General features: G+C 38.5%; 3 protein-coding genes across 4 annotated transcripts; 1 reads left to right on the top strand and 2 right to left on the bottom strand.

The window, feature by feature from the left end:
* Positions 1-45,146: 45,146 nt before the first annotated feature.
* On the bottom strand, positions 45,147-50,529 carry adcyap1b (adenylate cyclase activating polypeptide 1b). 2 transcript variants are annotated; one of them, XM_059344558.1, is made up of 5 exons: positions 50,482-50,526; positions 50,232-50,336; positions 49,183-49,317; positions 48,754-48,858; positions 45,147-48,139 (listed from the first exon to the last, which is right to left on the bottom strand). In XM_059344558.1, exons 1-5 carry the CDS (start codon positions 50,502-50,504, stop codon positions 47,959-47,961), a joined length of 549 nt encoding a protein of 182 aa, XP_059200541.1. In that variant the 5' UTR covers positions 50,505-50,526; the 3' UTR covers positions 45,147-47,958. The 2 variants fall into 2 exon arrangements, with proteins under 2 accessions (XP_059200541.1, XP_059200542.1); XM_059344559.1 differs by lacking the exon at positions 48,754-48,858 and having other exon boundaries at positions 50,482-50,529.
* A 6,495-nt stretch (positions 50,530-57,024) lies between these two features.
* Positions 57,025-99,286, top strand: yes1 (YES proto-oncogene 1, Src family tyrosine kinase). The gene is made up of 12 exons (XM_059344555.1): positions 57,025-57,399; positions 73,176-73,466; positions 76,712-76,811; positions 78,691-78,789; positions 80,865-80,968; positions 81,622-81,771; positions 84,036-84,191; positions 88,203-88,382; positions 89,172-89,248; positions 90,726-90,879; positions 92,271-92,402; positions 97,960-99,286. Exons 2-12 carry the CDS (start codon positions 73,184-73,186, stop codon positions 98,166-98,168), a joined length of 1,644 nt encoding a protein of 547 aa, XP_059200538.1. The 5' UTR covers positions 57,025-57,399; positions 73,176-73,183; the 3' UTR covers positions 98,169-99,286.
* A 1,723-nt stretch (positions 99,287-101,009) lies between these two features.
* clul1 (clusterin-like 1 (retinal)) lies at positions 101,010-111,620 on the bottom strand. Its single transcript, XM_059344556.1, has 8 exons — positions 111,518-111,620; positions 109,446-109,594; positions 109,189-109,359; positions 106,362-106,800; positions 104,296-104,421; positions 103,335-103,549; positions 102,542-102,720; positions 101,010-101,391 (listed from the first exon to the last, which is right to left on the bottom strand). Exons 1-8 carry the CDS (start codon positions 111,618-111,620, stop codon positions 101,376-101,378), a joined length of 1,398 nt encoding a protein of 465 aa, XP_059200539.1. The 3' UTR covers positions 101,010-101,375.
* Between the last annotated feature and the right edge of the window lie 591 nt (positions 111,621-112,211).

Below are 112,211 nucleotides of genomic sequence, written 5' to 3'. Positions count from 1 at the left end.
GCGGAATAAATATGAATTTCCCATGGCGTAATGAAGGCAGAGCTTGTTACAGCACCTTTCCGAAACGCAGTATGAAAAGGTTTAATGACTTTAACCACACCACTTCCTGGGTCAAAGAGCCTGGTGCTCCTCATACAGATGTTAAAAAGTGCTTTCCACATCGGGATCAGATGGCGAGGGCCATGACAAAGCAGTTGGGGGTGAGACCGGGATGTCGTTTCTCATTGCACAAAAGAAATTGTCCGAAATGTACGACTACAGTTTTGCCACACACCATTTAATCAGATTTTGTATCCTAGAAAACCAAGCAAGTCCATAAAGCTGCAGGCTCAGTCCTCTTCACCACAGTTTGTTCACTACTGAGGTCAAAGTTCAAACTGTTGACAGTTCATCAAACAGCCTCGTTATTCATTTCAAATAGACCTCTTGGCACTTGGCATCGGCACAGCAGGGGTCACAAAGGTCAGGATGCTGGAAAAAGACTAAAACTTTTGCAACAATGAGACAAATGATGCAACAATCCAATCTGTTCAGCTACTGTTAACCCTCTGAACCCCCAAACCTGCAGGCGGGTTAGAAAAGCATGTTTTGAAAACATTTAGAAAGAAACCACAGACAATAATAGCGTTGGATTTTAAACTTTCCAAATGTCTGATGCACACGTCCGAACGTCAGAAAAAGTAATCAAATATAGATTTTTCATTATTTATATTATATATTCTACATGTCTGGTGAAGAATGTCAGTATCCATCCCCAGTGAAAACTACACCCTTTTTAAAAAAAATAAAGCTTGAAAGGAGATCGGCTCAGACACAGAGGACTAGCATCAAATCTTGCTAATGACGAATGGAGGAGCCAGAGGTAGCTCAGGTTTGGGTTGTGAGGAAAAAGAAGAAAAAGATGTCGCTGTGCATAAGTAAAGTGTACCAGAAAGTCAGTGTCAAATAGTGATCACACTCAGATTAACTCATAACATGAATTCTCTTGTTTACCTTTGGGCTCCAGACACGGATGTCTCATAGTGTTATAAACTGCTGTGAAGTGTTGTGGTTAGGGGTGTGCCATATCGTATCGTTTCTGGTTAAAAAAAATGCATATCATGATATTGGCAACATTCCTACTTCTTGATGTAGTGGTTAAAGTTGTTTTAATCACAAAAAGCTACTTACTCCCTGTCGCTAAACACATGCAGATTTCAAAATAAGAGCACGGTGTGTTAACAGAATCCACCACAGAATTTACAAGAAGACTGTCAAAATAAGATGCCTTAAATAAAACATACAAGAACCTTTATTCTTCTTTACAAAATGTCATTAAAATATGCCCCCGGAACCCCTAAATGGTTATTTTTATTATTTGCTCAGAGTCAAGAGTAATTTTTTAAAATATTTGGCAACTGTTGAGATTTGCACTTCACACTACATTTTAGATTTTTATTTATTTATACAGACTAAAAAAAACTAGTTTTCTATATATTTTTAAGTATTTCGTAATATCGTCAAGAATATCGTTATCGCAAAAATAGCCTGAAATATCGTGATATTCTTTTAGGGCCATATCGCCCACCCCTAGTTGTGGTGTCTGATCGGTCTTTGTATTACATTTCCTCTTTCAGCTGATGCCAATGGCAACATCTCCAAACCGCTGCAGCCCCATTTTAACACAGTGCTGTTCTCCATCTGAACATAGCCTAAATATTAACACGCTGGTGTTGGTTGGGGATTACTCGCAGCCCGTGTGTAGCAGTTTATTGGCCAACTTTATTTTCTCGAAGCCTCAGAGTGATACTCTTGTACAACAACATTATACTCTACGTCATACCTGTTATATGGTTATTATACCTCTGGTACACTGGAGTGACCTGCTTCATAACCAAGATTGTATACACTGAGATGAATGAATAGATCCGCCATGTGTTGGAATTATATCGGAGAGCCGTGTGAGACTAGAAGGGCCCCAAAGTAATCTGGAGGTTGATTTTACTCTACTTATTTCCCCATTGAGGCGTTTCAGCTGAGAGGGAACTGCAAGGCTTCAAGACCAACCCCCTCTACGTCTAACTTATGCAAATAAATAAACAACAATCTTTGTAAAGAGGAAGTAAACAAGAGCTACACAAATGAACAAGATTACTATATAAAAACTGCAATAAATAGAAATGGATAAAAGAACTTATTCCAAAAGCTTTATTTTGATTATCCTTACCCTATCTAGTAGAAATAACTCACACTCAGGTTGCATATCTATATCCAGTAACACAGCTGTGAAGCTGCAATCTCAATGGAAATGTAAGATACGATACTTTTTTCTTAACTTTGCTCGCTTTTTTCTCCTATTGCTGCCATGACAATGGGGTGCCAGGTGTGATGTGCAGCTATTTATAAGCAGCCATATGTGAAAAAGTAATTTGCAGGATTTGCAGTATAGGTCATCTTTGTGTGACCAGAGTTTGGAGTTGCAATGACCCCTTTTAACTTCACATTCAAGAACCAGAAGTCCCACAGATTCAATAATGATACATTAGCAGACCCGGCTACGACTCCAGCGGCTCGTGAGAGATGTATGGTGGCTCCAGAGGGACGTTTTCACTGCAGGCTCCATTTGTACTCAATTCATCACGTTCTTCAAGATTCCAATTAAAGCCTGCTGAAGGTATTTCAGTCAAGGTAGCTCAGTGAAATGTGGATCTGTGACACTTGGGCTGACCTTTGAGTAAATGTCTCTCACAGCACATTCCTCTCATGCATTACAAATGTCTAGTGTTATTCAAAAAGGGTGACTGGTTTTTATGTGCTCTGCGCTCTTTCTGATCATTAGCATGACATCAAACACTTTGTGGGGATGTTTAAGAGAAGCAGAGGCGAGAGGTTGCTTCTTACAAAAAGACAGACCAGAATAAGAACACAGTTCATTATTGGCCCAAACAAAGCACACCTGGGTATTAGAAAGGTCATTTCTGTTTATGATATAAACTTTCTGACAGTTTTATTTTGCCAATTGTCTCTACTATTCAGACAGCCTTGAGAAAACACACTGAAGTCTTTTTCTGATATGAACTCCAGACACTGTCCGGTTTGGACATTGACTGCAGTTGCCCTTTCACACATGTAGGACACAGGAGATTGGCCATGTCCGACGGGCTCTCACTTACTGAAAATGCTCTGTTAGGCGAAGGCTGGCACCTTGGTTGTATTCTTCCTGCGTCGTGCCAGCCACATGACAGACAAGATATCAACACGGCCTCTCGTTGCTGTGAATCCTACGAACAGTGACCTACTCTTTTGGCGAATGGGCTCAATCGGACATTACACAGACTTTGTACTTGTGAGATAGCAGTTTAAAGTCCATTTAATGTCCAACTAATTCAGGTATTTGCATTAAGAGGTAAAGTTCCTTTAAGGTAATGTCTAGATAAGTTCAGGGTTTCAGTATCTTCACTTTTATTAAATTAACGTTAATGTGGATTAGTACTTTTACTGAAGTAAGGGATTTGAATACTTCTTCCACCATTGGTTATACATGTATTATATATAATATTTGTAAATGCAAGTATAATGTGTTCAATTAGCTGCATTGTAAAAATGTTCTTCCTTGTAACCGTGCCAGATTGCTGCAATTTAAGATTGTGCACCGTTTACAAATCTCCCCTAACAAAAGACATAAAATGAACTCTCAACTCTCACCTGCGTGTTTAAAATGTAAAATCTCAGTGGGCACCTACACTCACTGTGTCTGGTCTTGTCCTAAAATTCAGGCATACTGGATGGATGTTCTGCAAGATCTTGAAAATATATTTGGTGTTGTGTTGTACATGAACCCTCTTTCTTTAATCCTGGGTTACCCCAGTCAAGATAATATTGTGGGTGCTAACTCTGCCAGATTGTATAATATCCTCACATATGCAGCAAGGAAGAACATCTTTTTGTCTTGGATAAGTGACAAACCCCCCACTAAATCAAACTGGCATAAGATAATTATGGAATGTTTTCCCCTTGAATACCTGACCTGTCTGCTTCACTCTTCAGAGGGACAGCTCATAGACATTTGGACTCCATATCTTCACTTTTCTGACTCTACAGTGGCTTCAGTGCTCTCAAGTGTTGCCCTTGGCTAGCCTTTAGCTCTCTGCCTGTATTACATTGTCGGGTGTATGTGAGATGTAAATGTGTATCGATTGTCTAGACCAATGTTGTACTGAGTGTTGTTGTTGTCTTGTTGTTGTTGTTATGTTATTGTATAAAACGCTCAATAAACACATTTGACAAAAAAAAAATAAAAAAAAAAGTTCTTCCAAGTAATAATCTAAAATTATGAGTAACAGGATATGATTATGAACCCATTTGACTAATTAAAACTGATAATTGCATGCAGCATGAACACATTGTTTTAATCATTACAGATGATTTTTTTTAACAATCCAGCTCTGACACTTGAAATACAGTGCTCAACCACTGATTCCTATTAGAGAGTATAAATGAATACATACAAGTCTTTACCATTGTGTGTTTGACAGAGCTGTAGGTCAGGTGTTCAGGGCTAAGACTCCTTTCTGTCTCTGACGCTGATACAAGACTGACTAATAGACCGTCTCAGTGATGCCATTGAAAAGAAGTCGCAGTTAAGTGAGTTCAGTTTGCTCCTGGCGTTTTAAAGAGTATCTCTCACCTATTTCACCCTCTTGCCTCTGAGAAAGTGCGATTAGTAGCAAGTTGTGTCATCACATCCTGAAGCACTGAGCCTGGCAGGGGCATCCGTCAGGGGAAATGTCACTCCTGTTTGTCAAGAGTAGCGGCATTATACCTGAGGAATGATGAAACACTTTAATTAGAGCTTGGATTGATTTTTTTTTTTACTTAGAGTCTTGAGAAAAGCTTTAGGTCTGATGGGCATTAGCTGTGATAGACGTCGGTTGTGAAGTGTATAGTGTGTATTTATAAGAAAAGGAGAATATGATCAAACGTCTTACTCTTTCATAATTAATTATTTAAAGATTAATGCATTCCAAAAAAATGTTTTGCTTATGAGAAGATTAAAAGTTGATGATACGTTAAATTATTCCTACATGGATTTAACATGATGCATGAAAAGCTGAGAGTGAATTACATCTCCATCTATTCATTCACTTTTGTCAAAAGCGATGCAACGTATAATCCAACCCACAGCGGATTAACCAGAAGCCTTGGTTCCAAGGTTACAGGTGCATAAAGTAACACATAAGTGCATCATATTTGTTTTTCTTTTTTTTTAAAGAGAGAGGGAGAAGGAGAGAGATAAATTACCGAGGTCTTAAAGCTGGTAAAAGTTCATACTCTCCCATGTTGATCATGGTTATTTTTTATTTCAGTGTGCAGACGAGTTTCTCCTGTTGGTTGAAACATTAGATGCCAAAGGAATACTGATGCACAACATTATTGCTACAGTACTTTGCTTTAAATGGGATAAACAATCTGAAAATGCAGTTGATGTTACCACAGGTTACCTTAAGTATTGCCAAACATAAAAATCAATACCATGAATAATTCTTTGGTATTATATCCACTAGGGGTGTGCCATATCGTATCGTTCACGATAATATCGGTATATTTTTTTTACGGTTAAAAAAAATGCATATCATGATATTGGCAACGTTCCTACTTCTTGATGTAGTGGTTGAAGTTGTTTTAATCACAAAAAGCTACTTACTCCCTGTCGCTAAACACATGCAGCTTTCAAAATAAGAGCACAGTGTGTTAAGAGAATCCACCACAGAATTTACAAGAAGACTGTCAAAATAAGATGCCTTAAATAAAACATACAATAAACTTTATTCTCCTTTACAAAATTTCATTAAAATATGCCCCCGGAACCCCTAAATGGTTATTTTTATTATTTGCTCATACTCAAGAGTCAAGAATACATTTTTTTGTATTTGGCAACTGTTGAGATTTGCACTTCAAACTACATTTTAGATTTTTAATTATTTATACAGACTACAAAAAAAAATCATATTTTCTATCTTTTTAAGTATTTCCTAATATCGTGAAGAATATCGTTATCGCAAAAATAGTCTGCAATATCATGATATTCTTTTAGGGCCATATCGCCCACCCCTAATATCCACTTTTTCCAGCTAATTTATACATGCCTCTGCCTAATAACTGAATAATAATAATAACTTCTACTTGCTAAATGCTCTGTTATGGTTTCCCTTCACCCTTTTGGCTGTTATAACTACCTTTTTGTCCTCATTATAAGGAGAACCAATCTGAAAAGTCTTTCTTCCTGAATAGGGGTGTCAGTGGTGCACCGTGCCTGCCTCTGGCGCTGCTACACACATCCTGCAGATCACGCTGGGTGTGTGCATTGGCACCGAGGTGGAGAACACCGTGCCAACACACAAGACACAAGTGCAGCTGCAACACACACTTTCTCTTCATGTCTCTTTGTCCCTTTTTCTCCGTGTCTCTGAATGGAAGAAGCTACTGGGACTTTGGCAGAGCTTATATTTAGCTGCTGCAGTCTTTCTTTTTTCTGTTAAGTGACGTCTCTCACGGTCTCCCCCAGCTGTTTTTATCAAGTCACTCTGTCAGGCAGGCAGGCAACCCCGCACTGCTGCATTATTCATACTCTGCTATTGAGACAGGGGAATCGGAAGTCCCGACCACCACTTTGATGACATGCAAAGAAGGGGGGGAAGACTCTCTGCGCCGCTTTACATCTGCTGTCACCTGTGCTTCCCCAGCTGCTGTGATCTTCAAGTTGAACACAGGAATCATAAATGAGACTGTGCGAGTGTGTGGCGGGGGCGGCTCTGTGTGGACGGTGAGATTCGAGTGGGTAAACGGGTGCTTACATGTGTGGGGATGGGGTGTTTTCTGTGCATAAAATCATGCACGTATGTATGTGCGTGCTAAAGAAGATCAAATTTAGCTTAATGATATTTTCACCCACTTTTCCCTCTGGTATTGCATTTATGCAATGTGTTCATTAAAGCCATTCATCATCTTCATAGCTGTGGGTTTCCCTTGTACAGCCGACAAAAAAACACAGCTCCCTTCTGTACTATAAATATCTTTCATGGTGAAACACCCTCCTAAGGCTTTGTCAGAGACAAATCTAACCACCAGCTTGGATAAAATATGTCTATGTGCATTATTGGGTAATTACATAATCTGAACATTCTGACAAGGCAACGGATGTGATGGAAAAATGAAAAAGGTGTGTCCCTCATACATCAGATTTCTCAAGTGTGTGCGCCGCTTAGGTTTGATAGAGATTGTTGCTGTAAGGAATGTGGCTGATCCTCCATCATAGAGATCTGTTAGTCAGTCTAACATCATAATAGAAATACAGCAAAGAGGGATTTCACACTTTCACACAAGCTCTCTCTCTCTCTCACACACACACACACACACACACACACACACACAGAAAGGTAATGCTCCAGGATTGAAAGCATGCATGAAACCCTGATGTAAAAGTACGCAAGTAACGGTGTGACGCCGGTGTTTGTCGATTTGCGCGTGTTTGCATAAATGTGCAAGCCTTATTGACAGCGCGAGTTCCTGTGTTGACTCAGTGTGATTGAGTTGGAGATGTGAGTGCACTCCGCTGGCAGCGTTCTCCATTTGTCACCATCTTGAGCCATGAGATGGGACGGCAGGCTGCCCGCCGGACCCCGAGAGCTCCTGTCTGCCTCTCCCGTAATCCCATTCTTAGCATGTACAGGCACGTCTGCGGCCCACAAGAACACCCATCTCATGGAAACTAATCCATTGATCCCTCTCCGTGTGTCAGTCACAAAAGCGGTTAGAGCTATGAGCTACAGAGATATGCTATGTCAAGTGTGGCCCTCAAAGCTCAGGAATCGATCGTGTGAAAGTAATTTGGGATGCAATTGGTCAAATGATGGCTCTGTGTATGTGTGGCGCACCGAGGAAGAGGATGTTGGGATGAAATAGATGCTTTTGTAATTATGAGTGAATCATTTTCATCACATTATAAATGACATGTATGATTAAGGCATATTTTAATTAACAACGTTCGTCTGAGCAAGAAAGCCGCCATCATTTATCATTCTGTTTTCCTAAAGTCCAAGGACAGTTTTTTTTTTGTCTACGTATATATCACGTCTAGGAATAAAACCCAAATATAAAGTGATATAAAATGATTTATGAAAGAGGCTCATCGGAGAGTAGGGCAATGAAAATGCCATCCGCCTGAAAATCTAATAAGCATCCTCTCTGAATCGGCGAATGAGGCTGTGGCATGTACAGGAAGCCTTTCACAGGGTGATCATGTATTAAACAGACTTCCCCTCGTCAAATATTCATGGGCAGAGATTTACTCATTAATCTTTCATTATCTTCTATCTCTCTATTTTGCATACATCAGGAGCACGGAGCTGTTATTGGTTGCAATCACCTTCATTTCACATTTTCCTGGGTGAGGATACTTTGCAGTTTTCTGGCTGATCGAATTGGCTGCATGCGACAGATAATGAGTCATCTCAATATTTGAGTTTCTTATGTTGCCGTCACTTTTTCTGTCAGTGTTAGAAATCAACATTCAAGTTTTCTGGGATTTAAGAGTCAGGCAGTAAGTCAGTAAGTTTTCTGGGGTTTTAGCTCAAAGTGGGAGAGGAGTTTGAGTGACCACACATCAGCAGGCTCACTGCGGCTTAACAGGATCTCTACATCAGCACAGATTCTGTCTGAGGACACAGTGCATGAACAAACAGGCAGTGGAGGGAGAAGTACTCAAGTCCTACAAACAATGCTGCTTTAATATTTCCAGCAATTTCAGTTTGTCTACTTCTGAATATTATTTCTTAGTTTCTTTTGTTCAGACAAGGGTAGGTAGGAGATGTTTTAACCTGACATGTTTCGACTGACAACTTCAGTCTTCTTCAGAGGTGTCAGCTGATCACTGTGACGTGTCTTTTTGTGGAGTTCCTCATGGGGCGTGGTCAACCTGACAACTGGCAGGTCTATCAGGTTGTCAGGAGTAAAGTGAGTAGAGTGCAGATGATGTGGCAGTATGTAATAAATACAGATATAGTGCACATGATAATGATATATATATATATATATATATATATATATATATATATATATAACCTCTCTGCAGAAAAGGTAAAATTAGGTAGCTTAGGCCAGTTGTTCCCAACATGAAGGACAGGCCTCCTCCAAAGAATCATAAGGTAGATCTAGTGGGTTGCCAGATAATTAATGGGGTAGTGTTTGGAATAACATGTTACAGAATAATGCATTTGAGTACTTAGATTACTTTTTGTTGCAACAAGCAGCGTAATGCATTTGTTTTGCAATTTAGGTGATCAGTTATTAAGTTACATTTTCCTATAATACGTAACTCTGTTACCATATTTCCTTATTGCTACAAAAAAAGAAATGTCTAACGCATTTAACTTTAAATTTTGTTTCTTGTCTTTAATGTAGGTTATTAATAGTTGGTATCATCCCACTGTTGTGTCAGCGCTCACATGTATCTGTAGGACAGCCTTTACGTCATGAAGGTAACTAAGCATCAGCCTTGTTACTATGTAAAAACATGATGTACTGTAAGCTGTTTAAGCTTGAGTTTTATTGTTATCATAGAAACAGCTGAGCCTAATAAGCCCCCCCCCCCCCCCCCCGGCCTTTATTTACTTTACTGCAGTTGAATGGCACGTCATATGAATGAGTTCTCTCCGACCAAATGTGTACTTGCAATTGAACATAATCGATCTGCAAAGGTGATATTGCATCTGTCCTCCTGTTATTAGTCTGCAGTTTGAGTAACTGATTACTGTAGACAAGGCTCTGCATGGTAGTCAATACATTCAGAGGTAGGAAGATAGTTTTAATAGTTTTTCATGACAGCAATTATTGGCCATGTGTCATGCTGTCAAGAGAGGAAGATAAATGAATGAAATTATCTATATTTGGGGAAATACTATCAGGAAAGATGCAGAAACGGCTATAATCAGTCACGTGAGTTAAATTTTTGTAATGTCAGAACCTATTCGCTAGAGGCTTTTTTATATCCTTTTTAGCGCATTAACTCTTTTTTTCAAAGGCAAAATGCTTTGCATATACACATTTATTAGTAGTTGTTTTTAATTTATATCTGACTTTAAAAAATGTAAATACTGACTCCAGCTATCAAATAAATGCAGTGGAATAAAATGGAAAATCTACCTCTGCAATGTTGTGGAGTAAAAGAAATACTACTCAGCATTGCAGTGGTTAATTTTCTATTTTATTTTAATTACACAAGTACCTTAAGATTGTACTGAAGTCCTTGAGTATATGTACTTTATGTGTTCTTTTCCAGTTCTGCAAAGAGGCACAATATAGAACTAAAACCTTTACTGTCAGTATGACCATTAAAAGGCATATAAATCATGGGATTTATGTTGAAAAAGCAAACATAAATGCTGTTTGCTTTCAACTTGGCCTTGTATGATCCACATTCATACCACCATCCGCTTCTTTGAAATTCTGTGACGTGAATGATGTGGTTTAAATTAGACTTTTAGGGGAGAAAAAGTACAAACTGTTGCTCCGAGATGAAAGAAGTTGGTAGTCCGCAGAGGTCAGCGGTTCACTGACTGCGTACTTGGCTTCCCAGAACCGCCTCCAGTATGATTAAGGATGTGCTGTGATGTGATCCCAGTGATTACCATAGATGACTATAGGAGTGCAAAGCTGGGAGATGCAGTGTAGGACTTCAGGGGGACACTGGTGGGCAGGAGCTTTATCGACCTGCTCCCCTGGATTCCTGTTAATAATATACAGGGACTTAACACACCTACACATGTAGACAATGTGCAAACGGAAATACATGGACAAAAGCGCACGCCAAGATGGCAGAGGACATAAGAACAAACAAGGCTATAAATATATTATACATGCACAAGACGTATGAACTCACCAACACCACAAATCCCTGTTTCCTGCATTTGAGGAAAAAACTGTTTGAAACTTGGCACAATCTAAATGTTGCTGCTGATAATGACTTTTCTCGCTGCTTCCATCCCCTGCATCATCATCACCATGGTTCTCAGCGCAGCAGACCTTGTTATCATGATTGGAACTGTCTGAACTGATCATAATCGGTGAATTTAAATTTATTCTAAAGGACAAAAAAATCACTTCCCTTGGTCAGCGTGACTGCTCCTTATAAGTTGGCTACTGAATCTCCTTCAGTGTTGTTGTGATGCTGTATTTGTATTTAATTGTTTATGATAACTTTGTTTAAATGTTGTAACTTGTCTCTTTTTATGCTGTTTCTTGGCCAGGTCTCTCTTGGAAAATATATAGATTTTTTCATCTCAATGAGACTTTTACCTGGTTAAATAAAGGATATATATTCTGAAGCTTCAATGTGTAATGTGTCGCTAACTGTTCTATATAGAGACAAACAAGGCTATAAATATATTATACATGCACAAGACATATGAACTCACCAACACCACAAATCCCTGTTTCCTGCATTTGAGGAAAAAACTGTTTGAAACTTGGCACAATCTAAATGTTGCTGCTGATAATGACTTTTCTCGCTGCTTCCATCCCCTGCATCATCATCACCATGGTTCTCAGCGCAGCAGACCTTGTTATCATGTCCACTTGCTTTCTTCATGGTCTGACTTACTGATAACAATGCAATTAATAATAAAAAGCTCTGGGTAGAGCTACTTTCTGGCAAAACAGACATTCTTCAGCTGGAAAAGTTCTTACCGTAACCCCAACATTAACAAACAGCTTTTAGAGCATGTGTTTTTTCTTCTCTGGGGAACAATATGCCTTTTTTTGTGCTCTGACAAACTGTGAGCTCTGACAGCATTCAAAACACTGTAATCTGTTCCAGTTATTTGTTATTTATTTCATGAAAGGGAAAAAAAAAAATATTTCGAGCCATCCTGCTATTCTTTGAGTCCCCTGATATGACTAATGTAATAGTGAATCAGTGTTGTGCAGAGCCCAGTCAGGCTCATGCTGTTCCCACTGGTCATTCGCCTTTCAGGAGGTATGCATGTCTGCCATCTGTTGTTATTTGGACACCCATTGGCATCATACAATGATACATTGATTCATAACTATTGACAGGCTTTCAGATCTTTTTTTTCAACCTCACCCCATGTAAAAAATAAATTAAAACAAAACAAAAGCCAGAGAGAGAGAGAGAGAGAGATGTTTATTATTTATTATTATTATTATTTGAACCCCTAGTGTACTGACAATCTGTAAAGTAAATGTTAGAAAATGACTGAACTTGCCTATTAAGACTGTAGCTCATCATACACTGTAAAAAAATAATCTGTTAAATTTACGGTAAATTACCGGCAGCTGTGGTTGCCAGAACTTCACTGTAAAAAATACAGTGAGGGGGTTTTCTACTGTAAATTTAAATATCACCAAAAACTAATTTAGACTGAATATTCTCGTTATTTTTAAGGTAATTGTGTCATTCATTCACACATCATGGCAAATCTCCATTAACTTTACATGAAAATGTTATATTTTTACAGCAAAACTGTGCGTTACCTACAGTTCATGACAGTAAAAATAAAAATTGTGCTATTCCTTGATTTACGGTAATTAAAAGTGTCCTACGGTGATACGCAATTTTTAATTTTACGCCCCATTCCTGATGCAATTTGACAGTGTTTTACTGTAATTTCTACAAATATTTTTTACAGTGTAGATCTATCAATATGCAGCTTGGTTGATATTTACTAAAAACAAACTAAGTAGCTGCAGTATAGAAATGCCATAGACATCTATAGATATATAGTTCATTGTGTTCGTACAGATTATTCAGGGTGGAAATGTTATTGTTGTTAGGGTTCTGGCAGTTCTTAAAACATTTTTAAAAGGGCATGAACTCACTAAACTAAAAATAAGGCCTTATTCATCTTGCGTTCAGTTATGATACAGTGTTATAATACCGTTCAGGATTTTATAAAAGCTAATGTGGTGGATCTCTCTTTGCAGTTGTATTGTGAAATCTCTGTGTAAAAGAGATAGTTGGGTTTATAAACCTGAATATCTGCAATTGATCCTTGGCTAAGCCCTGCCCCTTTTTCATCAGCCGCTGCTAGCTATGTCACTTAACTACACTCCCTGAAGAAATACTTCAGAGAAAATACTTCAGAAAAATCCAGAGAGAAGCAGACAGAAGGGTCTAATGTGAGTTTGAAAGATATATTCAGGATTTCAAACTGACTCTGCAATGAAAACAGATGTGTCTGACGACTGTAGGCTAAGGATCCCTACAGAGATAGATCATTTTATTAAAAAGTTTCTAACCAGAAACAGCAGCTATGTCACGTCGCCAAATACACCAGACTTTTAGTCAACAGAAACAAAATAAATAATAATAATCAAAGTGTTTTTATTGATTTTCATATTGAAACATCAAACATCCCATTCAATACAAAATAGTAGGATTCAAAATATACATCACAAATACAGGTGAAAACTCACGTTCAAAATAAAAAATAAAAGGCTGCCAGACCTTAGAGTATCTCTTAGTGTTGCCCTGCAAAGTAAATCTAAGATGTTCTAATTTAAGGTGTGCCATCACCTCCTCTACCCATCGTTTGTGAGTTGGCGGTGCTGCCTTTATCCAGTTAATCAGATCAATCTCCTGGCCAACAATGAAGAGAATGCAATTGCTTTTCTTTGAGCAATCGTTAATTGTGTTTCCTCCGGTGCCACACCAAAAATGGCTGCCAGAGGACCAGGCTCTATATTTTTGTTATAGATGGATGAGAAGGTTTTGAGAAGGTTTTGAAAATGTTGGTCCAAAACTCTTTTAGCCTGGGACAAGAACATGTGACATATGTTAGCTGGTACCTGTTTACATCTAGGGCAAGTCGGGTCTGCTCCCTGGTAAATTCCTGCCAGTTTCTCCCTTGTGAAATGAAGTCTGTGTAGCACCTTAAACTGAATCAATCCGTGTCTAACACATATAGAAGAAGAGTGTATTAGTTCTACTGCCCATCTCCAATCAACCTCCGATATGTCCAACTCTAACTCTTCCTCCCATTTAACAGAAACAAAATAAAACTCACAAATCTGTCTTTGTTATTTATATGTATATCTCCCTCGAACCTCTGCAGTTAATTAAACCAGCCTGAAAATAAAGACTATCTAACTGATTGCATTAGAGTCTATCGGGCAGAGCTGCAGAGTTTTTATCAGCTTAAAAAAATCTGCCATCCGTCAGGATCGAATTAAGACCAGGATGAGAAGGTAAAAATACGAAAACAAAAGAAGTCTAGAGTGTGACAAGTGTGGGTTTATAAAATGCATGACTGGCTGTAGGGAGAGGCTTAATGTCATGTCAAACATTAGATGAAGTAATAAAACATGGGCCTTTGACCCACCTGAGTTCAATTCCCAGTGGCCCTCGACACCAAAATTGCCCCGTGTGCTGTCTGTCTTCATCACAACTGACACGCCCCCTATTGCGCTGCTCCTCCCACTTCAGCAGAGTTCACAGTGAAACGGCAAAAAAAAACCTTTGTGTGATAAAAATGCCAATTCACTGCCACAGAGCCCCATGCACTACACGCTGTCATGAAAGTAGAGTCCAACTTGTCTCTGTGTTCGATCGTGTGTATCTTCAACGACCTGTTAGAAGTGTTATTCAATGGCTGAAGTTAACTTCAGAGAGAAAATGACAGAGGACACGATAAAGATCCCAGAAGTTTACTTGCCAGAGCTGGATGCATTGCGGCAATCACGACTCGGCTGACGAGAACTAATGGCAAGTCCCAGGATTCATAGAGAGAACAATGAATCAGATTCAAACAGCACAATAAAGCGCTGTCAGTCGCACGGTGCCAGCTGAAACAGATGGGCAGATGAAACAGCTGTGTGTCTAAATTAATAGGGTGTGCAGCATCAAGCTGACAGCCCATCTCAGTGGACATTGTTTTAGTTTCTGATTAAAACTGTAATCAGATTACCAACACCTTTGGAAAAGGTAAATGTCTTTTTAAATTAGCGAAACACAGTTAGAATGAGACGTCATCACAGACAGTTTTTTCGTCTTTTTCCAGGCTTTTTCCTGCTGACTGTGTAAGAGAATGCCCAGTGAGCAGTTTCACTGCTGCATGTGCTGTCTGTAAATTTCAAATTAGGCAGGATTTGTGTCTCTATGTTTGTGAGTAACACTTAGAAACATCAATGTTGTTTGGAAAAACTTCCATATGTATAAATCCAACAGACACGGAGCATTATAAGCCTCCATTAGGAGTGATGTTTCTGGCCACCAGACGAGCACAAATCTAACATTTGTTAAGTTCTTCATCATTTCCTGAGGGAAATATCTGGCTTTTTCAATACTAAATGCTCCACTATATTCACCAGCCTGGTAGTTTATTTTGTCTGTCTGCTGTTTGGTGCTGAGCAGGTAGTGTAGAAAGGGTTTATCAAAGCTTTATCACTGAAGACAGCTGCCTGCTGTGTCTGGAGACGGAGCTTGTGCAGGAGTGCTCAAAGTTTTGAAGACAGAGTAACATTTTAGGGAGCCAACAGAAAAAATGGTGTCGCAAGTTGTCACGATTGTCCGAAATCCTAGATGACCAGTAGCACTTGATAAGTTGTCATTACTAATGTATATCTATGCTTATTAGGGCAGCTATTCTCAACCTTGGGGTCGGGACCCCAATTGGGGTCGCAAGATGATTTCTGGGGGTCGCCAAATCATTTTGGAAGTCAGCTCTGTCTACACTGTGTTAAAGTGTTCATGTGTTAATGTGTTTTGGTTTTTGGTCATTTAATGTCTTTTTTTGGTCATTTCGGGGGGTTTTTGGTCATTTTGTGTCTTTTTTTTGTCATTTTGTGTCTTTTTTTTGTCATTTTGTGTCTTTTTGACTGTCATTAACTTGCATTGTAGTGAAATCCGTGTCAGTTTCACGGAAATTTGAGCGATTCCGTGGCTATTCCACGGATTTTGAGTTAAGCGAAATCCGTGGCTATTTCACGGATTTCTGTGAGACCATGTTGCATGTTTGATCAGGATCCTCTGGGTGCTTTCCATTTGGCTACTGTGGCTCATTTTCTCCCTGCTAGTTAACCTAATATTTCTGAACACTCAATTAGTTTATTTCTGTCCTTAGTGGCAGCAGTCTCTCTTGTTTTTGTATTCAACTTATGCTGAGTCTTAACAGTTTTACAGACTGAAGGCAAAGAGGAGGAGGAGGCTTATTAGGCTTATGATGTTTTTTCTCTGAAGTTTTTTACTATCCCCCAAATCTTTCTGAATAAACAAAAAGACAAATTTAACAACTTTGCTAAAATGAACAACAGAAAGAGAGAGAAAGGCAGCCTTCTCCAGCAAACATAACAGTTTTTTTAAAGGAAGAACATCAATTTATATTTGTGCTCTGCAGACAATTAGTGTAAAAGAAACTCCTGAGGCATTGTTAAGTTCAGAGAGAGAGGAACAGCAAGGTTATATAGAGCATACTACATCCTGACTGGAGACTTTTACAACAGTAGTACAAACTTCGCACATGATAATGAGCACTTGCTCTTAATGAGCAGCTTCTCACATGGAAGCAACTGTAAACATAGTCCGATATGATTTTTCATGTTTAATTGGTATTTCACTAAATTGGTCTTTAGTCAAATACTACTCTGGTAAAATGGACCATAACTTATTCATAGGCTAATAAAATATTTCCTTAAGGGAACTGCAGCCACCCAGACCCATACAGTATGTATGACCCTCCCATGCTGATATTCCCTTATGCAGACTGTATTTACATACTATACTTAGTCCTCTGTCAGTCAGTATTACCTCAGACGACTTTCTAGCAGCAGCCATGAGACGCCTGCGGCACTGTGACCTTCCTGCCTCTGCATCTTGCTTGTTTTTTTTATTTATTAGATTGCTCTTTATTATGGGGCTGCAGACAGTGTGAGACACCCCTCACGAAAAGTGCATCATATTTGAACATCCCTTTTTTGAAGTTTTACTCCGTGGCTTCTAAAAGTTTGATTTAGAAGCAGTATCCTGGGCTTGAAAAGAGAGACTTTGCCCTCTATTTACAAAGTGGCTCTCTCCTGTTTTATCTGTAGGACATGTTTTATTCCAAAGTTTCAGTGCGGTTTGAAACTCTGCCTCATGGATTACTGGTCCATGAAAAGGGTGGATGGGGACTGGATGTGTCACCAGGTTGATGACGTGCTGCTACTGGGAAACGTCTCCGAAGACACAAACATCTGACATGTGGTTTTGATACTGTCTAATGGTTTCTGATGAGAATGAAATCATCCTGAGACAAAACATTTCACATCTATTCTTAAGAGAGGAAATAAAAACAAATCTAATCTCTCAAGCTTCAGCTTCCGAAACAAGGATATTAGAACGGCAAATATTACTTCATTTTTATTTCATCAGAGAAAAGTAGAAATAAATATGATTTACAGGCTTTGATTTATAATTTATAAGGTATCATCTTTTTATCATTTGAAAAAATAACACTAGGGCTGGGAAAAAGGGCTACATTCTTAGATCTTTGCTCCCATAACATAAAGTGTCATCCAGATGACTTAAATATTGCTATAATACTATTTGGCTGCTGTTTTTTTACACTGCTATAAAACCAATATAGAAAAATATTTTTGAATGACATTTAGAGTGACTATGCATATTTTTATAACACCTTCAGACATCAGTGAAATGCTTCTACTACCCCACTTCAAGGCTCAACATTAACCATGTCCAATGCCACGAAAAGTTACTCTGTGTCGACCAAACTAGTTCTCATCAGGTCTTCCTTGAGAATGAGACTGCATGTCCCATTGGGATTACCTGTCTAAAATGTAACGCAACTTAACTTCTGTACATCATGCTTTATCGCCCAAATGGAACCTCACTTTCAGCATTTGCAGCCCTTTATTTTACCTTTTTACCACCTGAACATGTCTTTTTTGCCCTCACTTTCAGGAAGTAGTTTTGTTTCATTAACTTAATAAAATTGCAACCATTTCACAACATTAATGACATGTTTTAAAAAGCGACCATTTCATTTCAGTATGAGAATGGGAGGATCTCCTGCCACCGGTAAGGGCCCTAATTTTGTAAACACTCCTGTGGGACGTACTTGAAGGTAGGAACTAACAACATGAATGATTTAGAGGAAGTGTTGGAAAACAAGGGATACACTGAATTAGGGGTGTGCCATATCGTAAAAATGCATATCATGATATTGGAAACGTTCCTACTTCTTGATGTAGTGGCATAAGGTTAACATTAGCTAACAATTAAAGTTGTTTTAAAATAGTTTTAAAAAAGTTGTCAAAATAAGATACCTTAAATAAAACATACAAGAACCTTTATTCTCCTTTACAAAATGTCATTAAAATATGCCCCCGGAACCCCTAAATGGTTATTTTTATTATTTGCTCATACTCAAGAGTCAAGAGTAAATTTTTTGTATTTGGCAACTGTTGAGATTTGCACTTCACACTACATTTTAGATTTTTATTCGGGGGGGGGGGGCATATCGCCCAGCCCTACACTGAATGTTATGTGGCAGTGATGCACCCTAAAATACATCTGCAACCCCACACATCACTTTTTGGTAGATGTATTCATGCTAGACAAGTAATGTTACTGTTCTCATTCTCTTCCCTATTTTAAAACCACCATCCACATCTCTTGATAATATAATGCACAGTTTAGTGACTATGCCTAGTGTAGAGGGGTGAAGCTTTAGCTGAACCCAAGTATTTTTTTCTCTGGACAAAGGCAAAAGAACAACATCAACTATCTCATCTGTAACAGGACTGCATGTCAGTGTGGAATGGACTATGTTGGTCAGACTGAACATGCATGCCCAATTTGCAATGACAGTATGAATTTGGATGCCATGATAGTCAAATCACATAAATCTCTGGCGTATCTACCAGATCACGTTGGGGATTGGGAAAGATTGACCCTTCCCCTAGAGTAAGCGATAGAGACTTTTTTGAGAGAGGTTTTCTGGCTAATGAGGAGCTTAACCTTTTTTGTTTTCTTGAGGATATAATGCAAATAAATAAATCTCCGGTTATATATCTGGCATAAATGTCGCTTAACGCATTGTTTTCTTAACTTGAGGCAAACTCCTGCGTGCACCCGTCTCTGAGGACGTTCACTCTGTCTCTCACTCACTTTCATTGAAGCCATCTCTCGTTTCACTGCGAGCTTCAGCCGCTCCAATTTCCACTTTTTTATGCCTTCTCTGCATGTGGTTATTGCACAGATCGTGTCTGCGTGTGTGTATATGAAAACGCCATAAGCGTGTGTGTGCAGACATGAATTTGCATATGCATCTACTCTTGTGTTCACGTATACCTCTCCCTCCTCGCAAAATGATTCATCTGTCTGCTGTTGTTAGAGGAAATAAAACGAGAACAGAGGGTTGAGGAATACCATGTTATGGGTTATTTTTAGATGAAAGAGAAAATAACACATCAACTGTGGCTTTTTGAACAATCAGCTTCAGCACCAACAATCAGTGGATATATTTTTCCTCTAGGTTTGTCTGTCTTGTGTTTGGATCTATTTATGAACTCACCAGGGAAATGTTATATCAGCTCTGATCTGTCCCACTAACTGAGGGAACCGGCTGCAGCACTGCAGCATCACAGAAGGCTTAACTGTTCCTGCACCAGTGCTGGCAAAATCAACAAATTTGCTCTTTGATAGAAACTCTGGTGCAAAACAGTCAACATCTGGAGACCGCTGCGCTTGCCAATATCATGGCATTCAGACTCTCGCTCTCTCGTGTTTTTGCTTTATATCACTTCAGCCCTTACGGCAGGAACTCTGAACCAGAACAGGACTGCTGATACGTGACCAGACCCTCAAATATAACAGTTTAAACAGATAAATCAGGGCTCTGGAAGCCATTGTACACACATGGACAAGGTTTCCTGTGAGTACAGGGGAAAATCGCACAATGCTAGTATTAAAGCTTGTACATATTTTTTTTAAATCAATAATTTGTGAGTTGCGGAATATTGACACAAAGCCATTTACACATTTACAAGGCTGGAGATATTCTTTATACTCTGCTATTGAATAAAAAGATTGTTTTGAGGTTCTATCTTGTTGACAATTTTATTATAAAGCAAGAGTTTTCACTTTTGCTGAACTGCAGCCACAAGTGGTACTTACAAGATAATAGCATAATAAATCTCTCTTAATTCTCCAAGGTTCTCTTGAGTCAATGGCTTTAAAGACATCAATAAAAAAAACCTGACTGAGACCAAATGGAAGAACAGCATGGATGTATAAAATCATCCTTATATGATGCGACAAGAAAATGCCCTATAGTCCAAAAAGCATTTTTCACATAAACCATCATTTTGAAAGAGACATCTTTTGACAGGCAGTGCCATGTGCAAAGGAGATCAATTATTTACCTTCACCAGGAGGTAATGCTTCAATCTTGTTTGTCTGTCGGCAGGACTACTACTACTACTGCTACTACTACTACTACTACTACTACTACTACTACTTTTCACGTAGTGGAGGCCTGTATCATGGGCCAGGGAAGATCCCATTACAAATAATGAGGTGAATATGCATATTATGTTAACATTGCAAGATAGGGCTGCACTCTCCAAGTGCCCTTCTTGTTATTCTTTGCAGTAGGATTTTTTTTAAATCAATCAAATCAAAATTACTTCATTTATCCCTGAGCGGAAATTCAGTTAGTCTGGTAACTCTGGAAAATCAGAGAGCTACCAAACTATGCTCCTTCTCCATGAAGCGCATTCCCGAACCTTAGACCTTAAACTATGAAGTCTTCATGTTTGTTAAACTTTCCCAGAGCCTACCAAAGATATATGTGATATTTACGCCATAAGGTACTGGCCATACCAAACCAAATAAGTAGATGTACTGTAGCTGCAAGACCCAGTGTAACCTGACAGGAAACCAGCGGGTGGGGGTAAAGCTTGGTTGTCAGGAAGACATTATCAGTAGGCACATTTCCATTAAGAACTTTTCCCTCTAGCAAGCCGTTATGGGTGTGGCTTGAGAGAGGACCTGCCCAAGATCCGCCCAACTTCACCGGTTAGCAGCTCAGGTAGCGGTTCAAAAAGTACCTATCCGAGGCAGGTATTTTTCTGAGCCACTACTAACTAGTCAACGCTGATTGGAAAACATTGAGGCGGCAACTAAACGCATGCATGATTCATTTGCAGACTGGACGCTGAGAGGTTAACATCTCCTGCTCTGACTGCAGCTGGGAGAGACGCTGCGGTAGGACTGAGCCGCTTGTGAGTGGTTTGGGACGGCACCCGCTGCTCGTTAAGAAGAGTAGGAAAGAGTCTACAAAAGTCTCCAATAACACCAGAAAAAGTGTCTAGATTTGTTGCTAGATGAGTCTCTAGAGGGGTCTGAACAGTCGCTAAATATAGAGACAAAGTCGCTAAGTTGGCAACACTGCTTGCTGCGTCAGTCTGTTGTCACATTCGAACGTTGGTTAGCCGCTACAAAAGTACCTGTATGGGAACAGAGACCGAGGGGAACTGACTAGTGGGCGGAGCCAAAACACTCAGCCGCTTCCCAAAAAGTACTCAGTGGAAACATGCCTCGTGACAACTGTGGTATGAGAACAGTGCAGAGCGGTGGCGAGTGGGGCAAACACAGGAACTCACATGCACTAGCATGCATGCACGGCCAACCCTGCTAACACAAATATGTTATGGTTTTATTGTCAACAAACAACAGACAAGCTCAGATTAAAACACACATGGAGGGAGTGTGACTTCATTCTGTGGTCAGAACCCATTACTGCACTATACTTTACATAGTAATAGTAAACTGCTATATGTTGTGTACAGCTCCTTTAAGCCTAGAAGTATCACATTTTGCATTGGGCTGATGAATTTCCCTTTTTTTTCTCAGCAAAGGCAAAGGCTTAATAAAATAATACAACACACCATAGAGCATTAAACTACTACACCCCCATTTTTGATGAAGACCGTTCAGCACTGTAGGGACCAACAGAGTGTGGGAAGTTGCAAATTTCACCTTTTTAGGAAGACTGAATTTGGTTTTACATTACAGACCGCAGACCACATCCGTAAGCACAAGACACTGCATGCAGTCGACAACGACAATGGTGCCAGTCGCCTACGAACCACCATCACCTTAGGTGTGAATTTGCAGACACACAGATATCTCTGCCTGTATTGTCATTCCTTTCATACCAGTGTGGCTGTTAGTCAGACATTGTCAATCATTTGTATTCACAGCTTTATACACACACAACCACAGCCTGTCCAGAGCTCAGTGCCAAGTCTATATCCAACTCTAAGGGCAATCAAATATTTACCAACCAAAATAAGATGGAGAAATCAGACATCTTGCCATCTGAATAACAAAAGACTTCACCCTGCTTTTAATAAACCTCAGATTCCCAAATCAATCTGAATTAAAGTATTTGATTACCAGTTTCCTAGCAACCCAAGACCATGGCCATCTGTTGCTTCTGCAGACAGACGAGTCGGCCTGTGCTGCAGCCAGCAGGGAGGAATTCCACCACGCTTTCCATCTCTCCGGCTCATGAGGAGGACTTTTTACAAAAGGAGAAAAAGAAAGGGACCCATAAGGATAAGATTTGCGATATCTACCAAGCACCTCACAAAGACTGTTTTGCAGAGTGCATTCTGCTCAATAATTTAGCATTGGACTGAAGGAAAAAATGTAATATTCATACAGACAAATGTCCCACTCTATTCCATTCAGGCCCTTGGAGGACGGAGAGGATGCCACATACTTCCTCTGAACTATGAGACACAAGAGTACACTAGGACAGGGTATCAGTTAGAGTTCAGCTGGTGACAGCACCTGCCAGGGGGACCAGGTAAACTCACACCAAGCACATGACCACCAAAGACATAGATTAAAATGGGCTATAGTTAGAACACAGTTACTTTATAGTCTTAGTATGATTATATAAAAAAACACTGTAAAAACAAACCTGTTGTTTTTACGGTAAAAAACGGCAGCTGTGGTTGCCAGAACTTTACGGTAATAAATACGGTGCAACTTTTTGTAATATTACGGTAAAATTGTATTAGCACTGTTGATTTCCCATTTAAGATTGCCATTTTAGTCCATATTTTAGCGTAAAAATAAAAAGTTTTTCCATCAAAAGAAACGCTGCTCTGCCATATAATTGACAAGAAACACTTTATAAATGCCAGATTTTACCATTAAATATTACAGTTACATTTAACAGTGAAAAAAGTATTTTTTACAAAAAATAAATGCAAAAATGACGGCTTGTATATATATTACAGTATATTTTTTGTACGACAAACATGGTGCCAGTGTATTTTACAGTGGAGAACTGTATTTTTATTTATTTTTTTAAATGTAAAAAATACTGTTTTGGCTGATATATACATTTACAGTGTTTCATTGTTACTGAAACTGAGTTAACCCATTTATCATTTTACGGTCTTTTACTGTCATGTTTTAGCAGTTTTTCACCGTAAAATCTACAGACATTTTTTACAGTGTAGGATTTTTCTTAATTTTAATAAACTTTTAATAGTTAGGTTCTCCATGGAAAATGTACAAACCAAAGATGCATTTGGACCATTTTTTTCTGACTCTGGATAATGGACAACTATGATGGGACAGTTTTTGGTGGGCAAATGCATGAATCAAGGAATGATTGCACCTGGAGAGAATAAAACATCAAGAAACAAAAGAGGATAACCATACAATTGCATGTAATGTTGAGGTTATTGTGGCAATTTTCTCTGTTGTTTAGATTGCACTATTGTTTTTATTATCCATAAGATGTTACCCTTCAGGTCAATTGTACTGCAAAGATACTAACGATGGTGCTCTTGGGAAATATAGCATGCTTATATGATGCATTTTAAATGCTCTGAATGTTGTTAAACGCTAATATAATCAATGATTTTATTTGTATAGCACTTTTCAAGGACAGAGCATAAAGTGCTTCCCACTGCAGGGTGATAGAAACAGCATAAAAGAGGCAATACCCTGTATACAGCAAGACCAAGAGGGGGAAAAAATCTGCCACATAAAGTCAAAGCGTGAATAAAAAGGAACATAAAATCTGGTGGTTGCATGACAGATCTGTATTGACGTAATCAGGGTTATTTTCTTGGTAAAAGGCTTTTTAGAGCCACAGAAGACATTATACAACGGGTAAACTAAACCTTATTTATAAAATCAGTCAGCTTCCCCATCAAGACATGATTTATAAAGCATGTTAGCACACAGAATACTTAACATTGAGACTTTTCCAAAGCTGAGGTGCCAGAACAGCAAAAACCAACTTGGACTCTGAACAGCTGGCCAAGAAAAAGCCCTCATCCAGCAGATCTAAGAACCTTTTAGGGGAGTCGGGAGGAAGATAATCACTGATGTACTCTGGCAGCTGGCCATGCAAAGCCTTGTATGTTGGGATTGGGAAATATGACGGTATATACTTTGCAATAATGTAGAGATTTGGTTATACCGTTTCTACCGCAGTTGCTATTCTCATGTGATCTCATAATTCTCGCAATCCACTGGATCTGGACATAATCACACTCTTGAATGGACATTGATAAGCGCTTTCCATCCCATAAGTATAGGCAAGTAGGGGCCTACTATACTTTGTATTATGTCTAGTAGGTTGTTATCAGCCCATTTAAAGGTCAGTTTGCAGTTTCATTACATTTCACTTTCAGTTATGTTAGGTTTAGGTACCGGAAAAGGAAGCAGTTTTTAAGGTTATGGGGGCCCATACTTATGGGATGATAACAGCTGCTAAACACCCATTTAATAGTCTGATAACAACAATGAGTAGGATTTTAAAATGGATTCTTAAAGAAATTGGTGACAAGACAGGAAAAGCTTATAGTGTGGTGATGATGATGATGATGATGATGATGAATTATTAATGCTGATTGATAAAACTGATCACTGATCACTGTTTCCTTATTTCTTATTGATAATCATTTAATTTGACTATACACTGAAAAAAGAACCAACTTAATTGAATTGTTTCATTTGGTAACACCTAAATGAATGAAGTTCTTTCAAATTAATTTAAAATCAATTGTTTTAATCTAACTTATTAAATTAATTTGAAAGAACTTAATTCATTTAGGTGTTACCAAATGAAACAATTAAATTAAGTTGGTTCAACTACTTTCTTTTTTCAGTGTACTCTTTAAATCTCACTTTTACCCATACATTTTAATGCCCATTATGTTGCTGTTTCATTATTATTTCTAAGTGCTGTAAATTCTTGCTCACTGGGACTTTTTGGCAAAGCTATTTTATCTTTTAACTAAATGGTCCTACAGCATTTAATCTCTCTCCTAAAGGTACAATCTGTGGTCCACAAAGGTATCACTAATGTAAATGTTTGAGGCTACTATTACTACCTAATTGAATGACCTTTTATGCTTTGATAAAGAAAGATTGGTTGGAAACAATATGTGTAATAATATTTATTGACATACCAAGAGATAGAGCCCAAATATAGACCCATGAAGATGGAGATACAGGATCTCCTCAGTGTCTAGACACTGGTGGTTTTGTAGAGTAGTTTGAAAAGGGAAACCATCTGATCCATGGGAACGCTCTGAACATCGTGTTGGCGATTGGAAAGTGTTGGGTTGCAAAATAATAATTCTGAAAGAGGAGAAGACAGGATCTCAATGATATCCAAGCGCCCAACAACCACTTGGCTCTGGGAGGCATCTACACTGGAACACTGTGATACACAGCAATAAATCAGGCTTTTTTTAGAACATAAACACATATCAGGATTATCTAACAAGCACATCACATAACAAACAAAATCTGGTTTGAGTCCAGTTTATTTTGGCCTCCTTTCTAAAATGTCCTTCAAGGGACTGGTATACTCCATCTAAAGTGCCTCTTGGATCACAACTCACCTTTACAGTGTCGGATTAGGGAGGACTGTGTCCAAAAATCGAACCTGATTGGCAAGCTTTGTGGGGGTGAGAAAGGAGGCAGAGTTTGAACTTCTCTCTCCGGCTCTCTTTTTTTGCTTTGCAATACTATTTTGTTCCCTTTTTACCATAAGCACCTGACTTTCTGACTGTCTGTGCCATTATCCCTGTATTCACTTGATATCACAGCTACCCCTTTATATGATGGCTAGCTTTTCAGTAGAGTGGGAAAAAATCATCTCATTGCAGCAAAAAATATTCAACTACCTGTTATTGCAAATATCTGATCAGCTAATCACATGGCATCAACTCAATGCATTTAGACATGTAGACATGGTGAAGACGAGCTGCTGAAGCTCAAAGTGAGCATCAGAATGGAGAAGAAAGGTGATTAAGTGCATGGTTGTTGGTGCCAGACAGGCAGAAACTGCTGATCTAACAACCATCTCTACACTGCAAAAAAAGAAAAGTTGGGTGAACTCAAAATTTCAAGGCAACAAACTTCGATAAAATTTTAAGTTGGACAATTAAATTAAATATTTTAAGTTTTGTTTTTGAGTTTGCTCAACTCTGAATTCAGATTTTTGTCAACTCAACTGTAAGTTGTACTAACTTATAATTTTACATTGTAATAACTTTTAATCCTTACTTCTGCTAACTTCTGCAATGTGCTGAATTGGCACGATTGTAACGCTGCTATGAAATGTCAGCTAATGTTGCGACCACAATTTTGAGTTAGCATTGATACGCTAATGGCTACTCTTGTAGCTGTAACAAGCAGTGCCGCTAGCATCAGTTAGCCGCTAGCTTTCGCTAATGCCTGAATTTCACCGATTTCCCGCATTTCACAACAAAGAAATAAGAGTTATCAGAACTATTGTCCCTTGTTGTGAACCCCAACTTAAAGATATAAGTAACAACAACTCACCAACTTGTTTTTGAGCAGACAACTGGCTGCCTTTGTTGTGCTAATTATTGCCCTAAATGTCAGTCATTTATATTTCCAAGTTTTACCAACTTAAATCACTGTTTTAGGCCATAAAACACAAGTTGGCTTTTTTTGCAGTGTAGGGTTTACAGAGAATGGTCCAAAAAAGAGAAAATCTTCACAGAGCGGCAGTTCTCTGGACCAGAATACCTTGTTGATGCCAGAGGTCAGAGGAGAATGACCAGACTGGTTGGAGATGATAGAAGGGCAACAGTAACTCCAATAACCACTCATTACAACCAAGGTCTGTCCAACCTTGAGGCAGATGGGCTACAGTAGGAGAAGACCACACTGCCACTTTATTAGGTACACCTTGCTAGCTAATAAAGTGGTTGTTGAGTCTATATAGCAAAAAACAAAAAAAACATATAGTTTGGCCTGAAATACAAATAATAATTTTATTTGTCACTTTCTTCACTTACCTTTCTAAACTGAACTGTTTTGTTTTTTTAAATTTTATATTTGATGTCGGCTTCTACAACACAGTTTGCCCTCATTTTGACAAAACATCACGCAGCTGTTTGCTGCTTCTTTGCATTAAACTTCATTGCTGCCTGCTGGAGCCGCCAGCATGCAAAGTTACTCTGTGCAGCTTTCATCTGTTTCTTTTACTCTCTTCTGAGACAGTTTATGTTGTGAATCTTACAGGAATCATGAAAATAGCTTTTGTCCAACTGAGAGTTGGTAGCAGTCGATTTGGCAGTGGGACACCTTAGCTGTTTAAAAGCTCTCGCTCATCCTCTCTACGTGTCGATTCTCCTCATTCTCCTCTTCTTGACTCACAGAAAAAGTGACTTGACTCCAGGCTGTGTTTGCTATACACTGCAGCATCACTGAGACATTCAATAATGCTTCTCTATAATTAGAAGCTGTAGTAGCGCACTCATTTCCCCTCTTTATTACTTTCTGCTTGTTGTTGGCTGGTGTTTCTGCTTTGATGATATGAGCTATATTTTCCCACCATATGGCAACCTGACATATAGGTAAACTCTATACAGCCATGATTTTATTACTGCACATTCATTTCCCTCATGAGAAGGTAGTTTTTACAATTAGTGGCTTATATCCTGTTGATAACTTTGGTATGGAGTTCTGGTTGACTGCCATGGTCAACATACAACAAACACTTGATAAATTCAAAAGGAAGTAGTTAAACATCCACGGAGAAAATCTTTGTTTGGATTAGCTGTTGTGTTTTCGCTCATAAGATCCTCCCTTTTCCCTCCCTCAGCCACCACTTGCATCATTACACCATTCAGCCCTGGCGCCAGTGTGAAAGGGGGGTAAAGCAGCCCCTTTGGAATCCTTCAATGGCCATTATTAGTATTCTGCGGGGAAATAAAAGGACCCATCTGTGGAGGTAGTGATGAGGGGGTGACAGGAGGACAGGGGGAGGAGGGGGGGTGCGTCCCTTAAGAGACCGAGGGATTAACCACTGACACATGGAGCCTGCTAATAAGGCGGTTTGGAGAACCCAATCTATAGGATCAGTACATGGACGTGTAACACACACCAAACATGCACACACACTTGCACAAACAGTCATATATTTTTATATAAGCGATTAACACACACTCAAGCAGAGTCTCAAAGTCTATCACACACACACACACAGACACACAAGCAAACAGTTTCAGCTTCAGCATCTTTATTAAATTTGTAGTAGGGCCACATCTGGTCACACGCACCCAGAGAACAAAGAGGAGAGGTAGACGGGGGGAGAAAAGCCCAGTGTCAGATATGGAGATTTCATCCCCTGGTGCAGAGTATTAATGTGCGTGTGCACGCGCCAAGCATCTGTCACATATAATTGGAGGGTGTCAGGTGCGGACACGGGGCCAGATTCAGTCCACCCACAACATGAATTGTCTGCTCTGGTGACTGGTAGAATCTGTGTGTCAACATCTATATTTATTATGGGGCTGACCCAGAGGTTTGGGAGCGATGACTGCCTGATGGGGGATGAATGACTCTCAAGATTGTCGTGAATCACGCCGTGTCAGCCAACGGACCGTGAGCGTCTAATTTGCGGCGGCCTTAGCATTTGCTGTTGTCAATTTAATCAGAAGTCATTGATTGCCAGTGCTTTTCTCCAGAGAGGGATTTTGGTTAAGTTAAAACAACCCCCTTAGTGTTTGTGGATGGAGTTAATAGAGCATCTTTGTTAAGTTGTTTGTCTGGCTGTTCAAATCATCTCGTCACCAAGTGCAGGACACACACACACACACACACACACACACACACACACACACGTACACACACAAGGGATCCAAGTACATGAACATGAGACCCTTTCTCCCATGAGACTTACCTGTCACCGGTACTGCACACACAAGCCCCCAGGAGGAGAAACCAGTGCACCACCAAGAAGCTTATGACACTTCCTTGCAGTAGTTTTGTTTGTGAAAGCAGTCCAAATTGTCTTGGTGTGCAGTTGCGGTTTATCTGACTGCTCATGAATGTCTGCTGACATGAGGAAAAGTATTGCTCATTACCTTCAGGTTTCATTCACGCTATGTAGGTAATGTGTCACACGGGTTGCTGAGACTCCTTGGAGTGGGAATTTACCCAAGGGGCGAGGCAATTAATAGGCATGCAGAGCAGCCTGCACAACAAAACGACAGGCTGGATTTTATTTCGCTCAGTCTCTCCGTCTCACCTAAATTTAACTTAAATGACAAAATGGTTTAGAGTGCTTGGATAGAAATAGATCACTGGGACTGGAGGAGAGACAAGGTAATGTAATGTCATTCACCGCAAATCAGGTCTCGTTGGCTTCCTGAGATACGGTGGATCCAGAAATAGAATTTTGCTGACAGAGGAAGTTGTTGCAACCAAAGATCGATACACTGACTCGCCCCCCTGCTTTACGCCCAAGGCATTTTTCTGAGCGCTGCATTTTGTTTTCCCTGTTCCTGTCTGGCCGTGCCCTGACTAAAGAGACAGTAGTTTTGACTCGCACAAAGTTTACTCTTAAAAGACTGTCATGCCAGCAAAGCTTGCTTACTTGGATTTGGAATTATGCAGAATGGGGCGACAGTCAGTCAGGACTTTGCCTTAAAAACATTCATTTTTGACATTTCAGAGGCAATCTCCTAATTGTTTGATCAAGGAAAGAGGAGCCAAGGAGGGATATTAAGGCAAAGACTAGGGGCCTTTCTCAAACAAGACCCTCCCCACTTCCCACCCATGAAGTAAACTCCGTTTTCAGTCACACCCAGAGTTGAATGAAGCTCCATTTGTTAAGGTGTTGGGTAGAAATACAGCGTAAAGCTTCGAAACAAACTTCCCTCTCTGTCAGAAACAGACGAAGAGAAAAGGATAGGAAATATACAATCAAAATAGTCCTTGATTTGTAAAAAAATATGCTCAATGTAACTTTTTTAAATAAAATAATGAGGCAGGAATGTGCAAAGATATATTCTAAGGGATGTGCAAATGTTCACAGTTGCCTATTAGGAGTAAAGAAAATAATGCACTAGAAACTAAAGAATAAGTAAACAAATACAGCCTACTCCAGCTTCTTTGCCCGCATTTCTCTTTCTCTCATTTTTACCTCTGATGTTTGTGAGCTTCTGGTTTTTCCAGCTATAAGCAAAACTTTACAATCAAAGCCTACTGTTTTCTAGACTAAACAGGAGTATATTAGATCTTAAATACAATGAAACATTAATTTATTAACATCTGTATGAGTGGTAAATGTTTATCTTAGTTTCAGCAGTTTACGTTGCACGGAACTTTAGCATGAATCGTGTTTAATGCTAAACACATCACAGGTGTTGCACGTGGTCAGTGGACAATGGAACGTAATATTGCGGACCCTCCACGCCAACACACACACACACAGTGGAAGTGGATAGGGAGAGGGAGTAGGGGCTACTTTGAGAAAGGCCCTGGATCAATTTCAGCCTTGTGTATCACTTTTTAATGCCCCCCAACTAGAAACCGTTTCCATTGTCATCTGTGAGACTTGTAGCACATTTATGTGTTTGTTTTTCTCTTCTCGATCTGTGTGGAGATCTCAGAGCAACCTGGTCTCACCGGAATCCGTGAAATAGCCACGGATTTGCTTAACTCAAAATCCGTGGAATAGCCACGGAATCACTCAAATTTCCGTGAAACTGACACGGATTTCGCTACAATGCAAGTTAATGACAGTCATATCCCGTGGCTATTCCAACATACAAAGTGATTATGTACATTCACTGAGTGAATATTTAGAAAATAAAACACATATTTCTCACTAGAAATGTGATCAAAATCCATTTTTATGCAGAAACTAAGTCAAAATATTGATTTTTTCACTAAAAATGAGAGAACTGTCCGCCATGTTTTTTGTTCTGACCGCCGGGACCTTGAAAGTCACATGACTTGGAAAAAACCAATAGGAAAAAATATCCATGGAATAGCCACAGGATATGACTGTCATTAACTTGCATTGTAGTGACACCCGTGTCAGTTTCACGGAAATTTGAGTGATTCCGTGGCTATTCCACAGATTTTGAGTTAAATGAATCCGTGGCTATTTCACGGACTCTTGTGAGACCAGGTTCCTCAGAGCCACTGTACAAAAAAGCTATTTCCCACCCATTATACACAAAATGTCTAGTGACAGGACACTTTGAAGGTTAATTCTTTGTGTTATGAAGTTTTAAACCACAACAGTTTCATATTTGCAGAGAATAGAGAAGTTATTTTATCTCAATGTAAAGGCTATACTCTGGGAACAGGGAGAGAAACATTAATGAGCATGTGCAGTGGGCCACCCAATACGGGAGCCTACCAAGAACTCTTTGGCTTATGTGCTTGGCAAGTAATTTTCATTCAGATGAATGAGCGCCATGTTGCAGTCTGGTATCCAATTCCTATAATATTCCACGCTCTGGACAAACTCCAGGAGTGGTCAGTTCATTTCAGCACTGGATGAAGGTTGATTTTAAAAACTTATGTGTTCAGAGTGTTTTTTCTGTGCAGTGGCTGTTTTAAACTATAAATAAAGGTCCTAAATGAACAGATAGATAGAAGCATCTGTCTGTCATAGTGCTGAGTTTTACACTCTCAGAGTTAAACACTGAACATTTTGCCGCTCGGCAACATGCGGCAGTCAATCTTTCCCCATATGGCTCTGAACATGCTCACAAGCTGCTGTCAGCCAGTGACTAGATACCTCCTACACCAAACAGAGGAAGTGATATGGGCCTACGCTACACGTCCAGCAAAACAGCAGCAGATGGTGAATATTCTGGATCCACGAGCCATTGTGATGGACACCTCTGAGACTCGACTGAGTGACAGCTGTTTCTCAGCATGCGTCTAGTTACTGTGCAATCAGCCACGGATTGGGGGGATTTACCTGGAGGGTGGATTGGCAGGAGGGTTGGCAACAACAGCTTAATCACAGATGTGATGTCATCAACATGCACCCTTAGGTGTATTATTGACTAATAATGACGGGGCAAGAATCAGTTTTCAGATGACCAAACATGCGTAACAAAGGCAGAGACTAAGCTGGATAAATATCCAAAGTACAGTCACTAGAAATAGACTCATTAAGCTGCTGCTGTGTTTCTGCAGCTAAATGAAACACTGACTTCATAATTGTTTCTCAAAATAGAAATGTGCTGTACAGCGCTTTTCAAAGCAGTCTAATTACAGAATGTAGTCATAGCTTCAAAAAAGTAATGCGCCTGATTTGATTTGCTACTACAGCTGGACCTGTGTCAGGATATTTTACCAGATCATGTTTAACAGATGTTAGCTGTCAAGCCCTTAAAGGTGAGACTTATTTATTATGAAAGATGGCTGCATGCATCTCACCTGCATGAATTCCAATCAGCAGAAGGAGATAGAGCATCTGAACAAGTCTGATATAGACTCACGACCGCAAAACAAACAAGCTAAACTGGGTCATTTTTCAGTCTTGATCGTTACGTTAGTCCGATTTCCTCTTCTTGTTTTTGCTTCTCAGAGACAGCATACAAAGGAGAATGAGTAGGACTTGTTCTGTGTGGTTTGTTAGCACAACATTAAAAGTTGGCCCCTCCTCCGCGGTTCAACAACTCAAGAAGTGCTCGCCAACCACAGATTGATTCCAGTTTTGGAATGAGCTTTGATTGCTTGGCATTTTGCCTCACTATATTTTCTTGGGCACTGTGTCCCCAATATTAATTGCTTCCTCTTGGATGCATGCTTACAATCTGGCACCTGGTCACTGAATGTATTTAGAGTTCAGCCCTCACACCTTGCACACTGTGGCTAGGGGCTGTACAGCCAGTGTCTGAAGGCAGATGCCCAGAAATGACCGAACAATACAACACACAACACACACAAAAAGTTTTTGGGCCACCCTTTGGAAAAAAGAAGAAGTTTTGAACTAAGACCGTAGACTGTATAAATAATGGATGTAGTCGCCATGACGTCACCCATTGGTTTGTGGACTGCCGTTGGAAGCATCGAGTTCAGCGTTACACTTGTCGCCATCTTGTGTTGCCATCTTTTTTTTTCTGAAACTTTTTCGGAAACTGGGAGCAGGCAAAAAAACGAAAACAAAATGTTCGTTACGAACCTAAGAAAAATGAACAGCGACTCCTTGGAGTGTCTGTTAGTCCAACCAAATGCTGAGCAAGACATTTTTACTGAACAGTTTTTAACTAACAGTTATGAGACCAAACGGGTAAAGGTCCTTTTTTTTAACTTTATTCGTTGCCGTGGATACGCATTGTTCTGCTTCTCTTCTGATGACGGCTCGCCTTGTTAGTGACCTGTCAATCGAAGGTAGCCCCGCCCCAAATCATACGATTCTTTATCTTCTATTTTCTTCTAAATGGAGCCATTATTTACACTATTAACATCAAATTGTCTTGAAGATTTTTTACTAGCAATTGAGGCCATAGTGTTCTGAGGTAATATATCAAGTGAGAAGTTTTCTCATTTTGCATTGAAATGAATGGACACAAATGCTTCTGCAGCCGCAGTCAGCTCCCCCTGCTGGAATTTTCGGTAGAATGCAGCTTAAGGCACTTCCTGGCAAGTACCCCTCACTGCTCAGACCCGGAGGTTGCCGCCTGACTGACATTAAGCTTCTGTAGTTTGTTAAACGGCTTCACTGAGCACAGCATTGGTACCGATTCTTAACAGTGTCTAATAAAAACAGGAAATGGGAATGTGTTGACATACAACTCATCTTAAACCCTTGTGTGACTACTGGTTAGAAATATGAGGTCAATCTGCACAGGGCCCACAGGAGCTGGTGATTATGGGTAGATTGACACCGTCCTAACCCAAGTTTCCTCCACGTTTCAACCTTAAAATGTAGCTGGTGAAAAAGGTTTTGAACCACTGATTCCTCTTCAGCATTTGTGTCTCCGCTGAGTGTAACATCAGTAAATGAAATTAGCTTAAAGTGATTATCGACAGTGTGTTTGTTGTATTTGGAGACATCTTTGGTGCTAAGCAGTCACTGCTGTGTTGTTGTCACTGCTGTGTTGTTTTCACTGCGTTTCTCAGTAATCACAGTGTCAGTATGTGATGTCACTGGAATGACAGCAGCTGCCAAACCCACAAACAAACAAACAGGCATTAGATTTTCTACTGAGACTGCAAATAACACAACAGTAGATATTACCACAATGGACATTTCTGAAGAAAGAATATTTGCAAGTGTGTTTTATTATTTGATGTGAAAAAGATGTAGGTACAGCACTTACTTACCTATTAGAGTTAATTGCAGGCAATAAGGCCAATTCATGAGCTACCGTCAGGCATATATATATATGTGTGTGTGTGTATTTAAAACATCTAACAAGATGTAATACATTGCTGTTTTTGATCCAACACAGCAAGTGTTTTAGTGTGATTAATGGCTATCAGTCTACAAGAAAAACAGCCAGATGTGCATCTAATAATTTATCCTTCCAAACTAATCAACTTTGGTTTAATTTGAAAATAATGCAATGCAAATTAAGCTCTACTCTTTTTTCAAAAACCAACGAAACACCAAAACACATCTGTCAGTCTTTCAATTAGAACACAATCCTGATTCCAAAACAGTTGGGATGTTGTCTAAAACATGAACAAAACAAAATGTAATAATTTGCCAATCTTTTGTGACATATATTCACTTCAAAAATGATACAGAGACAATATATTTCATGTATTACTGACAAACTCTTGTTTTTTGCAAATATAAAATTCTGATGCATTCTGATTTTATTTACGTTTTACAAAGCGTCACTGTTACGTCCACTGACCAAACCCAGCCAGCAGACAATAACGTGACAATGAGAAAATCAAACAAAGTCAAAAGTGATGTGATAAATTATGATTTATTGTACGAACAACAAAAGAAAGACACACTAAGGTGGAGGAGGATGGGACAAGTGATTGTGCCAAAAGAAAGTTGAAACAAATACAACAAAAGAAGGCTTATCTTAACTACCTGTGAAGAAAACAAACAAACAAAAGGCCTAACTAACTTCTCTACAAAAAAGGCTTTTCAGAACAATACAGGGGTGGCACAACCAATAAACTAATGGAGTAACAGAAAATAACCTACGTGAATGCAAAATGTACAGGGTACCTCCAACTTACCTAGTCCAAACCTCACCACCGCAAAATAGCACTAACAAGTCGAATTTAACTGTCAGAACACACAAAACACCAGTCTCAAAGGCTGCGTTCAGACTGCAGGCGAATCTGATTCAAATCAGATTCCTACTCAAATCCGATTTTGACTGTCCACACTATTTTTAGCAAGTGTCCAAATCGGATATGGCTCTGTTCAGACTGGGCCACATTATCGACTGATCTGACAGGTTACTATAGTAACGTCGTCAGACGTCATATAATTGCGACAGCGACAAGAACAACAACAACAAACATGAAGGAGGCAGGTCACCTCAGTATATTGGCCTTATCACTGTCCAGTAGAGGTGCAGAACATCTCAGACGCACCAGGGGAGAAACCGGGCGGATGGACGCCCCCGTCGGCCCGCATGAGTCGGGCGCGGCTGCTGGTGGACACCTCGTCTCCGCGCTACCGGCGCTACGCGTGCCGCGTAGAGTGACGTCACGGAGAGTCAAAACCGAGGTGTTTGGAGGTTCAGACTGAGACGCATCTGTCCAAATGCGATCTGAAACTACCTCCCGAAGGTGGTTTCGATCCGATTTGCAAAAATCGGATTTCATGTGATTTGTGACTGTTCAGATTTCAAAAGAGCCATCCAGTTCCAATCTGGATGGGCTAAAAAGCGGATTTTGGCTGGCAGTCTGAACGCGGCCAAAGACAGAGACACAACAAAAACAAGATGGGTCCGGTGATCCTCAGAATGGTCCTATTTCAGCCTGAACACACCACCTCTGATTGGCCAGATCCACAGGTGGAAATCAGCTTTCCAGGTGGATCCCATCAGCTAGTTAGCACCTGGGAAGGACACAGAAAGGACGGGGGAGGAGAGGCAGAAACACACACAAACAGTCCTCTGGCACGTAACAGTCACAACTTTGGAATAGGTGTTGTAAAATACGTGTGTCAAAAAAAGACCATACTGGTTTAAATAAATGCACTGTAGGTGCTACGAGTAGTAAACCAGCTAGATTCCACATATTAATTCATCAATCAGTTCTGTTTTTACTGTAACGACGTACAACTCCAGTGCAACTTAGTCCCGGGAGCTTCCCTTAGCTTGTTGATTATTCATCATAAAGCAGAATGTGGAAAAAGAGTCATCCAGTTGAATGGAGCCATCCAGCACTCCAGGATTCAGCCAAGTCTTGGCAAAACAGAGGACACCACAGCTCCCATCCTCCCACTGGAAGCCGCCCAGCTTACCATCCAACGCCTGTACACTGGCCAACAGGATGCCAGGCAGGAAAGATCTATGAATTGCAGCCGGTGTTTAATTTCTCCACACTTGCCTCTGTGAACCCTCTGATGTAGACATGGAGATAGAAGCAGAGTGGCTTGTTTGTGTGGTCAGGAATTCAGTTGGTGCCCATCTGCTCCACCTTTTGCTCTGTGTTTACTGACGCTGACATTTGAAAACCAGGCAGCGAAATAGGCAGGAGGAGAGCTCACAAAGTGACGAGTTGATTTCTCTATCATGATGAGAAACTCATAGGTATACTGTATGTCATCAATGTCCAATGTCAATCACAAAAGCTACAACTAATGTTTGAAATTAACATAAGTGTGAAAATTTAGCATACGTTTGGAGGAATGCCATAGTATATCTGCTTGTCTCCAGTGGTATGATGGTACAGGTGATGGTGCAGCAGTGTTACCAACTCTTTTCCAATGAAAGTAGCTCGCAGCCATTTAGTTGGCAACACTGGACTTAAGTGATTCTAGGCTCAATGTAGATGTTGGTATTTGTGATGTGATATGGAATTAGACCATATCGCATATATCGATATAGTTTTTTTTTTAATCGTTATTCATATATAAATGCTTTCCTTACTAGGGTTTGTCATTTTTAGTTCTTTTGTAATGCTCGTTACTCTTTTCTCATATAAATATATTCATTTCAGAAAAAGATTGGCCCATTTTATTTCATAGGCTAGCTTTATTTAAAAAAATATTTTTATTTAAATTTCACTTTATGGAGCTTTTTTTTTTTTTAAATGGTTCTCCTGTTGTTATACAGTATTTATGTTCACTTAAATAAACGGTTTCAATAAAACTACTTGTGACATGTTGTATTTGGCTTTGACTTTGACTGAACATTTGCTCTCACTTTGCGATAAATATATCAGGATATATATCGTATATCAATATTCAGCCTAAATATATTGGGATATGACTTTTGGTCCATATCCAAGGTGACGTGTTCATGCTCAAATAACAAAGAGTGAAAGAAATTTGGTGTTTCCTGCATGGTGGGACATGAGGTAGGCGGCGACCTACTTGATATTCAAGACATTAGGCATTGTGGGAACTGACTCTGTGAACTTAACAATGATAACACCATGAGAGAGGGGAACATGTAGACCAGTGGGCTCTGTCCTGATGTGCGTATAGGGCAGGAAGATAGGGCCGCATTGAGTCTTACTGAAGAATCAATGTTGGGAAATACAACAGATATAAGTTGAGCGGTGTAAGGGACTTTGTTGTACTGTAAAAGAGCCATTTGGAATTGTGCGGTGTATGGAACACGAATGTGCTAATAAAACTTGCTGAACAGAGTATAAAGTGTTTTGTGTTTAGCCAGCTCACCCATTAACTTAGTGCAGTTGTTAAAATTGCCACGACAAAAGAAAAACCATAGAGGGAATCCGGTCAATTATAGGCTATAGGCTGCAAAGGCGATGTATGTAGGCAGCCAGGGTAAATTACTGGGTCAACAAAACATTGGACTTAATGTCCCATTTTAACAGACAGACAACATGTTTTTTGTAAATATCTTTGCCCAACAGCAACATTCACCTCTGTCCCCATTGCTGCCGTTTTTAGGACTATTTGCTGTTGCATTATCTCTGTTTGCTGCTAGCCACTGGCTCAGTCGCTGCCACAGTGAGAGTCCTGTCCACTTTAAAACCTAAATTCACAACTTACAACAAAATCTAGGCATTGTGGGAACTGACTCTGTGAACTTAACAATGATAACACCATGAGAGAGGGGAACATGTAGACCAGTGGGCTCTGTCCTGATGTCATGTATAGGGCAGGAAGATAAGGCCGCATTGAGTCTTGCTGAAGAATCAATGTTGGGAAATACAACAGATATCGAGTTGCCGCGACAAAATTGCCACGACCAAATTGCCACGACAAAAGAAAAACCATAGAGGAAATCCGGTCAATTATAGGCTATAGGCATTTTAACAGACAGCCGACATGTTTTTTGTAAATATCTTTGCCCAACAGTAACATTCACCTCTGTGCCCATTGCTGCCGTTTTTAGGACTATTTGCTGTTGCATTATCACTGTTTGCTGCTAGCCACTGGCTCAGTCGCTGCCACAGTGAGAGTCCTGTCCACTTTAAAACCTATATTCACAACTTACAACAAAATCTAGGTTAGTTTTGATCGAAAATATTCTTGCAAAAGAATAAAATGCTGAATTCACAAAACTCCATCTCCATTTTTAATGGCAGTAAAAAGGAGATTTCCACTTCCACTACAATTTCATGCACTCAGATTTTTCTTAAATTATGTATTATGTCTGATTACAATACTAGTCTAATCGTGGATTGATCAATGAGCCAATTATGTCCAAAAACTAAGACTTCGAAGAAGTTCTGACACAGAACTTTCACATCTATTCTGCAACTGTGTTTCTGCAATACGTCAATCAACGTGAAAATGGATCCCTGATGGGAAGAGGTGTGTAGGAGGGGAGCCCTCCTCCAGAAGAGAAAAGAGGAAAATGCGATGCGGATGCTGTAACCTGGGGAGTGCAGGATGTCGCTCACAGGTGTGAATGAAGAGCCTGGCTGGTTTCCTCGCCTCCCTTTGTTTCCCACTCACACCTCTCTCCTCATCACACAGCCTCACTTATTTTGGAGCTGCCGCAGACAATTCCCGAAGAGTAATGTGTTGCTCGGTGACAGGCAGTGCCTTCTTGTTTTGAAAATGTGTGAAAAAGACGGGAAAAGCCTATGCCTGCTTTGTGCCTCCGCCTCTCAAAGCGAACGCTTACCCTTTTTCTGTGCATGTGAGGATTGGATGAAGCAATCTCTAGGATCTGTGTGTGAGAAGTTTGTAAGAACGGAGAAGATGCATTTTACAAAGCTGATACGAGAATGTTACGATGAGAAACTGTTCCTATTATGAACATAAGATGCTGAGAAAACATCAATACTTCTTTCAGGCTTTGTAACAGATAAAAAAGTATTTTCGGCTTCTCTATTATCCAGCAACTTTTCCCTCAAACACTTATGTTTCATTGTCCATCAAACTTGTAACAGATTGAGCTGTGGCCTTAGAACCAGCACTGTCACATCCCTCTGTAATATACAGTCTTCTCCGATATTTTGTGGACATAATAAAGCTTTCCCCGCCACACATACACACACTCACGCCCACACATGCACATCACTCCCAAACACGCACATCACTCTCGCTCATATCGCGTTCATTAAAAAGAAAGCAGTAAGATAACATAACCACAAGCTGTGTGTCAGCATGTGAATTTGACTCTCATGAGGACATAACCTCTGAAGCCTGAACCCGACAAGCTTCTCCGTCTACTTTTGAATGTTTTCCATTCATTAACACTCATTTCATTCAGGAAATCTGTCACAACTTCAGAGAGGTGAGGCTGAACGATGTGGAAAGGGGTGCAACAGTGGGTGTCTGCAGGGGGAAGAGGTAATAGGATGTCTTTTTCCTTCCTTTGGAGGCAAGTGAGAGAGACCGGGAGGAGAATAAAAAGAGCATGAACACGTTTCTTGCCACTAATCTCACACTGAGTTTTCACACCTAACTGCTCCAGCAATGATACATTATTCAGTGTTTGCACAGCCTCGCCCAATCCAGAGCGGTGCGAGCGTATGAGCTGCGGGCAAAATAAAAGACGAAAGGACGGTGAAGCTGCAAGGTGTCCGTTTGTTAACCTCACACTGAACTCTGAAGGTCAGCATGTGTGAACTTTGGATGGTATAGTGCACGACCTGATTTATAAAAAAACAGACTTTTGAGATGAAGGCAAAAACATAAAATAACTTAGTATTCAAGTCAAGTTAGCACATCAAGTAAGTTCAAAAAGCCAGCAGGCCCACCTGCTGTGCCACACCCCCATTGCCATTGTTCTCCCCAGAAATTTGAAGAAGCACATGGGACTGTCTGTCTTCGTGTCTTCTGGAGAACCATGCTGGTAAAAAAAAACTGCTTTAAAGAAATGTGTTTGATGTTTTACAACACAGAGCCACTCTCTTGGTTTTTCCAGCAAAGTACCACTGACTACAGGGAATGGATGTTCAGAGGATAAGCCAGTTAAAATATGTGCTGACAAATTAGGGTTTGCGCTGGCATCTTCAGTCATAATTGACTTACATGGAAGGCAAATCCTGCAAGCAGTATATAACAGAGGGTCCTATTTGCAAACTATTCTTAATGCTCGTGTTTGTGCTTGCTCTTAGTTGAATAGGATTTGCCACTGTAGGACAATTTAGAGAATCAAAACTGTCAGTGACGATGTCAGACTATTTTCTGTGGTAACATAGACCGTTTAGCAAACTGACGCAAACCTGCACCCACGTTAATTAAATTGGAAATAGACAGCCCTCCACCTACCTGGGTGGTGATATTGTGAGGTATTTTGTTAAGTTATTTTGGTGAGTCGACTCCCAGCAAAGAACAGAAAGAGTGAAGCCAGATAGTTTGCTGCTGTTGACAATGTGGGAGGACAATAAAAAATTTGCCATCTTGGTTAAGACTTTGGAGCCTAGGTGTTATAATTGTATTACTTACACAGTACAGATGCAACTAAAGCGATATCCACTTCTTGTTATGTGCTATGGATCTCGACCTTGTGACAGACAGAATTGCATCATAAAGCGAGGCCTATTGTGAACCAATCAACTCTAATGGAGCCAATGGTCCATACCTGTTACAATGTGCAATTGAAATTGACCGCATAAGTAAAGCAAAAACTATTTCCAACTTAATCCCCAGCATAAAGGAGGAGGTTTTCAGACCCAGGGCAATACTGGTGGGGAGTAGGCCGTTGCAAGTGGGCACTGTCTTGTGTTGTTGCACTTGCTTAAGGTTTCGCTTTGTCAGCAGGGTTCTCGGTTAGTTTTTGATCATAAACAATGGAATCATGACAAATTCACGTACACTACCGGTCAAAAGTTTTAGAACAACCCAATTTTTCCAGTTTTTTATTGAAATTCAAGCAGTTCACGTCAAATGAACAGCTTGAAAGGGTACAGAGGTAAGTGGTGAACTGCCAGAGGTAAATAAAAAGAGGTAAGGTTAACAAAAACCGAAAGATAATGTACATTTCAGAATTATACAAGTAGGCCTTTTTTCAGGGAACAAGAAATGGGTTAACAACTTAACTCTATGGAGTCTTGTCCATTTTTGAATTCTTTTCATGTCTTTGTAAGTCATTTTGTGTCTTTTTTGGTCATTTTGTGTCTTTTTTTAGTCATTTAGTCCAACATAAAATGTGATTTTTAATCTTTTTTTTACTTTCAAAACACTATCATGCTCAATAAAGAATTTTAAATGTTGCAAATGTGCATTCATTTCAGAGTAGACTGAGACATTAAACTGCATCATTTTCAATTAAATTCTGGAAAAATTGGGGTGTTCTAAAACTTTTTACCAGTCGTGTATATAGCTGTTCATATTTACAGCAGTGGTGCATCAGTAACTATCGGGGATGCCACGAATTCTACGTAATATTTCCTGAACTTTGGCCATGAGCTTAAGTCTTAGGATGGTTTTTATTTTAGGGTACACGTCATATTCAAACTAAGCTTGCAGACACTATACTGAGAAAATGGCATTTGAGATTGTCATTTTCCTACCTGACCATATAGCTTCATGATACATGATGGATAGTTCTGGATGCCCGTGATTACTCAAGCAGCACAGATAAAGTGTTTTCCTCTAAGCCAAAAGCAACTCTTGATCAGTGGTCCATGTCTGCAGACCCTCGCCCACATCTCCTATTTTCTTCCTCCCTGTCTCCTGTGTCTCTGTGCTCTCGCTGCTCCCAAGGGGGCTGCTGTTCACCGCAGAGTGCCTCCTGCTTATTGGTTGATGTGACAGAGCCCACCACAAGATGAAATTTAAGCCGGAGAGGGGGACTGCGGGCTACGGGGCTGCCACGGTCAGGGGTTTCATTGCAGCCATGACCAGAACACCCCCCACCCCAAACCTGATCACTGAATGATTCATGAGGTGAAAAGCTAAAGGTGGGAGGGGGGGGTTAGGTGTGTGATTGCATCATCGCTGTGTCTGGGCCTCTTATGTGAGAGCGGTATTCTTAACCCTGACACGCAAGAGAGGAGTCAGGGGGGAAGAGAGGGCAGTGTTGTTTGTGTTGTAGGTGAATAAACACACACACACACAACTGAAGGAAAGGCAGAAATATTAATCATACAAGCAATAAATCAGTATTACACATGCATACACACTGCTGGCTTCACACGCTCATCAGACACATGGCGACAAAGAGAGCTGGGCGTGGCTGTGGTGTCTGGGGGGGCAGTATGGGTATCCCCACTGGAAAAGCCCTGAACACAACCTCCCCTTCCCCCTCTTATACCTTACACATGATTAAGACATGTCTACAGGCATTGTAGGGCCGAGGGACGATTATTAAAAGCTGTGCATGTTTCCAAACTCTACACAGTGTGACCAGGCTGTTTTTTTACAGCTTCTCATTTTTGGAGATCTTCCCATTTTTTTTTCTTCCAAGAACCCCGCCAATAAAACAAGCCAGGGAAGCAACTCTCTTGAAAAATTAAGATCAATTGTAAAACAGCTTGAAGACAGTAATGGAGAGATAAACAGTGGAGCGATGCATGCCATAAAGGAGTGATGATCAGGGACTATGAGGGGGGAGGAGCCATTTTTATTGATTCAGGCATTAATGTACATTATGTACAAATTGGCTCAGGGTGGGCTCTCATGTGAAGCCTACTGCTGCACAAACAAATTGGAGCATTTGTCTCAATATACACTTGTGGGCGTATAAGGGAGTGGATATCAAAGCCAATTCATCTATGAGTAATTTTTTTGTTCATTTCACCTGAATCGCTCAGTGTGTTTTGTTAAGATTTTTGTAAAGAATGTTACAGGGGGAAAATCTCCGCTTGTCAAGAGGACTAAGCCTGCTTTTTTTCTTGACAGCTGAAGAGGAAGAAAGAGTGTGTGTGGGGTGGGGGGGATAAATAAAGAATGGAGATGTCCTATATATCACACAGGTAGCTCAAACCCTGACAATCGACAATCTGTCAGCCTTTTCAGCAACCGGGCAACTCCCATGAATCAACATCCTCAGGGAGGAAACAAAAGATGTATGTCACGGAGTGTGTGTGTGGCAGTTTCTTGTGGCTAATTCGTTTTTGTTGAATTTCATTAATCATATTTACAACCTGTGCTCGACTGTGCTGGGGACTGTTGCTGCTATTACAGTATCTGTGAGAGACATACAGTGTGTTTCTGCGTTTCCTCTCTTCTGCAGGATGTGTGTATGTGCACAAAAGTGCTAATGTAGAAGCCCATGCTAGTGCAGAGTCTGCTCAAGGTCTGCTTTTGTTCAACACACCAAAAGCAAAATACACACATAGACATGCTCACATTCACACATAATCTCTCACCCCCTTTCCACACATACAAACACACTTGACACATGCGTATACATAACCGTGTCCCTTTGTGGACCGTTGCCATGCAACATATCTCTGATTGGGTTAGTTGAGCTCTGGTGCATGTGCACACACACACACACACACACACTCCTGCTGGCTGACGAGGATCAGATCACACACACGCTGCTTTGCCACACCCATCCTCCTCTCCCGCGGGACACAGCTGCACTTCCAAGGCCAAGGATGGAGTGAGAGGAGAGACGCGGTGCTGCTGCTGCTGGAGGAGGAAGCTGTGTGAGCTCTGCTGCTCTGTGCAGGGTCGTAGCTTATCTTGGCGAGCTCCTCTGAGATGTTGGATGGTTCTTCAGTTTGAGTTACAGGTGCATTGACTTAAATGTATTCAGGCTTTTTCTCCGTTTTACAAACTGTAAGTTGAAATTCTAAAACCACGTGAAAATACCATGATCTGTGAAGATCAATTAAACACCTCACTTTTTTTTATTTTTGCTCATAATTCAGTATTTCCACTTGCTGATAGACCGATTCTGCACAATGCACCAAGTTTCTTTAATATTTTCACTTTTATTTCTCTCGATCTGGCTTTGGAAAGATATATTTAACTTGATAGGACTTCAGGTCAACATAACCCACTAGAGATCAACTGTTGCTGGAGGATGTTTCACTTTATTCTTTCTGATGTGACTTTGAATTTGTGCTTGTTTCATTAGAATATCTCTGCTCAAACAAATGTGGCCCTTGGAGATTATGTTTATTAAACTTTTTAGGGTAGAATTAAGCTTTATTATAATGTAAGTTGCAAACAAAAGAAGACTATAGTCAAGATATGTAACAAACTCTTCCGTTGCTGCACTTTCTATGCTTCACAAAACACCTTTAAAACGACGTATTTCAAAGATTAGACATTCATTAGAAAATCTTGTTGTTTACAAAAATTTATTCATACAAATCTTACAACACTTTCATAACATTGAGAAACGTAAAACCCCATATAAGGACTCCTGTGTGTATAACGATGTCACTTGTACTAAGGTTCACTTTTAAAACACATTGTTTTCAGATAGATAAGAGATTAAACATTGAAGTAAGGCGTTTGGCGCTTTCAGAAATATCAACAACAGGCATTTTCTATGATCTCAACAACATCTCTGTCATGTTCTGAAACCCTTTTAATCTAAATAGTGATGCACATAGTTGTAAATAAGATGTCGGGGCTATTTTCTGATTAATAGATTACTGACCAATATCAAAATAATCAACAACACCTCATAATCAACAGGAACAAACACTGGTCATTGTTCACAACTCTCACAGACACTGAACACCCCAAACTCATGCACACACACACACACAAACACACACACATTGCCTGCTCCATCAACATATACAATCTTTTCTTTTTTTTGTTATTTTTATACTCTATAAATCATTGGCCATGCTTTAAAAGAAAGCCTAATTCTACTACTCTTGGGGCAGACTAAGCTGAGCGATTAAAACAGAGTAAAAGGAAGTTTCAATGTAAGCTAATGGACTGCAGCATTGTAGGGCCACTAAAATTGCCATCTGTCACTTGTGGCGAATTTTTTTAATTCATTTTTTTTTCTCACGTCGAAGCAAGGCACCAAAGCCAAAAGCTGTTTCCACCTCCACATGCGCGCTCAGTCACTCGTTCACACAAACAAACATGAAATGCACTCACACATAAACATGAATGCGCACCAGATATGCAAACATCTACATCCACACACACACACACACATTCACACAGAAGCCTGTAGGATAAAGCCAAATTGAAGGAGAGTATTGATAGTTTCTACGGGGGAACACAGGCCACTGATTGGATTGCAGGGATGCATAAAGCTGCTTTTGCATAATATTGAATAAATACATATCTCTAATGAAAGTCAGTGGGAACATCCCTCTCTGCTGGAGGCTGAATTTCATTCAGGGAATCTCAGAGTGGCCGCGTCCAGCTTCACTCACATCCTTCTGCTGAGACCAAAGTGAAGGGAATTCAACATCTGATATTTTCTATCAGACTCATTGACCCTGATGTCACTTTGGAGGGTGAAGAGAGGCGGCGGCGCTCTCTCTCTCTCTCTCTCTCGCCTCTTGTTTCCAGGTGCGACAATCTCTCTCAGGCTTGTGGCGCTGCAACCTTATGTAACTTTGTTTTCTCTCTCTCACACACACACATTATCTCTTTGTCTCCTGCTCTCTCCTCCTCTACATGCACACCTCTCCCTCACCTAACACTCTCCTCATGTCTTTATCACATCCTCACTGCACAAACCTCAGTAGACATCTAACACAGATCAGCTTCTTCTTAACAATGAACCACAGCACTGTCAAATCAACTATTTAGCACGGCTATCTAGAAGCAAAAAGAATCTTCTTCTTTTTTTCAATCAGCAAAAAGGGGTCCAGTGTCTTGTCTTATGATATCCACAATGACAGCAGCAGGGGAGGTAACAATTCAACAAGTCAGTGCAGTACCAGTTTCCACCACCTCTAGCCCTCCTTGTTCATATTTCCAACACATCTGAAGGGGGAGGGCGGTGCTGAAATAGGCTTAGCACCTCCCAAATAGCACAATCCAAAAAAAGCATGATAGCATGCAGCAAAAATTAGCAAGGTGTCCACATGCACCATTAAATAAGAAATAAGAGTTAAAATATTTCTGCTACCTTTCCTCTCCAATGCTTCGTTCCCTGCATCTCTACATGATCTGGGTCCTTTCTGAGTGTTTCTGCCCAAATACAATCAACAGTTGAAGCACATTCTTCCAAATAATTCTGTTGACTGACAACATTAAGGTGAATATGTGCACTGTGTAATTTCTATACTATACATAATACACACAGATGGAACATTCTTTACACAGTCCTAGTGAGCATGATTTATCTCCCTACTGTAAATGACTTTGAGGCAAGTGAGCAAGCAGTGTTTGCTGCAACAGCAACTTGAGTGCTTCCTTTATCTTTAGTAAAGGTGGTAATGCCCTTGCAAAAGCCTGCAATTAAATTTCTGCTTAAAAGAGGGTCGGATTTTTACCACCAGTTACATAAGTGGGTGTAAGTCAATCAGTTTTTCCATCAAATGAGAGGCTGTTCAACAAAAGCCATGTGAATTCCCCTGGAGGGGCAGCAAGCTGTACAAACCCACAGAGCTCCCATTAAGGGAGCGAGGAGGAGGTGCACAAGGGCAACATCTATCATTTAGGATAAGCCGGATATGCCTCACATAGCATGCTCACTGCTTCTTTGGGCCTGTTTGGAAAACAAACAACACTAAAAAAATAGAACGTTGGTTACAAAAATAAGTATAACATTCAATACTTTGATTGTCTTTTTAAAATCTATTTATTTTCTGCATATGTAGATGACCTTTAGAGATTTCAAGCGCATAATGTTGAAGGTGCACAATTATCTTTTTTTTTCTAATTTCTTCTTCTTCTTCTTTTTTTTAAGTCATTTTGTTTTGTTTTCAACATCTTAACATGAAAATAAAATATTGGTCCACAAAGTATAACTGTGCGTTATCAAGTGCTTTTGTACAAAAAGAAAAAAAAACGATATTATTATTAAAATATTCATTTTAATGGCTTTACTTCATACATAAATACATGTTGAAAGAACACAGGCGCAATCCACTGGTTGGTCAGATATATCTGAATGATTTAACGACTGGATGTATATACACAGGAGGGCAGTTTGGGCGCTTTAACAACGCTACAAATAGGCAAGTCGGCGTCCTTTGTTCCTAACTCTCTGTCTGTACCTTCTTAGAACCGCTGCCAGGTATTTCTGCACGGCCATCTGCTTTCTATAGCGACTGTAGCTGTCGGTGAAGATCCCATCTGAATGTCTTTTGGATAAGGGCTCTGACTCTTCCTCCATGCTGTTGTCATCACTGGGGAAAAAACAACAACAACAAAAAAAACAAAAAAATCATTAGTTAAAGCTGCAGCACCGTTTCTCAACATATTCAGCTTTTTTTTAATTTTCTTTATTTGACATCTTTGATAATCTCTCATTATCCTGACTTAATGCAAAATTGCCTACAATCATTAATATTTAATTTCTGGGCCTTTTATCATTTTTTTTCGTTTGAAAAAGACCAACACAGTGTAAAAGAAACAGTGATTTTAAGCGTTTTAGAAAAGTTATACATTATTAATGTGCAGCCCATTGCATATTCTGACGCATGTTTTTTTTTTTTTTTTCATTAAAGCTTGAGAGAAAAAAAATCAATTTATGGGTTAATCATATAAATCGATGTTTTTTTTTTGTTAGTTTTTTTTTTTTTTTTTGCTTCAGACCCTCATTCTTAAGGAGGACAACATATGAACGCCACGCCACAACAAAAACTCACAAAATGAAAATTTCTATATAAATATGTATATATTTAGAGATATAAAAAATAAATGGAATGAAAACACGCACATGAAATGATAGACAGGGATGCAGCAGCCAGCGGAGAAACATAACGAAATGATGACTGCAGGTTATAAGAAATGCCCTTACCCTGCACGAATTGTCATCAGAGAATGCAGATAATGTCTCGCTGTTAACTGACCCAGGATCTCCCTCAAGGCTCTATCTAATTCTTCCTCAGCATGCCTTTCTGATCTGAGATGATAAAACGCCAAAACACATAGATCATCAAAAAAGCGCAGACAAAATGATCAAAAGTAGCCTAAAATGTCCCCACACCCATCCGTAGCTCCAAAATCACATCAGGTGCAGGTATTTTGCACACAGTAATCCTTCCGTTTTTATTATTAACAGTATTTGGAACCAACATTTTAGGCTACTCGGTATGAAAATAACACTGAACAAATAACATGAGAAACTCTGGGAAAAACAAAGCAAGCAAACATTATCGCAAATAAGTCATTAAAATGGAATCCAGCTCAAGGCTTTTTTTAAGCTGCGATCTAAAGGCACATTTACCTTTTCTCTGGTGGGTAGTAGAGAGTGTACGCGTCGTCGTTTAAGGATGGCGGGCTTCGTATAGCAATCTGATCGCTATCAAAACCCATGTCGGATAATGCATTCCCATCCTCATCGAAGGCGTCGTTTTCAAGTCTGCAAAATAAATGGAGAGCATTCAGCACAAATTGGATCAGTGCACAAGTGGGACGCAGCAGTGAAAGAATGCCAGAATGTCTGCATCCGTTACTAAAATCATTATGGGATTAAATGTGTTATAGAAAAAGGCAAGAAAAGGAAAATAAATGAAATATCTGAAGGTGTTTTCAACTAAAACCAGAAAACGAATTATTTAAATTTGAATTTAAAAAAACAATGGATTAAAATTTGTTAAATATGTGTTTTTTCTCCTTTTAAAAATAATAATAATAATTATTTCATCGTGTTTTATACAAACGCTGTGCTGCTGCTCTCAACACTGGCTACATTCTCATTAATTATTTAAGAATCGAAACAATGGGTGTGAAAATGATCACATTGAGTGCAGGCGTGGAGTAAAATAAAATGTTTTTATTAAAAGAATGCCACAATTAGTATCGTGAAATATTAGAATCAGCAAGAACCACGCCCAAATTCTAGATATGCTTTTCATAGAGAAAAAGAATAAATCTTAAATGGATAGACCTCTCCTATTCGTTTTGCCTCGCCTCTCCTTGGTGACGCCAGTACACCGTCATCCCAGGGGCTATCAATTGCACTGACTGCACTCTCATTTTTAATAAGGGGAGTTCTGTGAAGCGTCCCAGCGGACAGATACCTCCACGCTATTTCCATTGTCATCTGCAACGCAAGATGAAATGACTATAATTCTGTAATTCCTCACAAATCTGTTATTTTAAAAAGACGCGTTAAGTTTGTGCGTAATTACGCACACTTTATTTTATAGAGATAAAAGTACCACATCCAAATCCCAATAGTTAAAACACAATGCAATACCATCATTGAACAAAAAAAATGTTCAGTATCAGTTAAATAATACTATAATGAGGTTATGAAGCACATATACCTACCTAATCTTAGGGTAACTTAGTCCGATAGGTGTGCAGAAGACGCTGTAGTGCATTAAGATTCCGTAGACGAGCAAGATTAAAGTCGCTTTACTCGAACTGGCCATGCTGTTAGAAAATGAAAAAAAAAAAAACAGACGCAACATTAAACAGGTTAGTCAGTGGCTCCTATAGAAACAACATGCTGGCTCTTTGTTCTGTCATCACATGCTGTCTCTCATCACAAACTACAAAGCTGGATGGAATAATTTACTTGATAAACAGCGTCCGTTTCATCAAAAAAACAAACAAACAAACAAACAAACAAAAAGGATTTCTGTTTAATTTTCCCCCATTTAAAAAAAGTTTAACTGAATCCTTTGCATGCAGCGCCAAAGTAATTCAAAAACAGAAAAACAGCAGATCTCCATGCAGAGCAGAGAAAAAAAATAATTTCCTTTTACTTTATCTCCATCAATCCGAGTTTAAAGACAATCCGCACATACCTATAGCAGGGAGGCAGGGAGAGCGCTGTGCTGTAGGATGTGATCCGGGCGCGGCTGTGGTTGTGTGTGTGTGTATGAGAGAGAGAGAGAGTGAGTGTGTGAGAGAGAGAGAGACGGTTTCTTTCTCACGGCACTTCTTTCCTGGGCTGAAGCGCCTCCGTCGCCTCCTTATGTTCCCCTCAGTGCAGCCTATCTCACTTTCCAGACACAGTTTAAACGGAGGCAGCCACGGACGAACAGAAACTCGGTGGTAAAGTGCGCCGTGTGTTCGTCTGCATATCGCTGCTCTAAACTTTTGTCCTGTGCTGTGATTGCCTTGGATTTTTATCCATGTATCGTAAGCCTTGCCCTCCCCCTCCTCCCTCCTCCTCCTCCCTCCAATATGTCACATTAAGGATGCTATAGACGTCATCAAGTTTGCCTCCCGGAATATAAAAGTACAGTTCCTTCCTCATCGATGCATCCGTCACCCTCACCCCCCCTCCACCTCCCTCCTAAGATGGAAGTTTACTTCCAAACTTTCTTCCTTTTAAATCAAAACAAAAAAAAAAGTGTGTGAATGTATACATGGATATAATTCAGCCCCTCACCGCTGCGGGTTATTTCCCACGCTTCATCAATAAGTCCAATTAGGCTTTTATGATTATGACAGAGCTGGGAAATGATCATCTCTGCTGGTGGTTTCATGTGACGGGATGGTTTTGATGGAAGAGAGAGAGAGTCAGACATCCGCTGACCAAGTTCAAGGCCCTCTGGGGACTCAGGAGCTGTCCAGTGCTGAAACCACTCGTCTCAGATTGCGGCTTTCTGTATTTACAGTCACTTTTTTTCTAATCATTTCCAATAATTGTCCACTGGATATCGAAGTGGGTGGCTTTAATGGTCGCGCAATGACAGCGCTGAGGCCTCGGCCCTATCCGTTACACTGTTGAAATAAACGAGGCACGTAATCTGATTTGAAGCCTGTGACGCAGGATGCCGGTTCACAGAGACATCAGCCTACGTGGCTTTAGAAACGATTCACTCATTTCCATCAACATTGTTCTGAAATTGTCATTATAATGCGCTGATTGATGCGTTTAAACGAAAAAAAAGTGGAGAAAAGTATCCATGCTTATATGTGTAGAAATTAAACAGGAAGCAGTCGGGCCTGATGGAGCCTCATTTGGCTCATTTCTTTGGCAAGAATTTGAATCTTTTTTATGCTTCCGGCTTCTTTTTAATATGCTACTTATATTTGCTAATAATGTAGTCAAACAGTTAAGTATAAACTTGGCATTAATATTCATGGCATACATAAAACTGAGTGTGTAGGATGCAAGTTATGAGACTTCTAATTTGAAGGAATCTAATGTCTACTGTATTAGATTCCTTCAAATTAAAAGTCTCATCAACGGGGCCACGTTTTAATCACCAGCTCTGGGTTACTGCGCCTTTTTGATTCAGCTCTGTACAGCAATGAATCACACCTATAGCTCACCAACATAATGAAGAGTTTGCCAAAGAGGAGAGGGGGGATTCACGTCAGCGTTTTGTTTACTCTGACGCAAAATGACGAGCTGAGACAGTCACTGCCTTAGGGGGCCGAGACACTACTTCTTATTCTTCTTCTTGGCGGGGCGTGAGCACAACTTAAACCCCCATATGTTTTAACTGGAGCAGAGGACTAACACTAGGCCCTGGTGCAGCAGCAGGTGTAGATGTGGCTCTGTAGATTGAGCAAACGGCGCCATCATGAGGACAACAAGAGAAACATGTTAGGTTCATTCGTCATCAGCGGTGAGCTCGCAGAAGGAAAACATGAGTCAGTACTCTCAGTTAAAAAATAATAAAAGAAAAGAAAGAAATAATAATAATAATTAAAATAATAATACAATCCCCCCACTTATCTCTATGTATCATATATGATCTCTTTTTTTTAATTTATATATGATATGGCTTACCCCCTGTGGTTCTTGTTGTTATGGTTGTTGTTTTTGTCTAAGACAGCTCTGTTTGTTTGTTTTTGTGGCTGTCTGTGCTGGTTTGTGTAATGTATATTTGGCTACTCATAATGACATCCTGTATATATGCGAAGGAGCAGAAACTGTACAGCTTTATTTTTTTGAATACATGTCATAACCTTCCATTCATGTTTCTCCAGCCGATTGCTTTATATTTGTATTTATCTTTGTTTTATTTTGTTGTTGTTGTTTTTGTTATATGAAAAACTCAATAAAGATATTGAACACACAAAAAAATAATAATACAAATATTATTCACTGACAACCAATTTTAGTAATGAAAATTTGAGAAAATTAAGATAAATGAAATACAATAAATATGTTAATAAACATACTGTATGTTCAGTAGCAGTCAATTGATGACAATTTAAATAATAAATAAGTAAAAATCAAATAAAACATAATTTCTCCATCACTCCAATCAATTGTTTTATGCATTCTATGTTCTGTACAAAAAGTTTTCATAATGATGCAGTTTTATTTGTATATCTGTCCTGTTTTATCTTGTTTCATTTCTATTTATCTCCCAGTCACTTCTTTGACTCTTAAACTGCTGAATTAAGTGATGTTCCCCAATGTGGGATTAATAAAGTTTGTCTAATCTTATTTAATCATATACTTGCATTGAGATGAAGATCTCACTCCTGCATGTGTAGAACCCACTGTTATTATACAATCTTTCAAATGAGACTAGCAAAGGGACATTATTGCCTGTAAAGCATTTAAATGAAGCAGCATTGCGACCTGTTATTGCAGATTGGATGTCTGTGTTGTGATTATTCACTCTCTTAACATCTCAGAGTGAGTCATATAAGAGACCTGAGTATGTAACGCTATCCATATTTCACAACAAAAAAGCAATTATTGCTGAAAGGTCAGAACAAAATTATATTATGCTGTACTGTACAGAAATATTTTTATTAATCATCTTCTCTGGATTGCCTAAATGAAAGCAAATAAAGTGAAAAACAATACACATTGTAAAGTGGATAACTTTTATAATGTATGCTTTGTGACATACTAAATGCATGTATACAAAGAAAACATATCGTTAGCCTCATAGCATAATTGCCTAAGTCATTTTTTGGCCAAATTGTGATATCTGCCTAACTTTACTCTCCTACCACTGCTGCATCTTTCTGCCTTATTGCATATGTTCTCAGCCTATCAGAACATATGTTAGAGTCCAAAATCACTTTCTGCCTTAGTCATCTCTGTGACTTAGGCATTTTTGTGGCTACATACAAACCAAACTACATTATTTATATGTAAGAGAAAAATTGCCTTAGTCAGGGCATATTCTGCCTAAGTCACTTTTATCTGTTATGAAATCGATGTGTTTAATGCAAACTTGTTCACACTTCTATTTGAACTTACTGTTACAATATCAATTAGGAATACCAATGGGCTTACTAAAAATTGTGTATTTTCTTGTTTCCCGAAAACGTTCAAATACGACTTAGGCAAATATGCTATGAGGCTAACGATATAACAACACCTGTTGATTGTGTACCTTTATGTATTTCTTACATTTGTTTTTAATGTGGCATTTTAAATCTTTTATAATCTTGTGACCCCTTGAAGAGGACTAAACCCTATATACACCACTATACCCAGTGGTTTAGTATAGTGTGTGCGTGCATGCATGAGTGTGTGCATGTGTGCATGTGTGTGTGTGTATTTTAATGGAGAGAGAGAGAGAGACGTCCCCCTGGGGAGACTTGCAGAGGTGTGTGTGTGCACAGTGCAGTCAGAGTCAGTAGGGGTCAGCAAATCACTTCAGCATCACTTCAAACTATATCTATATTTAAGGTGTCATGCATTGAACCTGCAGTGGTGTATTATTGTAGTCAGAGTTTAACACACACTTACAGTTTTTAAAAATATATTTTCAGGGCACACATAGAAGTTTTAATGCCCATTTCCAGACACGTAAATGTTCATGGGTTCATATGTTCAACAGTATTATTATAATAAAGAGATTAAAAAATACAAATTTTAAGAGAGAAAGAAAGTTAGAAATAAAATTAAAAAAGAGACCTAAGATGTTTAACAAGAAATCTAGTTATGGCTTTCCACTCTCAGTAACAACTGTCTCATTTTTTAAATTATTGATATAACTGACGATCTTCTGTCATATAGGACAATAAAGTTTTTGATTCTGAACTGTCCATAACAAAATGACAGATCCAGGCCCACTCTGTTTCCTTTTGGAAATGTTATGGGACTGACAGGAAGTTAAACAGGTTTAACTGCAGGCCTTTATTTATTTAATGTTAATATAACTGAACATGTAGAGCCCTTTCATTCTTTACAGGCCCCTAGAGGGCGCCAGGTGGCTGCATGTTGCCAATAAGGTTAAAAGGTTAAACGACACGATACAGCGCCGCTGTATATGTCTAAAATTATGCAATTTTAGTATATAAATACTTGATATAACGCCTTATAAAAAATAGAACTGTTTTATCTATTTGGTACTGAGCCAGATGGAGGATTTTGTCTTCAGTCTGAGCCAGTGATGTCGGCCATATTGGACACAAGGGAAAACCATTCAATAGGAGATGATGTGACGTTCAAGTGTCGTCGAAAATAATAACATTTGCAAGTATGAACCTGTATTACAACACAGTAATATAAATAATTGATTTTCCTTAGACACCAAAGTTCTCCTGGTGAAATTTTGAGGCATTACTGATTTTATTTTGTATTATGTGTTATGAAACATAAATTATAAAGCATATGGCCGATGTTTGTTTGTTTTTTTACCATGCAGCTGCATTACAAAATATCCATATACAGCTGAATAGATCAGTTGACCAATATTACACAATTTATCTCATTTGCAGCTTTTCTCTGAATAATAATACATTAATAAATACATTTAGGTTTGGATTGTTGTCCATACAAAACAACAATTTGATGACAATGGGATATTGTGTCAAACAAATAATCGATGCAAAAATAGTCATAAGTTGCAGCCCAAATTTCCACAAAAAACTTGTTATTATTTAAGGTGATGGCCCTGCATGTCATTTATATGAATATTGCTAAGTTTTTAAAAAAGGCTTGGAAAAAAGCTTTTTTCAGTTTGAAACAACATGTTTTTTTATTTTGAGACCAAAACAAATGTGCAAAGTTAATTTAGATGTGTAGACCTCATATTTCAATGGGACTTTCCTGGCTAAAAAAAAGGGATAAATAAAAATAACATTTAAGGGGTCATGAGATCGTTAGCAAGATACGAACCCACCAGGTCACACAAATGTGTAAAAAAGGAAAAAACTTTCTTGTACATTGGCCTTTTTTAACACACAATCCATCACAAGATAGTCTGATATTTTCTTTAATATTCTAAAAAAAAACAACAACAAAGAAACAAAAGTATTTTGTAAACGAGTCAATCAATGAGACTTAGTTTGTATAGTGTTTTTCATACAAGTAAAACATAATAAATGAAGATAAAATACTTTGTGTTTAATAATAATTTCAATAACATCATTCAATGAAAATAAAACAGGGACTGCCAGAGACAGGATTAGAAATACCTTCAAACAAACAAAGAAACAAACAAAATATATGCAATACGTTAAAGGTAGTCATATGCAACTGTTGGTAGGGTTCACAAGCGGACCTAAAAGGTCTGGAGCCACTGCATTAATCCGTTTTTAACCCATAAGAACCCACGGTGACACGGGTGTCACAAACATTTTAAATGTTCTGGTAATGTTCATGTATGTTTTCTCAAGTACATAAGTGTGTTTTTCAGTGTCCTACAGCTACAGTAGCTTGTTGAGAAGCCGTCCAATAAGGCAGTGTTATTTATATTTATTTATTATCGATTTATTACTATTTTGTTACTTAAAAACAAATCTGAAATGGAATTTGTTGTCTAACAGCACTATTAAAGTCACAAGTTTGATATATGTTGTGGAGATGAAAACAAAAAAGGCAGATGGTTATTTGTTTTTATCTATTATTGATTTAATATTATTTTGTTAGTTAAAAACAAATCTTAATTTATTGTTAAACAGCACTATTAATGTCACAATTTTGATATATGTTGTGGAGATGCAAAGAAAAAGGCAAATTTGTGTTTCTGTAAGCAGAAAATGGGTCTAGTTTATTTATTTAAAAATAAGAAATATCATAAGGTCTACTTGGTCTGTAGTATATCCACTATCATTTTCCTTTTTAAGGATTACTGGGTCTGGGTTCTTATGGGTTAAGGATCAATAGAAGTTATGAAACCTGAATGTACGAGTCGAATCTGAGTCCCTGAACGCGGCACTATTCCTTCTTCGGCCTCGTCGGCTCCTCGGCACTAGTCCGGCTATTGTTGTGTGTCTTTCAGGGCAACCCTGACCCATCAGCAGGCGGTGATTTCTGGATATTTTAACAGTTTTTCTTGGCTCTTACTCGCTCATTTAAAGAAACCTTCATCAGCCGACGGCGTGTCTTCGTTGTGAAGGAATATAAAGGATCCCAGCGGAGGACTTTGGGCTGGGAAAGTAGTTAATCGGTATGGGACAGAGCGAAGACTGAGATTCCACGTTAGAGACTCCTGCTCCTGTTGGCCGCTTCCACTTCTTTACATTGTCGACGTGAAATAAAAACGTGGAGGGGAACAAAAAGACCACAGGACGCATGTAGGCGAAGTACAACAGTGCAAAGGTCGCTTTAAAGGTAAGTGGGCTCGTCAAAATTTTGCAACATTTTGTGTTGGAAGTGAGTGAGCAGGGCCTTGTAGTGCTGTGACACTTGGAGAAAGTTGGGGAAAAGATACAGGAGAGTTTCTTTGGTTTGTTGCATTGTTATAAAAGTCTGTCTCATTGCCGATCCTGAACTAGAAGTGGATTTTTGGGATTATTTGTTTGTATTAGTCGATGGGAGCAGAAAACAATGAGGGAAAGACTCCCAAACCGCCCTGGAACAATGCTGCATTTGCATCGATTTAGCCATAAAAGTAACACAATAATAAATCAAACCACCTTTTTGTAACTTAAACGAGTTTGTTGAGTCTTTTTTTTTCACAAAACAAAGTTTTACCACCTACCCTTTCCTTTCTGCCTCACCCATTCTCTATCTCTTTACGCACAATCAGCTGCTACAGGCCCCAGCTGTTATGCTCCTTTATTGTAAGACCTTGTATTACCAAAGATCTTTCAGAATGACAAAGCTTTTGTAATTCAAGCCTTTTGCCGTAGTTTCCAAATCTGTTCTTGCATGCTTTTATTGTGGTGGTGCACAAACGGCACCTCCCCGATTGGCACACACCACAAAATTCAAGTGTGTAAGAAGATATAAAGTACAGGAATGCTGCTGTAATGTGTGTGTGTGTGTGTGTGTGTGTGTGTGTGTGTGTGTCTGTCCATATAGCCACTGTCCCTGATTGTGCATGTGTCTGTTGTGGGTACTTATATACTCCGGTGCCACAGTAATCCTCCTCCATGGTAATCCCTCTGTTAGTACAGACCCAGTTGGCTGGACAGTCCTGTCTCCCTCACACACACACACACACACACACACACACACACACACAGCTGGAAAGGAGAGGACTGTTGGCAGAGGAGTGAGGGTTGCTAACAGGTGGTGCTGGCCGGGGTTCAGGGACTTGAGTTTAACTTGAGGCTTTAAGGGATCCTCACATACTCCTTAAATGTCCTCACAACCCGGATGAGACTACAGTATATTTACAGTTTGCTGATTAAAAGCTTCCAATCTTTGTGCCGCAGCGGAAAAGGTCAAAGTCATAAATCACCACACACTTGCATGCAAGCGAAGTGAACAAACGTTTATTTTTCTGACGACAAAAAGAGATTTTACATTTCCTCAGAGGGCAACACAGAACAAGAAGAGCTCTTCTTATTTTATAGCTTGAAGATGGCCCTTTCTCTCTTCCAGCCTGGCTCTAGCCATTGACGGGCACAGCAGGTGGCCTCAATGGCATGAATGGATTCGGAAGGAAGTTCCTCCCCCCCCTACTCTCCCACTCCGCCGGCCCCCCTCCACTCACAGTGATTGGCAGAGATGGCAGGCTGCCCTGAAGATAAGACCGAGCTGAGCCTCAGAGAGTGTGCCAGGGCAATTACTGAGTTACGCTTCAGTAGCGGTTTGCAGCCCCTGGAACCTCCTCATCGCTCTGTGATTGTGGCCAGTGTTTACAGAGCAAGTCTGTCAACTTAACTTCCAGGCGTACACGCTACATTTATCTTTCATAACATGAGCAGGTTCGTCTCGTGGACGAAAACATCTCTTACAGCGCTGTGATGTGATGCAGGGGCTCAGCAGTCCCCTGATGGGCTTCCTGCTAATGGAAAACAACATTGTAGCAATCGTGAAATCGTTTCGAAATCTAGTTTTGTCAAGCCGAAACGCAAAGATTCACTGGTTTCAGCTCATCAGATGCACTGCAAAAAAGCCAACTTGTATTTTTTTTACCTAAAACAGTGATTTAAGTTGGTAAAACTTGGAAATATAAATTATTGACATTTAGGGCAATAATGTAAGTTAGCACAACAAAGGAAGCCAGTTGTCTGCTCAAAAACAAGTTGGTGAGTTGTTGTTACTTATATCTTTAAGTTGGGGTTCACAACAAGGGACAATAGTTCTGATAACTCTTATTTCTTTGTTGGGAAATTCGATCATTAGCGAAAGCTAGCGGCTAACTGATGCTAGAGGCTAACCGATGCTAGCGGCTAACTGATGCTAGCGGCTAACTGATGCTAGCAGCGCTGCTTGTTACAGCTACAAGAGTAGCCATTAGCGTATCAATGCTAACTCAAAATTGTGGTCACAACATTAGCTGACATTTCATAGCGGCGTTACAATCGTGCCAGAGAAATTCAGAGTTGAGCAAACTCAAAAACAAAACTTAAAATATTTAGTTTAATTGCCCAACTTAAAATTTTATCGAAGTTTGTTGCCTTGAAATTTTGAGTTCACCCAACGTTTCTTTTTTTGCAGTGTGGAGAGTCCTGCTGCCTTTCTCTGGTTCATATCGTTGTAAACCGAAAACTTTTGGTCTTTGGTTCTTCACATTGTCCTACTAATGCAAAGTATGCCAGGGAAACACACAGCTGACCATTTCACAACTTAACTTGCAGCAGAGACTTGAGGACGTGGCTACATGTGTCCATGACAATGAAGGCAACATCATGGCTGCAACTGGTGCAAGTCCACAGAAACAGAATGCGGAAAGTATGTCTGAGTCTGTTAACAGTTAAATGATCGGTTAATGTGGGTTGGCTATTGGTCAGGGGAAAAAATAAAATGAGCATCCCTAAATTATGAGGTTATCATATGGCTTGATGATAACTGACTTTTTATATGAATATTGCTAAGTTTTTAAAAAAGGCTTGGAAAAAAGCTTTTTTCAGTTTGAAACAACATGTTTTTTTCTTTTGAGGCCAAAACAAATGTGCAAAGTTAATTTAGATGTGTGTTAGATTATGTGGTGAAGAACAGACCTTATATTTCAATGGGACTTTCCTGGCTAAAAAAAAAAGGATAAATAAAAATAACATTTAAGGGGTCATGAGATCGTTAGCAAGATACGAACCCACCAGGACACACAAATGTGTAAAAAAGGAAAAAACTTTCTTGTACATTGGCCTTTTTTAACACACAATCCATCACAAGATAGTCTAACATTTAACAAAGAAACAAAAAAAGTATTTGGTCAACGGGTCAATCAATCAGACTTCAGAGTTTGAACATTGAACTTCTATTTATGTTTTACATTGGTGGACCACCAATGTATAGCATTGACATATATATATATATATATATATATATATACACACACTACTGGTCAAAAGTTTTAGAACACACCAACTTTTCCAGAATTTAATTGAAAATGATGCAGTTTAATGTCTCAGTGTACTCTGAAATTAATGCACATTTGCAACATTTAAAATTCTTTATTGAGCATGATAGTGTTTTGAAAGTAAAAAAAAGATTCAAAATCACATTTTATGTTGGACTAAAGGACTAAAAAAAGACACAAAATGACAAAACAAGACACCAAAAGACACAAAATGACCAAAAAAAGACACAAAATGACTTACAAAGACATGAAAAGAATTCAAAAATGGACAAAATAGCCCAAGACTCCATAGAGTTAAGTTGTTAACCCACTTCTTGTTCCCTGAAAAAGGCCTACTTGCATATTTCTGAAATGTACATTATTTTTCAGTTTTGGTTAAGCTTACCTTTTTTTATTTACCTCTGGCAGTTCACCACTTACCTTTGTACCCTTTCAAGCTGTTCATTTGACTTGAACTGCTATAAAGTATAGTTTGTATAGTGTTTTTCATACAAGTAAAACAGTAAGACTCCATGTCTGAGTCTGACGGGTGAACTGGGACTCCGCTGCCTGCTTGTCTGTTAAAAGTTAAATGATTGGTTAATGTGGGTTGGCTATTGGTCAGGGGAAAAAATAAAATTAGCATCCCTAAATTATGAGGTTTGATATCCATCCCTGTGCACTAAAAAGAACTCAGTGATGAGCTGTAGTCGCAGAATACACAACCCAATGACTCGTCCGTTTTGTCCCAAGTGAGCGTAACAGTTACACAAGGCAGTGGCTCAAAGGTTGAAGGGCCTCTCCCAGAATACTCCAGAGTTGCATCTTATCTGATTAGTCAGGTGGTTAATGACAGTTCAGAGCTGCGTCACGCTCAATCTGCTTGATTTGTTGCACAAACCTCAACATATTCTATTCATACTCACCTTTGTTATCAGAACTACTCTCACATTTTTGTGAGCAGATTATACTGGAAGTTGTGCAGTATGGAGGAACTCTATTAGAATAAATTGACTGATTGAGAATTTATTTGAACACAAAATAAAAGATGAACATTTAAAAACAAACGAACAACAATAAATACAAGACAACAACACAAAATGAAACAACAAGACTCAACACTTATTTGTGTTCAAAAGGAGTGGGAAGAAGCCAAAGCTTATTAAATCCCACCCCTTCTCCCTATGTTAATTTACTATATTCAGTTATATAACAATAATATTTATATATATGTATGTATAACACATAGTAATGTAGTTTATAAACTCATTATTACCATTATTAACACACATAACTTGTTATTAACTTACAAACACATAAGTACACATACACCCATGATGTCATAATGAGACAACAATGAACAAACAAACAACAATAACACACAAAAAAGAAAAAATAGTAACACATTTAAAAAATAAAACGTCAACAATAACCACCTACTGTCATTTTACACACCCGTTTTCATCCCTGTATCGTAAATGAAAGCTTCCTTGTCAGATATTATATAATGTGGAATTTTGTTTTTGTTTTGCTTCCATTGTTCCTCTTGGAATGCGAGGATTTCATCCATTTTTGCATTTTTCTCAAGAGGGTTGTCAATTATCTGTACAATGCAAGCCTGTGAAGCTTTTTGAGAGTGTAGCTATTATACCTGGGGTCTCTTTTACACATGCAGCCCATACCCTGAAATGGTAAGGAACATTTCCAGCATGGGATCATGTGTGAATGAGGTCAGGGAGTGATTTTCAGGTCAATCTGTACCGATAGTTTCCTTCCCACCTTAAGGCCTACATTGGCCCTGGACAACAACAACTCCTCTCCCACCATGTTTTTTTTAAATGAGAGAGAAAGAGATGCCTGCTGCCTTGTACATGTACATCCTGCATTGCCCAGTATTCCTCTTCTGTGTATGAGTGTGTGTTGCATTAGCATCTGTCTCCTGCCCCATCTATTCTGTCATTGCCCTGGCATGTGTGAAAAGATGCAACTTGAAAATGTTCCTGAATTATATGCATGTGTGAATATTAAAAATTCCTACTGGTGCCTGGTGGTTATTCCAGTAATTAACCAGGAACTATGTGAGAAAGAGGCTTCGGTTATTAGAGTTGGGTCGATTTCCAGTTCAGCCGGTCTGGTCCGTTCTACCAGATTAAACTAGTTTGATTTTGTGCCAAAAGGCTGAACCAGCATTTGTCATTCTGACACATTCTGGCAAATTACAAAGCAGCCTGTGGCAACAAACATTGAACTTCTATTTATGTTTTACGTTGGTGGACCACCAATGTATAGCATTGACATATATATATATATATATATATATATATATATATATATACAGTACAGGCCAAAAGTTTAGACACACCTTCTCATTCAATGCGTTTCCTTTATTTTCATGACTATTTACATTGTAGATTCATCAAAACTATTAATGAACACATGTGGAATTATGTACTTAACCAAAAAGTGTGAAATAACTGAAAACATGTCTTATATTCTAGTAAGCAAAGGGTGGTTACTTTGAGGAATCTAAAATACAAGACATGTTTTCAGTTATTTCACACTTTTTTGTTAAGTACATAATTCCATATGTGTTCATTCATAGTTTTGATGCCTTCAGTGAGAATCTACAATGTAAATAGTCATGAAAATAAAGAAAACGCATTGAATGAGAAGGTGTGTGTCCAAACTTTTGGCCTGTACTGTGTAGATATATATATATATATATATATATATATATATATATATATATATATATATAATTTTTTTTGTCCTGTCCAGGAGAACGATATCTGTGATTATCTGCTCACGCTCTATTGCACATGTGTTCAGAAGTCTTAGAGAGAAACATTCACTTGTGTGCAAAACAGTGATTAAATGATTAACATATTATGTTTGTCTGTGTACAGACTAAAGGAGCCACTAGTGTCTGAGAGAACAATTTAACACTAATATGAAGCTGGCACCAGAAGAGGTGGGAGGGGGAAGATGTGTACAGAGCAAGGTGTGTTTCTTTACTAGAAGCTCCGTCTTCTTTCCGCTCTGGTGCTTGGTTTCATATATCAAACCGGTCCTAACACTATGAGTTTCACAAGTAAACTTGACTCTAGTACAGATGTGAGTTGGCCCTTACACATCCTGGAAAGGGCCAGGTTATACTAGAAAAGAAGTGGTTAGCACTGACAACATTGGAAATTAATTTATATAGTTGTTCCAAACATCTGCCTTCTTAGAGAGGGGAGACATGATATCATTTTACTGGAAGACATTCATAGTGTAGTTTATACATACTTTGTTGTTCACATGAGAGTTAACAGCTAGCTAAGTGGGTGTGAATGTTGGATCGTTGGTTTCAGAAAGCAACAAAAATTGTCGGACATAGCCCTGCTCTAACTTGAAGGAGAAAGCTACTGTGGGAGATGTGTCTGAAGCAACATGGTCTCACAGGAATCCGTGAAATAGCCAAGGATTTGCTTAACTCAAAATCCGTGGAATAGCCACGGAATCACTCAAATTTCCGTGAAACTGACACGGATTTCGCTACAATGCAAGTTAATGACAGTCATATCCCGTGGCTATTCCAACATACAAAGTGATTATGTACATTCACTGAGTGAATATTTAGAAAATAAAACATATATTTCTCGCTAGAAATGTGATCAAAATCCATTTTTATGCAGAAACTAAGTCAAAATATTGATTTTTTTCACTAAAAATGAGAGAACTGTCCGCCATGTTTTTTGTTCTGACCGCCGGGACCTTGAAAGTCACGTGACTTGGAACAAACCAATAGGAACAAATATCCATGGAATAGCCACGGGATATGACTGTCATTAACTTGCATTGTAGCGAAATCCGTGTCAGTTTCACGGAAATTTGAGTGATTCCGTGGCTATTCCACGGATTTTGAGTTAATCGAATCCGTGGCTATTTCACAGATTCCTGTGAGACCAGGTTCGTCTGAAGATATTTGAGTATGCTGGCTCTTTAAGGCCAACAGTTTGGCCTGGTTATGTGTAGTGCGAGGATGTTTTTCTCCTGAATGTTGCCTGTACGCCAGCTACAGCAAAAGCTTCCCCCCTGCAGCTCTCCAGCATTGTTGTATACGGCCCTGTGGGAAGCAGCAGCCTGTGTCTCCTTAATCTGACACGGCATCACTGGCAGTCTGGCACACTGCCTCTAATGTCTCATGTCCTTGGATGGGGTCTGGCTCCAGCATTTGTTTGAACACATACCACTGCCTTTTGTGAGCTCTTGTACAGTATTCATGGAGGTAAAGTTATTCACAGATATGTGTGGGAGTATGTGCATACATTTCCTTCCATTTCTGCCAGTCTGCGAGTCTCTTGTGTGGTAAAGTAAAGTGAGCACTTGAACTCATGCGATGCATCTGAACTCATATAATTCTGTAAATATGCATTGTGACATAACCATTTCCTAGCATATCTTTAAGTTTTAATGAATGCTAAAAAACACATTACATTCTGTCATTAAACTCCTCACCACATCTCTGAGCTTGTGGTGGTATTTACTGTGTTCCCTTGGAGCCACCAAAAGAATGACACATTTCTTCCAGCTAATCTCATTGTGTATAGAACAGCCTCATTCAGAAAACCATCTGAGAGAGGATACAATAATCTGCCTGTAATTTGATTTGCTGCAACGACAATTTGAGCTGTCATTAGTTTTGGTAAATTTGTCACACACGAGCAAACGCTGGCAGCGATCATTCTCCTCTCCACAAATATTTTCACTCTAATATCTCATTGGAATGTTTTTCATGGACAATATTTCTTTCCCCAGACTCAAACATGTCATTTTAGGACAGTTAAATCTGCATGAAATACTTGATAGAGGATAGAGCAGGGCTGGGGGAAGTGGACTCTCACTAGGGAGCCTATGGAAATGTGTCTCCAGGACAATTGATGAGGTGGTTTGCAAAAAGTTATCCACAAATACTGGAATGATTTTCTTAAGCTTCCTGCAACAATAAAACAGTCCATTCATAAGAGCTGTGGTTGTAAATCTAGGCTTCTGGTTGTCTTGAATATTTAATTGGAGCACTCGATTTGATTGATTGTTGGGCTTTTTGGCTCCACCCCTGTAAGGACAGTGTATCCATACACTGATTAGCATATGTGCTGCTCAGTGTTAGCATGTGTATGGGATTGTGTAGCTCAGGGGATTGTGAGTATTCTGTGCTCTGTGGGGGGAGCACCACAAGGTACTTTCTCTTTGTCAATAACAAAAGGTAGATGCGATTTGACAAAAGAATAGATTGAAAGGCTTTCCCTGGAGAGGTGGCCTTTTCTGTTTTTTTCAGAGCACAATTCTCCATGGGTGGTTCCAAAGCGGGGTAGCACATTTGGTATATAAAATGTTTAATTTTTCAAGGACTACTTCAGAAAGAAATAGAATCTAGAGGATTCAAATGGTTTAAACTGATAACTTTGCTAATTTAGTGATTTCAGAATTGGGTATTGCCTGGCTTTTGCAATCAGATATAGAAAATATGATTTTTTTTTAGTCTGAATAAATAAATAAAAATCTAAAATGTAGTGTGAAGTGCAAATCTCAACAGTTGCCAAATACAAAAAAATGTATTCTTGACTCTAGAATATGAGAAAATAATAAAAATAACCATTTAGGGGTTCCGGGGGCATATTTTAATGAAATTTTGTAAAGGAGAATAAAGGTTCTTGTATGTTTTATTTAAGGCATCTTATTTTGACATTCTTCTTGTAAGTTCTGTGGTGGATTCTCTTAACACACTGTGCTCTTATTTTGAAAGCTGCATGTGTTTAGCTACAGGGAGTAAGTAGCTTTTTGTGATTAAAACAACTTTAACCACTACATCAAGAAGTAGGAACGTTGCCAGTATCATGATATGCATTTTTTTTTTTGACCATAAAAAAAATATACCGATATTATCGTGAACGATACGATATGGCACACCCCTACTACCCACTCTATATGGAAATGAATAAACATGGAGTAAACACATGACTAAAACAGAAGACATTGTAACGTAAGATTACAGGGATTTCTTTAGTCAAATCCTACTTGCACGTGAATGTGGGTACATTTTACGACCCTAAAACTATAAGGTTGTTATTTCCTAGCACCCCCGTGGAGCTCATCGCTGCTGACACCACCACCTTTGCCAGGCAACTGCAGCGCAAAAAGCTTCAGGGAGCTCTGAATGGCAGGTGGACAGTGTCTGTATGTGCAGAGCAGCTGAACAAAAACACAGGCGGTATGATTATAACATTGAAAACGAACAACTCACTCTCAGTGGTTTCTGCTATGTGAGAAATACAGTAGCACAGACAGACGCACTTGCAACCTTTGCATACCATTCACCATTTGATGATGTCCTTTTCTCCCATAACTAGGTTGTTATATGGCTATTTAAAAACATGTGTCCGGTAGAAAACAAGCTGACACAGCTATTTGAGTCATAGAGGAGGGGCCAGGTTTGATTGTTGTGTTTTCAAACAGTAAGCAACAATTCCTGCATAGTGTGTCTTTAAATGAAGAGCGGTTTGGTCATTGTATCAGCAAGAGAAGTTATATCGTGAAAAACAGTAGAATATCATTGCTTTCTATGGTGGGCGTCCTTTTTGAGTTTTCAAGAGATTACAGGTTATATGTGATATCCCAAGATCAATTCTGGATTTTGCTGTAGGCCATGACTTGTATGTCTTGAGCCAAAGTGAAACTTGTGGGCGTTGAACCAGTTTGACACTGCAGATCATGTGCCAACCCTGTGGGCTTGCTCAGGCTTGCGATCTATTCATGGCCATTTTAGGAGTGAATCCTCTGGGTGCATAATGGTGTAAATAGGAAAGGTTGCCAGTCATTTAGCAGAAGGGAGTTTAAATATATTATTGAGCCTATAATTACATGACAGCACATGGGAACATCAATCAACAGTCTCCTAAACAGACAGTGAAAAAGCTTTTGAAGACATGATTCAAATTAAAGGCAAGGTGCTTTTATTCACATCATTCCAGTAGTTGGAAAGAAACATTTGAAAGCAGATATTCTACATCATATTAATGCGACACTCACTCAGTTGCTTGTTGAGACAGAATCTGTGCACTGTAAAAAAAGAAAAGTTGGGTGAACTCAAAATTTCAAGGCAACAAACGTCGATAAAATTTTAAGTTGGACAATTAAACTAAATATTTTAAGTTTTGTTTTTGAGTTTGCTCAACTCTGAATTTCTCTGGCACGATTGTAACACCGCTATGAAATGTCAGCTAATGTTGTGACCACAATTTTGAGTTAGCATTGATACGCTAATGGCTACTCTTGTAGCTGTAACAAGCAGCGGTTAGCCGCTAGCATCAGTTACCCGCTAGCATCAGTTAGCCGCTAGCTTCCGCTAATGACCGAATTTCACAACAAAGAAATAAGAGTTAGCAGAACTATTGTCCCTTGTTGTGAACCCCAACTTAAAGATATAAATAACAACAACTCACCAACTTGTTTTTGAGCAGACAACTGGCTTCCTTTGTTGTGCTAACTTACATTATTGCCCTAAATGTCAATAATTTATATTTCCAAGTTTTACCAAATTAAATCACTGTTTTAGGCCAAAAAAATACAAGTTGGCTTTTTTGCAGTGTGCGTACTTAGAGGCATCACGGTCACTAGTCGTCTGGTGTCATCAGGATTAGCCCCAGTCGGGAGTTTTTGTTTCCAGGACCAAGCGGAGGATTTGAACCATCCAGACCCTCTTTAAACTACACCGACACTCTGACACCCTGTCGTCTTTCAGCTCAGCCGTTCGTTTGCTGTAGCATTAACTTTGGGGTCAGGCACTAAGTGTTTGGGATATTTTGAAACATGGTGGTTGAAATGTGCGACAGGAAAAGGTCAAAGGTGGAGGTCATGTTTATGTTGGCTTCTGCTCTGATGTAAGTGGCTTCTACCATGAAGCTCTAGGAGGTTAAACAACTTGATCTATGCTGCAGCTAACAATTACTATCATTATCGACTCAACAGACAAGGATCTTCCTGACTTATTGTTGCAAAAAGTCAATACTAGTAAAAGTGTCCATTTTATTTTCCTCAAGCCTTAATTGGTTTCTTCAAAGTGCTGGCCAATTTTCCAGATCCCCCAAAATATTGAGTTTTTTATCACGTAAGACGAAGAAACATAGAACATCCTCACAACTGAGCAGCTAGGACGAAGGAATCTTTGACATTTGTTCTTGAAAAATGACCTTAACAGTAAATTAAGTTTGTAACTTAATTTTCTAGGTTGGGTAATAGCTCAGTCATCATTTCAGCTCTAGAGTAATTAAATATTGTTTCTGTGAAGCTGTATCTAGAATATCACATGATCCCCTGACAGAAACTACCATGTCAACATCTAAGAAAAGTTGGAAAACCACCTTGATATTTCTTCACCTGCTTCTCATCCATTCTTTGCCTTGTTTGATTTCTCGTCGTCTTTTTTTAAAATATAAATGTGATACATTACAATGCCTTGTCGATGAAGCAAGAGGAAAGCCAAGGAACTAATAAATGTTATCAAACTACACTACTGGTCAAAAGTTTTAGAACACACCAACTTTTCCAGAATTTAATTGAAAATTATGCAGTTTAATGTCTCAGTGTACTCTGAAATAATTGCACATTTGCAACATTTAAAATTCTTTATTGAGCATGATAGTGTTTTGAAAATAAAAAAAGATTCAAAATCACATTTTATGTTGAACTAAAGGACTAAAAAAAAGACACAAAATGACCAAAAAAAGACACCAAAAGACACAAAATGACTTACAAAGACATGAAAAGAATTAAAAAATGGACAAAATAGCCCAAGACTCCATAGAGTTAAGTTGTGAACCCATTTCTTGTTCCCTGAAAAAGGCCTACTTGTATAATTCTGAAATTACATTATTTTTCAGTTTTGGTTAAGCTTACCTTTTTTTATTTACCTCTGGCAGTTCACCACTTACCTTTGTACCCTTTCAAGCTGTTCATTTGATTTGAACTGCTTGAATTTCAATAAAAAATGGAAAAATTGGGGTGTTCTCAAACTTTTGACCAGTAGTGTATATTATTGTTATTTTATATCACTCTTTTCAGCAGTGGAAGTGTTTCTCTGCAAACATGTTCATGTTTCCTTGCATATTAACCAACCCTAACAACCTGCCAGCACCAGGACTGCTGCCATGCTCACACAGCTCGCATGCTGTCGTCACCAGCTGTTAATGGTTATTCTGTCTGTGGTAACAATCCTATGGAGAGTGTCTTGTTTCTGAAGCAGACTTATTAGTTGGCCAACATACAAAGGTTGGATTGACTGACTGTACGTTCAACATAATAACTATAGATATCATTCAAAGCACTTTTACGCTGCAGGTCAGTGGACTTCCATGACCAGAGATCCAACCACCAACCTTAAAAGTTTGGAAAATGCTAATTTTAACTATTTTGTTCTCAAGGTTTGTAATATGCTTAAATTTAAATATACTCCTTAACCCATTGAAGCCTGGAAAGTGGATACGTCATTTTGTAGTATTTGTATAAGCTCTCAAATACTTTTTGAATTTCATTTCTATCTGCTACAGAGGCTGAAAAATCTATTATTTAGTAGAAGCGTTGACACTTCTGTTGAATTTCCAGAAAAACTTCAGGTTTTAGGGGCTTATTTTAAAATTGCCCAGAAGTTTTACAGGCGTCAATGGGTTAAAAAGGCTCAACTTTCAACACAATCTGGTGTTTCTTCTACACAACCAGTCATGCAAACCAAAACATTTTAATATTTGAAATTAAACTATACCTTTGTAATATTTGTTTGTCTCCTAGCGTGTCACACCAGATGTGGGACAGCCCCTAACCCTAATCTGTTTTTTTATACGATTTTTAAAAGCAGTTTGTTCAGTCTTGTTTTCACTCGCCGTTTATAGCTAAACAAGTCCTCTGATTCCTTCCTCTGGAAATTGGCTAGCATTAAAAAAATCCTGATCAAACCATACAATCAAATATGAACAGCTGGTCAAGTAAAAGTGACAGTATATATTGATAGCTGTGGGTAAAAATGAACGTTGTACACTTTATTTTGCTTTTAAAGTAACCATTTTGGTTTAGCTGCCTTGAAAATGCCAGAAAAATGCTTAAAATATACTCGTAAATAGCTGTACAAACCATAGTTAAAGCTGTCCTCAGTATTCTGCCTGTCTTGCTTTTTGATTTATGTCTTGGCCTCTCTGTTACTGTTGCAAATACCAGTATGTAACCTGTCAATGACGGGCATGTGAACCTGCAGTGTGTCATAACATTTTACAGATAGCAGGATATGAGTCACTGACGGCTGGGTCAGTCCTGGACTGGAGTGTCCATCTGTTGTTTTATTGTGTACAGCTGGAAAGACAAACATATACTTGACAAAAAAGGTCAAAGGTGACAGAAAAATAAATAATGTTGTCAACTCATGACCACACACACACACACACACACACCAAGGTTATAATAGTTTTGGATTTTTCATTAGTTTTAGTTTTAATTTCATTGTCAATTTTTGTTTTCAAATTCAGTTAGTTTTAATTAGTTTTTAGAGTGAGTTTGCTAGTTATAATTAGTTTCTATTTTCTGGAAAATGCTTAGTTTTAGTTTAATTTTTATTAGTTTTAGTGTTAGTTTTAGTTTTTTTGTAATGGGGCATTTGTTGGGTGCAAGATTCAATAAGGTCACAATAAATGTTTCCTTTATTTCCTTTGTCTTATCAATCTCAGTCCCAGTAAGTGTATTAAATCATAAAACCAGATAGATGAAATAGGTTTCATATCAACCGTATTAAAAAAGTTGACAAAGACGAAAACTAAGGACATTTTCACGATAATTTTAGTTAGTTTTAGTTAGTTTTGTAGCCACAAAACACAGTTCCAGTTAGTTCTCGTTTTTAAAAAAACTCTTGTTTTTATTTTTGTTTCAGTTAACTAAAATGTTTTTTCAGTTCTAGTTTTCGTTATTTTGTTAGTTTTCATTAACTATAATAGCCTTGACACACACACACACACACACACACATTCATGCACACATGAATCATGCATTTATCTGTCACCACAATATATTTTTCTTGTGAGGCAAAAATCACAATCATGCATTTTGGCCAATATTAAGATCACAACACGACAAAACAATTACGTCATTCTGAGACAGAATGCAGCACAATGATTTAATTTTTAAAATGATCTAAGGCCGAGCCCTAGAGGACATTCCAATCACTTAACTTCTCCTCATGAGCAATAAATAATCTCATAAACACAATATTTTCAATTCAAGACAAACACCAACTGAGCCAAACTTCTTGTCTTTGTGTTTATGTGAAGTGCTTTGGTCATATACAGGTCTCATATATCAGTAGACTCAGGAGGAGGGAGCAGGGGCTCAGAACACCGAAGGGCTTTTTGCCCTCACAGATCTGTGTCGGTGACAGTGTGATCAGAGGGTAGAGTTGAAATGTCCTCAGGCTGTAACAGGATCCAGTTTCGAGCTCGGCTAGCTTGACGGGCTTTTGTTGGGACTTGTGAAGTCATGTGAGGTCACTCATTGGCATGCAGTCTTTGTTTTCCCGATGGGAGAGTTATTCCAAGACCATCCAAAAAGTAGTTTTGTAAACCTGTTTCTGGACGGTTCTAGTGAAGCTGGACTGGGTCTGGTTCAGTCTGTGCCAGTCTTGATATTCTGGAGATAAAATAATCCATGTGTGGTGTTGGTTGCTTTCTAATGATTATTATGATTTAAAATGATTTGAAACATTTTAGATTAACAAATTGAATCAGGACAGTCAACATCACATAGCAGGAGTTCCTGGTCATTTTAGTCCTGGGACCACATTTCAAGGAATTGGAACGAAGGTTCCTCCAGTCCACTGTTATCTGTGGAATATCATTGTCTCACAGTGCCGGCTGTGGCTCAGTTGGTAGAGTTGGTTGGCCCCCAACCGAAGGGTTGGTGGTTCGATCCCTGACCGTCGCAGCCTACATGTCGAAGTACCCTTGAGCAAGATAATAGATGCTGCGTTCATCGTGTGTGAATGATTTCCCAATGGTGGCAGGTGGGACCGTTTAGGGTAGCCTCTGCCACCAGTATGAATGTGTGTGTGAAAGGGTGAATGAGCGCAGTCTGTAGTGTAAAGCGACTTTGAGTGGTCGCAAAACGACTAGAAAAGCGATATATAAGTGCAGGTCCATTTACCATTTACTGCTGCATTCAAAGTTTGTAGTTACTGTCTTAACCCATTGAAGCCTGGAAAGCGTTTATGTCGTTTTGTAGTATTTGTATAAGCTCTCGAATACTTTTTGAATTTCATTTCTATCTGCTACAGAGGCTGAAAAATCTATTATTTAGTAGAAGAGTTCACACTTTTTTTCCCAGAATTTTTCCAGAATTTCCAGAAAACTAGAGGCTTATTTTAAAATCGCCCAGCGGTTTTTCAGGCCTCAATGGGTTAAATGTGTATCTAATCTTTTAGTTTTAGTTAATCACAATTCATAACCCAGAAGTTGTTCTTCTAGTCACCTGGGAAGTCCTTAACATGAGCATGGATCTAACATGTGTGACAGACACTTCAATCTGAATCAATATGCAGCCAAACTATAACTTCAAACTCCTTTTCCTCCTCCTCCTCCTGCAGGCTTGACGATGGGTTGCGTCAGGAGTAAAGAGGACAAGGGCCCGGCGTTGAAGTACCGACCAGACAACTCAAATGCCACGCCGATCAATGCCCACCTGGGCCACTACGGGCCCGACCCCACCCTGATGGGTCATTCACCAGCTATGAAGACACACAACAACAGCTACAACAGCCACGCCGCCCCCCTCACGCCCTTCGGCGGGGCGTCTTCAGTCATGACGCCGTTCGGCGGAGCTTCCACCTCCTTCACCTCCGTGGCTGTGAGCAGTCCCTTCCCAGGGGTCATCACAGGTCAGTGTGCGGAAAAGATTTAAGGGTTCAGATGGAGACACATGGGGTCAGGAACAATCTGCATATTTTAGAAACATCGCTTTGAAAGAATTCAAAATGAATGAAATGTCCTTTGTTATTCAAATAAATGAATATAACTTTGGGTCCCAAAGCCCCTTTAGAGAAGAACAAAAAAAGATGTAAAAGCTGTTTTAGTGGAACCTAATATGAGGAGAAGAATGTACTCAACTATTTTACAATCTTAACTTAACTTCTGAAACATGTTTCTGAAACAAACTTTTCATTCTGTTATTATATGTAAATCATCGCAAGTCAACAATAAACTCCACTGAACACTTGTTATGCGCAGGAGGTTATGAGCAGCAGATGTTATGCAAATTAGACATTTGAAATGAGTCAGCCAAAACATCAAGGCCAAAGAGAAACCCAAAATAGGTCTATAATATGGAAAGCAATGCAGGGTATGGCGTCTCCGGAGCCTAAGAAAACAATCGCATGCACTGAACTCAATGGATGTAGTCATGCACAAGTTGTTTTTTAAACAATACTTTGCCTATAAGGACTTTATGATTATAGGGAGCATATACCACCCTTAATGTGGATGTTCATTGCGTGTTGTTGGTTATTGTAGTTGTTTGAAGCAATGCATTCCTCAGTGCGTGCAGTGTTGACTAAGAAAGATGAGTTTTAATCTTGCAAAACCCGTTTGTCCTGCATCCAAGCGAGCTACGAGGAAAGAACTACAGACTTCTCGGATATAACAAAATGCAGCGGAGAGAGGCCGAGGCTGCTGCTGCATTAGTCATACAGGAGAATATGGCCAGCAGGAACCTTCAGAACTGAAGCTGCTGCTGCTGCTCGCAGACAATGCATCCTGGTACATGTAGTCATTCAGTACGTTTACATGACACTTGGAAAAAAAAACCAGTTATTGCATTAATCCGACTATAACTAGACAACTGAAGTGCATGTTAACATGGTAGTCCAATTAGACTCTGATTAAGACACCCAGATAATGCGACTGGATTCGATTTTTGCCGGCATGTATGACAAGACAATGCATGCTCCGTAAGCTCCACCCCCCACCCTGGCGTATGAACTCGGAACAAAAACATCCAAGAAAGCAAAGTGTCCAACTGAAGACGGGCTACTGTTACGCCCTCCAACAGCATCCGGCGTTCTTGTCTGCCCCTCAAAATCACCATCCATCTTGTTGTTCAAAAATGCCGGTTTCACGCCTTTTTTCCACTTGTTTATTATGATGTAATAGATCAACCGGAAAGGGGCCGCATTAACGCGCTGACACGACTTTTAAATCTGTGTAATTCTGTAATGGTAACATCCAATCACAACACTAATCAGTTTAAATGAAACAAGTTTTTTTTATTTTCTCAGTTGCATGTAAACTGGGACACGGACAGAAGTCGAATAAATTGAATTTTAAGCATAGCTCGATCAAACTGTGCATGTAAACTCACTGATTGTCAGCATGGCTTCGTAAGCAAGATAATTAAATTTTCTTGGCCAATATAGCACACATTGAATAATTAATTTCTTTAGTTGACTATACTATTAATTTACTAGAGCTGTTAATGCATCTTGATTCTCTCTTGAAAGATAATGCAGTCCCCACCTGCTGCCACTCAGACTGGATGGCGAGTCCTTTTCCCCAACAGCTTTCAAACATCCTTGCGCTGCAGATTTAGACCGTACCTAAGTAATAACTAATGCTAAATAGTGTTTATTGCTTTTTACATGCAGCCACACTTGCATTTACTTTACATACAAGAGAATGCTGAATTGAAGCATATCATCAAAGAGCTGAAGCTCTGCTACAATGTGCCTTCACACATGCAATTACCAGCATGTCCTAACAGCGAGCCATTATCCCCTAGATCTCAGCAGACATGTACAGAAATTAAAAACACCATAGTCCTCTGAATTGGAATCAAATCCAATAGTGAGGTGTCCAGATATTTACTGCCCTCACAGTTACCATCAACACTGATTGGACGTCCACATAAAAGGTGGCAAATTTCCCTGTGAGGATTTGTTGGTAATGAAATGGTGACACAAAGAGTTATTTCATGTAATTTCAGGCAGTTAATACATCAGGTAAACTATGCAGTAGATGTACACAACAAAGAATGATGTTTTCTCCCAAGACACACACACACACACACACACACACACACACACACACACACACACACACACACACATCCTTCAGTCCCTGTCTCGGCTCTCTCAAGGAGGATAATCTGGCCTGAGGGATGCTGTGGATCTAATCCTGCCCGTTCAATTTCCTCCTCAAGATAAACGTATCAGAGGCATGTTGTCTCTCTGCACTCTGTCACGTCAGACCTCAAACAAATCAACTCTTTTCATTATATACAAGAGATTAAGTGACATCAGTTTGATTCACTGATGTGAAATGATTGAGTTTGAGAATTGTGGGAGAAACATCCTGTTTTCCCTCGTTTGTTCTTCAAATAAATCAAAGTTAAAAGAGCTGATTGTGTTTTTGGTTCTAGTCCTTCCTGAGGTATGGGAAGTAGGATATTTCAAAATAAATGATGGGATATTTTACATAAAAATAGTTGGTTTTGGTCTTGAATTGTAGAAGCATAAATAATAATCAGTTTATTTGAGACCTTGACTGTAGCGTATATAATATTCTAAATCTTACAAAGTAAGAACATTTAAATGAACATTTTGTTGTCAGTATTTCAGAGTTCTGTGTCTGTGTGTGTCTGAAAGTGTTTAATTTTAAACCGTAATCTTCTCAGGGTTAGGAATACACTTACATTTGAATATACTTTATTTTCAACACAATTTCCATATACTCAATCATTAATGTAAACCAAAACCCATTCATAGATAGATAAATCATCTGTTGATCGCTTTCTTTAAAAATAAACTACAATCAACACATACAATCAAATGTCAAAGGAAAAGCTGGTAAAATAAACAAAATTATTAATGGGTATTGCTGTGGGTATGAAGGAATTCTGCAAAATGAATCTAAAATTATTGGTATAAGTACCATGAAAGTGCGTCATTGTGTGCTTGAAAGCTTCTGAGCACTGTTATTTAAAGGTCAAATGTCTTCATTTGTTTTCTGGCATTTCCAGGTTTAAAAAACAGGCTTGATTAAAGGAATCTGACAGCTTTTTGAGTCTCTGTGGGATTTACTAGCTGTGTTATATTTGGGCTCCTCTAACTCTCCGCTCCTGCTCTTTCAGGTGGCGTCACGTTTTTCGTAGCGTTGTACGACTATGAAGCGAGGACGTCGGATGATCTTTCATTCAAAAAAGGGGATCGCTTCCAGATTATCAACAACACGTGAGTACATTTGCTTTTTACGCGGACAAACTCCTGCTGTGTGTGTGTGTGTTGTGACATGGGTATGTGTGTGTGTGTGTTTAATCCCTCATTGTATTCAGGTCTGATATTAAGGCAGAAATCTGTCTGGGTTAATGGCTTCCACTAATGGGCCATCTGTTTAGTCCCCATTGCTTTCCTCCTCCCATAGATCATTCCTCCAGTTTAAGGTTTTACATTTGGGTTACAGTGTGAAATATCCCGCTGCTCTCTCATTTAGTAAAATATAAGCAGAGCACATCATGAAATAGATAAATGCAGTACTACACTTTCACATTTTATTCAGACACAGCTGTGGTGCACTTAAAATACGCCTGAAGGTCAGAGTCATTAGATTATTATGCTAGCAGTTAGTTATTTTACACCATTGGTTTTTTTTGTAGGTTTTTTTTATTACATTTTCCTTCTTCAAGAGAAAAATTGTTTGTTTTTTTTGTTTTTTTTATTAAAGTATTTATTTAATTTTTAAATTTTTCAACATATAATACAAACACTTACAAACAGCCAAGACAGACACCAAAGACGGACAGGAAAAAATAAAAAAATAAATAAATGCATAAAATAAAAAAAAATAAAAAATCAAATCAAATAAAAATAAAATAAAATAAAATAAAATAATTAAATTAAATAAAAAAAAAAAATAAAAAAAAAAGGCAGTCAACCCAAAACGAGGACAACAACATATGCTTACTGTGACAAGTCCTTAATGTATTGAACCAAATAATCCCATACTAAACGGAAATTCCCTTTAACATTGTTTTTCCTGGCAATCATATATTCAAAAGATGCAGTCTCTGTCATCAGTTGGGTCCACTCTGCAAGCCCCGGCGTGAAAAATGTTGTTAAAAGTGAGTCAATTTCACAAAAACGCAATATTGTAATTCTTCTAATTTGCTGTTTTGGCCCTTTGTGTGTATTACTAATCATTATTTGTGATCACTCAATCCACAACACAATAAATCCCCTAGAACGGAGGAGAAGAAAGCGACATTAAACGATATTTTTATGACCTACTGCCACAGCATTATCTATTTCCCAGGTGTGCACAGGTGTGAAAATAGGCAGAGCTCCAAGTGCTTCACAAATTTCTGTTCCCCTCATTCATCACACACGTCTCTCTCCACTGTTCATGAACACGTTGCGTTCGCAGCGATGAAAATGCCATCTGCTTTCAGAGTGGAGGTGGGAGGAGGACAGATTTGTTCAATTTTATAAAAATGCCAGCAGACAGATTTTCCCGACACCTCTGTTCCTACTCTTTGAGTCTAAGCTTCTGCTGTTAAACGGACCACGTACTGTGGCCACATGTGTGGGTCATATATAGTCAGTATTATATTTTCTATAGTCTTCTATATGTTTTTTTTTCTTTGCATATACATATATTGCAATACATTAGGATCATTTGAAAGTTAGTCAAAGTTAGCCTAAAGTTTTTGAAACTGCTTAAATGAAGGTTATATGATACATTTTAAGCATAAAACATAATTTGAATGTTTATGTAACAATAACATCTAATTTAACACGATGAAGAAGTGAAATAATCTGTATATGATCTATACTGTATGCTCTGTATATGAATGTGTCATTTGGCACAGCTGTAAGGTGCAAAAGCTTGTGTGTGAGAAGTGCTATAAGGTGAATTTGGAAAAGTTGGAACCGCTAATATATATAAAAGCAATGTGATGACTTACTTTCCTGACGTGGTTGAATGACGCCTAATATGACCTCGTTTCTTTTCTGCCTGTGTTTACTTTTAAACCTGCAGTCTTCTATTTTAGAGTAGGTGTATTTTTCAATCATGCTTTTGTGAGTTTCTGATTTTGTAGCTTCTCTTCTGCAGGGAAGGCGACTGGTGGGAGGCTCGCTCCATCAACACCGGACAGAAAGGTTACATCCCCAGTAACTACGTGGCTCCAGCCGACTCCATCCAGGCTGAAGAGTGAGAGCTCATTACTTTTCTAACACTGCGTCTCCGTCATCCGCCTCCCTTGTTTTTTTGTTGTTCTGTCACTTTTATTTTCTCCTTCGCATTCCTTTCCTGTTTCTCACCCTGCTCAGTTAGTTCTCCTCTGATTAAGAAGACATGATGCGGCTGGGCGGTCACACATTGTGACTAACCCGTCATGTACCAACATTGCAGGGAGTCTAAACAATGGAGCCCTGTACTGGTGCTGAGAGTCTGTGGCAGTCCCATTGCTGTTCATCCGGTGTGACAGAAACTTTTAGGGACTGTGCTGCTTTTAGACAGTTTTGGACTGGTTTCTAATTGGCTGACAGCCATTATACTAATACAATATGTTTGAGCTACTCATAAAAACAACTAAGTGTAAACCAGCCAGCTAACTTTGCCTTTTAGTCTTTAAAAAAGTGAGTATGAGTGATCAACAGTGTCCAGGATTTTAGGTTCCTTCTCAATTTAGTCCGGGGGGAAAAATGTGCCTGTGAGGCGAGACAATTCAACATGACTAAACTTGTAATGATGTCTTGAAATAGACTAAAACTACTCTTCAAAAAATGGAGGAGGAAAGCTAGATATAAGATTGTTTAATTCAATTCAATTCAACTTTATTTATGGAGCGCATTTCATGCACAAGGCAGACTCAATGTGCTTCACAATGGATATACATAATTACAGTTAAAAAAACAAAACAAAACAACAGGAAACAAACAAAAACAAACAATTAGAAAAAATCAATTGCAAATTAATTGAAGAGTGCAGGTAGACAAGCTATGCCATATTCACCACATACACACTTACTTACTCACACATGTGCACCCACTCCCACAACCACACGTACACAGTGAGCAGAAAGTTTAACTTATTTATTCATGATGGTAATGGCCCTTTATATGTAATGGAATAAGCTGAAGACGTATTTCTTGGAGCAGAGTTAATATAAGCTATAATTATAGTGGTATGGTCTCAATTATTTTCACTTAAATGAGATTTAAGCTATTTAGGAGCCTCTGTTTGACTTTGAAGGTAACCACATTTGAACCACAGAAAGATTCCTGATGTTTCATGTTAACCCTCCGAACCCCAGGCACCTTCACGGTGTCTTCTGCTTCTGTCACATTTTCCTTAGTGTGACCTCATTTTTCACTGCATTATATAAGTATATAAGTATATATATATATATATATATATATATAAGTCCTGCACCTTCACGGAAACAGTATCATGGCTAGAAGTAGGGAGAAATCAAAAAGGGTTTTTGCGCAGAATAACAGTTTTAATTCCATACATCACAAAAAAACTCAAGTTGCATTTTTTTGGTAATTTATTTTACAATAAATATCATAAAATGGTAACTATATATACACATTTGTCCAGAAGTGAAAAGAACTGGGGGCCACATGCTATACATTTTGAATCATTTACATTATTACAAACTTTTCTTATGACCTCTTTTGTTTTCTTCTCTCTGCTCTTTGTAAGTAACCTGCAATTCAGTCCAGGTTTCACAGAATTTTTTTTTCAGGTGACTGTTGCTCACAGCTGAGTCATTGATAGCCTCCCAGTTGTGCTGAGGAGCACAGAATAAAAAGTATTTTACAGGATCCAGCTAGTATAAATGCTTTATTTTTGGCAAAATTTTAAATTAGACATATTGAGTAAAGTGATTTTGATGGAATATCACAATTTTAAGCTTAGATATGGTTTATTTTCCTGACAAAAACATGCGTCTCACATGATTAATATAAGGGCCGTTGAAAACTTTACAATCCAAGATGATTTCTGTTTTTAGTTTCTGGCTCTTCTGTTTTTTAAAAGCAAACGTGCCTTTTAAACAGTGTTGTGAGGTTTAAACAGACTAACATCAAATACATTTAACTGACTTGGTTTTTTTTACCTCTTTGATGATTTTATAGACAGAATTTATAAGATACATATAAAGCCAACATATAAATTTCACCCATGGCATATTCTCATTGCATGAAAAAGAAAACCCTACATGTTACTACACTGAGAGCTCCTCCTGTGTCTGACTATCTGACTCTCTCTTCTTGCAGATGGTACTTTGGTAAAATGGGCCGCAAAGACGCTGAGCGTCTCTTATTGCTTCCAGGGAACCAGCGGGGCACTTTCTTGGCACGAGAGAGCGAGACGACCAAAGGTAAGAGGATTTATTTCTTGAAAGCAAAACTGTAATGGTAATGCTGCAGTTGTGATATATTAGGCAAATGATGAAAGCTTTTCCTGACTAGTGCGAGCTGTGGGCTAGGCTTTATTACAGCCATATGTGGTAGAAAAAAATGTCTTAATGAAGGTTCAAAGTTGAATGTTGTTTTTATAGGAATCTGTTTTTCTGTAGAAAGAAACCTTAGATACAGTACAGGCCAAAAGTTTGGACACACACCTTCTCATTCAATGCGTTTTTCTTTATTTTCATGACTATTTACATTGTAGATTCTCACTGAAGGCATCAAAACTATGAATGAACACATATGGAATTATGTACTTAACAAAAAAAGTGTGAAATAACTGAAAACATGTCTTGTATTTTAGATTCCTCAAAGTAACCACCCTTTGCTTACTAGAATATAAGACATGTTTTCAGTTATTTCACACTTTTTTGTTAAGTACATAATTCCACATGTGTTCATTAATAGTTTTGATGAATTTACAATGTCAATAGTCATGAAAATAAAGGAAACGCGTTGAATGAGAAGGTGTGTCCAAACTTTTAGCCTGTACTGTACATGTGTGATTTGAGAGCTTTTTCTTCAATTTGAAGCATAATCTAATAACTCTCCGGGGCTGTTAAAGGTGCCTACTCTCTGTCTATTCGTGACTGGGACGAGGTGAAGGGAGACAACGTCAAACACTACAAGATCAGAAAGCTGGACAACGGTGGTTATTACATCACCACTCGGGCCCAGTTTGAGGCACTACAGAAGCTGGTGAAACACTACACAGGTATGCAGCCTGTCCACATGACACACACACACACACACACACACACACACGTCTTACTCTCATGTAGGAAGCATTTAGATAAATTGTTATTTACAACTGGACAGCTGCTCTGAGCTGCAGCAAGCTGTTTTTTCTTTCTAGGCTTCAGGTTTGGACTGTGTTTTCTGGAAAAACATGCCAATGTTTATTATAGTAATTTGTACATTTTGGGCTATATTTATACTATCTAAAGCATATGGTCTAAAATGCATGGAGCAGGTGGATTTGTTGTGTGTTTAACTCAAGTTTTGCTCGTTAAACGGTGCATAACTTTGGCACAAAGTAAGGCGCAGTGGTCAAAAGGGTTGTATTTAGTCTTCAAGTTAATCATAGGTGTCTTTTGGACATAACATGAATTAAACCAATGAGAGTTTAAGTAAAGTTATCTCACATTCCCTTTGAATCCAGCAAGCGTTTTTTTTCTGCCTCTGCTGCATAATTGCATTTGACTACATATGACCAAATGCACTGATAAGCTATTTATCTGAGGAGAAGCGTTGCTGCGTGCCCTGTGTGTGTAATAAGCAGAGTGTACACACGTTGTCAACCCGCCTATTTAGGAGCATCTCACTCAATAATGCAGTGTTTAAAAAGCAAGAAAATACTGCACCATTGACTTTAGACCAGGTTTTTGTTGGTTTCTGCTGCCTCAAGATAGTAATGTGCCTAGCAACACCTCATTTTAACCCATTGAAGCCTGGAAAGCGGATACGTCGTTGTGCAGTATTTGTATAAGCTCTCAAATACTTTTTGAATTTCATTTCTATCTGCTACAGAGGCTCAAAAATCTATTATTTAGTAGAAGCGTTGACACTTCTGTTGAATTTCCAGAAAAACTTCAGGTTTTAGGGGCTTATTTTAAAATCGCCCAGAGGTTTTACAGGCAGTTTTAGGCGTCAATGGGTTAAGACCAAAATGCCCATGGGCATACAGATCGGTGCAAGTAAATTTTCTACCTACACAACATGGCTGCAGGGCGTCAAAATGACTACTGTGTTGATATGAAACTAGCAATAGCAGTGGCTCTGAGCCTCGCTTTCTGCAGGGTGTAAGATGGCTATCTTTATGTTTTTGCAGTACCAGCCTTTCAGCCAGTGCTTGCAGTAGAAAATGCATTATTCAGCTGCAGATCTGCTGCTGGGATACGTATTGAATATGTTTTACAGAGGGGCTGTTTCTTCTGTGGTGATTCAGAAGCAGTGCTTTCACTGACACGGTCGCAGCTCAGCAGTCACGACAGATTCCCCCAAAAAATGAAACCATGTGAGACTTAAGCCAAAAGAGACATGCATATAAAAATGTCCCATTAAAAAAAACAGCCTTAAGCCAGCTGTAATCTCCACAATATTGATAGGCAGGCAGCTGTTCCCAAAAAAAATAAATAACCGTCAGACTGTCACAAGGAAGCATCTGGATGTTGAAACGCATGCAGGACACACTTTTTATTGAAAACTTTACAAGAATATAGTTACTCTCCAGGAAGCACAATCCATAAACAAGAAATGTTTGTTATGTGACTGTCGAACATTTGATTTCAGGTCTTGTGTAGTTCACCCTGCCATGCTCGCTTCCACATAATTCATGTAATTCACTAACTGCAGTGCTCTTTATAATTGACTCTTTGTGTTCTTCTAAGTGTAGCTTTTTAAACTCCAGACACAAGTCAACAATGACTGAGAAGTCACGCAGAAAAGGTTTATAACACCTCACCTGTTCAGTGGTTCGACTATAACAGTCTGGTTTCTCACCTTGTCTCAGTGTGCAGAATACCAATGCTTCCTTTCACAACATGGTTAGTGCTGCTGCTGCTGCCAGCTGCATTATGCTCCAACACCAAAAACACCCCTTGATCTTTCTGCCTTCTCACTGAAATTGAAATTAAATTGAGTTCAACACGGTTCATGTCATTATGGTGCAATTACCATAAGATTGGATTATTTCTGGAACGGAGCATTGAAGAAGCTAAATGGTTATTCTGTTTGGAGTGACTGCAGAGATGATGGGTCAGGAGTTCTCTGAGTTTGCTTCATTGTGATTTGATTTTGAGTTTGTTGGTGATGTCATGTGGCAATGTGATATTTTATTCATCAGATGTTTATAGTCAATTTACTGCAGCATGGCTCCACTTACTGCAAGCTTGTGTTTGTTAGCTGACAAGCTAACAAGCTCATTTATTTTCTGTTTTTTTTCCCCCTGTGTGTCTTTACATGTCTGTTCCTGTCCAGAACATGCGGATGGTCTGTGCTACAGGCTGACAACTGTGTGCCCCACAGTGAAGCCTCAGACTCAGGGACTAGCTAAGGATGCTTGGGAAATCCCACGAGAGTCACTGCGACTGGAGGTCAAACTAGGCCAGGGCTGCTTCGGAGAAGTCTGGATGGGTAAGAGACCATTGCTGCTGTACTCAAGCACACAGTATATTAGTCAGGCGGCTTAGGACCAGATTTGGGAAGAAAGGGCACACGTTGGACAAAAGCACCACATTTTTTCCACATGCTCTCTATCACTAAAGGTTTCAATTTCTGGTAGGAGCCACTTCATCAAGATTGCAGATCGGAGATGGCAGCCATATAAAATCTATGAGAACCAGTATATCTTCTAAGCCACTAAGAAGGTCAATCTTTGTGTCAAAATATACATTTTCTGGGTCAAAGAATCATTTAAAGCTACTGAGAATATCACTAGATGATCAAATAGATATGTTCATTTTGGCCATGTATTTACATAATTATTAGATTCCAAACATTTTCAGCTCAGGATTCTCTGCTGCAGCACTTGAAGCAAGTTGCCTACCAGTCTGGGTGAAAATGAACATTTCTATTTGATCAAATAATCATCTAGTGATATTCTCAACAGCTTTAAATGATTCCTGGACCCAGAAAATGTAGATTTTGACACCAAAATTGACCTTCTGTGTGGCTTGGAAGATGTATTCGTTCTCATAGACTTTATATGGGTGCCATCTCGGATCAGCCATCTTGATGAAGTGGCTCCTACCAAAAATTGAAACCTGTGGTGATAGAGAGCATGTGGAAAAAATGTGGTGCTTTTGTCCAGCGTGTCCCCTTTATTTAGCTAAGCCGCCTGACTATATGTTTCAAAGGCACATTGAAGAGCTTAATGAATGAACCATATGGCAACAGAACCCACTCCTAACAAATGTTTCTATCATTAGCCTTTCATGTCTATCATCTTTTCCAACCCATTTATGTGAAACCAAGCTCACTTCCGTGTGACGAAAGTCTCGATGCAGCTTCGATGGCTGAAAACTGTGCTGGTCCATGCAGGTCCCACGAACTATGACTTCTTCCATAGATCCAAAAATAGCTAAAGTTTGCTTTACGCCCCCTCTCCTCCAAGCAAAGTCTCCTCGCCGCAGGGAGTGACGCAGAGGGACTGTGGGGTGCACTAGCTCCTTAATTCTTTTAATTTGTGGTCTGATAAACAGAAAATTCATCAAATTCAGTTCCCCTTATAGCTATTATCCAAGCTATTGTAGCGTTCCTTGGGAAAACCGCTATCAACACATCCAGGTCATTGCCATACAGAAATGAGCACGGTTTTATCTAAAGTAGTTACATATGACAATCTCTTAGTGTTTTCTAGTCACAATCTGGTTTTCTACAGTGTTCGAAAAAACCTCTGGAAGAGATTTAGGTAGAAAATAATGGCTAAAGTTAGCTAAAGTAGCTAGTAGCCTGAAGCCATCCATGCAGAAAATAGTGAAAATAAACTGTTAGAGTTTTCAAAATCCACAGCTGACATATTGGTATTGCTTGTTTTTATCCAAACAGTAATCCAAAACTCAAATCCATTCAGTTCGACGTCAAAGAAGACAAAGGAAAAGCAGATAAATCTTCACATTTGAGAAGCTGGAACCAAATTATCTTTGTCTTTTATTTAATTGAAATTAATTGACTTGAGCCCAAAATTGTGTTTATATACACAGTAATGTGATCAGAACCTTTGAGGTTTTTGGCTGTCTCTTCTTTCTACCAGAAAAGAGCATGAAATTCACTCGTTTCAGAGTAAAAGCTGCATGAAAATAGTTTGTGTGAAATCTGTCAGAAAAAACGTGTATATGGGATATAAGAAGCGTGATGTGACGCATGTACAATAGTAAGCCTGAGTCAGTCGCACTAAAAGCTGTTTCAGGACCTGTCCTGCCAGGAAATGGACCATACACTCTCTTCCTATGTCAGCAACACACACACACACACATGAATACGCTCCACAGTATTGATATTTGACGCAGAGACTGATCATGAATTAATAAAGAATATAAACAACTACACGGACATATACTCACACGGCCATTAGGGCTTACATAAAGAGACAAAGCATCCGCTCTACATTATTTATATCCACTGTAAATTTAATGTAAAACAACTCAGAAGCAATAAATGCATCAAGTTATTTTATAGAATGATTCATTTTGGCTTCAAGTCGATTGGGATTGACCTCAGTGACGAGCTTGTCTTGCTGCCTCACTGGCCCACTTACTGATGTAAATGCTGATTGCTGTTGGTTTACACACACACACACACACACACACACACACACACACACACACACACACACACACACACACACAGCTCAGTAATCACAGGTCACCTCCTACGCTTCAGTTCTCCGGCCTGCATGTGAGACGGGGGCCTTTCAGTGAACACGACTCTCTTCTTTCATCACTCACTCTTTCATTAAGTCTGGCCTGCAGCAAGCCTCGACCTGCAAGCCTCCACTGTGCAATCCCAGGAATCCCTCTCTCTCTGTCTCTCTCTGCTCTGTTGCTCTTGATGGCTTTTCTGCTCGGCTCAAACTTCTGACTGAAAAAATCCCTCCCTCGCTTCAACTTCTGTCTCATAAAATGTATGTTTTGGGTTTGTTTGTCTGTTTGTTGGTGGGATCACGGAAAAATGACAGGCCTGATTTTCATGAAAGTTGGTGTAAAGAAGAGCCCATTACATTTTGGAGTGGATCCTAAACACGAGGCAGATACTCAATTTTTTTTTCACTTTTGGAAACATTGCAGGATAATGTTAGTTAAGTTCAATAGTGACAAAACAATTGTAGAAATATGATGACTCCATATTATGGCTGCTTGATTAAGGCAAAAATAATAATTATGATTATTTTTGGTCAATATTGTGATCACAATTATTAAATCGTTGTCTTTATAAGTGGATTTTTTTTAACTTGAAATATAATATAACCCAATTAAAAACATAAATATATGTGAGAGAAAAGCTGATTTTATTTATTGAATGTATGATTAATACATTTGCGTAGGTTTGTGGATGAGCAACGTAGTTCATCTGATTTATTTCGGTCTAACTTTTTTTAATTAACTATTTTTACATTCATATATATATATATATATATATATATATATATATCAGCTTTTCTTTCACATTTATTTATGTTTTTAATTGGGTTATATTATATGTCAAGTTAAAAAAAATCCACTTATAAAGTTTTATATATATATATATATATATATATATATATATATATATATATATATATATATATATATATATATGAATGTAAAAATAATCGTTAAAGTTGAAAAAGTTAAAAATAAATCAGATGAACTATGTTGCTCATTCACAAACCTACGACAATGTATTAATCATACATTCCATAAATAAAAATAAACCCAGAATAACTTCGATCAAATTGGATTTAGTGCACAGCCACGACCTGCTGAAAAACCACGAAACAAATTCTGTATTTTGGTGAACTACAGTATATCGATATTCAACATATTCCAGTCAGTAACTCAGTGAAAACAGGTCAAATCCCACTGCTGCTTTCCTATTTAAGTAAATGCACAACTGAGATGATGAGTTTCCAGTTAGACACAACCACATTTTCACATAATAAAAAGTGAAACATGTAGTGGCTGCATGCTGATTTGGATCCCATAGAAGACTGGACCACTGGCCTTGGCCACCTCGTATTATTATTGGACATTATCATTGCCCTACTTTGTCCGTCCGCTGGTGTGTGTGTAGTTTGTTCAGTATGACTCATTCATGAAGGTCAGCTTTATGACGGAAGCAGTAGATCTCCTGCCTCAGCTCATTGTATGCAAGCAGGGCGTGAGTAAGTGGCTCCCGTTCAGGAAGTGGCTGATTATTTTAGCTGTCGTGTCCTTTCTCTGCCGAGCTGCTCTCCACACATGGGAACAGTGCCAGAGATCACTGGCATGACGGCTGATTTTAGGATTGACTTTTCAATCACTTAAAAGGGGTCAAAGAGTCTTTAATGTACCTTCAGTGTTTCAGCATAACCGTATTTGTCACTCACTATATTGGAAATTCCTTAAAAGGTGCATAAATGCAGCATTACTTTATGAGTGAGTTTTCATTATTTATGTTTTTATACAGGCACATGGAACGGTACTACTAAGGTGGCTATCAAGACCCTGAAGCCAGGCACCATGTCCCCAGAGGCCTTCCTGCAGGAAGCCCAGATCATGAAGAAACTCCGACACGATAAACTGGTGCCTCTCTACGCCGTGGTGTCTGAGGAGCCCATCTACATTGTAACCGAATTTATGGGCAAAGGTACAAACAGGCCAAACGTACAAACCACCAGTCAAGAACGAGCACAAGTTTAATATGGACACATATGTGCACTTGGAACACAAATGTGAAAGTTTATAGGTAAAATGTAACTCAAAACTCACAAATGAAATCACAAATTAGGTCCAAATGTGACCTGATTTCAGCGTTCCTCACACTTGATGCGTTCAAGGACCATAGGAAAGTAATATTACCCAGCAATAATTTCTGTTGTCATAGTTTCTGGCTATGATAAATGGTAATATTTTGGCTATTTATGGTCCTTTTTCTTCTTCTTCTATGGAGTAACTGTAAATTGAATCACTCAAACATGATCAAATTCCATCTCTGTTCTCTTAAATCATCTGTGGTTCATTTTTTTAAATAAAAGGAATAATAACAAAGAAAACTATAGTAAGGCAAGGCAAGGCAAGTTTATTTGTATAGCACAATTCAACACAAGGTAATTCAAAGTGCTTTACATACACATTAAAAACAGCAAGACACAATTGAAAACAGTAAAAACAGTCAATTAAAACAGGGAAATAGAAATAAAAGTATAAATAGGATAAAATAAGATACAGCAGGATAAAAAAAAAAGAAAGGTAAGGAGCATTAAAGGAGCAACAATCTGTAATGTCTTGTAATGTCAACGAGTATGATTAATGAACTCTGAATATGACTCTTATGATCTTTGTAGTCATGTTGCCTTTGAGTGTTTTTGGTTATTCAAGCTTTTCTTTGTGCTGAACAGATGTATTGACTCTGCTTGGTTCTTCTAAACTCTGGCAGGTAGTTTACTGGATTTCCTGAAGGAGGGAGACGGCAAATATCTGAAGCTGCCCCAGCTGGTGGACATGGCTGCACAGGTAGGATCAGAACACACTGTGTAAAAACTAAAACAAGCACAGAATATCCCTTTACCTCTTACTTACCCAGCTGCTGTTTTAACTCAGTTTTACTGCTGATGTATGGAAATCCTTCTCTCAAACAAAGAGAGCTCCATGTGGCCAACTTCCAGCTGTGTGTGTAGGTGTATGAGTCAAACATACAGTCCGTGTGAATAACAGTTTCAGTTTGTTCTCCATCTGACTGTCATATTTATTTAATACGCTCCCTGATATCGCTCCCCTCCCTCTCCCCAGTATATGTGCCTCCCCTCATTCTCTACTCTTTAACTGCCACTGTAGCACTTAAACACGACTCATCAGAGGCCACTTAAGCACGCTGGTTGGGCCACCTACCGTGATCTGCTCTTAATTCGCCTCTCCACGCTCCCGGGCTCCCTCTTCTCTTCACCCAGCCGAGTGTAAAAGTGTTTGAGAATCAGACTGAGGCGGCTAGAAACCTTGAGGGAGCTGACAGCCAGTGTGAGGAGATGCTGAATAGTTGTGTTAAAGATTTGTCCTGTTGTTGTTGTTGTTGTTGTTGTTATCACAGCAGCATATAATCTCTTTTTATTCCTTCCTGCTTTATCATCTGGGTCATCAATACATGGAAGTTGCTTCACATACACTACTGGTCAAAAGTTTTAGAACACCCCAATTTTTCCAGTTTTTTATTGAAAATCAAGCAGATCAAGTCAAATGAACAGCTTGAAAGGGTACAAAGGTAAGTGGTGAACTGCCAGAGGTAAATAAAAAAAGGTAAAATATAACGTACATTTCAGAATTATACAAGTAGGCCTTTTTTCAGGGAACAAGAAGTGGGTTAACAACTTAACTCTATGGAGTCTTGGGCTATTTTGTCCATTTTTGAATTCTTTTCATGTCTTTGTAAGTCATTTTGTGTCTTTTTTTGGTCATTTTGTGTCTTTTTTTAGTCATTTTGTGTCTCTTGGTGTCTTTTTTGTCATTTTGTGTCTTTTTTTGGTAATTTTTTGTCTTTTTTTAGTCATTTTGTGTCTCTTGATGTCTTTTTTGTCATTTTGTGTCTTTTTTTGGTCATTTTGTGTCTTTTTTTAGTCCTTTAGTCCAACATAAAATGTGATTTTGAATCTTTTTTTTACTTTCAAAACACTATCATGCTCAATAAAGAATTTTAAATGTTGCAAATGTGCATTCATTTCAGAGTACACTGAGACATTAAACTGCATCATTTTCAATTAAATTCTGGAAAAGTTGGTGTGTTCTAAAACGTTTGACCAGTATTGTGCATAGAGTCTTTGATTTGTTTTATTCCAAGCTAATATTTGTTCTTTTTATTTGCAAAATCTTCAGCTCATCTCTCCTTGACTCTTGATGCTATTCTCTCTTTGTCGTCCCCTCCCCCTCCCTGTCTCCCTGTCTGCCTGTCTCCCTGTCTGCCTGTCGTCCTGTCTGCCTGTCCCTTCCAATCTCGTCCCAGATTGCAGACGGCATGGCCTTCATTGAGAGGATGAACTACATCCACAGGGACCTGAGAGCTGCCAACATCCTGGTGGCTGATAACTTGGTGTGTAAGATCGCTGACTTTGGCCTGGCTCGGCTCATCGAGGACAACGAGTACACCGCCAGACAAGGTGTGTGCTCTCAGAAACAGATACATGCGTGTGTGTGTGTGTGTGTGTGTGTGTGTCTGCATTTGTAGGATCTTGCATTTGTAATAAATGGACTATTAAATAGATATTTATTCTGAACCTTTAACACCTACGCCAGACCTTCAGTTTATCCCTTACCATAAGCACAGCACTGACAGTACACATAAACTGTGCATTGTTTTTCAAGCAGAAAATTCAAATATTCTCTTTTTTTATCTTGTGTTGGTAAACTGAAAATCTTTATTATGAAGTGGTGGCTGGATAGAAAAGCCAATTAAATATCATGTTTTTAAGAGCTGCAACGATAAGTCAACTAATGGATTGGTCCATATACCATCTCAACTATTTTAATAATCAGTGTTTATTATTTTTAATTTCTTTGTACAAAAAATGGCAGTTTCAGCCTCTAAAATATGGATATTTACAAACCTCACCTTTGCCTTTAAGAAACTGGGATTGACATGTTTTTATTATTATTTTCTGACATTTTATAGACAGAACAATTAATCAAGAAAGTAATCAGCAGATTGATTGATTTATGAAAAATAGTGAGACTGTGAGAAATTGTTTTTTTTACTGTTTACAGACATTTATTGATCAAACTATTGATCAACAGCAAAGATAATCAGCAGATAAATCAATACTGACAGTGATAGTTATTTATTATTCATTTGATTCGTCCTTGAACTGAAAAAAAAGCCCAATAAGGATAAATACATTATAAATAAATAGGAAGAGGATGAATTTTTCAAGTAAAAAACAAACTGGATTCAGAAATCAAATGTGAGGTTTTGCTGCCACTAAGACTGTCTATCGATTAAATGAGAAAAAAGACAGTAGTGATCAAGCAATAGTGAAAAAATAATGCTTCTAGTCATTAATCATTTCAAGGCATATTCCTCCTGCTTGACTCTTTTGGTAACACAATAACCAACTAAATGATATTTATAGATGGTTTATAAACCAATTAATAACCATTTACAAAGTGCTATAAAAATGTAATCTTTAAATGTTTTCAACTAATTTCTTAAAGGTATATACATCACTTCAAAGTCATTAACATATTTAATATGGTGTTAAAAATGTTATAATGAGTGCAACTACAACTATTAATAAACTATTAATTATAATTTAATTGTTTGTTAATGGTAAAGTAACTATAAACTTACATTAATATACCAATTATTTGTCATTTATAAATGATGTAGTTAGTTAAACATGAATAAATTATGTATTTACCATTCTAAATGGCCTATATATGGTTTGTAAATGATGATTAAACATTAATTAACTATCTGTTTACCATTTATAAAAGATGGTTATTGTAAAGTGTTACCACTCTTTGTTTTTAATTTTTAAAACTTTCTCTCCAGGTGCTAAATTCCCCATTAAGTGGACGGCCCCTGAAGCTGCTCTGTACGGCCGCTTCACCATCAAATCGGACGTCTGGTCGTTTGGTATACTACTGACTGAGCTGGTGACGAAGGGCAGAGTACCGTACCCAGGTACAGACACAAATATGAGCTGTTCTTTCTTTCTTCTTTTTCATTTTTGGACATGAGAAGCGTCATTTTCCTGCTGTTGTCTAAATCAGTAGTTCTCAACCTTTTTGAGTCGCGACCCCCAATTTAACATGCATGTTGTCCACGACCCCCGCTCACTGAACAGAATCTCACACAGTTCAGATCACCCAAAAAACAAACAAAATTACCAGAAAAGACACAAAATGACCAAAAAAAGACACAAATTGACTAAAAAAAGACACAAAATGACCAAAAAAAGACACAAGATGACCAAAAAAAGACACAAAATGACGCAGAAAAGAAACAAAATGACCAAAAAAAGACAAAATGACTAAAAAAAAGACACAAAATGACTAAAAAAAGACACACAATTACCAAAAAAGGAAACAAAATGACCAAAAAAGACACAAATTGACCACAAAATGATCAAAAAAAGACACAAAATGACCAAAAAAGACACAAAATGACAAAAAAAGACATAAAATGACCAAAAAAAAAGACACAAAATGACCAAACCCCCCCCCCCCCCGAAATTACCAAAAAAAGACATTAAATTACCAAAAAACCAAAACACATGAACACTTTAACACAGTGGAGACAGAGCTGACTTCCAAAATGATTTGGCGACCCCCAGAAATCATCTCCCGACCCCAAGGTTGAGAATAGCTGGTCTAAATATCTGGCATAAAGTTCTCCATCATGTTGAATATGTAGCTGCTGTTTTCAAGTTTCCTCCATGGAAAAACATGAATAATTCATACATTTTTGCCTAAGGGGTATTCCTCACATGTTCGTCATCATCTAAAGCTTTTAATAGCATTTTCTCACACATGCAGATCAGAATACACACACAGAATATATAACTACGTATGACTCAACGCAGATGTCAAATGATTTATCAGTGCATGGGAAAGCACCACTTGCTCTCTCATGCATGATCTCTCCCTTCCTGTCTTCCTGTCTGCCCCCTGCTGGTTGAGAGCAGCGCTGCAGTGTGTCTGTTTGACTGGCACTGATTACAGAGCGTGCCATATGGCAGACTTAACCACCATCTCTTGTAGAGGGCCATCTGGCTCCCGTGGCTCTCTTGGTTTCAGAGTAAACCGTTCGGTCTAATTATTCACCCAAGAGCTGCAGATTCAGGAGGCTGAACCCCCTCTTTACCCTTTTTAAACCCTCAGATGACTCACTGGACGTTTTTATGTGGATTGAGCGATTTTTCACCACTCAGCAAATGTACCCAGAGAGCTACTTTTTCAAACATAAAACTCTATAAAATAACATTTAACATTATATGAACAATGTATTGTATTGTCAGACTTTTTTTTAAGGGTATATTATGTGTCATAAAAACAACTAGAACTATTATAAATAGAGCCTGATCGATATGGGATTTTTGAGACTGGTGGTGGTACTGATTATAGAGGCTGAAAATGATCGATAACTGATATGGCGGCTGATAAAGCAATTTTTTGAGCGGGAATGAAAATTTAGCTTTTTTATGTGGATTGAGCGATTTTTCACCACTCAGCAAATGTACCCAGAGAGCTACTTTTTCAAACATAAAACTCTATAAAATATCATTTAACATTATACAAACAATGTATTGTATTGTCAGCCTATTCTATAAATGATAAACAAGAAAATAAATAATAGGATTAAAATAAATATCTAAATAAACACCATTACTCAATTGCTGACTATTTAAAAATAAATAAATAAATCATGCCAAGCAATGTTTTTGCTGCATTATATATTGTGTAAAAAAAAATCATAATGGCACATATTTGACACCATAAACACTGATACTGGACGATGATATTGGCCGGGCTCTTATTTTGAATATTTTGCTGTAGGGAGGAGAGATATGGCCAAAGACTTCCATCCTGATATGTCATCTGGTATTGATCAAGAGACCGCTAGTGGCAGAAACTACACTTTGTTGGTTTAAAGGAGATAGATAGATAGATAGATAGATAGATAGATAGATAGATAGATAGATAGATTGATCAATAAGATAAGACTTATTAGAAAATATATTCCTTTTTTTTAAATTGTACAGTTTAGTAAGTGCCTTTTTTATAGTTCAAGAAGCGATATTTTATTCATAAAACACACTACTAACATACACAAACTAGTCTGTTAATATCCTTCCTTAAATCTGATGTGATCACTTGTCACCCATTTCCATTTACAGCTGGGCAACTTTTCTTCCTTCTGTTGGTAATTAAATATCAAACAAACTGAATTTAATGGGCTCTTTTTACCTCGATCGATCAAAGGGAAATTCGGTTGTCACAGCAGTCCGGTATTCAAGTACAATAAAATACAATAGAATAAAATACTGAGGTAGCATAAATAAAAACAACAATAGAAAAGAAAAGAGAACGCTAGTGGCAGAAACTACACTTTGTTGGTTTAAAGGAAATAGATAGATAGATAGATAGATAGATAGATAGATAGATAGATAGATAGATAGATAGATAGATAGATAGATAGATAGATAGATAGATAGATAGATAGATAGATAGATAGATAGATAGATAGATAGATAGGTCTTGGTTTCAGCGTAAACCGTTCGGTCTAATTATTCACCCAAGAGCTGCAGATTCAGGAGGCTGAACCCCCTCTTTACCCTTTTTAAACTCTCAGATGACTCACTGGACGTTTTTATGCCTCCAGTCCTTCTGGGGAGCTCTATTTCTATTCTCTTGTTTGATAGCGTAGACGTATGAGGCAGGTATAGAGCCCAACCAAGCATGGGGACACATCATCTTTTCTCCATTTTAGTCAGTGTGTATATATAGAAATATAGACTCACTCAGATGTGTGACAAGCATGTTATAAGAGCCGAGGGTTTCAAATCCAAGACATAAATCACGCTAACACCTCAGCATCCGACATACCACTGCCACCATATCCTGGTCTCAGCAGTCGCTCCGGGCCTTTCCTCTTCTTGAGTGTGTGAGATAATCTGATCCCCACTCTCCCACAGAGGGACGGAGGGGGCTGCGACCATACCACCGACTCTGTGTCATAACCTCTTTTAGCTGCAGTCCAGCTCCCCATGGAGCTGTTTCAGCGCCGTGTCACAGGGTTCAAGATCACTGTCTTCCTGTCTTGGGAAGAAATCCATGACTCTGGATGGCCTGAGAGTGAAGCAGCTCTGTTTTTACTAAATCTTATCTTATGTGATCTTTTGAGGATTTAAGCCAGATATACAGTACAGGCCCAAAAGTTTGGACACACCTTCTCATTCAATGCGTTTCCTTTATTTTCATGACTATTTACATAGTAGATTCTCACTGAAGGCATCAAAACTATTAATGAACACATGTGGAATTATGTACTTAACAAAAAAGTGTGAAATAACTGAAAACATGTCTTATATTCTAGTAAGCAAAGGGTGGTTACTTTGAGGAATCTAAAATACAAGACATGTTTTCAGTTATTTCACACTTTTTTTGTTAAGTACATAATTCCTTATGTGTTTATTCATAGTTTTGATGCCTTCAGTGAGAATCTACTATGTAAATAGTCATGAAAATAAAGGAAACGCATTGAATGAGAAGGTGTGTCCAAACTTTTGGCCTGTACTGTATATCTGGGTTAACTAACCTTTATAACAACATTTTATTTCTACAAAAACTAACATTGTATTTGCCCTGTTTGTGTGTTAATCTTGAAATTGGCTGCAAGCCGTCTTTGTCAAGTTACTTCAAAATAGTAATTAGTTACTGATTACTTCTCCGAGAAAGTAATCCAGTTACTTTACTGATTACTTATTTTCAAAAGTAATTAGTGACTTTAATTACTTTACTTAGTTACTTTTCAAAAACATGATGCACAACCTGAATACGCTATTAAGCAATAGACCTTTTAGCCTAATTCTATTCTTTCTGCATATTCTGTCATATAAAATTTAATCAAAATTAAACAGTCGTATTCTCTCTCAAGGTATCCTGAAAATGACTTTCTCTGCGGCAGCTTGACACCGCTTTTGGTCTGTATTTTTCTACGATGCCTCAGAATGATTCAGTCTCCAGTTGAAATGGGTAATATGTCCTCTACAATATAGCCAGGGACTAGTTTCTCCAGTCCTGTCACTCCTAAATCTAATTCCACCTGTTTAGCAGGAGCTTTAGGGCCCGTCGGAGGTTTGCCTGGTTGAATTGGATGTGGTTGCCACAGCGATCATGTCAGTGGGGGGATCCGGGGGGAGCTCAATCAGTTTCACATCCTGTGCCGTCTTGCTAGCTGCTTGCTCAGATTTAAGGTGGAATTTTTCGCTGTAGATCAAAGTTTTCTTCCCACGCAGAGTGTACAGCCGACGCTAATGTTTTTGTTACTTTTTACCGAGTCAAACTCAAAGTAATGTGGCTACTTCCAGGCATTAAACGCTGCATGATGCAAACAAAATTGCAGTTTAGTAATGCAGTAACGCAGCCTGCTTGCGGGAAAGTAACAGTTATCTAATTACTTACTTATTTTTGCCATTGTAATCCCTTACTTTACACGTTACTTGAAAAAAAGTAATCACATTACAGTAACGTGTTACTTGTAACGCGTTACTGCCCATCACTGGCTGCAAGTCAAATAATGATGCATGTTCCACCTACATGGACTGTTTTAACACGGTGGTTTGCGTGGGCGTTTTCTCCTACTGTTAGCTGTGTGATGCCAGTACTTGCTACAGCTTGAGGCTGCAAATTGAGTTGTTTCCTAATCAAAAACTTTCACCTTTTTTTGCCCTACGGAAAACTTTGGAAAAATCCATGTGTCACCAGTTCTCTCAAGGACACATTGACATAATTATGTCATAGTTGTGTTGATTCTTTTGTAATAATTAATCAATAAAATACAATAGAATAAAATACTGAGGTAGCATAAATAAAAACAACAATAGAAAAAAACACAGAATAGAACAAGAACACTTAGGAAGTTAAAAAAAAAACATCAGTTGGTAGGATGGTTGACAAGATGAAGGTAATTAAACTGGTGATTTGATGGCAACAATGCTATAGTGACTAGACGGTATATAATAATAATAATAGTAAAGTATATAATATATAATATAATATGTAATAATAGATAATAAACAATATAAAAATAAAATGAAAAATATAAATAAAGTATTTCTCATTTTATTTTTATATTGTTTATTATCTATTATTACATATTATATTATATAAAATGACAATGACGTTATAGTGGACTGTGGCCTTGAGCAAGACGGTGAACCCCAAACTGTAAATCTTACTGGATAAAAATGCTCTTCAAATACCGTCCATTAACCCATTGAAGCCTGGAAAGCGGATACGTCGTTTTGTAGTATTTGTATAAGCTCTCAAATACTTTTTGAATTTCATTTCTGTCTGCTACAGAGGCTGAAAAATCTATTATTTAGTAGAAGCGTTGACACTTCTGTTGAATTTATAGATAAACTTCAGATTTTAGGGGGTTATTTTAAAGTCGCCCAGAGGTTTTACAGGCGTTTCAGGCGTCAATGGGTTAATTATTTGTGTGTTTTTTTCCCCAGGTATGGTGAACCGAGAGGTACTCGAGCAGGTGGAGCGAGGTTACCGCATGCCCTGCCCCCAGGGGTGCCCCGAGTCCCTGCACGAGATGATGAGGCAGTGCTGGAAGAAAGACCCAGACGAGAGGCCGACCTTCGAATACATCCAGTCCTTTTTGGAAGACTACTTCACAGCCACAGAGCCACAGTACCAGCCAGGGGACAACCTCTAGTCTGGGGGATTTGGTGGAGGAACTCTGGTGTCATCCAGAGGAACATCAGTGGAGAGAAACGCCAGGGACAGCTGAGAACTTCAACATGGGGAGAAGCCTTAACGAGGCTGCAGAGAAAGAGTTTTTAATGCTACAAACTAGTCCACAACCACACTGGTACATGCAAGTGCAAGATGTTTTCTGGATGGAGGGTTGTCCCCTGTGTGCCCGGGGACCAAATGTTTGATTGGTGCTGGTACGTTAAGCTCTGGGAACCCTGCTAATCAGAATAAAACACATGGACTGGCCACAACACTGTGATCAAAAAGAGACAGATTATCCTCTAGTTTCAAAATCAAAGGCTACTTTCACATGCACCCTTTTTTTTTTTTTTTTTTTTTTTACTTTTTTTAAATGATATATTTCCCCTCTCTCCTCCAGTTTCCCCCTCTTTTTATCTTGTTTTACAACACAGTTCTTTGATATTGGAGATCTTTTGTATGTACATGAGCTGGGTTTGAACATGTAGGTTGATAGGTTCGAGGGTTTGAGGCAACAAACAACTGGTTGAACTGTCAAGTGCGTCTGTGAAGCTTTTGATGTAGAAGGTTGTGAGGTGAAGTAAAGAAAAAGGTTGTACTTTACGGGTGAAAGAATGTACCGAGAGATCAAAGCAGATGTACATACGGTATGTGCAAAAATATGTATTTTTAGCATGTGTGATCAGGTGGATGAATGAGACATGAGAAGACCGTGTTAAAGAGATTATACTTAACACGGTCACTTGAATGGCAAATCACGTCGATTTGATTATACTTTTTCATTTTTTTTATTTAAACGGGGACTTGAAATCATAAAGATGTATTTTGATAATATACAAGTGCAAAAACATTTTTCCTGTTTAACATTTTACAAATGTTTTGAAATCAGCTGTGAAATTTAAGTAAGTTTAAGTTCATTTCTGTCTAAAATTAGCTTTTGTTTGATGCACATTTCTGATTGCTGTAAAAGACTCTTAACACTTTTCTCCTGATGTTGCACTCATCCACACAGTTTAACACAGCAGTAGGTTTGTTATCCCATGACCGATGGTCCAAGAATCTGTTAGATCTATTAAATTCACAGTCGTGTAAATCATACATGCAGCTGTTTCTGTTCTTCTCACCAAACTATCACATAAAGGGCTAGTTCAGTGTGCTTGTATGGGGTACTTATCTATAGATGGCGGTCAGGCAGGTACGGGGACAGCAGCTAAATGTATCTGGCCATCTGAAAAACAAGATATCTGTTTAAGTGTACATTATATTTAGAATATTTTCATTGCTTTACCTTGCCACCAGAGAGCCCGTTCTAAAGGGGAACTGCAGTTGTTACATGCTCTCGTCAAAGCCACCAGACTCCTTTGAAAAAAACAGTAGATTTACTTTGTAGAACACAGGAGCTGCTGGTCAACAGCTGCCTCGATCTGTTCATGAATTTCTGTTATTGTGTGATTTTGGGGCTAGTTCAGATACACCAAAGTCACACAAAAACACTAACTTAACTAACCGATGGAGGCAGCGGTAGACAAGTATCTCCTGTTTTCTGCAAGGGAAAATGACTGTTTTTGTCAATGGAGTCAGGTGGGGTTGAGGAGAGCCTATAACAGACTCAGTTCCCTGTTATAAAGGGCTGTCTAAAGGCAAGTTAAAGCAATGAAGATATTCAAAATATAGTTTACACTGTTTTGTTTATATGTTTTTTTTTTAGGTGGCTAAAATACAGTCGTGGAAAAAATTATTAGACCACCCTTGTTTTCTTCAATAAATTCTTCATTTTAATGCCTGGTACAACTAAAGGCGTCATGGAAAAAAAAATATTAGACCAGTCTTTTTCTTCAATTTCTAGTTAATTTTAATGGCTGGTACAACTAAAGGTTTATTTGTTTGGACAAATATAATGATAACAATAAAATTAGCTGATAAGAGTTTAATTGAAGAGCTGATATCTAGACATTTTTCATGGTTTTCTTTATATTGATTTTGGTTATTATCAAGAAAACCATGGAAAATGTCTAGATATCAGCTCTTCAATTAAACTCTTATCAGCTATTTTTATTGTTATCATTATATTTGTCAAAGAAATGTACCTTTAGTTGTACCAGGAATTAAAATTAACAATTTATTAAAGAAAAAGGCTGGTCTAATAATTTTTTCCATGACTGTATGTTTAGCATTAGTTACCTTCCATGCCAGTGCTCCTGTCTGCTTCCTCGAACACCTTTTTTTTTTTTTTAAATAATCCAAACTATTCATTCAACATTCCTTCAGTGTCCTTTAGGTCTGTGTCTGCTGGAGAGGAGTTTAATCCAAAGCAACACAAACAAATATTTTCCTGTTCAAATGCAATCATTCAAAATCAGCCAGTTATGTGTCATGGAACAAAATGTCTCAGATGGTATTTTCCTGTGTCGAGCTCCCCATTTATGGTTTTCTTACTTTAATCTGTTGTCGAGATGATGGATCACTTCTGGAGTGAAGTAAGTGGAACCAGACAAAACAAACACCTTTGCACTCACACTGTGGTCAGGTCAGGGCTTTAGTGCTTTCATAGATATTAAGAAGTCCAATAACACGTTCTTACAGGTACTCCCACTGTCTGCGCAGCCGTATGTGATGGGAAACCTGAGAAGATGTGAGGGCATCTTCTTAGTCATTCAATACGTAAGTTTATGGATCGGACAAAGATGTGAACATTATTTTTTTGTATTTCTTTCTGTGCGTCACTCATGAGAAGCTAACGTGATTGTTCCTAAAGATGGGACTTGAACTAGCGGGGAGATGATGATGATGATGATGATGAAATTCGGGAGAATGGTAACTAATATGATTTTGTACAGAAAAAAATAAAAGTTTTACTCAAAGATTTCCTTTAGATCTCTTGTTCTTATCAGGCATCAAAGATCCTCGTTTGGATTCAGATCTGAGATTTGCATTCCACTTTTTTAAGCCTTTTTTTTCCACAAAGTCACACTTTCTTGTGTTTTATTTTATATTTACATCAATTGACAACAAGTACGACGTACATTTTCTTCTTTTAACATTCATTAAATAGCAATGATTGACAATCAATTGGTTTAATTGTAGTGCATTTACATTTCAGAGATTATGTCTACTATACAGGAACACAATCTAGTTCTGTTCACGAAGAAAGTGCTTTTAGGAGTTTAGAAAAGGAGACAGGCTGGATTTACTCATCCTCAGACCTGCAAAGAGAGAAGGAGAGATTATGTCCAAATTTCAACTTGAACCTTTATTCAAAAACAGTTGGGATGCTGTCTAAAACGTACGACAAACAGAATGCAATCATTTGCTAATCCTTTGTGACATACACTACTGGTCAAAAGTTTTAGAACACACCAACTTTTCCAGAATTGAATTGAAAATAATGCAGCTTAATATCTCAGTGTACTCTGAAATTAATGCACATTTGCAACATTTAAAATTCTTTATTGAGCACGATAGTGTTTTGAAAGTAAAAAAAAGATTCAAAATCACATTTTATGGGACTAACAAAGACTAAAAAAAGACACAAAATGACCAAAAAAAGACACAAAATGACCAAAAAAAGACACAAAATGACTTACAAAGACATGAAAAGAATTCAAAAATGGACAAAATAGCCCAAGACTCCATAGAGTTAAGTTGTTAACCCATTTCTTGTTCCCTGAAAAAGGCCTTCTTGTATAATTCTGAAATGTACATTATTTTTCAGTTTTGGTTAAGCTTACCTTTTTTTATTTACCTCTGGCAGTTCACCACTTACCTTTGTACCCTTTCAAGCTGTTCATTTGACTTGAACTGCTTGAATTTCAATAAAAAACTGGAAAAATTGGGGTGTTCTAAAACTTTTGACCGGTAGTGTATATTCAATTGAAAACTGTAGAAATACTATATAGATGAAACCTCTCACTTTTTTGCCCTCCAGTTTAAGCTTTGGCTCAAAACTTTTTTTTTGTCTAATCCTTCCCATAAACTGACCCAGGCAGGTGGGTTTAGGAGGTCAAAGTTCAAACTGAAAAAAACGTTTGTGTTTGTAAATATACAGTCTAAAATCTGAATTTGATGTATTCTGTTAATGTTTTCCAGTGTCCCAATTTCTTTGCAATCTCAGTTGAAAAAGACTACATATTGGGGGAAAAAGCATTGCAACCAAAATTCATAAGAAAAACAAAACATTAAGCATGTTTGCCTTAAATTCACACTCTAATAACAATGTGAGTATTTTTCTTTTATTTCTTCTTTTTTTTGTAAAGAAAATCTACAGCACAAGAAATTGGAAAGAGATGATGGATGACCAGTGTCTCTGGTAAAATTCAACCCTGGTGCTTGAATGAAGGTGATGAAAGTTCTCACCTGAACATCTCCTTGTACTTGTTCAGAGCCTCCTGGGTCACAAACTGGATGAAGGCTGGGTCCTGCAGCATCAGCTCCCCAGGGACGGAGAGGAGGAGCGGGGGAGAGTTCAGGACGGTCACCTCCACCTTGGTCTCACTCACAGATTTGTTCTCTTCATCATGGCTCTTTGGCGCCACCTGGAGGGTGGAAGAAGCAATATTTTACACCAACCACTGCCGTTCACCATTAATGGATGTTGTCCACACTTTTTTTTCAAATGTGTTGCTTCACTTGGCCTTTATACGTTATATACAATACAATGAAACATCATGATTAGCTATACTGCATTATAGATGCGTCTATATGAACCTCACTTTACTTAAAGCATACATTGATCATTTATTTATACTTATGGCATCCTATGAGTCCTTATAACAACTGATTGTTGAGGTGTGTGTATAGAGGGGTATGAGTAGTTGTAATGTATTATAAGCCTCATCAGTCAGTCTGTAGTTTATAACCAGTCAAGAGCACTCATAAGACACTTGGATTTATAAGTCATTATAAGCTATATTTATAACTGTTGATATAGTGCATCATGAAGCTTTATATGTGTTTATGAATGCAGTCATAATGCATTATGATTAATTATAATGAGCATTATAATTCACTATGAATGCGCTCATAATGCACTATAGATGTAGTCTTCATAGAAAGTGTTCAAATTTGTTCTTACGAACGGTTCGTGAATGAGGCCCATTGTTTTTGCCTCTCAGGGATTCTGAAATGAAGTTTCTACGCTCCTCCTCACCTTGGTGATGCGGAAGATGTTTTCGGGAATGCTGGTGTTGCTCGCAGCCTCAGCCACCCAGCTGACCTCGGCCGCCATGTTGCTCAGCCAGGAGACGGTTTCATCAGTGTGGCGCTGGACAATAGACAAGATCTCATCATACTGCTCTTTGGACACATCCAGCAGCTGGGACACCTCATCCAGCTCCACATGCAGCTCCCGCACACTGGGGCACTCTGGAGACAGGAGGAGGAGGTCAGAGGAGCTGCTGTTTGTAAAGATGTTAAAGGAACACTCCACCGTTTTTTCATATTAAAACATGTTATTGGGTCAAGTAAGACGAGTTGATACAGACCTCTTGCGTCTCAATGCGTGCACTCAATCGCCCTGGCGCGCGGCGCCACTTGGCTAGCACTTAGCTTAGCCCAGTTCATTCATTAGGATCCAAACAGATGGACAGTTAGAAGCGACCAAACTCCTCCACGTTTTCCCTATTTTAAATACAGCTACACGAGTAGTTAAACGACCAAGTATGGCGAGTAATATCATCACTCCTGAAAAATCTTCTCCCCTCAGGAGTGATGATATTACTGCGCCGAGTCGAAGTGCTCCCAAGTGCTATTCGCCATACATTATAGTTATCCTTTTTATCCGCTTAGAAAAGCGCCACGTTTTATTTTGTGTCGCCATACTTGGTCGTTTAACTACTCGTGTAGCTGTATTTAAATAGGGAAAACGTGGAGGAGTTTGGTCGCTTCTAACTGTCCATCTGTTTGGATCCTAATGAATGAACTGGGCTAAGCTAAGTGCTAGCCAAGTGGCGCCGCGCGCCAGGGCGATTGAGTGCACGCATTGAGACGCAAGAGGTCTGTATCAACTCGTCTTACTTGACCGAATAACATGTTTTAATATGAAAAAACAGTGGAGTGTTCCTTTAAGATGTAAATATATAATAAGATGTGAAGGGGTGGTGGTGCTTCACCTGTGAGCAGAGCTCCCTGGCAGACTTCACACTGGTCCTGCAGCTGCCAGCACTCTGACGTCTGTTTGCGAAGATCTCGGCACAACTTCCTGTTCTGCAGGAAACGAGGGAAACTTTCCCTTCCAACTTCCAAAACAGAAACATGTTAAATTAGATTACTGTTTTTGTTGATTGGCATTGTGTTCAGATGTTTATTGTTACTGTTATAAATTCCCTTTGTGACCAGCAAATACACCCTATTAATCTGTTAATTTGATTATATTGATATTGTTGATTTAAACAGGTTAATAATTATATTTAGGCACTTTTTAGTTCAGTCTGTTTGAGTCGGGCAGTTTACAGGGCAGCTATGTTTTACGTTTGGGGGCCTTAGAATCAGCATGTGTTGAAAAATGTGTGTGTGTACTGACATGCTGCTGAAAAAAGTTTAAGATAAAGAAGTTAAAGTCAAAAACGGTGTCCTTATTCCCTAACCGGAGTACGCTCACGGGTGAAGAGTCCCAGCACAACACTTTCCCCCTATAGTTCTTTAATAGTTACATCTAAACATTATTGGAAAGCAACAGACAGCATATCTTTAATATACTTTAATGTATAAAAAGTCCCCATATATAAACTCTGGTTTTGGTGCAATATTATTTTACTTTTAACTGTTTCTGGGTCATTCCACTCAATCAGCCCATTTCTCTCCCTAGGATGTTATATGCATGAAAATGATCTATATAATAGATTATATTATCAAGCTCAGCATCTGGCACTTGAATAGGATTTCAGCCTGTCTCCACTTTCTTAAAATCAGATTTCCCCATGAAATAAAATAATTAAAATCCTTCAGAAATATTTTTAAGGTACTGATAATTATTATTTTAAGGTAGTATTATGTGGCTTTTTTCCTCATTAAATATTCAGGTGTATGTTAGTTGCAATACATATGTTAGTTGTGTCAACTCAATTAGTGCGGACACATTCCCACCTTTAAAATTTGGACTGAGAATGTAAATCTCAACCTCCAGTACTTCTACCTTAATTATTTCTTAGATATTTTTTGTAATCCACTTGAAGCTGCTAAGTGTTCTTGTACTGTTAGCACTGAAGTCACGTGGCTACATGTCATATGTTTGGTAATGCTGAGCCAAAAATCTAATTTCTGTTACTCATATGAGCCACATTTAAGAAAAAATAAAATAAAATAAAAACTATAAAAATTTGAGTATCCCACAACTTAAATAGTTAAACATTTGTATTATGAGACACTGAGGAGTGAAAAAAGAAGTTCATTTTTTAAAAAATTACATTGTGCAATTGGCACTGATTCAGTAGCTTTTCAAAATAAAGTTACTTTAATTCAATCTTTCATATCGTCACACTGTTAAAATAATCGCCTAAGTCATTTTTTGTCAAAATTGTTGGGTTTTTTGCCTAAATCATCTCCTCAGTGTGTGACTTAAGCGGATTTATTATGCCTAAGTTAAAATAAAATGTGACTTAGGCAATTTTTTGAACATGCCTTTGTGACTTAAGCAAGATATGGTAACACTTTATTTTGAAGGTGTCTACATAAGAGTGACATGAGCGTGTCATAGACATGACATTGGATGTGTCATGAACATTAATGACACTTTTAAGTAACATTAATGCTCATGATACTTGTCATGTCATGTTTCTGACAGGCTTGTGTGACTCTTATGTAGACACCTTCAAAATAAAGTGTTACCATATATTGCTTAAGTCACAAAGGGATGTTCAAAAAATTGCCTAAGTCATTTATTTCTCTGTTACATCCTTTTTGAGTGAAATGATCAATAAATGTCATATGTTATACTTTTGGTGAAGTTTTTTGTGTTTCCTGCAAAACTTTTAAAAAATGAGTTAGGCGATTATTTCAACAGGGTGACGATATGACGGTATGTTGGCACGGTTGAGGTTATTACACTTGCAAAAACAAAACAAAAAGGTGGTGCAGGTAAAATAAAAAATGAGGAGTAAAACGATTTTTTTTAATGTTAGGCTACCATGTGAAAAAGTGTGTAAATCGTGCAGATGTGTGCCTCCACTTCCTGTCCTACCTTTCTTCTTTTCTTCCTCCACAGCCTCGTGGATGTCATCAAACACCTGGGTCACCACAGCCCCAAACTCCTCCACCACGCTCTTCCCGAAGTCAAAGAATGACTCCATCACCTCCTCCAGCCCCACGCCCTGCAGGAAGCCCGAGTCCCGGCTGGGGTTGTAGGGGTCCGCGGTGGAGTCCTCCGCCAGGCTGTCGGTGCCGTTGAGGAAGGCGGTCTGCAGGGCTCGGTCCAGCCGGCTGCTCATGCTGGACACCAGGGCCACGCTGCGGCTCACCAGCAGCCCCACCCTGCTGCTCAGCCGGTTGAAGGAGTCCTCGATGCGGTCCACCTCGGTGTCGGAGCTGTCGGGACCCTGGTTCACCAGGATGTCCCCGGGCTCAGTGCGAGGCTCCCGGGGGCCAAAGCGCCTGGACACCTTGCGGAAGAAGTTCTCCACCTACAGACGGAGAAGTAAGTTTATTGGGTAACACTTTACTTGAAGGTATCGTCATAATAGTGACATGATACTGTCATAACTGTGACATGACACCATCATAAACGTGTCATAAACATTATGTCAATGTCATAAACGTTTATGACTGCTGTCATTAAGTGTCATTCGGTTTTTGTCATGACAAGTTGACATTCCTTGGGTTGTCTTGATTATGACAACTTGACTTTAATCAAAGTGACATTACCACAAAATGTCTTTGTCATGGCAACTTGACATAAACAAAATATTAATAATATAATGATATAATGATTATTATAATTAGATGTGCAAGGTTACAGACCAATTCTAGCACTTGGTCATAGATGTTTGACAGAATACCGACAAGATACCCAAAGCTGCTAGAATTGGTCTGTAACCTTGCACATCTAATTATAATAATCATTATGCCAACTTGCCATAAACACAAATATAGAAACATATTTCGTTTATGTCAAGTTGCCATGACAAAGACATTTTGTGGTAATGTCACTTTGATTAAAGTCAAGTTGTCATAATCAAGACAACCCAAGGAATGTCAACTTGTCATGACAAAAACCGAATGACACTTAATGACAGCAGTCATAAACGTTTATGACATTGACATAATGTTTATGACACGTTTATGATGGTGTCATGTCACAGTTATGACAGTATCATGTCACTATTATGACGATACCTTCAAGTAAAGTGTTACTGTTTAGGGTACTGTTGCTAAAAGCTGTTTCTTGATTTCTCAAGTATTTGTTATACTTCTGCTCCACTACATCTCAGGTAAATATTGTTATTTAACTCCGCTTTTAATCTGACAGGTTTAGTTAGTTTTCAGATAAAGATTCAACATGGATAATTTAAACTTTCATAACAGCATATTAAGTAGTTAAAATGAGCCCTACCTTGACAAAGTTAAAATGCTGCTAACATAAATGCGTCATGGAAAAAAAATATTAGACCAGTCTTTTTCTTCAATTTCTAGTTAATTTTAATGTCTGGTACAACTAAAGGTAGGCCTACATTTGTGGACAAATATAATGATGACAACAAAAATAGCTCATAAGAGTTTAATTTAAGAGCTGATGCGACTTTCCTTTTTAGCAAAACCTTTGGTTCCTCCCATCTAGATGGTTTTTAGATTATGTATGTATGTTTTCTGTTTTTAGCTGTCTTTTTTCCCTTTTTTATCCTTTTTATAATTAGACTGTTATGCTTTTAACCTGTAGCACTTTGAGATTCCCTGTAATGTAAAGTGCATTACAAATAAAATGTATTATTATTATTATTATTATTATTATTATTTTCCATATTTTTTTTAATAACCAAAATCATTATTAAGACAACCATGGAAAATGTCTAGATATCAGGTGTCAAATTAAACTCTTATGAGCTATTTTTGTTGCTATAATTTTATTTGTCCAAACAAATGTACCTTTAGTTGTACTAGGTATTAAAATGATCAAGAAATAGAAGAAAAAAACTTTTTTTTTCCATGACTGTATATTGAACATATATAAAAATCTGACTTGGCTTGTTTTGCTTAAGCAGGTTTTATTTTTTTGACTAGGCAACAGATTCCAGAAAAGGTAAAGATTCATCCTATGCAGTGGCGGTTCAACACAGGGGCCTCCAGGGGCCACTGCCCCTGTGAAGAAGCCTTTGGCCCCTGCTGTGGCCCCTGTGTCAAATTAATAATGAAATGATCAATTTATAAAAATGAACAATGGAACAATTCTAACCTTTTTTTTTCAAACAATATCTCATTGTACACAAAGGAACCCAGAATGTGTACATTGTATAATAGTTTAACTCTATGGAGTCTTATTGGGCTATTTTGTCCATTTTTGAATCCTTTTCATGTCTTTACGTGTCTTTTTTGGTCATTTGTATCTTTTTGTGTCTTTTTTGTGTCTTTTTTGTGTCTTTTTTTGGTAATTTTGTGTGTTGTTGTGTCTTTTTTATTTATTTTGTGTCTTTTTTGTCATTGGTGTCATTTATGTGTCTTTTTTGTGTCTGTTTTAGTTATTTTGTGTCTTTTTATGGTCATTATGTGTCTTTTTTTGTCATTTTAATGTCTTCTGTGGGTTTTTTTTTTGGTTATTCTGTCTTCTCATTTTGTGTCTTTTTTGGTCATTTTGTGTAATTTTTCAAGGCATTCAAAGATTTTGAATACTTAAATATCATCTTTGCCATTTTTCATGTGCTAATGTGCCCCTCTGATTAAACACTGGCCCCTCCTTGGCCCTCACAGTAAAATTGGTCTAGAACCGCCACTGATCCTATGACCAAACAGTTTTGACATTTTTGCTGCTTCAGGAGTTTGAAGGTTGTAGAAAGGAAGTCTGGGCTGTAGTTTGATACCTTGGCGTGGAAAGTGCCAAACCCCCTGCGGCAGGTGGAGGTGTAGAAGGTTTTACATGCATCCTCCAGACAGGGCCTGCACTGCTCCCACTCAGACTGCAGGGAGTCTCTGCACTGCTCCTCCGCCTCCTCCAGCTTCTCAGTCACTTCCTTAGCCAGCTCGTCAGCCCCCTGGTGGTGGAGAGAGGAACTGTTTTCATTAGCCTGCTTCGTGTTCTGTCTCACTCTTCTATCTGAGGACAGGTTTCTGTTCTCACCTTCTTCTTGTCGCTGCTGTGTCGCAGAGACTTCATGAGGTGTTCGTGTTTCTGTCCATTCCTCCACATCACCTCCCTCATCTGCTTCACCCCGTACAGAGCTCTCCTCACCTCCTCGTCCACCAGTTTCTCGCCATTTACAGACAACTCTGAGAAAAAAGGAGAAAATAACTTTATTTAATAACACACAGTGAAGGGGACATATTATGCTCATTTTTAAGGTTCAGAATTGTATTTTGAGTTTCTACTAGAGCATTACGTACACACATATATATATATATGTATATATATATCTATATATATATATATATATAGATATATATATATATACAGTACAGGCCAAAAGTTTGGACACACCTTCTCATTCAATGCGTTTTTCTTTATTTTCATGACTATTTACATTGTAGATTCTCACTATGAACTATGAATGAACACATGTGGAATTATGTACTTAACAAAAAAAGTGTGAAATAACTGAAAACATGTCTTATATTCTAGTAAGCAAAGGGTGGCTACTTTGAGGAATCTAAAATACAAGACATGTTTTCAGTTATTTCACACTTTTTTTGTTAAGTACATAGTTCCATATGTGTTCATTCATAGTTTTGATGCCTTCAGTGAGAATCTACAATGTAAATAGTCATGAAAATAAAGAAAACGCATTGAATGAGAAGGTGTGTCCAACCTTTTGGCCTGTACTGTATATATATATATATATATATATATATACATACATATTTAAACTGTCTGTCTGAATAAAGCTGTATTCAGCTTTAACGCTCCGTTTTACCGTCTGTCTCTTTAAGATCCCCTCCTGAAAAAAGCCCAGTTAGCTCTGATTGGTCAGTGTCTTTGGGTCTCCATAACCTGTTTATGCACCATCATTGCAGCCAGGGAATGACTGTAACAGCACAGTGGTAGCACTTTCTACCTGTATATGTAGTAGTATTGGTTTGACATCGCAGAAAACCGGTTGTTTTAAGGCTTCTTAATACAGGCTTTGTGCATTTCTTCGCATTTTCACTTTATTTATATAGCTCCTTACTTTTTACATATTTGTCACAGCTTAAAATGTAGCAAAAACCACTGACTCTTAACATGTAAAACTAATGAATAGAAACAAAGAGAGTCTAGAAACAGCTTCAACAGAGAATTTCTTTCTTTTGCTGTGGGAATACTGGTAAAAATGTTACTTTTAATTCTGAAGAAACCATCATAAATGTTCCCTTAATATCACGACACTACAGGTGAAAAGGTTAAAAATGTTTACTCATAGATTTCACTAGGAAACTTCCCCAGTTGACGACATACATTAAGTTTTTTGTTTTATTGTATTACAAGTTTTTATGTTTAAATATGCAAATGAGCCATTACATTTCCATACATACATTTACAGAACAACAAAGCGGAACACTGGATAAAACCAGGTTCAAATTGTTGTTTTATTTTGTTGTTTTACATTTAGGTTCCTGTGTGCTGACTCACGCTTTAAGGTGTTATGGTGCTACACATAATTTTAATTATGTAACATTCTTAATGCAGGACTTTTACGTAACATAAGTATTCTTACAGTGTGGCGTTGGTACTTCCTGTTGTCCTCGAGTCAAATTTGCCCCGGTTTCAAATGTTTTTATATCAAACATTTGGGTGTCTTTCATACAATTGAGCATGAAACATGGATAAATACAGAAAAGAAGAGTAAAACTGGTCATAATTCATTCTATATGCTTTATAAACAATCAAACAAAACAGTTTTTTGTATCTGGGAGGACAAAAGTTGTACCGTCAATGAATAGATGACGGGACAGAAATGTTCTCCATCACTTCTCGTAGATTATATTTCAGTCCTTTATTTTATAATACATCTTATTGTTTGTATTGCTTTGCTGCACAATTTGAATTCTACGTTTTTTGTTTTTTTGTATTACAAGTTTTTATGTTTAAATATGCAAATGAGCCATTACATTTCCATACATACATTTACAGAACAAAACGGAACACTGGATAAAACCAGGTTCAAATTGTTGTTTTATTTTGTTGTTTTACATTTAGGTTCCTGTGTGCTGACTCACGCTTTAAGGTGTCCTCTGAGATGCCTGTGGGTGGGTCCTCTGGAGCAGAGTGAAGGACCCCCAGCGTCACCACCACCACAACCAAACCCAGCAGCAGCTTCATTCTGAGGCTCGGTCAGCGTCCCAGAAGGTGGAAAAAAATCAGTCTGAGAGGAGAAATGAGGTTATTAATGCTGTCCAATAAGCCCATGACATGATGTGGGTAATTAAGGAAACATAAACAACAGGTGTTCTGTAGTCTGATCCAGAAAACTAATTGGATTTAAGGCTGAGTGTGATTAAACATCAACAATTATGTCATAAGTAGGTCTGCCACTGGATGGTGCTACACATCTGTCTCAACTCAAAAACTACAGTCTGATGTCCCTGATACTTGGATGTGTGATTTTAGTTGGTTTGACTACAAAGATGTTTTTTTATTTATGTGTAGGAAATACCAGTGACACATAAACAATGTCTTGTCATCAGATTTTGAACTTCAAATCAGCTTCTGTGGCATAAAATGAGATATGAGGATTTTTTAGAAAGCTGAACGTACTGTACTTAAGTATTATTTTGAGGTACTGATACGTATCTTTATACTTTTCATGCAATTTTCTACGGTAACACTTACAATAACCATATACAATACAATAACCATCATTTATAAACGGTAAACAGATAGTTTATTGATGTTTAATCATCATTTATAAAC

Source organism: Centropristis striata, chromosome 11 (assembly GCF_030273125.1).
Source record: "Centropristis striata isolate RG_2023a ecotype Rhode Island chromosome 11, C.striata_1.0, whole genome shotgun sequence".
NCBI classification, from domain to species: domain Eukaryota; kingdom Metazoa; phylum Chordata; class Actinopteri; order Perciformes; family Serranidae; genus Centropristis; species Centropristis striata.
Note: the sequence above shows the minus strand (reverse complement) of the source record. Positions and strands in the feature narration are given on the sequence as shown.

Coding starts and splice junctions, on each gene's coding strand:
- adcyap1b (XM_059344558.1), bottom strand. CDS start 50,504: ATGAAACGGACGCTGTTTATCAA. Junction 50,337..50,481: donor AAACGGACGCTGTTTATCAA/GTAAATTATTCC, acceptor ATTTTCTAACAG/CATGGCCAGTTCGAGTAAAG. Junction 49,318..50,231: donor CTAAGTTACCCTAAGATTAG/GTAGGTATATGT, acceptor TTTATTTTGCAG/ACTTGAAAACGACGCCTTCG.
- yes1 (XM_059344555.1), top strand. CDS start 73,184: ATGGGTTGCGTCAGGAGTAAAGAGGACAAGGGCCCGGCGTTGAAGTAC. Junction 73,467..76,711: donor CTTCCCAGGGGTCATCACAG/GTCAGTGTGCGG, acceptor CTGCTCTTTCAG/GTGGCGTCACGTTTTTCGTA. Junction 80,969..81,621: donor AGAGAGCGAGACGACCAAAG/GTAAGAGGATTT, acceptor GGGCTGTTAAAG/GTGCCTACTCTCTGTCTATT.
- clul1 (XM_059344556.1), bottom strand. CDS start 111,620: ATGAAGCTGCTGCTGGGTTTGGTTGTGGTGGTGGTGACGCTGGGGGTC. Junction 109,595..111,517: donor CTCAGAGGACACCTTAAAGC/GTGAGTCAGCAC, acceptor CTTTTTTCTCAG/AGTTGTCTGTAAATGGCGAG. Junction 109,360..109,445: donor ACAGCAGCGACAAGAAGAAG/GTGAGAACAGAA, acceptor CTCCACCACCAG/GGGGCTGACGAGCTGGCTAA.